General features: G+C 42.9%; 5 protein-coding genes across 7 annotated transcripts in view; 2 read left to right on the top strand and 3 right to left on the bottom strand.

The window, feature by feature from the left end:
- Nucleotides 1-2,280: 2,280 nt before the first annotated feature.
- Nucleotides 2,281-29,212, bottom strand: arl5a (ADP-ribosylation factor-like 5A). The gene is made up of 6 exons (XM_015965898.3): nt 28,833-29,212; nt 22,277-22,337; nt 21,965-22,112; nt 17,897-17,980; nt 3,027-3,178; nt 2,281-2,901 (listed from the first exon to the last, which is right to left on the bottom strand). Exons 1-6 carry the CDS (start codon nt 28,876-28,878, stop codon nt 2,853-2,855), a joined length of 540 nt encoding a protein of 179 aa, XP_015821384.1. The 5' UTR covers nt 28,879-29,212; the 3' UTR covers nt 2,281-2,852.
- A 1,291-nt stretch (nt 29,213-30,503) lies between these two features.
- Nucleotides 30,504-83,989, bottom strand: cacnb4a (calcium channel, voltage-dependent, beta 4a subunit). Of its 2 annotated transcripts, XM_015965896.3 has the most exons (14): nt 83,780-83,989; nt 82,281-82,364; nt 51,512-51,631; nt 43,572-43,694; nt 40,344-40,471; nt 39,712-39,791; nt 39,616-39,635; nt 38,675-38,755; nt 35,757-35,815; nt 35,556-35,665; nt 35,277-35,428; nt 32,607-32,702; nt 32,312-32,488; nt 30,504-30,899 (listed from the first exon to the last, which is right to left on the bottom strand). In XM_015965896.3, exons 1-14 carry the CDS (start codon nt 83,840-83,842, stop codon nt 30,639-30,641), a joined length of 1,554 nt encoding a protein of 517 aa, XP_015821382.1. In that variant the 5' UTR covers nt 83,843-83,989; the 3' UTR covers nt 30,504-30,638. The 2 variants fall into 2 exon arrangements, with proteins under 2 accessions (XP_015821382.1, XP_015821383.1); XM_015965897.3 differs by lacking the exons at nt 82,281-82,364; nt 83,780-83,989 and adding an exon at nt 72,426-72,617.
- Nucleotides 83,990-87,121: 3,132 nt separating this feature from the next.
- Nucleotides 87,122-98,209, bottom strand: stam2 (signal transducing adaptor molecule (SH3 domain and ITAM motif) 2). The gene is made up of 14 exons (XM_015965899.3): nt 98,027-98,209; nt 96,266-96,350; nt 96,063-96,138; nt 91,599-91,694; nt 91,373-91,519; nt 90,470-90,536; nt 90,114-90,312; nt 89,914-90,008; nt 89,754-89,836; nt 89,580-89,667; nt 89,450-89,504; nt 89,230-89,377; nt 87,627-87,793; nt 87,122-87,524 (listed from the first exon to the last, which is right to left on the bottom strand). Exons 1-14 carry the CDS (start codon nt 98,064-98,066, stop codon nt 87,335-87,337), a joined length of 1,536 nt encoding a protein of 511 aa, XP_015821385.1. The 5' UTR covers nt 98,067-98,209; the 3' UTR covers nt 87,122-87,334.
- A 923-nt stretch (nt 98,210-99,132) lies between these two features.
- On the top strand, nt 99,133-111,710 carry hacd2 (3-hydroxyacyl-CoA dehydratase 2). Its single transcript, XM_015965901.3, has 7 exons — nt 99,133-99,334; nt 100,743-100,860; nt 104,917-104,935; nt 105,115-105,203; nt 105,721-105,842; nt 110,765-110,943; nt 111,062-111,710. Exons 1-7 carry the CDS (start codon nt 99,210-99,212, stop codon nt 111,142-111,144), a joined length of 735 nt encoding a protein of 244 aa, XP_015821387.1. The 5' UTR covers nt 99,133-99,209; the 3' UTR covers nt 111,145-111,710.
- An 11,701-nt stretch (nt 111,711-123,411) lies between these two features.
- Nucleotides 123,412-123,844, top strand: part of adcy5 (adenylate cyclase 5) — a 115,003-nt gene continuing 114,570 nt past the window's right edge. For both annotated transcript variants that reach the window (XM_015965903.3, XM_015965902.3), the window contains exon 1: nt 123,412-123,844. This exon is cut by the window's right edge and continues 701 nt beyond it. In XM_015965903.3, the coding sequence (XP_015821389.1) occupies nt 123,616-123,844 (229 nt within the window). In that variant the 5' untranslated portion in view covers nt 123,412-123,615.

Here is a 123,844-nt window from a genome sequence, read left to right as displayed (position 1 = left end):
GTTTTGCATGGGATGTTCCGGGTATGTTTTTCTCAAGGTGAAGCCACGTGACTTCCAGTGATACTTTAAGAGAAAAACCACTGGTGAAAATTTAAGGTATGCACTGAATCACACTTGAACAGACCATATGTAATAGACTCTGCAGAAGAGCAACACATTTTAGACTTTTAGTGAGTTCTTATAATTAGTTTCATGGTTACTTTAAAAAAAAAAGACAGTTTTGCTTTAACTTACCTTCTTAAGAAAAATCTGAACATATTAGCCAATATCTCGTCTGACAGGCTCTTATTATTCAGACTTGCTTCTCTGTATACGAGAGTTCTGATTAAACATCACTCACACATACACCACTCATCTCATTTCTCATTACACTAGATCCATCCATCATTTAGAGTAGTTAGTCTTGTTTAAAATTGTTTAAATTGTTTAGAAATAAATAATCTTAAATGTTTTAAAGGACTCTCTCTTCTCTTGTCTCTCAGTTAATCTAAAGTGTTACATAATCCCTGCAATAAAAAGTTCCAATCTTCTGGTTAAATAACCCAGCGGTCCGTAAGATTGATTTCATATTCACTATGGAATATTATGTCTCACGGGTCCTTAATTAGATGTAAATTAACTTCTTTTACATAATGGCGAGCCAGCCAGGAGAGAGGTTAAATAACCTTCGGAGGAATAGCTCCTTCATCAAGTTAGTTTTTTTTTTTTTTACAAAAGAATTTCCCTCAGTGAGATTTAAATGTTCAAAAGTACACCAACAAATATGGGAACTATCTAGGACAAACCTGGGCATTTTACGGCCCGCAGGCCACATACGGCCCTTTGGTTGACTTTGACCGGCCCGCGTAAGGTTAATTGGAAATTACAAAATAAATGTATTTTCTCATTTTACCTCATGCATGGACTTATGAGGCTCCGAATGTGCCAAAAATGTGTCTATGTATTTATATGCGTGCCTATGTATTTATAGTGAAGGCATTCATGAGAAAGCTGCAGTTTCTTTCAAGTCGACTGGAGAGCAACTCTCACTCACATGCAAACCCTGAACGAAGTCACCCCATCAGCTGATCACCTCAGCAGGTACTCATCCATGTTAGGAGCATTACATGGTGAGTTTTCAAGGCGTTTTGAAGATCTCAGAACAATCGAGGATGAAATGCACATGATTTCCTCTCCCTTTACCTGCAGTGTGGATAATGCACTCAGTGATGTGCAGCTGGGACTCATTGACCTGCAGTCTGATGCAGTACTGGCAGAGCACTTTAAGTCAGGATCTCTGCTGGATTTCTACTCTTCTCTTAAGGAGGAGAACTTTCCAAACCTGAGGAGACATGCTCAGAAGATGTTGGTTCTCTTCGGCTCTACCTACATTTTTGAACAAACATTTTCAACGATGAAGTTTACAAAATCCAGGTAAAGATCCTCTCTCACTGATGATCATTTGTCAGCTGTGCTTCGCATCTCCACCTCAGACATTCAACCTGACTTTGATGCACTCGTTAAGGCCCAGCAGAGACTAGATTTCTCTCACTGAATAAGAAAAAAATTGCTTAAAACACAAAATAAGGTGTTTGGACCAAAAATGTAGGCAACTGGCAGTGAACTGGGACACTTTTATTTGAAACCTCTTTCTCAAGATCACAGTTCAGTGATGTTATATTACAGACAATACTGTGTGTCTGTAGAATGCTAAGAACCTCTTTCCAACAATATTTGAAACTCAAAATGTGTTTTGGAGTGAATGTGACTGAAACTGTTAACTAATATAAGTCACAAATGTTTAACAAAAACCAAATGTGCACACTTTGTTTACCATTGCTTTGGGAAATTTGAATGAATCACATTTTTGTAAGCCAACCTCACTTTTTCCTTTTTGCTCATTTATAACATATAGTCTACGCTTACCAGCTTGAAAAAACAATGGTATTTACTGCTTTTTATAAAGAAAAACCATTAATATTATGCATAATTGACTTCAGCCTTTTGGCCTGGCCCTCCACAATATTTTCTGTTTCAACCTCACCACTCACTGCGTCCTGCTGACAACGGTATCGTCTTCCTGAATCCTTCTGCTTTCCTACACTATGGTTCCCTCCTGTCTGCTGCTCATCACGCCTCCTGAAAAGAGTCAGGAACCATGAGCTCAGTCGACATATTTGGCTCTCAAAAAACTAAAATAACCCTAAGTGCACCATGTTCAAACTCTAATCTGTGGCTGGAATAATAACCCATACAAAGTCGAACAAAATAACATTTAAATATGTAATGCAAAACACCCAAAACAGATAAAAACCACTTTATTTCAGTGATTATTCACAGAGACTGAAGGGAAGAAGGTTTTGTGAGATTTCACCCTCTCTCAAGCATATTTCAGTCACCTTTACCATCATTAATTCCACATTCTGCTGCAGGCACTAAGTTTCAGGAGAATACTGGACTGTACAGAGAGGGGGCTTGAAAAACCACCACACCCAGTCCAACAATACTGCAAGGCCACATGGGGCAAGAACACACAGCTGGAAAACAAAGTCCATGTACAGCTCCAGGTCAGACGCTTCAAGGACCTCCGTGTTTTGCTGAAAGGAAAACCGTGCAGAAATTTCACTTTAAATTATTTGAGCATCTCTGTTGTTCATTGTTCCACAGAAAAGTCTTTGTTCTGAATAAAATGTCTTTTTTGTAAAATAAATTATTACAGGACAATACAACATCCTGCCAGTGGTCCGCGGGAGTCAGCTCCACAAGAAACGATGGAGAGTAGAGGGCCATCTATCATCTGATCTCACCCAGGTCTTCGTGTCTCGAGGCAGAAAGAAAACAGGAAGGGCGCACTTTTGAAGACGTGAGGGTCATCATCTCACACGGAGCCGTGACATCATCCACTCTAGACCCTGACACAACCTGGAGGCAAGGAGATCGACACACAGGACCAGGGAGATGGAGGAGCGCAGATATTCAGACAGAAACACTTCATCGAGTTTTGACTTTTTATTAAAAATATAAATGTGAGTAACTGCAGTTCTCACCCCTCCCCAGTGAGGGCACAGCAGGCCTGGATGTGCCACTGGTGGTCTTTGACTGAGGTAAGCTGGAGGCTCTGAGAGATCTCAGCCACAGACATGCAGCCTTTCACATCCTGTTTGTTGGCAAATATCAACAGACCTGCCTTTCTTAAGTCCTGGACAGATCAGAGTAAAACACAAATTCAAGCTCTGGTTTGTTTTTGTTATCACAAACAGCACACGGTTCTATAAAATAACTTAGTATTCAATTTACACAGAAAAAACAAAACTATGTAGAGCCAGTAAGTAAACCCAAGATAGAACCGACACAGAAAAAATAACTAGATGTGACAAAATAGAAAACAGCTGCTCAGGACCCTCCAAGTACTATCTGGAGTTAATAATGATAATATTCAGTATGGACATTCAAGAAAAACCTTGCAGCATCATGTTGGAAACATTGGGGTCTACGTATTTTAGATACCTTAAGAAATGATCTGTTTTGAAATGTTAATAGATGCTGTGTTTCCCCTAGGAATTTTTCCAGCTGTGGTGTGTGTGGGGGGGGGGGGGGGGGGGGGATATGACACGCCTCACCTTTATGTTAATATTGTTTTATTAGACGCACTCCACTCTGAACTGCACCAATCCAGCAACTGCTGCATTTTAATAACTAGTATTACCAATATTTGCACAAGATTATTTTTTGTTTTAAACTCTCAGTGACACACTTTGCAGGGGGGTTTGGCATTTAATTTTTCTTGGCGTCTGGAAAAGCATCTCCTTTTGCCCCCCTTTATTTGACTTTCTGCCCCCTTCATGTTGGTCTAAGATCATTACTGGGCTGGCCCTATTAAACATGTTCTACACCCCTGCTTAGTAGACTTAATGAAGTATTTTTAAGCCAGTATAAAAATGACTGAAACACAAATTTACATATTTGGCATTATTGACCAATATCTTTGATTTAATTTATTTGTTAAGATGCATTACAGTGAACATTATAATAAAGCCTAGGTCGCAGGTCGATGATAGACTTTGTAGTCGTATCATCTGAACTGAGGCCGTATGTTTTGGACACCCCAGTGAAGAGAGGAGCGGAGCTGTCAACTGATCGCCACCTGGTGGTGAGTTGGATCAGATGGCAGGGGAAGATGCCGCGTAGACCTGGCAGACCCAAATGCATAGTGAGTGTCTGCTGGGAATGCTTGGCAGAAGAACCTGTTAAGACAGTCTTCAACTCCCACCTCCGGCAGAGCTTTGACCACGTCCCGAGAGCAGTGGGGGACATTGAATCAGAGTGGGCCTTGTTCCACTCTGCAATTGTTGAGGCGGCTGTTGCTAGCTGTGGTCGCAAGGTGGCCGGTGCCAGTCGTGGTGGCAACCCCCGGACCCGCTGGTGGACACCAGAGGTTCGGGGAGCCGTCAGGCTGAAGAAGGAGGCCTACAGGGCGTGGCTGGTCTGTGGGGCTCCGGAGGCAGCAGACAGGTACTGGATAGCCAAGCGGGGTGCAGCAGTGGCAGTTGCCGAGGCAAAATCTCGGGCATGGGAGGAGTTTGGTGAGGCCATGGAGAAAGGCTATCGATCGGCTCCAAAGAGGTTCTGGCAAACTGTCCGGCACCTCAGGAGAGGGAGGCAGCAACTCACTCACACTGTTTACAGTGGGGATGGGGAGCTGCTGACGTCAACTGGGGCTATAGTCGGACGGTGGAAGGAATACTTTGAGGAGCTCCTCAATCCCACCTATGCGCATTCTGAGGAGGAACCAGAGCCGGGAGACCTGGGGATGGACTGTCCAATCTCGGAGGCAGAAGTTGCTGAGGTAGTCAAACAACTACACAGCGGCGGAGCCCCGGGGGCGGATGAGATTTGTCCTGAGTATCTCAAGGCTATGGATGTTGTAGGGCTGTCATGGTTGACACGTCTCTGCAACATTGCGTGGTCATCGGGGGCAGTTCCTGTGGAATGGCAGACCGGGGTGGTGGTCCCCATCTTTAAGAAGGGTGACCTGAGGGTGTGTTCCAACTATAGGGGGATCACACTCCTCAGCCTCCCTGGAAAGGTCTACTCCAAGGTACTGGAGAGGAGGGTCCGATCGATAGTTGAATCTCAGATTGAGGAGGAGCAATGTGGTTTTCATCCTGGCCGTGGAACTGTGGACCAGCTCTATACCCTTGCAAGGGTGATGGAGGGGGCATGGGAGTTTGCCCAACCAATCCACATGTGTTTTGTGGATTTGGAGAAGGCTTATGACCGTGTCCCCAGGGGCACCCTGTGGGGGACGCTCCAGGAGTATGGGGTGGGTGGCCTTCTGTTAAGGGCCATTCAGTCCCTTTACCAGAGGAGCGTGAGATTGGTCCGCATAGCCGGTAGTAAGTCGGACCTGCTCCCAGTGAGGGTTGGACTCCGCCAGGGCTGCCCTTTGTCACCGGTTCTGTTCATTACCCTTATGGACAGAATTTCTAGGCGCTGCGTGGTGTGGAGTAGGGCCCGACCGATATATCGGCCGGCCGATATTATCGGCCGATATAGGGGCCATTAACACTATCGGCTATCGGCCAAAAAGACGGCCGATATGGCCAATATTGCTCTACCTATCCAGCAGATGGCGCCAGCTTTATGAACTCATGTTGTGTGGCTGCACTCCTCGGGGGGTGGAGCCACCGTCACAGCACACATGCAGCGGAGCAGCAGAAGCAATTCAGTCAAGCAGAGACGACGGTGATGAGGAAGTAGGAGGTAAGTCTTCAGTTTTAAGCATATTTGTTGTGTCAGTGGTAAGTTGAACGGTAAAATAAGCAATGACAAAAGTATGTTTCCCCTCAACATGCTTCCTACGTTTATTGTGTGCCTCGTGGCCTCGTATTGAAAAGTTAACCTGAAAAAATAAAATGAAACTGCAGCAGCATTACGCTCTATGCAGAGCTCACGCTGCTTCCCCTTTTTCTGCTGGCCTTTTTCTGGTAGACATTCTGGAATATTCTCAGACAATTTCCTCCGCTCTTCAGCAGTCTTTTCAAACTGACGCGGTTCATCCGTGGCTCGCGAAAAAAATAGTGCAGACGCCGAAATGATCGCTGCACGGCTGGAGCGCCTAAGCACTGCAGAATAGGATAACAAGGGCGTCTCAATGCGGTAGTGGGTCTCCGTTTCGCGGCGCTTCGGCGGCATACGACCGTTGCCGCAGCTGAGGACGGGCGAGGGGGGGTTGGCAACAAAGCAATGAAACGCTGTGCAGGGAGTCCCCCCTCCTCTCCCTAGCTGGGAGAGGAGTAGGGGCGGTAATACGAGAAAATAAACATTCCTCTCTACAATAGAATAAATCTATTGTATTTTTCAGCCTTATATTTTACATAAGGCTTATACATTGCCACATACTAGTCATTTAACGTATCTTATTTTTATTTTCCTAATACTGTCGGCTTTGGAAAGGATCAAAACAAATAAGTGTAAAACTCAAAAGTATTTTAATGCCAAAAAACAGGTAGCTAGGACGCTGAAACTAGCAGAGTATGACTGAAACTGAACCGTATGCACTGAGGAGTGAGAGATGACAGAGGACTAGTTATGAGGAGGAGCTGTGAGTGGGAGCAGAGGACAGCAGGGGAACATAGGAGGAACTATAAATGAAAATATTTTTAAAGAAGAATCCTAAAAGGGAAAGAAGAATAACTAGGAAAAAAAACTGACAACAAACGGAGTAGAAAATTCAGTGGAAGGAACAAAAAAAAAAAGAAAAAAAAAGACTTGAATACTAAATGAGAAAACCTTAACAGCTGGGGAACCAAACAAAAACAGAGCCATTGGTTTTGAGCCACAATGCCTGATATCATTTATTTACATGATAATATTTTACTTTGTCTTGGTATCAACAGATATATAACTGTACTTTTATGCAGATTATTTTATTACAGATGGAAAAAGAGGGTCGAGGTAAGGTGTGGGCCTACTTCACTAAAGATCCATCCGGTGATGTCATCTGCAGCATCTGCTCATCTTCAGTAGTAGTTTGTGTGTTCTGTTGTTTTTGAGATTGCAAAATAAATCTTATTTGCATTACTTGGAAACCCTAATGAGTTATTGAGACAGTTCTTTGGTGTGTAATATAGAAATAAGTTAGCATCAAAAAGGCAGAGAATGAAGGGTTTAATCTTAAGAACATTTGTATTAATTTTTTTGTGAGGGAGATTTATCGGCCATTATATCGGCTATCGGCCTTTGTTAAAAGTTTTATATCGGTATCGGTCCCAAAAAAAGCATATCGGTCGGGCCCTAGTGTGGAGTGTGTCGAGTTTGGTGGCAGGAGAATCTCGTCTCTGCTTTTTGCGGATGATGTGGTCCTCCTAGCTTCATCCAGCTCTGACCTTCAGCTCTTGCTGGGTAGGTTCGCGGCCGAGTGTGATGCGGCTGGGATGAGGATCAGCACCTCCAAATCTGAGACCATGCTTCTTGACCGGAAAAGGGTGGCTTGCCAACTCCGGGTCGAGGTAGAGGTCTTACCTCAAGTGGAGGAGTTTAAGTATCTCGGGGCCTTGTTCACAAGTGAGGGTAGGAGGGATCGGGAGATCGACAGGCGGATTGGTTCAGCGTCTGTAGTGATGCAGACGCTGAGCCGATCTGTCGTGGTGAAGAGGGAGCTGAGCCAGAAAGCCAGGCTCTCGATTTACCGGTCGATCTACGTCCCAATCCTCACCTATGGTCATGAGCTGTACGTCCCAATCCTCACCTATGGTCATGAGCTTTGGGTAATGACCGAAAGAACGAGATCGCGGATACAAGCGGCCGAAATGAGTTTCCTCCGTAGGGTGGCCGGGCTCAGCCTTAGAGATAGGGTGAGGAGCTCGGACATTCGGGAGGGACTCGGAGTAGAACCGCTGCTCCTCCAAATCGAAAGGAGCCAGTTGAGGTGGTTTGGGCATCTGGTCATCCAATTTGGTCCGGGAACGCCTTGGGGTCCTGCCGGAGGAGCTGGTGGAGGTGGCCAGGGAGAGGACGGTCTGGAGCTCCCTTGTTCGGATGCTGTCCCCGCGACCCGGACCCGGATAAGCGGAGGAAGACGACGACGACGATTATAATAAAGTAAATTGTTCTAGTGCAGAGAGGAGACAACCCATAGAAGCATTTGATCTGATTTCAGAGAAACATAGAACAGGTTAGATGCACCTAATAAATAAAATTACTAACAAACTCCGGAATCTGTTTCTTTGCTTCATTGTTCTGGTGCTGAAAATATCACTAATGCGGATCAAAGGAGATACACAGATGAATGCACCTCTTATTTATTATTTGGAAATCAGTGGGTGTGGTTTACATCAATACATTATTTTAAATCTGAAATTGATATGGATTGATCAGAAGTTGCTATGTGTATTGTTTATTTGAAAAGTATTTACAGAGCAGCCTCAGAATTGAGATTAAATATTTTTGATCACAATAGTAAAGGAACTATTACAGAACAAGTATTTCAGTAAAATCAGAACATTAATATTTAAGTGCATGGATTAATACATCTGAACTCATGCAGTAGAAACTAGGAAATATGAAATACTAGAACCAGACCCAACTTTTTATTTATTTATTTATTTTTTATTTGATTAAACAGATTTTTTTCCAAACGTTCTTGGCATTTTTTCCCCACACAAAGTTAAACAAAACAATGTTGATTAAGGTGTGTGTGTGTGTGTGTGTGTGAGAGAGAGAAAGAGAGAGAGAGGGGGGGGAAATAATTTTTACAAACCCGACCGGAGCGGAGGCAGTGACCGACGCATGCACGAGCCGTTTTCAGCTCTGTCTTGTCAAATGCACCACGTACGTTACGAAAAAAGTAACTTTAAATATTTAACCAAAAAAGAGGCAAGCTGAAGAAAACCTAGGGAGTACCGAAGAAACGTGAGCAACAGTGAAGCAAGCACAGAGCGATCCGTTACTGTCTATGTGTGTGTGTGCGTGGGCCGAACTGAGCTTCCTCTTTCACTCATTGGCCCCTTCGATACGGTCTTTCCAAGGGACTGCCACAGAGTTTTGTGTGTAGAGAAGGGCGGACGCTCTATGTGACCGGCCAATCACAGAGCGTGAAAGGCAGTCAGTTACCCAATGAGGATTTTTCTTCAGCACAATTACCTTATCGTGGTGGAGGAGTTTGAGTGCCCTAATGATCCTAGGAGCTATGTTGTCTGGGGCACTTAGTGCCCCTGGTAGGGTCTCCCATGACAAATTGGTCTTAGGTGAAGGGTGAGACAAAGAACGGTTCGAAGGATCTTTCATGGCGGTTAAAACGAAGAGTCGGAGTACCCGGCCCGGAGGGTTACCGGGGTCCCACCCTGGAGCCAGGCCTGGGGTTGGGGCCCGTGAGCGAGCGCCTGGTGGCCGGGCTTTCGCCCATGGGGCCCGGCCGGGCCCAGCCCGAACCGGATACATGGGCTCGTCCAACTGTGGACCCACCACCCGCAGGAGGAACATGAAGGGTCCGGTGCAATGTGAATCGGGTGGCAGACCAAGGCGGGAGCCTTGGCGGTCCAATCCCCGGACAAGAAAACTAGTTTTTGGGACATGGAACGTCACCTCGCTGGCGGGGAAGGAGCCGGAGCTTGTGGCAGAGGTTGAGCGGTACCGGCTAGATATAGTCGGACTCACCTCGACACATTGCATTGGCTCTGGAACCCGAGACCTGGAGAGGGGTTGGACACTCTTCTTTGCTGGAGTTGCTCCGGGTGAGAGGCGGAGGGCTGGGGTTGGCTTTTTGTTAGCCCCGAGACTCTCTGCCTGTGTGTTAGGGTTTACCCCGGGGGACAAGAGGGTAGCTTCCTTGCGCCTTCGAGTCGGGGAACGGGTCCTGACTGTTGTTTGTGCTTATGGGCCAAATATCAGTTCAGAGTACCCACCCTTTTTGGAGTCCCTGGGACGAGTGCTAGATAGTGCTCCATCAGGGGACTCCATTGTCCTGCTGGGGGACTTCAATGCTCACGTGGGCAATGACAGCTTGACCTGGAGGGGTGTGATTGGGAGGAACGGCCCACCTAATCTGAACTCGAGCGGTGTTTTGTTATTGGACTTCTGTGCAAGCCGCAGTTTGGCCATAACGAACACCATGTTCGAACATAAGGATGCCCACCGGTACACTTGGTACCAGGGCAGCCTAGGTCGCAGGTCGATGATAGATTTTGTAGTCGTATCATCTGACCTGCGGCCGTATGTTTTGGACACCCGAGTGAAGAGAGGGGCGGAGCTGTCAACTGATCACCACCTGGTGGTGAGTTGGATCAGATGGCAAGGGAACATGCTGCGTAGACCTGGCAGACCCAAACGCATAGTGAGGGTCTGCTGGGAACGCCTGGCAGAAGAACCTGTCAAGATGGTCTTCAACTCCCACCTCCGGCAGAGCTTTGACCACGTCCCGAGAGCAGTGGGGGACACTGAGTCCGAGTGGGCCTAGTTCCACTCTGCGATTGTCGAGGCGGCTGTTGCTAGCTGTAGTCGTAAGGTGGCCGGTGCCAGTCGTGGTGGCAACCCCCGTACCCGCTGGTGGACACCAGAGGTTCGGGGAGCCGTCAAGCTGAAGAAGGAGGCCTACAGGGCGTGGCTGGTCAGTGGGTCTCCGGAGGCAGCAGACAGGTACCGGATAGCCAAGCGGGGTGCAGCAGTGGCAGTTGCCGAGGCAAAATCTCGGGCGTAGGAGGAGTTTGGTGAGGCCATGGAGAAAGACTATCGATCGGCTCCAAAGAGGTTCTGGCAAACTGTCCGGCGCCTCAGGGGAGGAAGGCAGCAACTCGCTCACACTGTTTACAGTGGGGATGGGGAGCTGCTGACGTCAACTGAGGCTATAGTCGGACGGTGGAAGGAATACTTTGAGGAGCTCCTCAATCCCACCAATGCGCATTCCGAGGAGGAACCAGAGCTGGGAGGCCTGGGGATGGACTGTCCGATCTCGGGGGCAGAAGTTGCTGAGGTAGTCAAACAACTACACAGCGGCGGAGCCCCGGGGGCGGATGAGGTTCGTCCTGGGTATCTCAAGGCTATGGATGTTGTAGGGCTGTCATGGTTGACACGTCTCTACAACATTGCGTGGTCATCGGGGGCAGTTCCTGTGGAATGGCAGACCGGGGTGGTGGTCCCCATCTTTAAGAAGGGTGACCTGAGGGTGTGTTCCAACTATAGGGGGATCACACTCCTCAGCCTCCCTGGAAAGGTCTACTCCAAGGTACTGGAGAGGAGGGTCCGATCGATAGTTGAATCTCAGATAGAGGAGGAGCAATGTGGTTTTCGTCCTGGCCGTGGAACTGTGGACCAGCTCTATACCCTTGCAAGGGTGATGGAGGGGGCATGGGAGTTTGCCCGACCAATCCACATGTGCTTTGTGGATTTGGAGAAGGCTTATGACCGTGTCCCCAGGGGCACCCTGTGGGGGACGCTCCAGGAGTATGGGGTGGGTGGCTTTCTGTTAAGGGCCATTCAGTCCCTTTACCAGAGGAGCGTGAGTTTGGTCCGCATAGCCGGTAGTAAGTCGGACCTGTTCCCAGTGAGGGTTGGACTCCGCCAGGGCTGCCCTTTGTCACCGGTTCTGTTCATCACTTTTATGGACAGAATTTCTAGACGCAGCCGTGGTGTGGAGTGTGTCGAGTTTGGTGGCAGGAGAATCTCGTCTCTGCTTTTTGCGGATGATGTGGTCCTCCTAGCTTCATCCAGCTCTGACCTTCAGCTCTTGCTGGGTAGGTTCGCGGCCGAATGTGAAGCGGCTGGGATGAGGATCAGCACCTCCAAATCTGAGACCATGGTTCTCGACCGGAAAAGGGTGGCTTGCCACCTCCGGGTCGGGGGAGAGGTCCTACCTCAAGTGGAGGAGTTTAAGTATCTCGGGGTCTTGTTCACGAGTGAGGGTAGGAGGGATCGGGAGATCAACAGGCGGATTGGTTCGGCGTCTGCAGTGATGCGGACGCTGAGCCGATCTGTCGTGGGGAAGAGGGAGCTGAGCCAGAAAGCCAGGCTCTCGATTTACCGGTCGATCTACGTCCCAATCCTCACCTATGGTCATGAGCTTTGGGTAATGACCGAAAGAACGAGATCGCGGATACAAGCGGCCGAAATGAGTTTCCTCCGTAGGGTGGCCGGGCTCAGCCTTAGAGATAGGGTGAGGAGCTCGGACATTCGGGAGGGACTCGGAGTAGAACCGCTGCTCCTCCGGATCGAAAGGAGCCAGTTGAGGTGGTTTGGGCATCTGGTCAGGATGCCTCCTGGACGCCTCCCCGGGGAGGTGTTTCGGGCATGTCCTGCCGGCAGAAGGCCCCCGGGTCGACCCAGGACACGTTGGAGAGGTTACATCTCCAATCTGGTCCGGGAACGCCTTGGGGTCCTGCCGGAGGAGCTGGTGGACAAGGCCGGGGAGAGGACGGCCTGGAGCTCCCTAGTTGGGATGCTGCCCCCGCGACCCGGACCCGGATAAGCGGAGGAAGACGAGACAAGACGAGACAATTACAGATATTTATGAGTTTTACTCATTTCATGCTCGTATTCGTCAAAAATGCTTTATCCGTACGCTCATCCCTAGCTGTAACCACCCTGCCCTGCCTCCTCCTCATTGCTGCCTGCCGGCTGTGATCACAAGCAACAACAGAGTAGTTCCCGCTGCTTCTTCGGAAAACAGCGCAAATTTTATTTATTTATTTTTTATCTATAAAACGGGATCTTGTAGGCGTGGCGCTGGGATTTCAGCAGTGGCGGGCCACAACGGCTACGCCTATGTAAGGGAAACACTGAGATGTAAGGTACTGAAGTGGCACTAGATCCAAAACACCAGCCTTTAACAGTCAGTTTAGTTGTTTTTTCAAGATTTATTCAATCAGAGATCACTACATTTTTGGATCGTAAGAAGAAAGGTGCTCTGAGAACATTTGGGCTATACAAAATACTCGCATTCAAAGAAAGCAGATGTTTCTTGTTAATTTTAGATTTGTGGAACACTGAAAAACTAATGTTTTTAATTATTACTTCAGATTATAATCGGTCACTCAGAGTTTTCCATGCAGACTGAACATGAAAATAGTCTCCTACACTTAAAGATCAAGGTGCCTCTGTTGCTCGTTCATGCCACTTCACTCTGCATAACATAAAAAAAGAGCAGACCATACCTAACACAATGCCACCCAGCTTCTGGTGCAATCTACCGTCATCTCCCACCTCGACTACTGCAATGTCCCACTAACTGGTCTTCCAGCCTGTACTGTGAGACCTCTTCAAAAGGTCCAGAATGCAGCAGCGTGCCTGGTCTTCAATCAGCCTAAAAGAGCATGTCACCCCTCTGTCCTATGACCTCCACTAGCTACCGCTAGCTGCACGCATCAAATTCAAATCGCTAACACTAGCATACAAAGTCCTGGATGGTACAGCTCCCATCTACCTGAATGCTCTTGTAAAAGGCTTATGTGTCGTTCCACAGATGTGGAATGATCTACCAAGCACTACTAGAACAGGGGCTGCCTTGTCGATTTTTAAGAAACTCTTGAAGACCCAGTTCTTCAGAGAGCATTTTCTAAACTAGCACCTGTCCCCCCACTCTACTGCACACTCCATATTCGCTTCCTTCTATGATTGATTATGCTGCCTCACGCCACCTAGGATTGACTGATTAGTGTTTGTTGTTAGCCTCAAGGGCAACTAGCTGGCTTAATTATCACCTGTAAGTCACTTTGGGCAAAAGCGTCTGCGTAGTTTAACACACCTCTCTGCAGCTTCAGTACTGTTACCCACCCACTAACGCATTGAGACAGTGTCCTGGCCATGGCCAAAATCACAAAGATTAAATATCAGGCTTAATAAAGCAAATCAAGGAAATCTCATAAATATTAGAACAAATTCAAATGAGTAGAAAACTAGAAAAATTAAATGTGGGTTACTGAACATCAGGTCTATTTTTTCTAAGACTTTGTTAGTTAATGACTTGATTTGTGATAATAAGATTTCTTTGCTCTCTCTCACAGAATCCTGGCTGCAGCAAGAGGACTATGTTAGTTTAAACGAGTCGACTCCGTATAACTATTTAAATCATCATATTGCTCAAAGTACAGGGTGAGGAGGAGTAGCAACCATTTTTCATTCAGACCTATTAAATAATCCCTTACCAATTAATATCTACAGTTTGTTCGAACATCTTATTCTTAGTTTTCCTAATCCAGATTGCAAAAATGTAAAACCACTCTTGTTTGTAGTTTTATATCATCCACCAGGTCCTTACTCTGAGTTTTTGGATCAAATCTCTGATTTTTTATCTGATTTGGTGCTAAATACTGATAAGGTCATTATAGTGATGGATTTTAACATTCATGTGGACATTGAAAATTATAGCCTCAATGTAGCCTTTAGTAATATCCTAGACTCAATTGGTTTTACTCAAAGAATACATAGCTCCACCCACTCCTGCCATCATACATTGGACCTTGTGCTGACATGGCATAGAGTGTGAGGAAATAACGATATTTTCACATAATCCAGTCCTCTCTGACCACTTTGATAACCTTTGAGTTTTTTATAACCGAGATCTCGAGACATGACAGTAAATTTCACTATAGTCGGTCTCTATCTGACAACACTGTTGCATCTATTAAGTCAACTGTTCCATCTTTACTGTCCTCAGCATCTCAGAGGCATGTAGCAGAGGGAAAAATTTTCAGTTCTAGCCCCTCACAAATTGATGATCTAGTTCATAATGTTACTTCTTTATGTGTGGCATTAGATGATGTTGCCCCTTTAAAAAAGAAGGTAATTAAGCACAGGAAGTTGGCTCCCTGGTTTAATTCTCATTTACGAGCTTTAAAACTAAATTCTAGAAAATTGGTGAGAACATGGCGCTCTACACACCAGGAGGAGTCCTACTTATCCTGAAAAAATAGTCTTGTGCTTTATAAAAATAAACTTTGACAAGCTAGAACTGCTTATTTTTCATCGCTAATTGAGGAGAATAAGAATAATCCTAAATTTCTTTTCAGTACAGTTGCCAAACTTAAAAGAAGCATAGCTCAGAACCATCTATTCCCTTAGCCCTCAGCAGAAATGACTTAATGGGAGTTTTCACAAGTAAAATTAATTATATTAGAAACAAAATTATTATCATCCTCCCTAATGTGATTTCTTCTTCCTCAGTAAGTGAGGCAGCATCAGAGGTAACTGTAGAACCTCATCTGTGTTTGAACTGTTTTGATCCAGTTGAGCTTTCAGAGTTATCAAAAATATTAGCTTCATCTAAACCTTCCACTTGCATTTTAGATCCAATCCCAACCAAATTATTTAAAGATGCATTTCCTTTGGTTAATGCCCCCATTCTAGATATAATCAATCAATCCTTAGTAAATGGATACGTACCACAGGATTTTAACTCATTTACAGCCATTGACGACTTAAGTCGTCATTTTAGATCAACCCGTTCACTGCATTTGCATTTTTTTTTTACTATTTGGGCATCGGAACGAGCCCCCGCACTGAGAGAACAAACATTTCAGCTCTAAAGCCGATCTTCATCTGCATATGTCACATGATCAGGAAGCAGAAAATCCATGTGTTAGGAGATGGTTTTGGGCCGTTCCTGTAAAAAAAACGTGAGGCGCGAACCAGAAAAGCTTCTGCCGATCACAATTCAACAACGGATGATGAAAGAACGGATAACACTCGAAACATGCAGATTCTTCCTGATGTAAGAGGTGAGTCTCCGCTTTGTTTTGATTGTTTTGGCGTCAACATCATCCTAGTGCGCAATGTTATGTGACTCTTAGAAAAACAGTAAAAATGGTGAGAAACGCTGGCAGAGAAGGCCTTCGGCGATCAGGAAACGGCTGGCAGTAGGGCTGAAACGATTCCTCGAGTACCTCGAATAATTCGAGTACAAAAAATCCTCGAGTCAAATTCTCTGCCTCGAGGATTCGTTTAATTCACATTTAATTAATTCGTGGCTTTGCAGTCGCCCGTGGTCATGTTTCACCCGGACTGAAATAAGTGACGCACATGCCCACTGGACTGCACACGCGAGTAGCCAATGTAACTTAACTTTCACTTAAGCCATGGCGGACAACGTGGACTCCGGTGGAGTGCGAAAAAGACAGAAAATGTCAAGATGTGGGACCATTTTTCACGTCGTTAGGCGGAAAACGTAGTCCAGTGTTTATGTTTATTCATTTCGCAGACGCTTTTATCCAAAGCGACGTACAAGTTTTTTTTTTTTTTTTTTTTTATAACCTGTAGGGCATGTTGTGATCTGTGGGGGAAACCGGAGTACCCGGAGGAAACCCACGCATGCATGGGGAGAACACGCAACTCCACGAAGAAAGGCGAGTTTTGGACCTGCGACCTACGTGCAGCGAGGCAACAGTGCTAACCACTGTGCCACCATGCAGCCCATTTACAGTGTAAATACTGTAAAATGGATTTAGCCTACCACAACACCACATCCTCCATGCTGCAGCACCTGTAAATGTCACTTCTGCAAGCGGACTCGGAGCCTCTACAAGATAATGTATTTTAGCCTGTTTTTCTATATATTCTGCGGACACTGTGCGACTTTTTCGTTTGTAGCACTCAGTTTCAGCTCACACCGTACGTCTGGTAGCAACACGTCGGACTTAAAATGTGCTAAACATAGCAGTTTTTACACAACACGTCGGACTTTTTATTGTGTTGTTATTGATATTTGTTGTCCCTCAGGATCGCTGCAGGAGGACACGGGTATTTATGAGAGGAAAACGAAAGAAAGTAAATAAATGTTTTGTGATCAGTATAATTTGACAAAACCACGGCAAACATGCTTTCTCGACAATCCTTGTTATTGTGTGAGACAAAAAAGTGTAGAAATTAAAACGGACGTGTGTTAATAGGGAAACAGCCGGCGAGCTGTTTGCGCATGCACCGTGAGCGGTTCTGGTTCTGTTTGGGCCGCAGCCGCTCGCAGCGCTACTTCAACAGTTATCCTCCTAGTTTTTGTCTGGCTTGCAGGCTAGCAGATTCTCGCACGAGGGGAAAATCGGCTCAGGTTGTTTACTTATTTTTTGCACAGCCATTTGTTTACTGTGAAGTAAAGTTGAAGTGCTGAAGTTTTGCAAACTAATTTTGAATAAAACTTGAAGAATAACTGGCAATTGCTTGCTCATTTTAACAGGTCTTTCATAATTATAACATGCTATTTGATATAATGGTTTACAAATACAAAAGGGTAATTTATTAGAGTACTCGATTAATCGAAAAAAATATTCGATAGAGTACTCGATTACAAAAATATTTGATAGCTGCAGCCCTAGCTGGCAGAAACCTTCTCTGGATCCAGATGACCCAATGAATTATAGACCAATATCTAACATTCCATTTTTATCCAAAGTCCTTGAGAAAATAGTGGCCAACCAAGTATGTGAGCATTTAAAAACTAATGATCTGTTTGAGGAATCAGAAAGTAAGACTCGAAATCCTGTCATCTGAAGCTCAACTCTGAAGTGGCTCACTTCTAGTACCTGAAAATAGTGCACCAGAGCCCACCCCACAGTATGATTTACAAGGTACTCATTCCTACTATAGACCACTGCAAATGTGTTGAGTAAATGAGTGTTCCACACCTTTAAAAACATTCAGCTACTTTGTTTCTGTATAAAAACAATGAATCCTTACTATTTAACCTGTTGTAAATGGCTTCCTGAACATAAACACAATTTTCTTTTACAAAACTGGACAATTCACAACCAAATTATCCTTTTAAATGAAATAGGAGATCAGCCAAAGACTTGGAGCACTAACACTAATATGAGTGGATTGACCACTGAGGATTTAATGACTTCCCTTTTGTTTTTGTTGTACATTTTCTTACTCAAAGTTGTGACTTGTAGTTTTAAACGACAATAAAAAAATCACAAAAATTTATAACTTTACTCACTTCATGTGCTAGCATTCTGTAGAGTTCATCTTTGGTCACAGAGATTCGTTCTCGGTCGGTGCTGTCCACCACCACAATTACAAACTGGTCAAACAATAAAAAGAGATGCAAGAGAATTAATAACAGAATTTGCCACGACAGATATTTAGATGTCACAACGCCTACTGGTTATTTTTCTATTTAAATAGGACTTGATTTAAAATGGGTCTTCCTCTCTCAACATTTTGACAAAACGTTTTTATTACAAATATTTCACTAAAGAACATAAAAAGGTTTTAAAAAAATACTAAATGAAAACTCAACTGTGGAACTTAAAAGTAAGAGTAGACAGTTTTCAACACCTTAGATATTAATTTAAAAGTCCATTAATAGAAAGCACAAGAAGAAGAAGAAAAAAAGGAGTTTGGTCTTTTGATGACATCATGGCGAAGCCTGACAATAAAAGCAAGAGAGTAATGTCTTTGGAGGCAAAGCTAAGAGCCAAAACCAGAATGAAGATCAGTGCGGCCTACACTCATTTGAGGGAGCTAAAGGAGGCCATGAAATCATGAACTGATGATGACCTGGCTTTGTTGCTACTGGACTTGTAAGTAATATTACTTTTCGTTCAAAAGTGTGGATATTTGTACTTTGTGGCTTATTTTAGTATCAGTTGGTTAATACTAGTGTTACCACAAATCCACACTAGAGGTATCGGCGGCACGGAACGGCGGCGGAACTTTGCTGCTTCAAATGTAATCCATTATAGTCTATAGGATTGATCCAAATGGGTTACCGTGCAGAAAATTTCAAGTGTGTCCCAAAAGCAGTGCGGCGCACCACTAAAAAATAGAATCGGGTAGGGATGTCCCGATTATGCGGTTTCAGAATCAGATCAGGAGTTATGTCCCGATCCGGACTCTGATACAGGGTTCAAATTACAGAAGAGCTAAGGGGAACCTGGTTCTCCTAAAAGGTTGCCGGGCTCTCCTGAAGCCCTGAAATTACACACCCAGAAGGAGCCCGAAAGAGATCCAGTTTCTACCTATATTATATTATTTATATGGACTCTCAGCGTAGCGGGGAATCTTTTGAGTGGAGACACAGAGAGTGGCAGCTCATGCGCTTGTAATGGCCAGACAGCTGCGTCCTGCACACGGACACAGTAACATTTTCAAAGTGCCGACACCCAAAAAATATATAATTAACACGCGATGGTTCATGTCTGTTCATACTCTCTCTAGTAATTTCTGTCTTTTATTTGAGCCCGACGCGAATAGACCAGACGCGCTCTGCCGCTGCAGCACTCATCCCCCCATGGTCCGGTGACTCGGCATCACTGGCACGGCCGGGCAGCATGGCGTGCACTCAGCTATCGTTGCGGTCAGTAGATCCATTTGATTTGCTTAGTTTAAAAGTAACTTGTGAGGTGAAAAAGGAGGAAGTCAAGCAGCAATTTTTCTGGAGAACTGAGAGGAGATGCAGGAAGATCAGAGACAGACATAACAGAAAAATAAAAACCGAGAAAACAAAGCAAAGTTCTTGAAAAATAAAATGTAGGTATTTATCCCACTACACGTTTTTACTTCTATAAAGCAATAATTTATCAGCATGTAATATTTATTTATCTGAAACATTTCAGATCACCTTCAAAACTCTGTCCCACACCCAGGGCCGTATCAAGGCATTTTGGGGGCCAAGGCAAAAAAGACCTCTGCCAGGTATTTTAAGTTGAGGTGCTATTTGTTATTATATTAGACATTTTTATATTTGCAATAAAATCCAAAAGTGAACAATTTATGTTATTTAATACTTGATTATTCAAGCTAATTCACAGAAGTGATCTGTTTGTTAACGGAGTTGTTAAATGTTTAAAAATAAAGGTAATTAAACAAAAAATAAGAAACATTCTGGATTTGTTTCTTCGCTTTCTTTATTCTTTTTTATGTATCGAAAGTATCGGATCAGGACTCGGTATCGGCGGATTCTCAAAATCAAATGATTCCGACTCGAGGGCAAAAACACCTGATTGGGACATCCCTGGGATCGGGTTCTATTTGTGCTGCGAGCCGCTTCTGGGAGAGGTCAATTTCCGCAGTTAACACAGAGCTCTACAGGAAGTCAGACACAGTTTGAGTGTAAAGCCTTAGGTAATTTGCAGAGGTGTGATTTCTTTTCTATGTAGATTACATCAATACATGTGAGCTATCGGCTGTTTATTCCCAGCATCTTTCAAGAAGTGTAACTGTGTTTTTCATGGCTCTAATCCTGGCAGTGTAGAGGAATAACATTATATAGGGCATCCAACAGTGACATAAAACACTCATAAAGTTGCAGCGCTAGCTGAGAGAGGTTCAGACTTGTGTTTTATTCCTGAGTCCTATTGTTGCCTATTATTAAAATGGGAGAATCGTCTGAAACAGGGGATCTGTCCTGACATGTTATGAGTTAAACAGAGGCTTACGGGGGAGCCCAGTGGGAGGGGAAGTCTATTCTGTCTTGGGCCCCAAATACCTTGATACGGCCCTGGGTGTGGGACTGAGTTTTGAAGGTGATCTGAATTGTATTAAATACACACACACACACACACACACACATATATATGTATATATATAAATTTATATATATACATATATATATATTACATGATTATAAATGGCTGCTTATAAAGGTAAAATGTGTAGTGGGATAAATCTACTAAACATATGACATTTCAAGGTTTTTGTTTTGTTTTCTTGTTCTTTATTTGACAATTTTCCCATCCTGTCTCATCTTCCTGCATCTCGTCTCAATCCTACAGAACATCTGTTGTCTGGCTTTCTACTTTTTCACCTCATGAGTTACTTTTGAACTAAACACATCAAAGGCATCTACCAACCACAAACAACGGAGTGTGTGCTGCGCGGCTGCACCATTGAGGTGAAGTCACCGGACCGTGGGTGATGAGTTCTGCTGCAGCGGAGTGTCAGGCACAAATAAAACACAGGAAGTACCAGAAAGAATTTGAGCTGACATGAACAATCGTGTTAATTATATTTTTTTGATGGCACCACTTTGAGGATGTTACTGTGGCCGTGTGCAGGAGTGCATCATCGATCTGCACTTCATGTCTTCTCCACTGAAAAGAATCCCTGGCATGCTGAGAGTTCATATAATTATTGTGATGAAGGTAGAAACTATATATTTTTGGGTTCATCCTGGGTGTGTAAGTTGAGGGCTTCTAGTGGAGCCTGTCACCCTTTCTGGTGAGCTGGGCTCGTTCAAACAGGGATGCACCGATACGATACTGGTATCGATGCCGATACCGATACCAATACTAGTATCGGTGAACGTTATCCGATACCAGGAACCGATACCAATGCAGTTGCTTGAAAATGGCTTCCCTGTAACTTGTCATTTCTGTTCACCTAACATTTTAGTTTTGTGATGATTTCCATTCATATATTTTACTTTTTATCTACCTCACGGTCTTCTCCTGTTGAAAGCAGAGAAGAAAATAAAATCTGTATTCCAATTCATTGCATTTTTTTGTATGGTAGAAGTATCGGTATTGGTAATCGGTATCGGCGAGTAATCAGATCCAAGTATCGTATCGGTTTGGAAAAAAGTGGTATCGTTGCATCCCTAGTTCAAACCCTGCGTGCGGGGTTAACCCCCCCCCCCCCCCCCCCCCCCGCAATGAATTTCCACTTGAAAATATTTGTCAAATGATTTGTGCAATAATCAGATTTTTATTTTACTTCCACAAAAGGCAAATTCTAGGTTTGATATTACAGAAACCGGAGACATTCTTGCAATCAAATTTCAAAGCTGTCACTTGTTACTTAGGCCGTCATTTGAAGTCAGACCGTCTACATGACGGCTGGACGGTTTGCAGGGTAATACTACGTAGTTCAATAATTATGATAAAGCTGTTATGCTTGCCACATTTGGCAGAGGCCATTGACTGTACCTCACTGGGCTTTACTGCTAGGTAGAAATGGAGAACAGCATGAGAATGTTTCCAAAACTTCTCAAAGTTCATCTGGGATTTTGTTTTGATATGATTAGCAGAGCGTCAACACAAACCAAAGCCAGAATCAAAATCACCTCTGTGTTTGTGTAGTAAGTATTCCACGATGACCTCAGGGACTCCTGGCCCCCGATGTCCCACATCAGAAAATGTGTGTTGTTGACCACGATCTCCTCCACGTTACTCCCAATGGTGGGAGAGGTGTGCACCACTTCATTCATTGAACTGCAACAAACCACAGAAAGAAAGCTTTTTAGATTCTTTGTGTCCCAAATCAATCATTTGTAATGTTTGAAACAAGCTTTATGACAAACGGGAAAACCAAACAAGAGAAAAAGCACGCGCACATATAAATACGGTAACTGAAACGGCTTTACTACAGTACTTACAACTGGTAAAGAATTGTCGTCTTGCCTGCATTGTCTAGACCCACAATGATGACTTTGTGTTCTGAAAAGCAAAAAGAGACAAATTATATAGAAATCACAGACCAACAGAGACATCAATATGTGGGTTAATGCAGACAGGTAATCTGTTGTCAGAGGCACACGGGCCTTTTGCATTCAGCAGACCTGCAAAGAAACATTTAGTCGCGGGAACACCGGGGCGATAGTGGTGAGTGTGCTTCTTCATTAAAACCCAGCTTCAACAACATTTAAAGCACTTTCAAATTTTCCTGAATTTAATTAATTAGCAGAATTTTAGATTTTGTGGCAATATGAGAAAAACATGAGAAACAAAGACTGCTAGTTAAATTAGCAATGAGTAATAACAGCATGAGAGTATTCTACCAACACTGCCCCGCTGGTCTTACACATTTGATTGTTTATCAGCACAATATTATTAATATTAATAATAATAATATGCTACAATCACACAAGTCAAAGATGAAAGTAATGGCTTATCTTGGTAAGCAAAGCCTAGTATCACATGAAAACACCAAACACGTTCTGTTACTGATATGGGGCATAGGCTCAGGGTTTACTTTTAGCTGATGTGTACAAATGTAGAATGGTAAACAGATTTTAATTTACTTTGGGTAGCTAAAACAACTGTAAAACTATATTATGTGTGTATTGTTGTCAGTGAACAGAAAACAATGTGCTACAGTTTGCTGCAGATGGGTTGGTGTCACTGCTGGTCTTTAGGGACGCTAATCTCTCATCAGCTAACAGCACCCAAAACGGGCAGGTGAGCATCAGAAAGGGATGACTGATGGGATGAAATGGTGAGCTGGACTGATGATTCAAGTGTTCTCTTACATCATGTGGATTAACAGATCTGCATGTGTCATTTACCTAGGGAGGAGGTGGCACTGGGCTGGATAGAAAAGCTGCTGTGGGCTGCCACCTCATGTTATTTTGTCATGAGTAAAAATCACTACATAGTCAACTAAAAAGGAAGTCGCTGGCCATTTCTTAGTGTGCATACTCGTCTGAACTTGTGTGTTCAGTCACATCCTTGTGAAACGTCATCAACGCTGGCCCAAGTACTGTTCCAATTAGGGATACGCTGAAATGAAAATTCTTGTCCATAACTGAAAAATGAAAATTAGGAAACCAAGGCCGAAAGCCGAAACACCAAAAGTATTAATTATGTCAATAATTAGAACCATAGCATTAGGACTGTAAAACCAACCTTTAAGCGTCAAAGTCACAATACCGCAAGCCAAAGATGCAAATAAAATCCCTCATAAAGTCATTACTTTACACCAGAATATAGTGGAGATGTGTAACTTCAAACTGAGCCACACTTTTGGGTGTGCTTCTATTGAAAAAGTTTAGAGTTTGAAATCTGCCACCCATCAGGAGACTCCTAACTGAGGAGAGGAGACGAGCGGAGCACACAGAAGGAGAATATTATTATATATTAGAGAGGAGAACCTACAATGCAGACATGTTTGTTCATTGTTGAAAAGCTGCCTGGTAATGGCTGACTCAAATTCTAAAGAGTAGTATTCACCCTCTGATGAAGATATTCACTCGTCCAGTGAAGAAGAAAGTGACGCTGCAGCACCAACAGTGTCTGTGTGCTCTAAGAGAGTAAACACGCTTCACACACACGAACCAAAGCTTATTTCACCGTGTGCAGGACTAGGGATGTCCCGATCCGATCACATGATCGGAAATCAGCCCCAATCACGTGGTTTCAGACTGATTGGGACTTGGGCTTTACTTCCCGATCCAAGCCCCGATCCGGACTCGGATACTGGGTTCAAATTACAGGAGAGCAACTTGGTTCTCCTTAAATGTTGTCAGGCTCCCCTGATGCCCTTAACTAACACACCCAGAAGGAGCACAAAAGAGATCCAGTTTCTACCCATATTAGATTATTTATGTGGACTCAGCGTAGCGGGGATTCTTTTGAGCAGAGATGCAGAGAGCGGCAGGCAGACCGCTGATCATTCATGATCTCCAGCTGCGTTCTGCACACGGCCACAGTAACATTTTCTGTTTCTAAGTGGCGTCATCAAAAATATATAATTAACACACAGTCATTCGTGTCCGTTCATTTTCTCTCTGGTAAGTTCTGTCTGGATTTGAGCATGAAGTATGGACGCGCTTGTGCTGCAGCGCTCGTCACTGGTGCAGCCGGGCAGCGTGGCGCACACTCTGCTTTTTTGCGGTCAATAGATCAATTTGATCTGCTGGTTAAAAAGTTACTTGTGAGGTGTACAAGAAGGAAGCAGGCAGGAGATTTTTCTGGAGGAAGATCAGAGACAGACAGGACAGCAAGACAGGAAAATAAAAACCAAGAAAAAAAAACAAAGTTCTTAATAAATAAAATGTAGGTAGACTGATCCCACTACACGTTTGTACCTGTATAAAGCAATAATTTATCAGCATGTAGTATTTATGTATTTGATAAAATTCAGATCATCTTCTAAACTCCATCCCATGCCCAGGGACGTATCTAAGCATTTTGGAGGCCGAGGCCAAATAGACCCCTGGCAGGTATTTTAAGTTGAAGTGCGATCTGTTTTTATATTAGACTTTTTATATTTGCAATAAAGTCCAAAAGTGAAGAATTTATGTTATTTATTGATTGTTTAAGCTACCTCACAGAAGTGATCTGTTGTTAAAAATTAAAATAAAAAGGTAATTAAATAAAAAATAAGGAACATTCTGGAACCGTTTCTTCCTTTTCTTATTTTTTTATGTATCAAAAGTATTGTATCCGGCCTCGGTATCGGCAGATTCTCAAAATCAAATGACTCGGACTCGAGGGCAAAAAAACCTGATCGGGACATCCCTATTCAGGACATGGTAGGGGTAGAAAGGATGGTAAAATCACCGCTAATAGGGACAGACGTAGCAGTAATGTAGAAGAAGAAAAAGAAATGCCAGGCAGAAGCAGTAGATGTGAAACCAAAAGTAAAAAGTACTTATTAATCGATTTAAATATTCCAGTGATCATAATAAAACAGCATTACTAAAAGGGGAAAACTTTACTTTTGAAATATGACGAATGTACTGTTTTTATAAAGCAATGGGCAAGATGAAACATGAGGGATGAAACGAAAATGGGGTTCACATGACTGCCTGTTTCGGTTATTTTGGTGTTTCGGCCGAAAACTGAAAATAAAATTTTGGGTCATTTTTTTGCATCCCTAGTTCCATTCCTGAGTACCATCATGGCAAGTTCACTCAGAGTTACCAGATGTGTTCTTGATTCACACAATGTACAGAGAGTTATTCTGTTCCAAATTCCACCATCTTCGACCCATACTCAATAGAACTGAGAGCCAATAACGTACTTGTAAAGTACACAAGAACGTACTAGCGTACTTACTTGAGTACTGAGAAACGGCCACTGGCTAAATGAGTCATAACGGTGTGGATTCAGATGCTTACTTCCAGGTTGGTGATGAAGAAGCTGTGGGAAATGTTCGTACTGCAGTGCTGTTGAAAACAATTCCCCTCCTTACAGAGTTCTTCCATTTCTGCTTTTTGGTTTATATTTATCGCAAATATATAGTTATCGCGATATCAGCATGTGCAATTTGCATATCTCAAGGAACAGATAAATATCGCAATGAATGGTCAGCTCAAACGTCTGCTACACATAATGCATCCAGTCGATCAAACAGAAGCATGAGGATTTTTTAACAAATCAAATAGAGCTCTTCACCCATTTGGCCAAATGGGTGGGTTCTCATAGGTTAGATCCACTGATTGCCTTTTCTTGTTCATTTTCTTTTCCCCTTTCCTCACATCTTCTGCGTTTCTCATTTTTATGATTTTTTTTTTGTCATTTTTGAAAAAATTGTGTTTGATTATTTTTGTTCCCGAGTTAGGTTTTTATTTATCGCAAGTAATATCGTCATCGCAATATTAATCACTGTTATCGCATATCGCAGGTTTTCCCAATATCGTGCAGCCTTTATTTACATGTTCATGATCAGCCAACCACACATTTCAGTATCACTCAGAAATACCCAGAATATTAAAACGTATAGAGATACAGGAAATTCTAGCAGCTCATGTTTTGTTTAGAACTAAAAATAAACAGCTACCAGAAATTTTGGAGATCAACTTAAAGAGCAGAAAAAATATGTTGTTTAGTTAGTAAGTCACCTTAATTTAGATTTTTAATTATTCATTTATTTTTCCCTAATTTGCAGTGTACAAATTATTTAATTTATCAAGAGTAAAATACACACACACACACACACACACACACACACACACACACACACATGGCGATGAGCTACAATGTAGCCACAGCTGCCCTGAAGATCACTGACAGAAGCAAGGATACCAAGCACTGGTGCCAACGGTCAGCAAGGCGGGTTAAGTGCCTTGCCCAAGGACACAATGACTGCAACAGACAGGTCTCCAACCTGTAACCCTCAGGTTACCGGGCAGGCACTTAACTCCTGTGCCACTGTTGTCCTAAGGTGTGCTTCCTGTCATAGATGATGTAAAGTAACACCTCATTTTTGAAATAAATAAATAAATAAATAAATAAACAATCAACCCTCAAACATGGTGGTCTCTGGGGCTGATTTGTTGCTTCAAGTTGCTGCTTTGATGAGTCAACTCCATAGCTGAAGGAGCCATGAATTCTGCTCTCTACCAGAAAAGAAAAGTGGGGCAAACATCTTACTGAAATGATAAACACTAAATACATTTATCGTATAAAATAAAGCCTAGTTTCTACTTCTTTGTCTATGGAAGTGCATTGACACAGCACCATTGACGGAACAGAGCCCAGTTTTTTAAACTAACTGTCAACAAATGAAGAGCACATAACATCTGTGATCAGTCAACCCAACAACAGCGTCCGCAGCGATGTCTCCTTTGCTCCCACACTGAATTCATTGTGACAAAATTCTTTGTTCCTTGAGATCAAGCAGTTCCACCTCAATGAAAACATGCTCTCTGTCGGCCATTGTTCCTTGAGTGGGTTGGCGTTTACAAGCTTTTTGTCAAACTTCATTTAACAAAAAGTGATCAATAACAAACTTCAATTTTAGCACAAGAATGTATTATTTTAATTTAAATCCATGCCTCCTTCAAGATATTTGCATTTATCAGAAGAAGTTAAAGTTAAAGTCCCATTAGTTGTCACACACACTGATGTGTGTGCGAAATTTGTTCTCCACATTTGACCCATCCCCTGGGGGAGCGGTGAGCTGCAGACACAGCCGCGCTCGGGAACCATTTGGTGGTTTAACCCCCCAATCCAACCCTTAATGCTGAGTGTCAAGCAGGGAGGCATTGGGTCCCATTTTTTTCAAAGTCTTTGGTATGACCCGACCAGGAATCGAACCCTGATCTTCCAGTCTCAGGGCAGACACTCTACCACTAGGCCACTGAGCTGGTAAATAAAGTAAATAACTAAGTAAATAAAGTGTCACTGACCAGAGGTCTACATGCGAAGGATGAAGTCAAGGACGATTACGTTTTGTGGAAGTGACGTAGGGAGATGGGAAGTTTTCTGACTGGATCGGATTTGGGGACTACTGGTTTGGTATACCTATGAATGTGCTTAATAATATGTGATTAGGTGAGGATTTGTTTTTTAACAAGATGGTGTGGACCCAAGTTTTTTCCTGGGGAGGATATTCGGTTTTACAAAAACCCTGCTACGTGTGTACATGGTATGAAGCAGCAAAACTATGAGAAATACTTTTTCAAAGTACCACTGTTCTATCAAGAGACCCAGTTTTCTAAAGTGTTACTACCGGCTTATGCCTTTGCCTGATTTCCAGGTGTTGCTGGGTTTGCCTCAATCAAGAGACGAGCTTAAGTGCAGCAGAACACTAACAAAAATACCTTCTTTATAGGATAGGTAGAACCACAATTAAATCTCCACAAGCCACTTTTTCTCTTAGATGTCTGCACCAGAAGATGTGTAAGATCCCCACAGCATGCTAAGAACCACGATAATCCCTACATTGACAGTTCAAACTAACAGATGTATGGTGATCTGGATATCTGATAATGCACTGATACTGTGATGAGGTTGCAACACATGCAGTGCAAAGACATTGATTCATTCTGTCAGTCATTGATTCTTAGTTTTGTTTGTGTTCCCCTCTGCAATCATAATACCGGTCAGCCGGGCTCAACATAATCGAGATTCGTGTTACAGGAGTTTCGAAACGGCTAATTTACTGATTCAAGGTCCCTAGCCGTAGGTGGACACGGTTTCACTTTACCTGTGCTACCAAATCTGCGAGCATAAATAATCCAATACAATGCTAATCATCACGATCGGTGCTCCAGACCTAATGCCAAGCAGCTGCTCAGCAGGAGAAAAAGTGACACACCACCTAGCTTAGTTTCATTCCACAAAGAAACTGGCATTATTACCGGGATACTGAGAAGTGTTTTCGAGTAAAACGGGTTCTTTAGCAGAACAGGCCTCCTCTAGTCACAGTAGCTAGCTCCCATGTTTTCGACAATTTCGTGTAAAATATCACGGCACATTTCTTACCTTGGTGATTGAAAAGCCTCCATAGCTTTGTAAAAAGTATCCCCATGGCTGACGGTGAAGTTTTCCGAGGCCAGCTTGTGAGAATCCCCTTAGCTAGTTAGCTAGCTAGCGTTGATGACATTCAATGCTACTAACTTCACCTAGCTTGCTAACTAAGACAACAGGCTAGTGAGGCGTTTAACAGCAGCCTCCATGCTTGTATAAATAGGTTTGCTAACTATGCATGTCCCAGGAGAGATAAATATACCTATACCACAAAATAAAAATATTCTACCAGAAACAAAACAATAACGCAAACCGTTGCTGCGAGGATGATATCAGCTGGCTTTGGGAGAGTACACTTGGCTGTCAACTTGGCGCATGCGCAAAGGATTGTCACCACACTAATGGCATAAGTAATATAATATAATATAATATAATATAATATAATATAATATAATATAATATAGTATAATATATGTTTTAGAAGTATAAAAGCTGTATTGTTTACGGCATAATGGTTTATTTCAGTACATTTGGAAAATAACACTGCACACAATACTCTAGTCAATTGATCATTCTCTCACAATGAGGGTTTAGATCTTTATAATGGTGCTCATAACTCACTATTTGGTAACATGAAATGTATTTTATCTTGCACAAAAAGAACTGCTGTCTTTTGGTGATTTTCCATTGGCAGATTTACTGCAAAATAAAACTTTTAGGGGCTCATGAGGCAAAAAACATCTGTGTAATAAATTACAAGACACAAGTGCATGTTATTCATAGATCATGACTCTTTTCTGCAGAAACTGGCAGTGTACATATTGAAATCACTGACAAAAATGATCGCATACATATTATGATGTGTTCTGATTTAATCATGTTGGAAATTCAAATAAATAAATGAGTATCTTTGTAATATTTTTTGACAGTATTTACATATGGAAGCCCTCTTTAAGTCACTTGCTCAAATCCACTTCTGTCAACCCTGTATAACCTATTGTTCGATACATGTTTTATGAAAACTGGTACTAAGTGCCTTGCATGTGGAAAACATGCTGGCAGACTAGAGACCATTCCTTCTTTAATTGTTTCAACTATTCTTTTATCCTCAACAACTTTACAAAAAATCAAAACCTAATGGGTAAGAAGATAAACGCTACACTTTCAGGCCTTGATGACCTCTCATTCCTGAGGTTTTAAGCTTTGAAATGTTGGTTTCTATATAACTAAAAATAAAAGTGGCTCAAGAAGCAAATGCCTGAACCTGGATTGTAGAAACAATCTTTTTTGTTTTTAAAGATTTTTTCACGCTCACTTTGTGGACAAGAGCACACGATCTTTTGCAGACTCTCAGATGCATCATATTCTGCTTCCATCAGCTCCTGGATTTGTTCAAACGAGTTGAGTGCTGATCGTCACGGCAGGGTAATGTCTGGCACTGGCTTCTGTCAGTCGGTGACGTGGAATCACAGCTCCACCTACATGCTACAGTGACAGCTGAGTCTACTCCTCACATGTTCACTTGCTAGCTTATCTTACTTACATCCCATTAGTGGGTAAATAATCAAAAACATGTTCAACAGGTTTACCTCAAAAACACAATTTTGTTTTCTTTGTGCTACATGTCCAGGATCCCTTTTCAGGTCCGAGAGTCCATTTGGCAGCGGTCACAGCTAGAGTGGGATATGAGATACTACACAGAATTAGAAACCTGTTACAGTTCAAGGGGGTTATAGATTTATCACACTGGAGCTGTTAGTGCTGCCTTGGCTTTAGTGTTCATGGTGGATGTTCAACGACAGTAAGCTCACATGTCAAAGCCTAAAGCCGGTGCCTGGAGTCCTGGCTATAGGCTCCCGGGGACCCTCGATTACGATGAGGATTATAAGAGTCCTGATAGGGGTCCTGGTAGTCCTCCTCGACCAATGGAGAGTGGTCCCTGCTGTGCTGTGAACTGGAGGACAGACGGTTGCGATGCTTTCGTGCCTGTTCGTTATGATAGTTCTCATCAGCAGGCATCAAGCTGCGGCGCTCAACAGGTGAATGGTCTGTTGTGTGGTTGCTGTTTCTGTTTCTTTGAGCCTTTTTATTAAACAAACAAAAAAAAACACATTCAGTAATGTTTATCCTTTGAAACTTCGAAATTATAATCAATTATTGTAATGAGTGGTAATTTTTAGGGATAAAATTAAACTTCACAGGTCAAATATTCCAATAGTTCCTCAAAAGACTGGAAATGCACAGAGAACAATGCAAAGCGTTTGTGAAGCTTACTTTCATAAGAAAACAAAACAAAGTGGACAACTTGTGCATTAAAGTTTCTGTTAAAAGCCCAGAAATAACTAGAATTGCATGCATTGTCAAACCCAGGTCCTTGTACAACCAGGCCCGCATTGCCAGCAGTAAGTCGAGCTCGTTCCCAGTGAGAGTTGGACTCCCCCAAGGCCGCCCTTATCAACAATTCTGTTCATAACTTCTTTGGACAGGATTTCTAATTTCAGCCAAGGTGTTGAGGAGATCCATTTTGGTGGCCTAGGATCAGATCTCTGCTTTTTGCAGATGATGTGGTCCTGTTGGCTTCATCAGAACGTGATGTTGGGCTTTGCTGGAGCGGTTAGCAGCTGGGATGAGAATCAGCTCATCTAAATCCAAGAACATGGTCTTGAGTCTGAAAAGCGTAGAAAGCCTTCTCCGTGTCCGGAATGAGTACCTGCCTCAAGTGGAGGAGTTTAAGTATCTCAGTGTCATGTTCACGAGTGGGGGAATACTGGAGTTGATACGCGGATTAGCTGCATCTGCAGTGATGCGGGCGATTTACGTTCCTACCCTCACCTATGGTCACAAGCTTTCAGTAGTGAGCAAAAGAATGAGATCGCGGATACAAGCAGTCAAAATGAGTCTTCTCCACAGGGTGGCTGGGCTCTCCCTTAGAGATAGGGTGAGAAGCTCAGTCATCCAGAAGGGCTTGGAGTAGACCCACTGCTCCTCCACATCGAGAGGAACCAATTGAGGTGGCTCAGGCATGTAGTTAGGATGCTTCCTGGACGCCTCTCTGGTGAGGTTTTCTGGGCACGTCCAGCTGGGAGGAGACCCAAAAAAAGACCCAGAACACACTGGAGGGACTGAATCTCGGCTGGTCAGGGATTCCCTCTGAAGTGCTGGCCCAAGTGGCTGGGGAGAGGGAAGTATGGGCCTCTGTGCTTAGGCTGCTGCCCCCGGGACCCGACCCCGGGACAAGCGGTTGAAAATGAATAGATGGATGGATGGATGTTAAACCCAGGAGCAATGCTGACCTCCTGAGAAGCCAGCAGATGCAACACAAGTCTTTTATGCTAAATTCTAGAAAGTGCTAAAACCATAGTGGCTATTTTATTACTGCATTTCTTCTTCATATCATACATACAACATCTTTTTAAACAATCAAACTTGAAATTCTCAAAAAACAAAAACCAGCAAGTGCAAGATAATGTTTTACTACAGTCTGGGATGTTCACCTGATTGGTGGTGGGATACGGGGACAGAGCCGTGGAGCCCAAATTGCGTCCCAGCAGGGGGTTGACAGGCGTGCGAAATGAAGTGTGTGTAGCACGCCAGTATGCCTCCAGGTACTCTGCCAGGTGCTCACAGGCATCTTCCAGCTGGTTCTCATCCAGAATTATGTCAAACATCTCCTGAGGCGTGAGAGGAGGAGACACAAGAGCAGTTGGTGCATGCAGCATTATCCACATGTAGAGTGAAGCTTTGGCTGTTTCTTTTGATTTAAAAGTGAACGTTTGGAAGTTTACGCACAGATGGGCACTGAGCCAGCTTCTCAGCTGCAACGAGCTGCACATTTAAATGTTTGCTTTGAGATTTTCCTCTTGATTTGATGAGCCGCTGCAGAACCTGTAAAATACATATAGAGTAGGCAAGCATAAATATAAATCTCAAATTATGGAACAAAAATAGATTGCATGCAAGTTTACTATACATAATGCATTTTCATTCAAGCAACCTTACAAAGTAGCTCCACACACTACACTCATGTTTTCTGCCAGGATAGATTTGCCTTCTGTTGTACTGAGACTAAAATCACAGTAAAATCCTGCTGTTCGGACGATGAATGTTAATAATCTTTTCATGATATTAAAAACAAAAGTAAAAAAAACCTAATTAGCCCCTTGTACCACATCATGAAAGTGTTTTTTCACATTTTTTTTTTACAGCGCTGCTTTCATTCATAGAGGTTAATTAGCCCACATACTGACATGTTTGGTACATCCAACTTCAGACTGAAAATCTTGATCTTTCTGATCAGATTTAGCCCAAAGGCATTAAGGTAACATTAAGTAGTTTTTTTTTAACTTAAAGCTAGAGCCTTAACATTGATCTCAGTTATTGTTGGGTTAGAAACCTAACCAGTTACATATTTTAAATGTCGCTGAGTGACACCACTCTGCAGCCCTCTGCAGGCCAGATACTGCACTTAACAGCTTAGTGGAGCGGGTAGGTGTTCTAGGGTGCCAAGCATATGTAACGGAATGGAATGACTGTTTTTCCCCTTCTCTGCACAAGACTAGTCTGCATGAGATATGGTCTCAAGGTCTCATGTGTTCCTTCTAACCTGCTTATTTTCAGCTCAACAGAAGAATGAAGAATGAATTAGTTTCTTTTAATAAATCAAAGAACTCTATTTTAATAAAGCTAATCTATCAAAGTGTTAGTCAATGAATAAGATGTGACCGATCTGTGAAATCAAAATATTAATTACTTTATTATAATCCTATAAAATATAATAAGTAATATGACTTTAAAACGTTCCAACAGGACTCATTTCACGCAGCGTTAAAAAGACATGACACATTACTTTCACTGATCCAATCAGAATCTCACAGATCTGACGGAGGTGTGGTTTTGATGGTGTTTGGTCATTTTTCATTTGACAATAAACTATAACATCCGAAGTATAGAACAATGCCCACGTCATCTCTAATGCCAGTTCAAAGCGTTCCAGAGAAAGTGACGGAGTGGCCAATCCTGATCTAAACTCTTTAACCGAAAGAAACAACGACAAGCTGAAAAATTCATCGCTATTCCAACAGCGGCCACAGTTCCTTTTAGAATAAAAGCTGAACCATCAAGACCCAGGCTCGGGTCTCACCAGACCCCAACAAAATTGCCGTGACCCGGACGTATCCCAGGACGGGTGGTCGGTTGCCGTGGCTTCTTCTACGGGCTCCGGTTCCATAAGGTTAAGATGGACCTTTACACCTCCTGATCTCGACGGGGACTTCCGCTCAGGGTATGTAGACCGGCAAATGGTGTCTCATGTGTTTATGAACCTCCTAACCAAAGCTTAATGCAAAGACATCACCTTCAGTTCCCGTCAGAACTAATCGTTTCTTCAGATTTGCTGGTTCTGATTACATCACACGTCATCCATTCACCGTCTCATCCACTTTAGTTACACCATACATGTAGTGTTTAAAGTCAGTCTAGTTTAATTTGTTAGTAATAAAATTCTTAACTTTTAAAATTGACTCTCTCTCTTCTGTTGTCTCTGAGTGAATACGAAGCTGTTTTCTAATCCCTGCAATAAAAAGTTCCAATCTTCTGGTTTAAATAACCTAACAGATCAGTAAGGTGGATTTCATATTTCCTATGGACTCCTACGCCTTATGGCTCATTAAATAACCTGTAATCTAATTCATTACACATACCTGCATTACAGCTGCTGGCTATTTTCTGTGCAGTTAGCTTTTTCAGTTTGCTGATCGTCAATAGAAAGCACAATAAGAAGTTTGATTTTCTGTTGGCATCATGGCGAAGCCTAAAAGTAAGGGTAAGACAGTAATGTCTTTGGAGGTGAAGCAAAGAGCTAAAACCGGAGCAAGCATCTAGTTTAGGGAAGCTGAAAAGGCTATGAAATCACAGGCTGATGGTGACCTGGCTTTGTTGCTGGACTTGTAAGTAATTATGTTGTTTGTCCAATAGTGTGGATCTTTTAAATTGTGTCTTACTTAGTAAGACTTGACTCGTGTTAGTGTTAGCTCGTTGGTAGCACTAGCTACAGCAGGCTGCTGCAGGGTTGCTTACAGTAGTTGCAGTTCCACTTTCAGCCAGTAGGGTGGAGGAGCAGGAAACTGCTCTGTGTTACTTTAGGCTGGGTTTCTTATCCATGTAGCTGACAGGCAAAGTCATGTTTCCTATATTAGTTTTTTCTGCACTCCAGCTAGTTTCTGCTTTTAAAGGTCTGTCACAGCAGGTCTGGATTTGATTGGACCACTGATTTTTTTATTTCTTATTTTCAGCTGTTCGGATGTAGCTCTGCTTCTGTATTTGGGGTCATTGTTCTGTTTTATGTCCCTGTTTGGTCCAAGCTTCAGCTGTGAGACAGATGGACTCACATTAGTCTTTGGTCTAGAGGAGATCATGGTGGACTTGGTGACATAAGCGTTATGCAGTGGCCATCAGTCTTACCTTGGCTGAAGACACTTTAACATGAACAACAATGGGAGCTAATGATGTCTTGATGAGCTGTGCTGGGTGATTAATTGTGTCTGCATCCAAAACCACCAGCTGAAGAGATCTCGCCAGCTCAAAGATCCTTTCTATTTCACTCTGCACCTCCGCTAAAGGTAAACAAGGACGTACAGCAGAAGGACAACGGGATGAGCCGACAGTTCAAAAATATTTATCACCTCCTTCAACACCTACAAGACATGCACATCATTGAGTGAGACAGTCCTGTAGCTTTACCAAGGCTGGAGCGGGTGTTGGATCTCTCAATGATGGCCCTCTTACTGGGGTTGTTAAGTACTGACCTCTTGGCCAACGATATGTCAGCTGTGACCCTTGTGATGGATATCCTGCAGAGAAGAAAATTGTACATGTCACAAGAGGACATCGGCAGCAGGATGACGGCTTTACAAGAGAGGCTGTCATACTGTCACCACTCACCTCCCATCAAACTTGTGCTTCAGGAAGTCAAACAGTGCTTTCTGCATCATGTCTGTCACCTGCAGCAGTGGATCAGGTTGATGACAGAGGATGAAAAGGGAAGAGGAAGATAAGAGCAGATATAAAGTTCATGAAATGCAATGCAGAGGAAGTGACTTGTAAAGGTGTTTATACAAGCTTATATTATGCACATTTTTACAGTTATACTGAGCAACAAATGAGAAAATCTGGGTTGTTGTTCATTCTGATGAAGCTCATTCATGCTGCTGCCAAGTCAGACCTGTGCATTACACACTTGACCGAGCTCTACTCTGCACCGTTGCACAATTTTTCTTCTGAGCTGACATACAAAAAATGTGATTAGAAGCAACAAAAAGTGGCCAAAAAATATAAATAAAACAGTGCACAGTGAATGACTAAAGTACACCAGCCAACTTTTAAAGTAAGGTTTTATTCTGAAACTCAATTTCGATTTTTTATATTTTTGCTATTATTCATTTTCTACAGCATCCAGAAACATTTATGATGGGTAAAAACTGATATTAACATTATTGAATTAATGTTTTGACTGTTAGGCATCTGGTGTCTGTTTAAATGTAGCTCATTCCATTTATATTACTCTGCGAACAGACAGGCTTTTGCAGGTCCTACAGGGAGGAGGTTTTGGGAGGTTTGACCTTGTCTTGGTACCGGTCCTGGTACCAGTCCTCTTATCAGTAAAACTCCCTTGAGAAAGTCCAGACTGCTCTTGTTGATTTAAAATGCACCTGGTGTGTCTATTACGGCTTCCTGTCTGAAAGTCTCAACGTGTGTGCGTAATCTTTTGTGTGTGCTTAATAAAAGCTTTTGGAGGACATCTGTCCGACGAGAGCGAACTGACAACCTGACTGGTGTGTACTTTTTCCTCTCCACTTTGTCGTCGTCGTCTTCCTCCGCTTATCCGGGTCCGGGTCGCGGGGGCAGCATCCCAACTAGGGAGCTCCAGACCGTCCTCTCCCCAGCTACCTCCACCAGCTCCTCCGGCAGGACCCCAAGGCGTTCCCGGACCAGATTGGAGATGTAACCTCTCCAACGTGTCCTGGGTCGACCCGGGGGCCTCCTGCCGGCAGGACATGCCTGAAACACCTCCCCAGGGAGGCTTCCTGACCAGATGCCCAAACCACCTCAACTGACTCCTTTCGATCCGGAGGAGCAGCGGTTCTACTCCGAGTCCCTCCCGAATGTCCAAGCTCCTCACCCTATCTCTAAGGCTGAGCCCGGCCACCCTACGGAGGAAACTTATTTCGGCCGCTTGTATCCGCGATCTCGTTCTTTCGGTCATTACCCAAAGCTCATGACCATAGGTGAGGATTTGGACGTAGATCGACCGGTAAATCAAGAGCCTGGCTTTCTGGCTCAGCTCCCTCTTCACCACGACAGATCGGCTCAGCGTCCGCATCACTGCAGACGCCGAACCAATCCGCCTGTCGATCTCCCGATCCCTCCTACCCTCACTCGTGATACTTAAACTCCTCCACTTGAGGTAGGACCTCTCTCCCGACCCGGGGTTGGCAAGCCACCCTATTCCGGTCAAGAAAACTTTGTAAAGTCTAAATTGATTGCTGATTAATGGTATTGGTTTTGATAAATTGATTACCATTTCCCCATGTGCTTTGAACTTTCTCTGAGGTAATCCTGGGTTGATAAAATTACCCAACAGTTTATGAGCATGATTACAATCACCAGCTGCTGTCTAACTAATACAGATCAGAGACCAACAAGAAATAAATCCTGCAAAAGAAAAATAAAAGCTAAATAAAGTAAACTGCTGCACTGGCAGATGTTTCATCTTAAATCATTTGGATCAGCATCAGGGATGATAACTGTTGATCAGATCCTCCCTGGAGGCACAAACACAAATTGTATTCAGCTTGTTTCACTGGGCTGCAGCTGCTGGTGACTATGAACACACACCTGTGAGTAAAAATGCACATTTTCATTTCAAACTGAATTTGTATATCAGATCATTTTTAACATGCTTACAGGGCCTCTTGCGGGGCTTGTGATGAATGCTCACTGTTTAAATTAGGTCTTAATTTGTTCGCGTGTGGCCTCATTTCAATAGACGACCATTTCACTCCTGTCACAACCCCTTCCAAGGTTCTCTCACGTTTTTCACACCTTCTGACTCATGCTAACTCGATGGAACAGGTTCCAGGTGCCTGGAATGACTCATGACATCTCCACCAAACTAGAGCAAGGCACATGAAACTCAAGAACTTTTGCAAACTTTTGAGACATTTTGAAAGCCCCCTCATGAATGCAGTTTACAACTTGTCACCAGTAGTTCCAGTCCAGCGAGTTACTGGCCTGAAAGCTAAACAAGTCTCATCCTCTGATGATCCTTTAACAGGATCCTGCAACAAAAGCATCATTTTATTAGATGTTGCTACAGCACATCTTTACTTGTGTTGGACAACTATGTTAGTTTTAATATCAGAACAGTCCCAAAGTGTTCCCGTTTGGTTGCTATTTGGACATTTTAGAGGAAAAACAATCACTTGACTCATGTCCCACCTTCAACACTTAATTTCTGTGGTTCTAATTTCAAACCGTGTTCCACTTTTTCAGACCGATGCGGTTTATCTAGAAGCCTGTTACCATGGCAACACCAGACAGGAAAGGAGGTGAGAAGCGTGATTCCATGACAACCGACTTCAGCTCTGCCACCACCTCCGTGGCTTCTTTTATTATCTGTGCTGTGCTTCCAGCTGATCATCAGTGAGCACTCGATTTAATTTGAATGTTGAGTCTGTGGGAAGAGCTCTCTGTGAGGTGACTGCTTTTCACTGTAAGCACACTGCCTGGATTGCTTTGTGGACACAAACATGTCTGAAAACACACAAGTGACTGTGGAGAAATGTCTGGGAAGATTTCACCTCGTAACCTTTCAGGGACGGACCCACCAGCACGACCGGCCTCATAGAGGGAACCACATCATAGGGCGGGAGGTGCTCAGTCTGGAGGGGCGGGAGCAAACAGCTAGTCAACTTGTGATATTTTATAAACGTTTTCTCAGCTCTTTTGTGTTTCTGTATTTTATTTACCTAAATATGAGTCCAGCAATGGTAAACGATCATTTTAAAACAACAGGAAGTTGACTAAAAACATTTATTTGATTTAAATTCAAATGGAAAAAAAATATTAAGCCTGCTTTTATTTGTTATCAGAAGCAATATTAAATTCAGGCACAAATAAATAAAATATATATGCTTTTGCTTTAACAGCCCAGTAACTTAGTAAGACAGCAGCAATAACATCTCTGTCTCACAGCAGCAGCTGAATAGCACTGAATTATAATCGAGGTACAGCCTGGACCATCTTAGAGCTGCGTAATGCAGACATAGGTGCACCAACCGCATCGTTAAAAAGGATAATTTGGTCATCATGAAATGTGTTTCTGTGCAAAAGTTGTAAACATCCAACGTCTTTCTAATATCTGCAGCCTCTGCTTGGAGGAATGTGGCTACATCCTAATGGTTGTTGCAAAAACTAAGTGTATTAATGTCGTTTTGTAACTGCTCCAGTCTCCTAAATATCATAGAACCTTTACAGCATTGTCAATATCTATGTTCTATACACACGATTATGTGGTTTTTGTGCAGAGGTGTTACACAAGTTAGCAAACGTCGTATCTAAAACAAGCGGAGGCATTTTTAAAAGATGTCATCCATAAAAATCCAACAAATTTAATAAGAAATCAGATCTTTTAACAGTTACTGTTCAAGGAAAATCATTCATCTTTAACTTCTTTAACCTCATGGTAATTTTATACAGGCCATATAAATGACTGCTCCTGTGTGTAATTCACCACACTCACCACTTTTTGTTTCTGCTTTCCTGAAAAAGAAGCAAAAAGATCATGAGGAAACGAGGAAACTAAACCCATGTGTGGTATGCGAGCTGTAGGACGGACCTGCCGAGTTTGGGTTTGGTTTGAATGTGCCGGACACCACTTCTCCCAGACTGGAGGAAGAATTGGCGCTGGATTTACTGCTGCGTTAACGACAGAGAGCAGAAGGAGGAAACGCTCGTGTGAAATTCAAAATAAACATTAGCTCTCCGCTGAGGTGCAGGTTATTTATAGACTTCTTGTGATGTGAGTGAGCTAAAGACAAAAAAAGGCAGCGTAGTCAGTTATCAGAATTCAAATGGGTTATAACTTTGGCATCAAGCTGCAGGTTTAACAGATATAAACCTAACCGACTTCTCGGTGGAACAAACCAAAAACAAGAACAAAATGATTTAAGATGGTGAGACTTTTCATCTCACAGCGTTGTCTCAGCATCACTAATCATCTCGTTGGCTAAAACCCAGCAGCTCCATCTGATGGAAAATCCTGCCATGGCCACAGACCAGGCACACCTTGGAGAGGCCGGACCACACAGCACAGCCTGGCTGTCATCCACAGATCTGTTGCTTATCTCCAGGCTCAACTGCCAACTTCTGCTTGTCCCTAAAGAGTCTCTCTTCTAAATCTAAAGCCCCTTCTATGTCTGCTGCCACTGAGTCCTCTGCAGTCAGCACTCACTCGTCTCTTCTGCTCACCTATGGAAGCGCCCTCTCTTCTGCTCCTGCTGGAGTCGAATGTTTTCCAGCTTCAGCGGGCTCGGGATGAAGCCAACATCACAGCCCTCTTTCACCAGGCGGCCGATCCACCAGTCGTTGTTGTACTTCTGTGAGGAAAACCACAAGAACACTAAAATAAGTAAAGAAAATAAAAAGATCTCAAACCTGATCTGCTTTCTTTATTCTTTAAATTCTGGGATAGCGCAAGGACTGTCTGTGTGCTCATTACTGCCACTAACATGAGTGGTGCACGGTGGTTTCCACCCCTCTGTGCCGGTGTACGAAGGTGTAGAAGAAGAAGGAGAAGTTTTATTTATGTTGCACTTTTCAAAGACGCAAGTCACAAAGGGCTTCACGTTGTAGTCACAGAGAAGTGGATGTCTGGTTTGGGAACATCTGGATCTCATCTTTGCTTTTAGCAGATGATGTAGTTCTGTTGGTGTCTTCAAGCCACGACCCTTCAGCGTACACTTAAGGGATTTGCAGTCAAGTGTGAAATGGCTTGTCCTTGACTGAAGTTGGAACAGAGCAGGAGATGGACTGATGGGTTAGGGTTTCATAATTAGTAAAGAAAGTGTGGTGGTGAAGAAGGAGCTGAGTGAACAGAAATCCCAGATAAGAGAAGTGAGCTCCTTATATAGGCAACTGAGGAGCTCCGTCTACTGGGGGGGGTGGGGGGTGGTGGGGGGGTGGGGGTGGAGTAGAGCCGCTGCTCCTCGCAGCAGAAAGAAAGGTGGTACAAGCATTTAGTGAGGATGCTTCTTGGTCGCCTCAATTGGAGGTATCCCAAGCATATCCCACTGGGAGGACATCCCGGAAAGACCAAGAACCCACTGGATGGATTATACACCTTCTCTGCCCTTGGAGCACCTCCTTCAGAGGGAGCTGTGAAGAGGATTGTCTGGGCTTTCCTCCTGGGCCTGTTACAGATAAGTGGAAGAAGATGGAATCAAATAGTTCTATTTCATCTGTACTTTTTCATTTTAGACAAAGCTGATGTGGGAGAATGTTTTCATGCCTGTCGTTCACATTACAGGATAACCTGAAGGACTTGAAACCTGCAGACAGCAGGCTGCAGGGTTAAAGTCAGTTGCAGTCTACTTTAGTACTGTAGAGAAGATGTTCTTACATTTAATTAGAAACCATAGAATGTGAAGTATCATAAAATATGAAATATCACCTTAATGGATCTTTGAGTAAATTGAACCAGAATATCGGATCGTTTTATTGCAGGGATTGAGCAACACTTCGTATCAACTCCAAGAAAGAGAGAGAGTCAGGTTTAAAAAGTTAAAAAGATTTATTTCTAAACAATTTGAACAAGACTAACTTTAAACACTACATGTGTGATGTAATTAAGGTGGAGTAAGACTGAGGATGGTGTGTGTGTGAAATATGTTCAGAACCAGCAAATCCGGAGAGACTGTTAGTTCTGAGTGGGAGTGAAAGGGTGTTTCACTCTAAGCTTTGGTTTGGAGATTATAGCACACATTGAGACCCCATCTGTCAGTCTGCGTACCCCAACGGAAGTCCCCGATTAGATCCAGAATGTCGAGGGTCCAGCTTGGACCCTCTTGGAACCGACGCCTGTAGATATGCAGCGGTTGCCGACCCTTCCAGTCTTGAGTTACTCCCAGGTCACGACAGTTTATTGGCATCAGCGAGACTCTGAAGGGGTCGTGATGGTTCAGCTTTTTTCTGAAGGAACCGTTGCAGCAGGTGGAACATGCAACAGATTTGATCCAGCTTGTCGTTAGGTTCTTTCGGCTTTAAGAGGAAAGTTACGGATTGGCCACTCCGATAACTTCTCTAGAACGCTTGGAACTCAAGTTAAGATGACGTGGGGCATCGTTTTATCATTTGGATGTTTTGATTTACTGTCGAATCAGAATTAGACAGGAAAAAAGGGGATTTACCAAGCACCAACAAAACCACGCCTCACGTCAGATCTGGAAGGTTCTGATTGGATCAGGAAAAGGAAATGTGTCACGTGACTTTAGCATTAAGTGTGATCAGTCTAGTGTCTAGTTTAAAGTTATATTACTTATTATAACACTATCATAGGATTATAATATCAAGTAATTAATATTCTCATTTCACAGATTCATTGAACATTGAGCTTTGAATGATTATTTGGACTAACAAAGTTATTTGATTATTATTTAAAGAGAAGAGTTCTTCGTCTTCTTTCTTCTTTCTTGTGCTGTCCGAGGAAGCAACAGTTTAGATAAGAGCACAGAGCATGAGTGGCCTTGGCCCATATCTTGTAGATTAGGCTTGTGTCAGAAACTTATGGTTTTGCTTGGGCAGAGCAAATAGAGCGGGGCCTTTTAGGTCAGAAATGGACAATTCATCACGCTACAGTACCAATCTTGATTTTGGCCCGTTCAGCCATATTTTTGTTACATTTGGTAAACAAACATTCTTTCTTGCACCAAAATGAATTTTTTTCATTATTTGTTTCTTATCAAAAAAGATTGTTTTATCAAGGATCCAACAGTCCTGCATGAAAATAAATAAATAATAAAATAAAACATTGTCTGTTCAACTTAATTCGAACTAGGACAACTAGACTTCCTTCATTTGCAGGAAAAATGTTGCTCTCCATGGAGGGAGATTTATCTATTCAAAATAACACATACCAAGCTTTAGAACTGCAGTGTTAAAGTATTTACGATAAACGTCTTTAATCACAACATCTAGTGAACTTCAAACTCAGCTAGACCTGAAAAAAATCTAACTACACAGGACACCCAAAGACAAACTGATTTGTGTTAATTCCAGAAGGTTTCACATTTTCAGGCATGTGGACAAATTAACTCACATGCTGACCAGGACAACAAAGGCCCAGATGTTTAAACCAGGTTACATAAACAAAGTTATACTCAAATGCATGAGTTTGGTATACTCTGTACTATTCATTTTGAAATTATGAATTGAAATATTATGAAAACACAAAGGATGCCTTTATTTTGAAAGTTTGCAGAAAGAGTTGTATTAAAGTTTAACTAGAACTGGGCCAAACAAAGGCCTTCTCCCACTTCTACATTATAAAGATATTAATCATATAGAAATGGGACCAATAGAATCTTTCCGTTGTTGAAGATGGAGAATAATAGACTGGCTTAGCTGGAAAGAGAAGAAGAGTTAGAGCCACGTAAAAGGAAACAACATGCATAGCATCACCAAACAGTGAGTGAACGGCACCTCTTTGATGTGGAGGAAGTCCTTGGCATCAAAAGAGACAGCAGTGCCAGGCACAGGAACATCCTCATCCAATGCACCACAGAAACTCACGTTGGTCCTCACAGCAAATGCAACAGCTTTACTCTGTTGGACAGACAAAAATATGTTTAATCATCTTTATACAATGTGATGATGTAAAGTAGGGTTGGCTCATATGAAAAACCCTTTAAATGCATTAAACAGACGGCAGAGACATGAGCACAGACACAGCTAGCCTGTTTCCCCTCTGCAGAGCCGTGTGTTTTTTTTACCACCAGTGTGCTCATCCATCTGCTGCATCACACATGCAGCAAGCCTGCCTCGCAGTGAGGAGTGGGCACTGGTGAAGAGCCTCCTGACAGCAACAAGAGAGCAGCAGTACAGATCACACCGGATGCGCTGCACATGGCTGGGAAGGGGAGCGCACCTCACTCCGAGGGTAAAAACACAGACGGGAACAGGCTCAGAGTTCACCAACTAAGAAGGGAGCAAATGCAATGAAGATTTTTCTGTAACACTGTACCAAAATCGGCTTATCTAATGACTACCTATGACAAGCAAATCAGTATTTAATGATTAACTAATGATTACCTAAGCTTCACAACCACCCCATGGTGGATTTATTAGCTAATGATTCCTGAATGATTACTTAATGAATAAATGAATGAATGAATGAAATCTTTATTTCGAACATTATAATAAGAATAAAAATAACTATAACAATAATAATAATAACAAAGTCATTGTAGACATTAAAAATAAAATCACACTGATAATAACACAAAAATTAAATTATCATATTCTGTTCGAAAAGGAGTAGGAGGAAGCTAGTGCTTATTAAATCCTACCCCCCTTTTCCCATTTGTTCAAGATCAAAAGGAACAATGCCGTTCTCCTAATTCATCATACATTTTCTATTCTATTCTATTTTCTATTCTATTCTATTTTCTATTTTCATCTATAGTCAAATGGCTCATGCAAAATAGTTCCACATGCCTTTTCCATTTATCCACCACACACAGCGATTAACATTCCCTACTACACATACTTACAACACACCCCATTTTCTCACCCTCACACCACTCATTGGATCTTTTTGAGTCAAAATCCCTCTTCCTCCCTGTACCTCATAAAGACCATATTTTTGTACCACGTTCTAAATTGGGTCATACTTGGACATTGCTTTAAATCACCATTTAATCCATTCCATAATTTTACCCCTCAAACAGAGACGCACTGACTTTTTACTGTTGTTCGCACAGACGGGTATTTTAAATTCCATTCCTCTCTCAAATTATATTGTTTATCTCTATATGAGAAATACTTTTGTATATTACCAGTTTGTCATTAGCTTTATATATGATTTGTAATGTCAAGAATTGAACAAGGTCAGTAAACTTTAATACTCGTGATTTCATTCATTCATTCATTCATTCATTCATTCATAACATTTTTTCATTCGGTTTATGTTATGTATGTTATGTAATGGTTTGTTAATCATGAAATGACTAAATAACTAATCAGACACTAATGATTACCTAATCTTCAAAAAAACAGCTTAACTAATGATGAACAAATCAGGATCTAATGATTAATTAATGATTACATAAGCTTCACAACCACTCCATTGTGGATTTTTTAGCTAATGACTTTTTGATTTTTTTTAAATAATCATTTAATTAATCAAAGGGACAAAAAATGCATCCAACAGCGTTAACTGTGTTGTTTCACAGCTGCTACTAACAGATTCTAGCACTATTACAGTGTCACTTGTTTGATAAACACAAATTATACTGTGTTTGTTGGGATAAGCAAAACTTTACTAGATATATTTGGTGTTCCTTTGCTTTAGATTTATAATACTTGTGTTAATAAACAGTGTATCAGGGTTTGTCGATGGGATGAATTATGCGATGGACTGAGCCATGGTTGTTTTAACAAGAGGCCATTTGTTTATTTATTCATTTGTTTGCCCGTGAGTAAGTTTGTTAATAACAACTTTTGCATGTTATAAACAGAGAACATTGCGGAGGTAACAATCAAGAAAAGATCTCCATCATCGCATCTGAGGATTATCTCACACTTTCTCTGCATCTCATTGCTGACAGTGCACGCCCGCAAGCTGCAGGTGACCAGCTCAGGTTCACACGGAGCAGAAGGATTAAGCGTTCGGGCCGCAGCAGGTAAAACAATTCATCTTTATGTCATGATTTAAGTGAAATTGTTTACATGTTACTGGGGCACTCTGTTCAGCTTGTTTGACCTAAACATTAATTTAAAAATGAATGGAAATTTAACAGTATTGAATGATTATTTACTACTTTAAAAATAAAAGTGATGTTTGAGGATAAATGGATCATGTGACCTCTGGCTGGAGCAAATGGTCCCTCCTCAGAGTGCATTCAAATGCAGCAGCGATTCATTCCATTTGTATGGGCCTTAAAGTAAATGAAGAGAGGTTTGCTTGCATTTGTCAATGTTTAAAATGCTGTTTGTTTATTTGATGCAGTCTTGATGTGTGGGTCAATCAAGTGGGAGCAGAAATCCTCAAAAGCGCTCATCAGTTCCACCGACTGTCAGTGAGATGGGGCGCCGCACAATTTGTTGACCGCGTAACAGATTGCTGAGAATAAAAGTGAATCCAGAAAGCATCTGTTGTAGTGATGTGTCGGTCGCGACCAAACCGGCTATAAGAGCCAGCTCTTTGAAGTGAACGACAGGAGCCAGCTTGTCATTGGGACGCCTCCCCTCCCCTCTTGCTTTGGTGAAAGCTACAGGCGATTGGTCAACATGTGTAACTGCGTGTCCAGACTGTCCACACACAGAACAGTAGGGGCGGGGAAGAGGGAGGATCAGACTCAGACACACAGCAGAGCACATGCGGGTGGAGGGAGACGAGAGGGAATGAGGAGGAGGAAAAAGGTGAGCGAGAGAGAGGAGAGTGCGACGAAGATGGTGAGAAAATGAGCGCCAGCAGTCAGAAAGTGGAGATTTCTTAAAGTGTTCAGTTATAAAATCCATAGAAATGATAAATATTTGATATATAGGGATGTGTATTGGTGAAATTCTGGCGATACAATACGCATTACGATACAGGGGAGACGATACAATATATCACGATATATTGCGATACATTCAGTCAGACGATATTGGTGATTTTGTTTAGACTAAATTTATTATAGGAAAATTCAATAAACAGTCCAAACTGATACTTAACATGTTTAACCATAACAGAGGGATTTACATTTCAATAGTAGAAACAAAAGCCATTACACACTGCTGCCAACTAGTGGTCGGAGTTGGAATTGCACCACAAGAAAAGAAAATACACAATTGTTTCCATGTAAATTCTTTCAAAAATTAGATACACGACTTTTGAATATCTATACATTTTTGCAAGAAAAAAATCACAATATATTGCAATATCAATATTTTTGATCCACAGCTTTTGAATATTGATATAATATCGCTGGGGAAAATATCACGATATATTGCCATATTCGACATTTTCTTACATCCCTAATATATAGCATTTTTTACATTAGTAAATCATTTTACATATAGTTTTGCATTATTTTGGTTATAAATGTACTCTACGCAACAGAAATTTTGAGGAGCCACTTGGGAGCCGAAAGAGCCGGCTTTTTGGTGAGCTGAGCCAAAAGAACTGGCTCTCTAAAAAGAGCCGGAATTTCCATCACTAATCTGTTGACAATGTGAACTATATAGCACAGAAGTTTAAGTATTAAAGTTAATTCAAACAAGAACCAAAAGGATCTCAGTCAGTTATTGTTCAGCGCGTCATACTGGACCCTATCTCAAGCAAAGCGGCATCTGGGTTACGTTTCCAGGAGCCGCTGGACCACCGTTTCTCAAACTCATAAAAGAAAGAAACCCAGTATCCTATGTTTAAAAAAAAACGTTTTGCTCAAATAAAATATCACATTGGTGGGCTCCGCAGGAAAACAAAGACGATGTTTCTTTTTTAACCCTTTAACCGTGTTTAATACGAGCAATTTGTATGTCACTCTACCAGACAACAAATACAGAATTAAACAAAAAGACAAATCAAAATTTCTCTTCCACTAAACATATTTGCTGTGCTTGCATAAAAATTTTATGTATAGACTTCTTCTGTGTTCGCAAATCAGTCCAAATTAATCACCCAGCATCATTTCTTGGACTGACGATTGGCGGTGGGAAAAATTATACAAATTGCCCAACCTTGATATTAATATGATAATGATATCTCAAACTCTCCAAGTTAATTGTGAATACTGTATGTGATATTAACGATGAACATAAAATTTTCATCAGTATACTGAATAGTTTGATTACGTCCCCTCCAGTCCAACGTCTCCTCCTCCAATCCAGTGGTTGACGTCTCCCCCTCCAGTCCAGAGGCCGACGTCTCCCCCTCAAGTCCAGTGGTCGACGCCGTCGCCTTCAGTCCAGTGGCCGACGCCTCCAGTCCAGAGGCCGACGTCTCCCCCTCAAGTCCAGTGGTCGACGCTGTCGCCTTCAGTCCAGTGGCCGACGCCGCCGCCTCCAGTCCAGAGGCCGACGTCTCCCCCTCCAGTCCAGAGGCCGACGTCTCCCCCTCAAGTCCAGTGGTCGACGCCGTCGCCTTCAGTCCAGAGGTCGACGCCGTCGCCTCCAGTCCAGAGGTCGACGCCGTCGCCTCCAGTCCAGAGGTCGACGCCGCCGCCTCCAGTCCAGAGGTCGACGCCGTCGCCTCCAGTCCAGAGGTCGACGCCGCTGCCTCCAGTCCAGAGGTCAATGCCGCCGCCTCCAGTCCAGAGGTCGACGCCGTCGCTTCCAGTCCAGAGGTCGACACCGCTGCCTCCAGTCCAGAGGTCGTCGCCGCCGCCTCCAGTCCAGAAGTCAAGGACGTCTCCTTCGGCGTCTCTGCCGCTGGTCGCCGCCGGTCCTGCCCTCGCCAGGCGCGGGCCCCCAAGAGCCCGTCGGCATCTCCTCCTCTGCCCCAGAGGCGGGCCCCCAAGAGCCCGTCTGTGTCTCCTCCTCTGCCCCAGACGCAGGCCCCCGGACTCTGCTGGTCCCTGCCTCCTCTCCACCAGTCCCTCGGCTCCTCTTGGCCCTCCTTCCTGGTGCCCCTCCTCCCTTCCTGTTCTGTGTTCCTGTGGGCGTCTGGGATCTGCCCTTTTTTTGGGGGGGGGGGGGGGGTGTTCTGTCACATCCCGTCTTGTCTCCCCATTCTGTTCTGTCATGTGTCTCTGTTAATTGCTCCCACCTGCCTCTCGTTTTCCAATCACCCAAGCTCCCAGCCCTCATGTATTTAAACCCCTTCAGTTCTGCGTCTCTTGTTGGTTCATTGTTTCCATGTCCTGCGTGCGTTTGTCATTAAAACCTTTTACATTATCCAGTTTGTCTGCCTGCCTGCTTCTTCACTCATGTGTGGATCCTCACCTCTGCTTCACTCACCGGCACGTTTGTGACAGATGAGTCATTTGTTCCAGATTCGGTAATAATGACTGACCAAACATTAAGCAATCATTCAAGAATCATCAGCTAATAAAATTGGTTTGGGGATGGGTATAAAGCTAGGTAATCATTATTCAATCATTAGTGGGTGATTAAGTATTTATTCATTTAATGAATTACCAACCACTAAGAAAGCATTAAGAAATCCTTAAAGAATAATTGGCTAATAAATCCACTATGGAGTGGTTGTGAAGCTTAGGTAATCATTTGTAAATCATTAGATCCTGATTCATTCATCACTAGTTACTCAGTAGGGAAGCAGATTTGGTGAAGCGGTAATCATTTGTGTCTGATTGGATATCTAGTAATTTAATGACAAACCAACCATTAAGTAGTCATTTGGGAATCATTAGCTAATAAATCTACCATGGGGTGGTTGTGAAGCTTAGGTAATTATTAGTTTATCATTAACTCCTGGTCTGTTTAACATTAGTTACTCAGTAGGTAAGCCGATTTTTGGACCATTAAGCTACCAATTTTTCTAGATTAGAAAGAGAAGAAATTATTTTCTTTACATGTGAAAACAGTAATTTAATTATTTTAGCAAAGATCTTTTTATTTTTTTATTTTAAATAAAACTACTGTGTTGTCAGAATTAATAAAACAGAATGTGATAATTGACCTGCAATGTCCTGAATTGCATGTTTAATAGTTGGGAGAAATGATCAGAACTAATGTATAAACATTGTAGCATCATGAAGGCCCTCTAATTGTGACAAAGGTCACATTTTCCCAGCTGGGTCAAGCTGGGTCAGACTGTAACTTTTAAGTCCACAGATTAACCCAGGAGCCCTGATGTCTGCTAAAGAATCATTCTTATCTGCTGCTGTTCCGTCCCAGAAGAAGGACACTTCAAGTTCACGATAATAATCTAAATAATAATATTATTAAACTCTTTGACTTTATTACTGTTTATTATAATCATCATAAATAATCATTTGGTTCAGTATAAATGTATTTTTATTACTGAAATGAATTATATCGCTTTGGGTATAATTATGATTATGGTTGATGATCAGTAATGTGTATTCAGTAATCAGAAGGTCAACTTCCACTTATCCATCTAACACAGAGCTGATCCAGAGCAATGGTAACTTCCATCACATGTCTTGACTCATGACCAAAGTTTTCTTGCTCTGAGAGTGGGCGTGTTCTGAGGACTTTGTAAAACTAACTTCCAGCAGCTTTTCACTCAGTTCGTGAACCAACACCATCCTGAGGGAAGGGAACGGCCGTCCCGTAACCTCCACCTGCTGTTCTGTCCGCTGATAGAATAAGCTTTGAATAAACGTAACTGTAGCCAGCTGACGCAAAAACTCCTTCAGAGTATTGACTTGGAGACGCAAATAGTTCCACCAGTCGAGTGACCCAAGGAGACATCTCAGGACCGATTTGGTCGTGCCAAAGGTTTTTCTACCAACCTCGTGCCTGGAGGAAACCATCTCCACCTGGACACTTCGGATCCAAAAAGGGGGTCTTCTGATACTGGGTGAGGTAGACTTCTACAGAATGTGTTTGATGCTGTTCCTCTAAGTAAACTCAGTTAGCTGCAAAACCATCATTTCCAACCCAAAACGCGTTCCTCTCTCTGAAAGAAAAATTCTGCGAAATCCATTCACGCATCCAAACTCGTATTTCCAATTTAGCTTTCATTCAGTCACAGGTTTGCCTTTTAAAACAAGTTTAATATCAAAGCTGTTAAAAATTGTCATTAAATTGTCATCCATGAATTGTTATTTCTAATTGTCATTCAAATCGTAAAGTTTAAAAATTGTTAGTAATAAATTCTTCATTTTTAAACTTGCCTCATTCTTTGAAAAGAAACACAGAAAGGTATAATTATTTCTGAAAAAGCAAAGATTTCTAACTTCTGATTCAAAAATAAACTTTTGCTATTAAATTTAATTATCTTAAATTAAACGTTAATCTTTGGATTAAAAATGGACCAACAGGTTGGTGTATGAACTTATATCGATTATATAAGTATCCTGGATATTTATACATGATATAAGCTTCATAGATTTATCTGCTTGGTCATTCTCAGAATCTACAACTGAATAGCAACAGTGTTGATTCTAGTATGTAGATAGCCCTACAACATTGTAGATGTCTATAGTAAATACAGGTTTCAAATTTTAGAGGCTTGTACCTGGCACATTGTCTTTTGAATGGATAATTAACCTATTTTGAGGCACATTTCTGTGTAAATCTTACAAATATTAACTGTATAATCTAAACTTGCTCTTGTTTTGGAAGATTCATCCATTCAGGAAAAATTACATTGTTGATCTTTGTTGAGGTCAACACAAAATGCATCCTGGAGTTCTAAAGAGTTTTTATCAGACATTTGGGATTATCATCTCTTCACATCAGATTTTGTGTCCTCGCTGTTCAGTCAAATATTTTCCTGTGAATCTCACCTTTGCCCTCTCCAGCTGAACAGTGGCCTGTTGCTCCTTCTCTTGCCGGCCGCCCTCCTTCTCTTCCTCCAGAGACACATCCGAGTCAGACGGTCGGCTTGTGTAGGAATCAGCTGAGCCCTGGAGAGCAAGTGTTACCAGATGGTTGAATCTACCTCCAGTAGACAGCAACAAAGTAAAATGTTGCTTTTGTGAGAAAACCAAAGTAATTATTAAGAAAAGCATTAAAAATGTGATTCTATGTGGGTGATTCAAAAATAAACATAGCCAATACAAAATAAACACGCTGGTTTCTTTCAAACAGCAGAAGTTGAGCAAAAAGAAATAGTGTGTGCGTGCATGCGTGTGTGTGTGTGCGCGTGCGTGCGTGCGCGTGCGTGTGTGTGTGTGTGTGCGTGTGTGTGTGTGTGTGTGTGTGTGTGTGTGTGTGTTACTACCGATGGTTTCTACTGAGTGGTATCGCTTTTCAAGCAGGATCTAAGGCTAACAGGTTAAGGATGATGAAACGACTGAGAGGGAAAACTGCCTTTATACAGAAATAATGCTTTAAAATATTGTTTTTTTTTTAAATAAACAAATTGGACAAACTATGAATTTAAGTCAAGGAAAGGAATTTGTAGAAAAACGTCAACACTAAGAAGAACTGACTACATGGGTGTCGGTTTGAAGTGATCTTGGTGAACCTACAAGCAGATTTAAAAATAACTAGAACTGCAAGCAGTTATGAACGGGTTCCAAGCCAACCAGCGCCAGTCCCCCACCCGGCCCCACCCTCACTTTCGCCATTCCTCACGTGGCCCCGCCCCAAAAACACGTTCTCCTGCCAGCATCCCGTCAGCTCACTTCAACCGACGCAATGAAAGGAACACTCAGGATAACTCATTGAACCTTTTGCGCAGCGTATACGAAAATCTTTTATAGGCATGGCTAACATCTCAATCTCTATTACGATTCAGTTCCATATTTTAATTTTTAAAGATGGTGGAGACTTAGTTAAGTCATGTGCTGTATGGGAGGTCAGGAGGTGGAGTGGGTTTTCCAGTAATTGGAAGGTTGCATCCTTGATTCCGACTCTGACCAGAGAATGCTGCCTCGTCAGTGCTCCCCAGGGCAGCTGTGGCTACAGCGTAGTTCATGGCCACCAGTGTGTGACTGTGTGTGTGAATGGGTGAAAGACTGACTCTGTTGGAGGGTTGCTGAACCCTACTAAAGCGCTATACAAATACAGGCCATTTACCATTTCAATATTACTGACAATGTTCATTAAATTCATTTAAAATGTATTCCTTTTAAAGAAATTTCCAAAATATTGTCAGATCATCATGGGGTCATGATAAATCAAGTTTTGTAATTTTATTGTTTCTAAATTAAATATTTTTTAATAAAAAACATTTTGACATTAATAAACTGACTGAAACAAAAATTGTATTATAAAATCCATATTTGATCTAAAGATTACTAGACAATAATCTATACATCCACAAAATAACATAAATACTTGATAATGTCTCTAGATTTAATAGATTTTTAACTAAAACTATGAGTTTCATTTCATGACTTACTGATCAAATGATTTAAAAATTATTAAAAAATCCATAAATCATCAAAAAATTACCCAAATATTGTCACATGGCAATGTCAACATGTGGAATACAATGCTGTTTGGAAATCTGTAGATTCAAAGCTTTTCTAAAGAAAAATAGGTAAAAATCCTTTTATGGGTCACGCCCAAAATTTTAATATTCATAAAAAAATATGGCTACTTTATAAAATTAGTAGAAAAATCTCAGATCACCATAGGTACATGTGGAATGTTATACATGGTTTATAGTTACTCTATACCCAAAAAACATCCTAACAAAAATTGTTCACTTTTTTTTCAACTACACAGAAAAACTGACATAAAGTAAAAAAAAAAAAATTAAAAATCGATGCTTTTGTACAAAAATCTCAAAATATTCCAAGATTACCTTTGTGATGTGGGACTTCTGCTTATAATTTTGTAAGGATCATAAATGTTAAACTTTTCTTAACAATAGAATTGCATTTGCATTAGTGGCTGTCCATAAAAACAAGTCCTAATATTAAACACAAGGGGTTGCTCAAACCAAGACTACATTTTATGTGTTTCATAAGCCACCTAAGAGTGAATTCTTTGTCAAATTTCAAGAAGATTGTCATAACGGAATTTGCGCTACAACTGCTAGCCTAAAAATGCATTTTCGTAAATATAAAGAGCAAACCTCTTCATGGAGCTGCGATTTTCGTGATATGAACTCAAGGCTATGCAGTTAATACAACCTAAAAACATTTGCCTCTTACATGCAAATAATGATTTTTACAAATTTTTTCAAATTTGAAAATTTAAACAATCATAAACCACGCCCACTTTGACTGATCATTACCATATTAATAGTGTAGTCCTAAGACTATAATGATGACAACCACTGAGTTTCATGCACATCCATGTAGCCAGTTCAGCAGTATAAACTTCCTATTTATAGCGCCCCCTATTATTGAATCAAGCTGAAAATCAACATATATACTTGAAGTGGCCTTGGGTACGGTTGATATGAAAAGCTTTAGGTCAAAATCTTTTAAAGTTATACTAAGAAAACCTTTTCATTAAAAAAATTGTTTTAAAAAGTCATATTTCCAAAAATTAATAAAATATCAAAAATCCGTCCACAATATTTGGTTAGCCACTCTTCCCCTCTTGTCAGGCAAAGTTTTGATTTGATTGTGTTTGACGGCCAGGAGGAGTTAACGAAAGTACGTTTGACTTACTATGCAATTTTTGGCTAATTGGCATAAGTTTAAATATTTTGTCAAAAAACTCATCCAATATTGACAATGAACATACAGGATGAGATCATTTGTTTTTTAACTGAAGAAATGGGGAAAAAATAGCCAAAAATATTTTTGGGGTACAACAGCACCACCTATTGGACTAAATTCAAAATTTTCTCTGTGATTGTAGATGACACTATTATGGATCTGAACTGTAAATTTCTTATAGAATATATATTTTTCATGAGTAAAAGGGCGAAAAAATTCAAAGCCTAAAGCCAAGCCCACTTTTTAGTCATTTTCAAAATATAGCTTGCAGGTCCGATGATAAACATCTGTGACAAATTCTGCGGAAATCCATCAAGCCGTTTCACTGAAACAAACATTTTGACTCTTCAGCACCCCCTATTGGTGAATTAAACCAAAATTGAGTAGATCTGGCTTACAGCTCATACTTTGTAAGAGTCTAAAGTTTCATTATCTAAACCAAAAATATTGTGGTGATATCATCAATTAGGACGTGTGCTAGATAGTGCACTGAATTTGACAAGGTTTCGTTAGCCCAATTACCGTTTTTCTTCATCACAATGACTTAGCATATTGTAGATCATATGTACAAAGTTTGAAGTTGAGTCGACGAAAAATGACGGATTGGTGATTAAAACGAAGTTTAGTGTTTTTTGCAATCTAGCAAAAAATCTAGTTAGGCGGAAATGGGCATGGCCAGTACAAAAAACATGCAGAATCGTCCAAGGATCATGCACATATAAAGTTTTTGACTGTAGGGCCTATGATTTGGGAGCTAGTAGCTGAAACACAGTGACCTTCGCAATAGTGCCACCTAGGTGACTCCGAGTACAAATTTTGGAGTCTGAGTAGCGGTCAGGATTTTATATCAGACTGCCATGTCAGATTTTTTTTGGCATTTTCTGGCTCCTGCGCCCATATGGAATTAGAGGAGAAGAATAATGCCAGAAAAATAATGCCAAAAAAATAATGAAAAAAACGTACAAAAACAATAAGGTTCCCTGCCCGTTGGGCTTGGAACCGTAAAATCTCCAACACCTGGCAGATAATATTAAGTGAAGTTGAATATTGCTCATGTGATCACCACTTCTTAGTTATTCTATTCATTTTTCGTAGCTATTGTCTGCTGCAGCATGATGCTACCACCCACATGCTTGATAGTTTGCACCATAGACATGAATACGTAGAAGCCTCATTGGGCGTTGGGGATTGGAGTAGGAGATAGCATCACCACCATATTGGACGGGTTCCTCACTCTCCAAACCCAACTGGAGTCAACACAAAGTGAGCAGCTATGCCCATTTTGTGCAGCGTACGGTTGCAAAATACTGGCGTACTATTGACAACAGATTACATGGGATTACTATTGATTTTTCTAGCCAACCTGTTGGGATTTAATATTTTATTATACTTTCACTAAACTATCATGCCATATCATATGTCTGATTTTGTAAAAGCATGAAAAATGTGTTCTTTAGTTGGATAAGCACCTTCCTCCATGGAAATAAATGCACTGCAGGGAGATGAAGACCCATCCAAGATGGCGGCCAGCCACTACGGCAGCACCTGTGTCTATGATGTCTTTGGTTGGCACAAATTTGCTAGGCTTGAAAGATTCGTCTTGACTCTTCCCAACACACTTCTCCTCGCTGTGGCTGACCATAAACCATAAAGCTTCGCTCCACAAGGCTTAAGACCTGGTGTAATTTTGTGACTTAGCGATTGGGGAATCATTATTGTCCCAATGCCAAATATAAGATTCATATTGTCAACTCACAAGTAAAGTAATTTTTGTTCCAAACTCTCCTTTCCGCATGGATCCTTGATGTCTAAAAGAATAGTTGCCATTCTGTCATAGCAGCATTGAAAACACACGCCTACTTAGTCATGGTGGGAAGGGAGTGACAGCAGGACAACCAGCTGACAAAACGTGCAAATGTAAACAAAAGCAACAGTAGATGAATGTCTGCCTGTGGAGAACATTTACCAGCAGCAGAGAATGTGCTCATGCACAGCAACCATCTTAAGGACTAAATTAGCTCATTAGACAATACATGGCCAGTCTAACCATCTTTAAAAAACAATAACTTTACTGTTTTGAACCAGTCTGACCAGAATGAGCTTTCAGGTCACAGCTTCAAAAAACAACCTAAAACAGGCAGGTGTTTTTGAAATTGTTGTTATGTGACAGATGGATTACAGATTTTATTGTGAAATTTCAAAAAAGCAATAATAATAGCATACAAAAAATGTGTCTTTCTTTTATTGTTTTTTATTCTGTCTATCATTTGTTTTTGTTACCATTCTGACATTATGAGATCAATGCAGCAATATGAAATAGCTCTATTGAAGAATGAAGGGGCTAATTTAATATCAAAATATTTATTTTTTGGGAGTGAAGTAAGCAAACAAATTATTCTAGGGGATTATAAAATTATACTAGAATCTGAAAATTGGATCACTAAAAAGGACAAAGATATAAAAATACCAGAAACAAACATTGAACAAAAAATCTACATTTTTTGAAAGGCTGAGAATTCCATGAAAAAAGCATTTCCCTGTTCCAGCTCTACCTGTTCCGAAACAGGTGGGCCTTATTATTATTATTATTATTATTATTATTATTATTAGTAGTAGTAGTAGTAGTAGTAGTAGTAGTAGTAGTAGTAGAAGTAGTATTAGTTGTAGTAGTAGTAGTAGTAGTAGTAGTAGTAGTAGTAGTAGTAGTAGTAGTAGTAGTAGTTGTAGTAGTAGTAGTAGTAGTAGTAGTAGTAGTAGTAGTATTGGGGTTGTTTTTATTATTACTATTGCCAAGTTGTAACTTGCTCAAACATACAGGTAATCTTGTAATTCTAGAGCCTGTTGGTTTGTTTACACACACACACACGCACACACACACACACACACACACACACACACACACACACACACACACACACACACACACACACACACACACACACACACACACACACATGAAGAAGTACCCCCATGAAGAACATCCTTATGTCTGGTGAAAATTACAATGAAAATGTATATCATAGAGTCAAGGCTGTATTTGTTTCTTTGTAATTGAATAAAGTATTATACCTTCAAAGTAAAAGTTTAGCTGTGGACTCAGAAAAACTGCTTTAGGTTTAACGTAATTTTTCAGCCATTTTGATGTGAGTCATATTTTGCTGAGGTCCCAGTCACGGATGAGAGGATTTTTTTTTTTTTCATTTCAATGTCACTTGGACATTCCTGTCTGATTCTTCGCCCAAACAACCTTAGATTGTTTGTTAGCAGACATGAATCATGCAGTCCTTTCATGCATGCCAACCTGAGCAAAACTCAATGGGTCAAAGTTCATGTGGATCTTGAAACTTTCCTATTGAGCCGTAGCCTTCCTCTTCACTGTCATGAACTTTTACAATTCCTGCTTCAAACCACAGCTGTTTATGTATTCACAAGCCACTGTAGCATAGCTATGGGGAAATGTGCGTGTCATTGACTACGTTCTCTTTTGCATCTATGTGGGTTTTGTTCCCAGCTATGTTAAAATCACCGATTTCTGTTTTAGGGTGAAAGTTTTGGTCGGTGAGTCAGTATCTGAATGTTGTGGAGGTTTCTACCTGCTGTGGTTTATTAATTCAAATGAAAACATGTACACATGCGAGGAGTCAAAAATCACAGACTGATGGTGACCTGGCTTTGTTGCAATTGGACATTTTTTTTGTCCAACAGTGAGAATCTTTTTACTTAGTGGCCTGTTTTAGTATCAGTTGGGTCATTAGCATTAGTTTGTTGCTAGCGCTATCTACAGTGGGCTGTGGCTGTGTTGTTTAGCAACGATTAATTCCACTTTCAACCAGTAGGAGAGAAAAGCAGGAACTTATTAAGAATTGTTTTAAAGGGTGAGGAGTGTCCCCTGGCAGAGCAAGAGAGCAGTTTGAAGGAGTGATTGACAGCATCCCCCTTAACCCCCCACCCCCATCACCCAACCCCACCCCCATGTTCTCGCAGGATTTCTCAGTTAACCCCAATCGTTAGAAAAAGAAGAAAGTATCATTTCTATATCGCCTCACACTGCAGACTCATTGCTCAGAAGAAGAGCAAACACAGAAACTGCAGCAGGCTGGAGGATTTCCTGTCCATTCCGATCACTAGGAGAAAGGCGGGAGGACAATGTTTTTAAAGGAGACAAGTGGCTCTGAGGCATAACGTGTCATATCAACGGATGTCCAGAGACTCTGCTGGAGTCCAGTGCAGTAGAGCCACAATGTCACCCTGCACCTTTGTGGCCATCAGCTGTAGCTGATTCTAAATTACTGCTTAGCAGTGTTTTAACCTGAAGATGGAGACACAATTACAGTTTTGGGCTGAAATATAAAATTTTAAGCAAGTTGCATTAAAATGCCAAAAATAATGGCTACTGCTGTATGGAATATAATCAGACTTGTTAATGTATGGAATTAAGTCTGGATTATGTCTCTCATTATGTGAAATCAATTAGACTCTACAAGGTGTATCCGTGTGTGTGTGTGTGTGTGTGTGTGTGTGTGTGTGTGTGTGTGTGTGTGTGTGTGTGTGTGTGTGTCCAGGCAGCCGTCTAGCCCCCTGAACTGTGATGTCGTAAATTGGTGATGTGCCTTTGCTCTGCTGATATGGTCAAACGATTCATGTTGTGGATACAACCGGTTTTGACCTGAACAGATGTTGGGAGTAAGCATATATATTATCTTTTATCCTCTGTGGAGTTGGTCAAGATGCTATAAACATATAAATAAGACGTCTTGTGCAGCTAATGCCGGAGATGACCAGTTGATCCTGCGCAGACGAAAAGGAAGGGGTAATCATGCCACGTCCCCCTCTACTGACCAATGGCTACGAGAGGAGGTGATGTAATCCCAAAGAAGAAGAGATGAAAGCCTGCAGGAGGCGCTGAGAAGAATAAACAAGTGAACGGATGAAGACTGGGAGAAGAAAAGAAGACATCATGACATCCAAGATTTATGGTCTCTTCGGGGCCGTTGGAGAAGTGACAAGAAGAAGAGGAACACGTGACCATGAAGTCTGAAGTCTGAAGCAGCAAACAAAGAAATGATTGTGAGGGAGGGGGGACAGAGTAAATAAAAGGAAGATATTGGGTCTGTTCAAGATGAGAGATGAGGTTGATGGGATGAGTGGGAGTCAGTCAGTCATGGACTGAGCTTTTTGGAAAAAGGCTTTTGAGAGTTTTTAGGAGAGGGGGGCCTTTGATGGGAAGAGTTTGTGAGGTAGAGAAGGAAAGAAGGAAGCTTTTGCTTTGAGCTTTTTGCCTGTGATAATCTGACCTAGTGTCATTTTTGGAGAGCTTATTCAGCTCAACTCTGCCATAACTCGGTTTATTGGCAAAGAGTTGTTTCACTTTTGAACCCGATTTGTCAGGGTTTCGTTTGGATTATTATTCTTTTTTCATCTGTGTGAAATAAAACCTAGTTCCTCGGATTCGAGGAACGAAAAAAGGATTTACGAGTGGGGTCTCCTCCTGTCGGTAACCGAGCAAAGGTGAGATGCTGGTTGTAAATGCCATCCCAAGGTGTAATTGATATAAGTTGTTTCCTCCATCCTAGGCTACAGGTAAAGTCAGTTGTCTCCTCAGCATAAAAGGAACAGCTGGCAAGGGTCTTAACCTGAAGTGTACATAAGCTTCATGGACTGAGGGTTTGTTGTGAGTAAACTGAGTCTCCCTTGAGCTGCATGAAGTTGGTTTTGCCAGAATCAGAGTCTAGGTTAGTGGTCATTGCTAATCAGCTTCTACAGAGTGCGGGCGTTTTAAAGAGTGGTTGGTGTCACACCCACGTAAATAGAAATACAAGTCAACCCTGAGACGTAACATCTGTTGAAGACTGAGGCTAGCCTGGGAAAATGGCTTGTAACAGCTACATGTGTCCACAACACTATTAGACACTCAACTGTACATGTTCAGCAAAAACAGTAGATTTAGGTGTTACTCGCTCTTTAACCCCGCCACTGTCCTAATGGGTGTGACCCCGTGAGGAAAGTTGACCATTGAGCAGGGTTGATGGTTTATCCCTTGGTTCCATGTGGCGGGGTGGGGAGTGGGCACCACCTCACCTCTGCCACGTGGACCTCAAGGGATAAACCATCAATCCTGCTCAATGGTCAACTTTCCTCACGGGGTCACCCATAAAGACAGCGGGAGGTAAACAGATAAAGTAATTAGTGGAGGGCAAACAAAAGTTGTCCCAAAAATTGTGTCCGTTTCGGTAAATGATGCTGTAAGTTTGGTGAAAAAAGCTTGAGCAGTGTGTAGAGTGTCATACACACTCAGCTCAGGGCTAAATGGTGGATTTTTATGTTGTTAATGTATTTGGACTGACTTGAACTGGGATCACAGGAGGCATTTTCACTCAGCTCTCAGGATCAGATCCAGTTAGATGTTCTCTCTCTTTGAGTGACTGAGGAGCTGCAGCAGTGTGACAGAAAATCTGTATCTCACACTACAGCTGAGTGATTTCTACATCAACACAGACACCGAACATCCTCTTCACAGGCAGGGAACAACTTGATCATTACTGGACCTTGTCTGAGGTCCAGCAGCTAATTCCTCTTCATCATTGTTTTGTTTTTGTGCAGGTGCAGAAAATGCACAAAACACTGTGGCCTTTAAGGAGATGAACTCGCTGCACCTAATTGTTTTAAACTACTCCACCCTCAGCTCCACCTCTCTTCCCTTTTGTGGAATAGTCTGGGCTTGACGGAATCTGTGACACGGTCAAAATGGCGGCGGTGGCCACCTCCCATTTAGCCTCAAAAACGTGTTATTGGAGTCTATGGAAATGAATTGTCCAGTATATATGTCGATGGTTTTCCCATAGAAACCCCTGACATTGTGCTTGTTTTTTCTTTGTAGTTGTATTATGTGCTTTGTCAATAAAGCATATTCAAGAAAAAAAAGAAGGAAGACGGAAGAAGAAGAAGAAGAAGAAGAAGAAGAAGAAGAAGAAGAAGAAGAAGAAGAAGAAGAAAGCAAAGCTCTCGATTTACCAGCCAGTCTGGTCCAACCCTCATGAGCTCTGGCTAATGATAGAAAACCAAACAAGATCTTAAAAATAAAAAGTGGCCAAAATGACTTTCCTTGTTAAGGGTGACTGGCTCAGAGAAGAGCTCAGACACCTGGAAGAGACTCGGTGAAGAACTGCTTCTCCACATCAGGAGGAGCGAGCTGAGGTGATTCAGGCTGTCGGCCCCTGCTGCTTACAGTGGTGGGTTGATCAAGCATGTGTGCCACCACATACTCCGCTGAGCAAGGTGAGGTGCACACCCACAAACACACACGCATTATAAATATCACAAATAGTGTTAAAAATGTGGAGACTTGAATGAAAATGTTCAGAATGCTGTTTTAGACATTATTCCTTCCTATTCTATTTCAGCTCTTGTCTCCAGTCTGCTACACCCAAAGGGGGTGGGGTAAACAGGCCGTCTCTGTTTCTGAACAAAGAAGATAAAATCAGTTTAATGTGTATGTTTTTATTCATGAATATGAGACTGTGTTTTACACTTTTGAACTTAAACCAATAAAGCCAAGTAGTTGTGAATGCAGAGGCCTGAAACATGGCTTTGATGAAATATCACTTCAGCAGCTCATCAATAATTTAAGGAAATAAATGCCACAGAGGATTTGTTCTGCAGTAAGTTTCAAACCAACCCGTCAGGATGGAGAGGGAGGATTAATGCCTTCGTCCAGGGCTGCAGGTGTCACTGGTAATGATGCATCCTGAGCCACGAGACTCTTTTCATGGTACAAATAACCATTATTCACAGCCTCATTAAAAAAGTAATCTGTGACTGGAAGAAAGGAAATAAAAACACTGGCACCACGGGCATCTACGGTGCAGGGCTTATCCATTTACTTGATTTAAAACAAACGTTTTGTTCAAATGGCAAGTTTGCTATCTTTTTATCAGCTGCAGGGACTTGGTTAGTCATTTTTATTTTCTCGCATAATCTGAATTATAATGGACATTTTTAGATGGCTTATTTAGCCTTTTCCTAGTAGTTCCACAGGGACAGCAGCAGCTCAGGAGGTGGAGCGGGTTCACCAGTAATCAGAAGGTTGCAGGTTTGATCCTGGGTCCAACCAGAGAACGTTGCTGTTGTGTCTTTGGGCAGAAATGGTCAGAGGGATTGGTGGCACCTGTGCTTGGCAGGCTTCACCTCTGTTAGAGTGCCTCAGGGCAGCTGTGGCTACACTGTAGCTCATCATCAACTGTGTGTGAATTGTTTAAGCTCAGCTCCCATCCTCTCTCATTTTTACTTACAGTTATATAAGAGCATAACCCTGAGAAATTTTAAAGGACGCTAAAATTTTCAACACAGACTTGTGTTAAAATTGGTGAAAAACATCGATAATGATGAAACGAACTGGAACTGTCAATGCCTTTACGTCTGCTGGTATGTTTGCTGATTTAGAACTTTACAATCCTGAAACCATCAGCGCACGAATCCCAGTGATAAGGTCGGAACGCGTGGCATTTTGGTGCGTTCTCTCAACACTTAAAGCCAGGTTCTCCCATCCATCTTTGTGTGGGTTTCTTTTCTATCAACACACACACCAGACACACTGTTAGGGTCCTAATCCAAAGGGTCAATAGGCCAGTCTTGAATCCATCCTGCCACACTCAACACTTATCAGTTCAGACGCCAAAGCTTGGTCTGGTTCTGCATTTCTGAAGAACTCCCTGCCGAAACACCAGCATAAACCCGCATATGTTGAGTTTTGGTGCTGGTTTAGCTGGTGCACCAGGATGTGATGCAGGTCCAGAATGGAACACTGGTCTAGCATGTTGGTTAAGCATCCAATAACCAGTCTCCTATGCTGGACTATCTTTGCATTTTGGACTAGCACACCAGTGTTCAGAACGCAACACATGCTGCTTTTTTCAGCAGGGCAGCCTGGTGTTCAGGAGGTTATTGTGTCCAGGTTTGGCCTAAACATCACAATGAGCTCACGATGCACTCAACAGCACCTTAACTTACTCCATGTGTAGTAAAAGTACTATCAGCCAGGGCAGCAGATTAAAATGGTTCTTTATTTTACATAACAGCAGTTGTAAAGATGAGTCATGTATTTTGAGTAGTATAATGTTACAGCAGCGTGGGAACATGGCTTCCTTTTAATAAAGATGTTGACTTCATGATCTATCAGCTGAAAAAGCACCAACGTTAGATGTTGGTGCACATCCTGTGTCATGGAACATAAGATTTGGACTCTTATTTCAGTATATTTGGAAATCTCTCCTCTGATTGGCTAACAGCAATGTCACTCTACCACTGACTGTTTGCTGTGCAATGTTAACACAAGCCTGAAGGAGTTCTGCTGTGTGGTTGCTAATAGTAACAGTTAGCTTCTACTAGCCAAAATGTTCTCTGCTGTTTCCTGGGCCCTCGTGTATCAGCCGTACTTACAAACAGATCTGTGCGTATTTCATGCGTAAGAACGATTTTACACACTGTGTGGTATTTACCAGTTTGTACCTGTGTGCAGAAATGTTCCTAAACAAAAGAACAGCTCTGACCATGCATACGAACAGCATTTAGTGGTAGAACGGGGGAACAGCAGTACTGAAGGTCTCAGTCCACAAAAGTTCCTCATCCATAAAGTATTTCAGCTGTAGGGTTAATGAACTACACATCTAGGAATTAAAGGCTGTTGCTATCAGCTTCTGTTTTAATTCCTAAGAAGATCAAACCAATTAACGAATGAAATTTACATGTATGTGTGTGTGTGTGTGTGTGTGTGTGTGTGTGTGTGTGTGTGTGTGTGTGTGTGTGTGTGTGTGTGTGTGTGTGTGTGTGTGTGTGTGTGTGTGTGTGTGTGCATGTGCGTGTGTGTGTGTGTGTGTGTGTGTGTGTGTGTGTGTGTGTGTGTGTGTGTGTGTGTGTGTGTGTGTGTGTGTGCATGATTGTTTGTCCTGTGTGTCTCTGTGTTGCCCTGCGATGGACTGGCTCTCTATCCAGGGTGTACCCCGCCTACTTGCCCGTTGACTGCTGGAGATTTTTACAACTAGAGAACCCCTCAGGACCTCCTCTGCTCTCTGATCAAACACGCCATGTTGTCAAGGTAGCCAGACTTAATGGCAGCTCAGAAGAGGCTGCACTCTCAGACAACATTCCCAAATAAAACTAATTCCAAACAGAACGACTCCTTAAATGTAAATGACAACCCGTTACTCTACGATTTATCGGATTCATTCCTGACGGGAACTTCTCCTCTGTCCCGACCGCGTTTATAACCTCTGCAACTTGTTTGATTCTTTTGCACTTCGGGTGTGGGGACACCCAGGGAATCCCTCATGTGCAGAGAACTTAGCATGACCAAATATGGTTAATTGAGGGTGCTTATGTATGGAAATGACTGAGAATGGACACGAGCACCTGGGTTCGCACAGGTGGGATTTATCATCAGACTATTGCGTAGGAGAGGCCACCGCATGTTTCATAAATCTGGTTTTTGACCGTTCCTACAAACATTATAAATTTCATTCGTAGGAAGGAATATTGGAATATTTCTACGAACGTTTGATAAATGAGGACGCTAAACCAGCAACAGCCCTCCCCATCGCGAGTCAGTATGGGTGAGTACAAGCGACAGCTTGATGTAGATCTGTCAGGCTTTCCAAATCCTAGAGTTTCACTGTCTATTGGAAACTAATGCAGGGGATTTGTGTAGGAGACTATTTTCATAATCGGCCTGCTTGTTTAAATCAGATTGATCAATCTCAGAAAGAACAAGTAAAAATGGTTTCTCAATGAAGGACTTTTAAGAGAGGCAGGTTTACATTAAAATCCAAACAAAAAGAAAGAGGAAACAAAATGTTCAGTGTTCAAAACAATGCCCCCAAATAGTTTCATATAAAAACGAGTCTAATGAGAGGACCTGCCGATCGTCACGGTTTGAGTTCAAATAGAAACAAACGCCTTCATCTCTGTTCCTCGTGCATCGGATGCTCCTGGAAATCTCACCTACAAAAAAATTCCCCCACAAGCTAATAGTAAGTGCTGATAGCAAATCACACTCACGGTAGAGCCTCAAAGATGTCTTCTATAGAACTGCCAGCTCAGATCTAAACAGGGAACGCTGGATCCCAGCAGCTAACCGTGTTATAATATTTTTTTCTCCACTGCCATAAAAGACAAAATTCCTGTTTTGACAAAAAAAATGCAAGTTCACATCAGTGGATCAAAGATTTACAGAGTACAAAAAAATCTGGAGCTTATTGGCACTCCCATGTCTCCAAAAATACTCACTCTAGAGATTTAAATTATGCAACACAGATAACTTCATGTAGATACCAATTAATTCTACTTACTGATGACAACGAGCTGTAACCACACCTTCTCAGGATGAATCTCTTTCCATTTTTCGTAAACGGTCATTTTTAGTATTAAAATGTAATGTTTTCTTCAATAGTCAGAATTTTTTTGTGTTTACATTTTTTACTGTAATTTTAACAATAATGGCAGCCATGTTTTACAGGTTGTTACTGTTAAATGTTCAGTATGTTTTGGGTGATTCATATACAGTTTTAAATAAAATTGTAAATTTAAATGTAAAAAGGATGTATAAATATTTTATGAAATATTATGTTAATGTTACGTAGCTTCACTGTAAATTACGTAACAGAATTTTAGTGTTTTTCTAATGAAAAATGTGACATTTTACTATAAATTAATGCCTTTTTATCATATTAGAATTGTAAAAATTGAAGGAATTTACTATATGGGGCGACGGTGGCACAGGAGTTAAGTGCTCGCCCCGTAATCGGAAGGTTGCTGGTTCGAGTCCCGCTCAGTCTGTCGCTGTCGTTGTGTCCTTGGGCAAGACACTTAACCCACGTTGCCTGCTGGTGGTGGTCGGAGGGACCGGTGGCGCCTGTGCTCGGCAGCCTCGCCTCTGTCAGTGCGCCCCAGGGCAGCTGTGGCTACATTGTAGCTCATCCCCACCAGTGTGTGAATGTGTGTGTGAATGGGTGAATGACTGATTGTGTTGTAAAGCGCCTTGGGGGGTTCTAGGACTCTAGAAGGCGCTATATCAAATACAGGCCATATCTCAATTTACAGTAATTTTACACTTTTATTACAATCATTTACTCTTTTTGATTTAATAATAATGCAATGAACTTATATAGCACTTTTCTAGACACCCAAAGACGCTTTCACACACTCTCACATTCACACACTGCTAGTGATGGTAAGCCACTTGTAGCCACAGCCGCCCTGGGGAGATCTGACAGAGGCGAGGCTGCCATTTGGTGCCGTCGGCCCCTCTGACCACTACTAACACAGGCAAGTTGGGTGAAGTGTCTTGCCCAGAGACACAGCAGCAGGATACTCTTGGCGGGAGCTGGAATCGCACCCATGACCCTCCGATCATGAGGCAACCCGCTCTGCCACCTGAGCTACTGCTGCCCCAAAGGGTCATTTACTGTAATTTTTAAAGATATTTTCATGGTGTAGGGTTAGGGATTCGTCTCCTATCAGCTGAAGTGGCTGACGTTAGATCTCTGCTTCGTGAGCTTCATTAGCATCACATTTATGCACAACACACAAGCGACTCCCATCTACTTATCTTCTGAAGGCTGACAAAACAATTCTGCCACTTTGGTCATCAAAGGATTGTTGGCTAGCATTAAACACCACATCTACGACAATCCAGGCTCTTTTCATGTGTCGTTCTAGAATTAGCAAGCACTCCAGAACAACCTATCTTCATGAAACTCTTGAATGTCCAGCTCTTTAGAGAACATCTGCTCCCCTGCACGTCCCTGCCCCAACTGCACTGCACTCACTTAGTGCACTTTCCTCTATGCTTGCACACTGTTTCTCTGTTGTCACCACCTATAAAGACACGGACTAATGTAGCTTACTATTTGCTTTAATATTATCTGCATCAGTGCATCCTCAATTCTTATAGTTGCTCTGGATAAAAGTACCTGCCAAATCCCTAAACCTCGACACAGACCGACTGCAGTCACAATCAAACGTGTTTAATCCGGGGAGCCGATGCTAAGAAACAGAACTTAATGCAAAAATCTCACTAGATGACAAGCAATAGATCCTGCTTGGGTTGGGTTGTAATTGTAAATAAAAAGAGTTGCTATTCTTTTTATGTTCCTCGTGTTCCACTTTGTTTTAATTACAATCTGACATCTTTACCAATGTGCTGAATTTTAAAATACCTTCAAAAATACATGTGCGGATCTAGTATTTGGAAAGAAAGGAAATGCACTTAAAGGGGCATTATGGAAGTTTGACAGCCAAAACATGTATAGAAATAATAAATGTCTTCTTCATACATTCTCCTGCAATGCCCTGGTCCTGTAGAATGAGCCCTGGCATTTTTACTGTGATTGCCTGTTTTTCTGTAAAATCACAGAAAAAGAGAGCTGCTCAGGTCGAGCAGGCTGCTTCATGCGTGTTCACGCTCAGGCGTAGCCCGTAGCATTTGCTATCTGTAGCTTTAACAGCAGAGAGTGAGGTAGTGCCAACTCAGCGGCTTTGTCGCTGTTCCTAACACCTAGTGATGAACCTAGCTACATTTCTGAGGACCCTTAGCTACTTTCTTCTAGATATTTCCTGCAAATTAGCAACAAAATAGCCATTTTTGCTCTGAACCGTTCTTTGAACGTTGTTTCAGCTGTCATCAAGGATATAAAAGTTACAGATACAAAGGATGTTACTGGTGATTTAGCTCACCTAGTAAGATGATGGACTCACGTGCGGAAGATCCGGGTTTGAATCCAGATGTGAACACAATTTATCTAGAGTTTCTTTTTTACATTAATGGTATAATTTTTTTACAGTAAGATGCCCAAATTTTTATTTGAGACTCGCCGAACGGCATTGAATTCACAGATAAAAAAGATGTGGGTTCAACTTTCACTTTGGAACAATTTTTCAAGCAAGGGAAGGGAATGATCTGAGCATGCAGGAGGACTGACCCATCTTAAACCTTTGCCGGCTGTGCTGAAGAGAAAGGTACAGAACCAAATTATTTAATTAATTTGCAGCATGTTCTCCTGCCCTCTGTCCTCCGGGCCACACACAAACACACACACACTGGACTGTCTCAGCTGTTATTTTCGTTAAGGAGTGTGCACGTACAGCATGTGTGCCTCGTGCACGAGCCTACCATTGAAGCTGCCGTTACGCTTTTGGCCTGAGGGGGCGATCGCGAGCATAAAATTTTAAAACTCCGTAAAGTCCCTTTAATACTAAAGTCAAGACAAAATACCAACATGTTAGTGTTTCATCACAGAGATACAACCATACAAACAGTCTGAACTATGGAGACATTTCTTTCCCAGATGGATGTGCAAACTCCTCAGTTTGGCATTCAGCAACATCATTCCAGATGTCTTCTTAGTTAAACTGTCAGCTCATCCTGTTTCCTGTTATCCATCAGAAGAACCGCCAGCCCTGGTGTGCCTCAGGGATGTGTCCTCTCTCCATGGCTATTCTGTGCCTCAGCAGACCTGGAAACTAAACTCTTGACGCTTGCATGTGACGTAGTGGTCATCAGTCTCATCCAAGACGCTGATGAGGAGGTTAAACAGTGCTTTGGAGCAGACAGAAGTACCTGGCATCAAACACACTCAGGACTTTAGAGAGGACAACTGATGCTGACTGTCTGTCCAGTGTCTCATGTAGAGATCCTCATGTTCCTGGGCATTCATTCATTCGTTCGTTCGTTCATTCATTCATTTTATTTATAAAGCCTCTTCCCACCCCCAATCAAGAGGAGCCAAGGTGCTGAACATAGTGCAGAGAAGCAGCACAATTAAACAGCTCTATAATAAAATACAGAGATAAAAACATTTAAAGACAAAAAAGAGCTCAAAACAATAAAAATAGTGATCAAAAACAGTAAAATGTGAATAAAAACAACTAAGAAAAAGATCTAAAATACAGCTTAAGCCTTGCTTTAAAAGTGGGCAGCGATGTGGACGGCTTCCATGACCTGAAGGGAGGGAACAAATCCTCATCAGTTTTTACTTCCTGTTAATCTACACAGGACCAGTCAGTTTCTTCTCTCGGGTCATCACCTTTCTAAATAATTCACATGAACCTGCAGTTAGCTCCTGCTCCATCTATGGCCATACTAAATCATACTTTATTGTATGTGCATGGTGGTTAAAACACGAGCAGCTGTAATTTTACTGTTGAACATCATGACTACGTCATCATGTACAAGAAGCCCACACTTCCCTCAGCCTTTCTATCGGCTATTGCACTTTTACCTAAACTTCCTGTGGACCACTTAGACCAGTAAGCAGAGCTGGATTAACGCAAAGGCGAAGTAGGCACGTGCCTAGGGCGTGATTGGCTGGATGGGGCCCAGACAGAGGAACAAAATTAAAAATAAATAAATTAAAAATTAAATGTACAAATGTCCTATGATAGAATTTGTAGATAGGACTCCTATCTACAATTTGTTTCAAAATTAATTCATTAACTAAAAATAATGACAATGTTTATCTTAACCATAGACCGTTTCATTGGTTACGTCACATTAAGGCGCCACCCAATTAAGGACGTCAGAGAAGCGGTCAGAGCGAGACACAACAAAGCTAGCAGGTGTTTTTGAGTAGGCTAACTTTCACGATGCTTTCGGGTGCGGCAAAACGTAAAAAAATAAAATAAATGAAGAGGAACAAAAGAAGAGACAGCGGGGGGCCTTACAGAAGTTTCTGTCGGGCTGCTCGGGCAGCCGTCCGAGAGCTGTGAACCTGCTCAAGTCAGCAGAGCCAGAGGCCGGGCCCAAGTCAGAACCGGAGGAGACACGACCCGAAGACGCAGTGGAAGATGCGGCGGAAGACGCTGTAGCGCCAACGCCGTCAACATCAACGTCCTCACAGAAGGACAAACTGGAAGAACAGCAGCCAGCCAGAAGTGAGCCCAATATAGTCTTACAGCAGGAGCCTCTAGACTCAGAAAGGGTGTTAACAACTAGCTGCCCATCTGATCCTGCAGTGGTACCAAACTGATGACACAATGCGTGAGTACTTTGCACTAAACCATCCCTCTCAAAATACTGGATATTCTTCAGCATCACAGAGGACATCTGGAGACATAAACCGAAGCTTAACCAAGGAACATTTCTTTAGACGTGTTTCTGCTGTGACTGAGGCCTGTGTTGCTGGAAGGCTGAAGATGATCCTGGAGTGGAGCATGCTAAATGGTTTCCTTGGTAAGTGTTGCTGGTTTTATTAATTATTTTTCAAATAATTTTATTAATGTTCAAATAGCAAAACAATAAGTTCACACTCAGAAAATTGACACAGAATTTCTGATTCAGCAGAGGCAAAAACAGGCTGAGTGAGCATAAAGCAAGATCAAAACTTAAGAAAACGTTTTCATTTTATTAAAATACTTTCTTTTAAGATTATAGATTGTATAAAATTTATACTGTAATAATTGAAGCTGCATGTTTATAGTTTGTTTTTGCGCCTTTAAAACACGCTGCAGTCCATTCAAATTAATCTATTCATTCTTGAATGTCTTTTCACTATCATGTGATTCATTTGTCAACATTTATAAATGCTGTAAGCTATTGTATTTCGCAAAAAATATTTGTAATTAAATGTAGTGATTAAATATAAACAGCAAATAAGAGACACATATTTGCTCTGTTTACATAGTTTAATGACACCTAGTGGTTATTTACTGGTACCGCATTGACTATGACACTCCCAATCGATAAGATGAGGATAATTTATTAGCATTTAATACAGCTGTGTAATGGTGTATAAATTACTAATATCAAAAAATTGTCTGATAGAATGTTTTACATACAACACATGACTTATTTTGGCATACAAACAACCAATTTGTAACCAAAGACTAGACTATGTAAAATGTGAATGAACTTTTATAAGTAACTTTGGTAAGTTTCAGATTTCAATTCATTAAATAACATCGATGGAGGGGGGGCCCAAAAATGCAGCCTGTCTAGTGTAGTCCGTTTATTTAATCCGGCTCTGCCAGTAAGTGTCAGCCTAATTTGACAAATATATTGTTGGCGTGCATTTCAGGTCTGCAACTTATTGTCATCATTTGCAATAATGATTTTGCACACATTTATGTTGCATTGATTATAAAAGTTCCCTATAATGTGTAGCCCCACCTTCATGAGTGCCAGTGTCTGCTTTGTTTACGCATGCTGGTCCATCCGTAAATAATCGTAAATACTGAAGGTCAACAGCAACTGGAACCAAACGTTATGGTTTCAACAAACTTAGCCCATAAATCTGATTCGGGTTAGACATCTATAATGCCGTGGACTGATAGTCTGTGAACAGAGAAAAGAACATTTCCTAAAGCCGATCATCTCTCTGCATGCACGATGGTCAGGACAGAACATGCATGAAATTTCCTCATGGACTTGGAATTGCAGAAGCCTCTGCCTCAGTGGGATATCCCCCCCCCCCCTCCCGGCACCAGCTCCTACATTTATTGCCTTTGTAAGCATTTTTATGTCACTCACACATTTTTATCCAATGAATACTTTTCATTTTCTTCAACCAACATCTTTAATGCGTACGTGAGCTTGAAAACGAAGGATGCTGAATGACGTGGGTTTGTCAGTCATGCAGGCGTTCCTGTGTTAAAAATGTGGGTAACAGTTGGATAAACGATGGCTTTAGTACATGATAACTGATTTTCATAATTTTGCCCTTTCCTTTTCAAAAAACCTGAGTTGTCTTAGGATAAAAGGACAAAAAAGGCAGATGGACAAAAGAAGAGATGAATCTATAATAAAGATGAGAAAACAGGATGTAGGGAATTACACACATAAAAGTAGTTTGATTTCTCCAAAAGATCTGATCAGAAGTTCGTGTCTGCAGAGAGACATAAGAGAGAAAGTCGTGAGACTGACCACGCTGTCCATTAGCTCACACACACACACACACACACACACACACACACCCTTCCCAACATCTAACTCTGCGCCCTGTTAAGTCTCATCCTACAGTGTGGGAGGTTCTGTGGACAGCCACAAGGCCAGAGCATCACGGTTTGTAAAAGCCAGAGGATGTCCACTCACCGCCTCTGAGTCTTCAAAGCCATGTAGGTACAGATTATCGTACATGGAGGGAGGAGATCTCACAAAGTATCTCTTTAGTGCAAAAGGAACCAGAGGATCAAACCTGATCCAGAGAAGCAGGATGAAGAGGACTGAGGGGTGACAAAGTCCATCAGCGGGCTTTTTCTCCACATGAAGGAAGACAGCGATCTACTAACACCAGAGCAACAGATTCAAAGCAATGAAAAAATAAAAGGTGGTGTTTTCCAGTTCCTGGACGGATCGTTATTGCACACAGGCTGAGCAAACAGTGGTTCCCATCATCACACAGCTTGGCTTTCCCCGAAGGCAGAGTAGACCTGGCACTTTATCTGCCTTCCCAAGATCAGACCGCACGAGCCAGTCCCTTCCTCCAGCACTGACTGATGACAGCGGCTGGATGCTGATCTACGATTGGCTGGTGGAGGCTCCTGTCAGAATGGCTGGTCATGAATAAGGAAGGAGAGAGAGGGAGGGAGGGAGGGAGGATGGGTGGAGGGGTCTGTAGCTTCAAAGCATCATTAACCAACAAGATGGTGTGTGTGTGTGTGTGTGTGTGTGTGTGTGTGTGTGTGTGTGTGTGTGTGTGTGTGTGTGTGTGTGTGTGTGTGTGTGCGTGTGTGTGTGTGTGTGTGTGTGTGTGTGTGTGTGTGTGTGTGTGTGTGTGTGTGTGTGTAATCACTCAAAATAAACAGTCATTGGCAAAGACTGACATTTAATTCACACACACAGAAGCTCAGTGGAGGTGAGCAGCTGAGTGATGATGCTTCTAACAAGAAGCTAAAGTGATGCGGTGGAGCTGCTGGCGTTTCACTGAGACGAGTGAATGTTTTTACAGCTCCGTGAACATGCTGGGACCATAAAATCCATCCATATAAATGTCTGTAGCAAAGGAGCTGATTACGTAGCACATTGATCGAAGAGCTGCAGTGTTGAGTTTACGGTGTGAGGTTTGACACCTTTTATGGGCCACCTGCAGCCACAGTAAGAAAGACTGCACAGACTCAAGCGTACCCTGCATTTATTCCATTTATCCAGGCATTCTGTGTACCAGAAAATAGTTTCTGCTTAAACTTAAAGATTCAGAGGAAACAACACAGGAGCACAAATAATAAATGTGTAAAACAGGCTCAAATAAAACTGGCTGTTACTAAATTTGATTTTTTTCTTACTAATTTCATAAAAAATAAATACAGTTAAATAAAATAATAAAATTGAAAGCAGCAATAGAAAGAGCACTTCCTTTACCTCTACGGTATAACCTGTGCAGCCAGATGGGATTTAGTGGACCCTAGCGATTTTCTCCAAAAGACAAAAAGAGCAACAGCACCCTCTGCTGGACAATATTTTTCAACTATCCTTCAATCCTTTCAATAAGCTATCCAATTACACGATGCAGACAATTCATCAACCATTTTGCTCAGTTCTAATCGTGCACTTTTATGTGGATGAAACACATCTTCATGCTGCTTTTGATTTTCACTTCTGAGTAAAAAAGCAGGAACGACTTTAAATCAGTGAGAAGGGTTTAAAAATAGGTCCCATGCCTTTGTGCTGCAGGTGTGTGGGGGAAGGAAGAACAGCTGAAGAGAAAACACACAGGAGTGTGTTTTATAGCCAAAAGGAACATGCTGCTAGTTTACAGGATCATCATGAGAACTAAGCACGACTTCAGACCAGGTTCATGATTTTATGTTTGCTACCTTAAAGTGACGGCGTGTATTTTCCCTGTCAATTGGGGACAGTGCACACCTAAATCATTGCAAGCATGTTTGTGTTTGAGTAAGACCTTATCAACGGATGGCAATTAGGGTCAAAAATCCCTTGGAGCGCAACCTCCAGCAAAATAACGAGCATCAGACTCCCTTTCAGAACTGGCGTATGTGCAGAACAACTAGGCGTGTAATGGTATGCTAAAATCGTATTCGGTTCGGTTCAGTGTTTTGAAGAGCTTGGTTTGATACATTTTGGGTATATTATTATTATTATTATTATTATTATTATTATTATTTGTTACGTCCCTCAGCTCGCTAGGAGAGATGTGAAGGAGGGAGTAAAAGATGCAGTGTGTAGATTTAATAACAACAAAGTAATTGTCGCCAAACAAAGGATTTTATTACAACAAATACAAAGAATCACTATAAAAGGGAAATTGAAAGTGCCAAGACAAAAGGGCTGGGAGGAGGGGAACTAACTAACTGAAAGATTCTTTAAAAAAACACACAGTCAACACAGTCGTCCACCCGAGGTAAAGGGAACAAATCAGGTACAGTAGCTGCATTTAATTTACGATAGTCGGTGACAAAACGATAGGTGCCATCAGGTTTGTTCTCTAACAAACAAGGCGAGCTCCAAGAGCTAGTACTAGGCTTAGCTAAGCCATTTTCAAGAAGCTAATGGACCTCCTGCTTTCATGTACCTGGGCAGAGGTGAGTGACACCATCTCCATTCTAACCATGATTGAGCTGATTTCCCACAGGTGAGGAGCGGAGGGGGCGGCAGCTGCAGGAGATCCCAATCAGGAACGCGGGTTTAAAAGGAGGATGGAGACACCTCACTACGCTGGATGATTGCACCAGTTTAGGTAGCACCAGCCCTTTGTACTCGTTCTTGTTTACTCGCTTGTTCTTGTTATTGGATACTTGGATTTTTGACGTCGGACTGTTTTTGGATAATTCCTTACGCCTGGTGTTTTTTTCCCTCGCTTCAGGATCCTCACCCAACCTGCTTCCCGCTCGCTGTTTTTGGTACTCTGGATTCATACACCACGTCCAATCCTTCTCCGTTGTTCCTGTTGGCCCCCCTCTGCGACCTCACCACCCCGGATCGCTCACCCTCTGCCCAGCGCTCACCTCGGCTCCCCCGCCTCCCTCATTCATCCCGAATGGGCGCAACTTGGACTCGAGCTGTACCGCTCACTTCCACAGGACTTCCCTGTGCTTGTCATGACTCCCGTCCTACACCCTCCTCTGCCTCCTCATTTAACTTTCATTCAGCTCACCTGGTCCCCTCACCAAGCTCCAGCCAAGCCCTGTTTTCCATAGCAACCTAACCTACACCTCATCAGCTCATTACACGCACCTGCTCCTCCTGCTATATAACTCCCAGACTGCTCTCCAACCAGTGCCAGATTATTACAACCCTGCCAGTGGATTCTCCAGCTGTTCTCCCTGCCTGTTTTCTGCCTCCGGACCTTGTTCTCTGTTCCTGACCCTGCCTCAGCCTCACCCACCTCTGGTAACTCTGCATCAAAATAAAGACTTTTAAAGGTGTTTTTCAGTGTTGGCGTCTTCACGGGTCCTTCTGAGTTCTGTTCATGACAGAATAATCTGGCCACAACATGGACTCGACACCAACACGGGAGCAGCGACTCAGAGTAGAATGCAGCATCTTGGTTTTGGAGACCAGAGTGGCCAAAATCCTGGATCTACTCGGAGCCAGCAAACAGGCTCGTCAGGTGACCGGCGCCTGGATCCAAGGTTCAACAGTCACGCCGCTTAGGCCTCAAGTCCCTCCATCCCGTCCACGTCCCGCGGTGGTCCCAGGAGGCTCACCGCATCCACATCCAGCGGTGGTCCCAGGAGGCTCACCGCATCCACGTCCAGCGGTGGTCCCAGGAGGCTCACCGCATCCACGCTCAGTGGGGTTCCTACTTCCACCTTTTGAAGAGGCTCAGCCTGCCCCGTCCAGTGGTGGTTCCAGGGTTTGCACCGCATCCACATCCAGCGGTGGTCCCAGGGGGCGCATCACATCCACCGGTGGTCCCAGAGGCCACACCACATCCTCGTCCAGCAGAGATTCCACCTTCGTTTGTCCGAGAGGCTCCGCCTGCCCCAGTCCAGTGGTAGTTCCAGGGGTCCCATCGCATCCATGTCCAGCGGTGGTCCCAGGGTCCGCACCACATCCATGTCCAGCAGGGGTCCCACCTCCGTCTGTCCTGCCTCGGCGGTGGTCCCGGAGGTCGCATCGCATCCTGTCTCGGCGGTGGTCTTGGAGGACTCATTGCATCCTGCCCTGGCGGTGGTCTCGGAGGACTCATTGCATCCTGCCCTGGCGGTGGTCCCGGAGGACGCATTGCATCCTGCCCTGGCGGTGGTCCCGGAGGACGCATTGCATCCTGCCCTGGCGGTGGTCCCGGAGGACGCATTGCATCCTGCCCTGGCAGTGGTCCCGGGGGACGCGTCGCATCCTGCCTTGGCGGTGGTCCCGGGGGACGCGTCGCAACCTGCCCTGGCGGTGGTCCCGGGGGACGCGTCGCAACCTGCTCTGGCGGTGGTCCTGGAGGACGCGTCGCAACCTGCTCTGGCGGTGGTCCCGGAGGACGCATTGCATCCTGCCCTGGCGGTGGTCCCGAAGGACGCATTGCATCCTGCCTCGGCGGTGGTCCCGGGGGACGCATTGCATCCTGCCCTGGCGGTGGTCCCGGGGGACGCATTGCATCCTGCCCTGGCGGTGGTCCCGGAGGACGCATCGCAACCTGCCCTGGCGGTGGTCCCGGAGGACGCATCGCAACCTGCTCTGGCGGTGGTCCCGGAGGACGCATTGCATCCTGCCCTGGCGGTGGTCCCGGAGGACGCATTGCATCCTGCCCTGGCGGTGGTCCCGGAGGACGAATCGCAACCTGCTCTGGCGGTGGTCCCGGGGGACGCGTTGCATCCTGCCTCGGCGGTGGTCCCGAGGGACGCGTTGCATCCTGCCTCGGCGGTGGTCCCGGAGGATGCATCGTATCCTGCCTCAGTGGTGGTCCCGGGGGACGCACAGGCTCCGGTCCAGCCCGTCCAAGAGGCTCCGGTCCTTCCTGTTCCCGAGTCGGAGGTTCCTGTTTCGGAGTCGACGTCCACGTCTCAAGTCTCGGAGTCGACGTCCACGTCTCAAGTCTCGGAGTCGACGTCCACGTCTCAAGTCTCGGAGTCGACGTCTCAAGTCTCAAGTCTCGGAGTCGACGTCCACGTCTCAAGTGTTCCAGTCTCATAAGTCCCCACCAGTCCCAGAGTTCCCTCTGTCCCCTCAGTCTCTAGTATCCCCTTAGCCCAGAGTCTCCTCAGTGTCTTAGCCTTAGTCTAGTGTCCCCTCTTAGTCATCCTCCTCTAGTGTCCCCTGCTCTGGTTTCCTGTGGGCGTCTTGAATCCGCCCTTGGGGGGGGGGGGGGGGGGGGGTCCTGTCGTGACTCCCGTCCTACCCTGCTTCATCAGCTCACGTTTTTGTGGACTGGCACGGTAGGGGTGCATCCGTACGGGAGTCGGATCTGAAAGCATAATGTCATGGGTGATAAGATGAGTTTGAGACGGAACGTCCGAGAATAATTCGGGAAAGGAGCTGAGTAACTCCTGTAGTTCTACCTGCTGAGAAGGTGAGAGATGGTTTAAACTGTTATGCAAATTCTTAAGCGCTTCTGAATTGCAGAGCCGAGGGGTCGTAGGAGGACTCATAGCTATGGCAGGGGAAGACACGTCAGGATCCTCAGGTGGAGGTGAAACCACTGAGGTGGCGACAGTACTAATCTGAGAGGGGACTGGGTCCCGGACACGAAACTGTTTGAGTCTGTTTATGTGGCAGACTTTTGTCTTTCGGCGCATGAGAGGGGTTTTAATCACATAATTTCCTTTGTCCAACTTTGACAGGACTTCAAAGGGCCCCTCGAATTTCGGAGACAACGCAGAGTCAACAGTCGGATTCAGAAAGAGGACCTGGTCTCCTATTTGCAGGTCTCGAGAACGAGACTTCAGGTCAAAACGGGTTTTCATCGAGGCTTTTGCTGTCCTCAGATGTCGCTAAGCTAACTGGTTAGCTTCTTTGAGCCTTGTCTGAAAGGAGCTAATGTACGTGGGGAGACTAGAACCAACCGGAGGAACTGGCCAGAGAAACTTTTCTTTTAAGGCCTTCAGAGGGCCTTATATTTATTTATTTAATATCTGAAGCAGCTCCTATAGCGAGCAGAACCAGGTGTGATCACAGGCTGCTGATCAAACACGATGTCTTTAATTATTCCCCATGTTATTTGTGCAGCTGTGAGTGTCACGCTCATACACACCAGTGTTGTGTTTGACTGTCGATGCTTCTGCTTTTATTTCTGCAGCGAGCCGTAAAAACTCACCTCACACCGCCCAGTTTCTTCTTTAAAACTTGTACTAAATAACTCGAAAACTTTACTTCAGTTGTCACAGGGGAAAGTTCAGCAGCGTTTGTTTACATTTTAGCCGCTGCGCGCCTGCACAGCGTGAGAGAAGGGATGGAGGGGCGAAGCAACGCTTCGTTCAGCGTCTCTACAGGCAGTAGCAGCGACAGCCAGCTGGTTTGATCCGCTCTGAACGGCGTTGATCAGAATTTACACATCACATTTTTTAAACGGAGATCGGGCGCGTGCAGCCATCATGCGTCACTCAATACAGCGTCCATGCGGAAACTCGCCTAGGAACTTTTATCCGCTGCACTTAAATCATGCAAATAAAAATGTAATATTTAACAGAAAAAATGAACTGAAACAGTACGCAAGTGGTGCAAACCGAAATGGTTAACACCCCCACGCGAACCATTACACTCTGATAACAACATTTATGAATGGCAAAAGTTTTGCAGCTGTTTGTTACAAATCAGTAAATGCATTTTCCCCTCATGGGCTCCCGTAGAAGGAAACACGCATCTAATATGGCGTCGCCCTGAGAGTTAAACCTGCTCCCATGTATTTTAGAGACGATTTTCATGATTATATGTTAAAAGCTGCCAATTTATTTCAAAAACGGGGCATCACTCAATTCATTTTCAACAACATTTCGATGGATATTCCCACAGATTAATGGTAAAAACTACACATTTTCTCTTTAGATCAAACTAATCTGACTTTTGCTAAAAAGCTGAAAATGTTTACTGATTATTGTATTAGTCAGCTTGATTGTGTTCCACCTTTTGTGCATCACAACAGTTAAAGATTAACTCTGGAGGCTGCCAGTTTCACAACACAGTCATCTGAATGGAAGTCTTAAATATGCAGCAGCAGAATGCAGCATTTCTGGTTAATTCTGAGGTCCAATCTGACAGGAACTTATTAATATCTCCACAAAAACATTAGTGTAATGTCTTGATGTTTAACTTTTATTCAGAAACAACTGGGTTCACTACGGCTATTCTTTAGTGTGAACTATTTTGCTTCTAATTTATTGATTTTAGGACCAAACCTGCGACGCCCAAGCTGACCAGAGTGATGCTGGTTATACAAGGCACGTGCAAACGCACATAAATGTTGGGAAATTGTGAATCTAAGCAAGGAATTGGCGTGTTGTTTCAGTTCTGCAGCTTTAGATTATTTCAGAGCCAACATCTGCTCCAGCATCCTCTTTTCAGATGCTTGCCCAGAAACTGATCATGCGTCCACTGCAGAGAAACATCTGTCCATGTGAGCATGTGCATGTAAAGTTTCAGCCCAACATCTGGGACCCCTGACCATCAAACATGCAGAAATTTTCCTGCACATCAGTGATCAGGAAGAAAACATAACTATTCCATTACAGCGGAGATAAAAACACAAAGCAGGATGGTGAAACTGACAAACTGGGGAGCTTTTAGAGGGAAAAAGCAAAAAAAAGACATAAAAATCTGTTCTTTTCAGAAAGTTTTAAAGGAGACAATCTGCATTTGTTTCCTGGTTCAAGAATGAGGCCACAGCTGTGAGAAGAACCTGCATTCATCCTTCATCCAGACACTCGCTGCTCTGTGGGGAAACACATTGACCAGACTTCCTACTTTCGGCATCATGTGACTTTCTTCTCTACCATGCCTGCGCCCATGGGGAGCCTGCTCCAGAGCTTTTCCTTTACAGAAAGAACGCTCTCTTTCTTTATTTGTCTCCTAAAAGAAAGGAGGAGGACTTGTTTGCTGCTCATCAACCTTCATGGATTGACCTCTTTTGTTGAAGGGTGTCTGTTACTATGGATACACGAGGGAATCTAAGAGCTCACTTGCTCCTCTTCTCACCTGATGACGATCAAACTGTTGATGACGCGACTCACAGCGGGGGTGTTTCAGAAATCTGTGAGTTTAATAAAGGAGTGGGCAACATCTTTTATAACAGTTGGTGTCCTGATTAACTGGTGGTTGCTTCTGTTTGTTTGTTTGTTTCGATTTTTTATTGCATCTTAACTTTCCCGTTAACCAAATATCTGCTTGACACCAAATGCATGCAACTGAGTTTTCATAAAACAAGGAAGTGGCACAGTTCAATAAAAACATCTGGCTGTCAAAGAGAGCTGATGCCTGTAGCAGCCCCATGGTGTTAGAACCAGCCAGTGAGTGGTAACAGATCTGAGCTAAGCATGGAGACATAAAAGGGACTGTACAGACTTTTGAATTTTTTATGCTTGCGATTGCCCCCTCAGGCCAAAAGCGTAACGGCAGCTTCAATAGTAGACTCGTGCACGAGGCTCGCATGCTGTACGTGCACACTCCTTAACGAAAATAACAGCTGAGACAGTCCCGTGTGTGTAACCCTAACCCTAACCCTGTGTACAGAGGACAGGAGAACGCACAGCTAATTAATGAAATAATTTGGTTCTGTACCTTTCTCTTCAGCACAGCCGACAAAGGTTTATGATGGGTCAGTCTTCCTGCATGCTCAGATCATTCCCTTCCCTTGCTTGAAAAATTGTTCCAAAATGAAAGTTGAACCCACATCTTTTTTATCTGTGAATTCAATGCCGTTCGGCGAGTCTCAAATAAAAATTTGAGCATCTTACTGTAAAAAAAATATATCATTAATGTAAAAAAGAAACTCTGAATGAGCTATGTTCATATCCAGAATCAAACCCAGGTCTTCTGCATGAGAGTCCGACATCTTACAAGGTGAGCTGAAGAGCCATTGACGTCCTTTGTATCTGTAACTTTTATATCCTTGATGACAGTTGAAACAAAATTCAAAGAACGGTTCGGAGCAAAAATGGCTATTTTGTTGCTAATTTGCAGGAAATATCTAGAAGAAAGTTCTACAGAAAGTAGCTAAGGGTCCTCAGAAATGTAGCTAGCTTTGTCACTAGGCGTTAGGAACAGCGACAAAGTCGCTGAGTGGGCACTACCTCTCTCTCTGCTGCTAAAGCTACGGGTAGCAAATGCTACGGGCTATGCCTGAGCGTGAACGCGCATGAAGCAGCCTGCTCGACCCGAGCAGCTCTCTTTTTCTGTGATTTTACAGAAAAACAGGCAATCACAGTAAAAATGCCAGGGCTCGTTCTACAGGACCAGGGCATTGCAGGAGAATGTATGAAGAAGACATTTATTATTTTTATACATGTTTTGGCTGTCAAACTTCCATATTGTCCCTTTAAAGGGTTAAAAAGGCTGAAAACACACACACACAAGAAAACACAGATCTAGGATCTGCATCCCAAGCCACAGAAGAAGCTTGGTGCAAGAGACCAATTTGAATTTGTTTTACAGTATAAAGGAGGCAGCAGCATCTGTTTTGAAACAGTCCTGGCTTTATGAGTATTACATGGCTGGTGGAGGCCTCAAAAGCAGCTCAGCGGCCTAAAAGAAATCAGGAACATTGATTTCCTAAACCGGAGGTTACGTGTCAGCAGAATAAAATCACAGGGATTCTTCTACTTTGTGTCAGAGGTGAGACTTGTACCAGGCATGTGTCTGAGCACCTGCAGATCTTCACTGAGACAAAGGAGCTGCTGAGGAGGATGAAATGTTCTGCACATCAAGAAGCTTAAAGCTTGAATTTGCCCCAAAAGCAGAGTTGTTTTGAAATGCAGACTCAAATGCAGCATCTTTGTCTCCTACTACAGAAGGTTTACACGTAGCTGAACACACTGAGCCATGCTGATGGAGAAGTGCATCATCTACCTGTCTGAGGATGAAGCTTGTAGATGTGGTGCTGCCATCTGACCTCTTCAGGCGGCTGCGTCTGGAGTAAGTCCCTCTGTTACCCTGGTGACACCGAAGCACTCAGTCAGAACACAACAATATACCTGATTCTTCATGTCATGGATTCAGAAGCTCTTAGAAATGTTCCTCAGAGGTTCTGGTCCATGACCTGACATCACCACATAGTTATATCCATGATCAGACCCTCCCGTTCTACCAAATCCCAGAGGTTCTGGACTGGACTGAGATCTGGTGACTGGAGGTTGTTGGGAGTCCAGTGAACTGGTGGTCATGCTCCAGAAACCAGTCAGAGATGACATGGTGCATCATCCTGCTGGATCAGAAGATGGGTCAATGTGGTCATGAAGGGATGGACATGGTCAGCAACAATACTCAGATGGGCTGTGGTGGTTTAACCAAGCTAGGCTGGTGCTACGGTGGCCAAAGTAGGACAAGAACATCCACCCACCACCACTATTACACACCGGCAGTACCTTGAAGCACTGATACAAGGCAGGATGGATCCATGCTTTCATGTTGGTGACACCAAATGACCTGACCATCTGATTGTTGCAGCTGAAATCTAGACTCCTGTCCTCTGATAACCTGATGATGTCAAACCTTCTCACTGTTGGTTTCTGTCCAGAAAACCTTCTTTGTTGGGGCTGACCCAGTTTTTCCTACACTCCCTACAGTGTGTTCGTTTCTGATAAACTAACTGGGGGGTAACATGATAAATGTCTTCACTTCTCAGCTCTTCCAGCTCTGCGTGTGACATCCTGCCCCCCGCTAACTCTGGGAAGAGCATCTGGATGCTTGGGATATTCTGCAGCCCAGTCCAAGCTGCTCTGGGATCTCAGGTGAGGGTTTCATGACAGTGGTGATAAAAAGTTAATCACTACAGATGTTACTGCGTTTATCTGAATCCCAGCCGATGGACTAAAAAACAGTAAATTGGTTTTGGCCAATTCTTTTATTTTACTTTTTATTAATCTGGAACAAAAATAATCTACAAGAAAGTAGTCGACTGACCTGGAAAAATGATTTGGACCCCTATTCATCATGACATTGTATCAGGAAATGTTTAATAATTGAGCACCCGTTCTCATTTCTTTCTCAATGAATCAGAGCAGGACCTGCGCCTCTCTGACTGATGACCCCTCTGGGGCTGGTGGTGATGAAGAATGGATCTGTAGTTCCACTGGGTCCTGTGTAATAACCCCAGTGTCTGTTGGACATCCATATTCTTATAGTTTAGTTTCAGGTTGCTGATGTAAACCGAATTTTAGTCTGTATTTATTGACCACTTAGGGGGTTAAAACACATGATTTATTGGTTTACATCAGTTTACAGAGCAGCAATCGGACCAGAACATTTAGAAATTGAGTGTTTTATAATAATAATAATAATAATAATAATAATAATAATAATAATAATTATTATTATTATTATTATTATTATTATTATCTGGCTCCTACCTGAAACACAGGCTTCTGCAGTCCGTCTCCTGCCCCGTGCCGGGTGTAGATGTGCCGGGACATCTCCGCCAGCTCGTCGGTCCAAGGTGGAGGCTGCCGCTCCGCGCCGCTCCACCGGAACTGCTGCTCCGGCGGCGGCGGACTCCGAACCACCGAGTCCAGCTTCACTCAGCTTCAGTCCCGCCGAACAGACCAGAGGAGGAAGCTGAAGGGATGGATGCTGCTCTGCTGCAGCTCAGGCATCACTCAGCCTTTTATCCTCTCTCCTCCTCCTCCTAAGGCTGTGCTGCGTTCATGGACAGCAGAACTTCAGGATTTCAGACTATTAGTATGAAAAAATAAATTTTGTTTTAAAAAAATCCACCTAAAATTTCTTATTTGTGTGAAACGTTCCGTAACACTACAAATATCTTCTAAACGGGGAGATTATAGATTTTACACAGAGCAATTCAAACCACATTTATCAAAACTTTGCCGTAAGATAGAAGAATATCTCGATTTTTCGAGCAACGCTAAAAAAAATCACTATCTTATAACTCCCTGAAGAGACCGAAAAAATGAGTAGACTTTATTTATATAAGCTAGCAATTTTCACAATTTAAGTTTAAACCGCTATGTGCTTCAAAATAAAAACATAACACAAATGTGCATAAAACACACGAGCTAGATCAGAGAACATAAAAAAATGACGGCTTATTAAACTGGTAAAAAAAAATAAGTAACAGAACATTTCCTAAATATCTACTCAGATACATTTGTACGTGTCTACAGTTATCTGGTTATTAGTTATGTGTAAACGTAGGCTATATCATGTTGTGAATGCGTCCACTGGGTGACATTGGTTCAACTTTCATTTTGGAACTATTTTTCGACCATGACAGGACGTCTCACACTGACGTCGTTTCAAAGGTCATCAAACATCCGAATGCTTGTTGCTGCAAGCTTTAGATTGTAAATACCCACATAAATCATTATAACCCTCCCACTGTCTTTATGGGTGACCCCGCGAGGAAAACTGACCATTGAGCAGGGTTGATGGTTTATCCCTTGAGGTCCACGTGGCAGACATGAGGTGGTGCTCACTCCCCATCCCTGCCACGTGGACCCAAGGGATAAACCATCAATCCTGCTCAATGGTCAATTTTCCTCGCGGGCTCACCCATAAAGACAGTGGAGGGGGGGGGGGGGGTTAAAGGGTTTTATTGTGCAAAACTCACCTTCAGCATGCCTTTGTGCTGCCACGAGGCTCTGTTGCTTCTAGAAACACCCCAGACCCGAACAATTCCATCCATCCCCTTTCTGTGGTTTAAGGATTTATGTTGTCTACACCAAGACATTTGTGATGTCACAAATGAGGAATGTAGAATCAAACCACCTCTCATGTGCAAGTAGAGGGCTGCTGCTGGAGGAGCATCTAAGGTCCTCCCATGTAATGGAGCTTCTCAGCTTATAGCAGCCAATTATGGGGTGGGTGGCCAGCTCCACTTTCTTTTTCTTTTTTTTTTTTAAGTAACAAATCCCTGAAGAGGCTCATTCTGGAAGGTACTGAAACGGTCAGGACTAAAACTGCTGAATATGCTTTATGTGAGAGGGGTTTAGAACAAAGAACGTGGACAGATTTGGTATTGGAACTATTATAATTCAAGAAAAAAGAACATCTCTCCCATTTAAATACGTGATGCAAACCTGACTTTACATCTAATGGCTAAACCTTCATTATTTACTGTGCAGCATCCATCTGAAAGGAGCAGAAGCTATTAAAAGGCCCAGTTTAATGAATAAATGATGTCCTCTGGGTAGATCGGATTGGCTCCTACAGCCGTGATCGTTTGCGGAGGAAATGAAATGAACAAATGAACAAAGAAAGAAACAACCCACGGACATTAGTATTCTCTCTTTTATTTCAAAGAATATTTTTAGTTTGCTCTGTTGCAAAAGCAAGTTTAAAATCCCGGATAAAGAAACCTTTCCTGGAATACTTTAAATGTACAGAATTATACAAATCCAAAGAACTTTGTGGAAGAAATCCCTTGCAAAAGATTTGTCGATGTAACTGTTCTGATTTGTACAGAAAAGAAAAACAAGGCATTCAGTGGTAAATGCACGTTAACAAAGCTAAGGTGCAGTTTCAACATCAGTGACAAATCTAGGTCATTTACATTTAATATACAACAACTCTTATGTGAGGGAGCTAACAGGAAACATTTATTTGGTCTCAAATCAGAAGGTCACTGCTCGCAAGGGTAGATTTCAGAGAAAAGCAACCTTCATCTCAGCTCAAGAGCAACACCAGCAGGCTGGAAACGCTTTCAGTCCTCGTTGGGTTTGCTAACATGCCGAGATGTCGGAACAGAAACGAACGATTCATCTTCCTATACCCATGAAAATGTAGAATCTCTCTCTACACACATATAAATATATATAAATTAAAGCACAGGAAAAAGGTGATTCTGAAATTAAACATCTTGGTTTTATACATAAACATTAAATCTTAGTTTCCACTGAATGCAAGGAACCCACTAATAAGGACATAAAGGTAACGAGTGCAGCTTCTCACATCAACAAAGAATTTCACTCTCAAATCTGATGATCCTTAGAAAACACGTCAACACCCAAACACACAGATATGTCTTTAAAAGCAGAAAGCAGGGCAGTGGGGTGATGGGAAGGTGGAATGAAGCAGCCCGAGTGGAGACGCCGGTGGGTGAGGAGATGGAGGTTCTGATCACGAGCTTTTCAGATCAAATGGTTCTGGGTTTACAACATAAAAAAACACAAACCCCAAAGACAAACAAAGCATTCAGGCTGTGATCGGAACTCTACCATGCCATCATAAAGCCACTGCGCTTGTGTGTGTGTGTTTTAATCATGCACGTGTGGCCGTTTGGGAACGGCCCAGGTTTCCCTGCCCACGTACATCTGGTGTTCTCAGCTTTGTTTACCCTCAGCGTCGTCTCACAGGCTGTCTGTACATTTGGGTTGGACTTTGCAGGAATCCATCTCACACTTCTGAGAGGAAAAGTAGATCAGCTCTGACTGCCGCACTAAACACCGGCGACATCACGGATCCTGTGAATGCTTGCACTTCCCATGGAGAAGTGTGAGAAGTGTCTGACCGTTAATCTGGACTCAGGAGTGCTTCGACAGCAAAGCACCGTTTAGGATTAACAAGTGGGATGGAGGTAATAAAGAGGACTAGAACATAGAAAATCGTATCTTTCTCCAGCTCTGAACACGAGATCTGGAAAAACGACATCATCGTGTGAGAGAGAGTAGCAGAAGCTAGTGAGACGGTTGCTGCACTTGGAGGCCAACCCAACTCTTCTGTGTTCTGCTCAGCCCAAGGAGAGATGAGAAAAGCTCTGAAACTTTGATCGGAATCAGAACCGAGTCCAAACGTTTGATGCGCAGCAGACCCGTTCCACAAACCTAGCTGAGCTGCTTGCAGAGACGTGGACGAGGCCTGAGGATTTCTGGAAACAAGTCCAGCCGGAGAGGAGGGGGTAAGTAGAACATCTGAGGGGTGCATCCTGAGGTCTGCTTCCAGTCAGACATCTACAGCAGAGGTTGCTGATAATACGCCTGCTGCTGCTGCTGAGGAGGAGGAGGAGCCTGGTGAGGAGGACCAGCAACCGGATAAGACACAGGAGCCATGCTGGAGTTGTAATAGGCTGGCAAATCCATAGCTACACCCGCCTGGGGGGGGTATGGAACTGGGTTCACAACCGCAGCGTTTATAACAGTGCTGTGAAAAAAGCAACAGGAATGTTAGTTAATAAATTAAATCTTAGGGTTACGTCGCTGGACCCTGCAGGCCCCGTTTACAGAAGCGTGGCTGACGTCTGACCATGAGGAGCGAGATGCTATGCCTTGGTTGAGGGCTGGAGCTGAGACAGAGGGGGGCAGAGACTGTAGTGGTCCAGGCTGGTCGCTGGGTAAAGCGTAAGGCTGCACAGGAGGAACCTGGGGCATCCCTGGAGGCAGGTAGGGGGCCCCAGCTGGTCCAAGGTAACCCTGATCACAGCAGGAGAGAGCTTTGGGTTCATCCCACTCATTCATTAAAAGTGTCATCAGCTAAAAAAGTCCATTAAGAAAGATGAGAAACGGGTTAGAATAGAAATCAGACCAGTAGTGTTGGTCAAACCTTACTTTTCACATCAATTATCAGCTGATTTTTTTGGTCTAACTCTACAAAAACACGACAGATTTAACTAAATAACCACCAGTTAGTGAAAACACCGACAATAAAGAACCACAAATAAACAAACTATTCTAAGGATCAATTTTTAAATTCTTCTGGTGAGTTTAAAAGAGCTCCACAAAAATCATCAACATGAGGTCAGGAAGTACGCCGACAGGCACAGACTGCAGCTCTGCAGGGAGAGAAGGTGGCATCCATCACAGCAGAGAGAGGAGTGCTGACTGGACCTCAACAGCATCGGGACAAAATAAGTCTCGTCTCATCTTCCTCCGCTTATCCGGGTCTGGGTCGCGGGGGCAGCATCCCAACTAGGGAGCTCCAGACCGTCCTCTCCCCGGCCACCTCCACCAGCTCCTCCGGCAGGACCCCAAGGTGTTCCCGGACCAGATTGGAGATGTAACCTCTCCAACGTGTCCTGGGTCGACCCGGGGGCCTCCAGCCAGCAGGACATGCCCGAAACACCTCCCCAGGGAGGCGTCCAGGAGGCATCCTGACCAGATGCCCAAACCACCTCAACTGACTCCTTTCGATCCGGAGGAGCAGCGGTTCTACTCCGAGTCCCTCCCGAATGTCCGAGCTCCTCACCCTATCTCTAAGGCTGAGCCCGGCCACCCTACGGAGGAAACTCATTTCGGCCGCTTGTATCCGCAATCTAGTTCTTTCGGTCATTACCCAAAGCTCATGACCATAGGTGAGGATTGGGACGTAGATCGACCGGTAAATCGAGAGCCTGGCTTTCTGGCTCAGCTCCCTCTTCACCACGACAGATCGGCTCAGCGTCCGCATCACTGCAGATGCTGAACCAATCTGTCTGTCGATCTCCCGATCCCTCCTACCCTCACTCGTGAACAAGACCTCGAGAAACTTAAACTCCTCCACTTGAGGAAGGACCTCTCTCCCGACCCGGAGTTGGCAAGCCCCCCTTTCCCGGTCGAGAACCATGGTCTCAGATAAATTCAAAATAAGTCGTTTTAGCAAAAAAATAAACACAATGTATGATCAAGTAAGAGAAAAACCTTATCAAGTCAGTTTTTATCCCCTGGTGTCTCCATTAAACCAGAAATAATATAGCTGTGGAGCTGTAGAGTAAACATCTTCAAACAGAAGATCTCTGATCTGTGAAACTCGAGACGGAGTCCATCCTTGAATGATGCACGACTGCTCTGCTTTCTGCTGACCCTGCTCACATGAAGGAAACAGAAAAGGCAGCGACCAGAGTTCCCCTTTACACCAGGAGTTGTGTCCTGACCTGCATGGCCATGGAAGACGTGGCTGGGCCGTACTGGGGCTGCAGCTTGGAGTAAGCCGAGTAGAACGGAGTTTCGTTCATGAGTTTGTTGTAGAGGTCCAGGGCCTCCAGCACCTTCACGTTCAGCTCCGATAGCTCGGAGTGATTCCTACAACATCCACAGAGGAACTTGTTCAGTAAACGCGGGTCGTTATTCTGTCGGATGAATTTAACCTCGTACCTGTCGATCTCCTGTAGCTTCTCATCTATCAGCGGGTTCATCTGCTGACAAGCATCTGCTCAGAAAACAGGAGCACAGTTAGAATGCGACTCAGACCGACGGGAGCCGATCTTAAGAGTTCAGTTCAGACCTTCCAGGTGTGTTAGCTCCGACGAGTCAGGGGTGGAATCCGCAGGGTCCGTGTTCTGCAGCAGCGCCAACGCTCGATCCATCTTCGCCTGCGGACAGGAAACACGAGACCTGGGTCGGTTTGACAGACAGGCGACTGGAGTTTGTACATAAATATGCACGAGAAATGTGGTACCTCATCGATGTAGACCGGCTCGGGCTCAGCTTTGAGTTCCGGGCTCGCCTCGTCAGAACTGGCTGCCTTCTCTACATAAACCACTGTGGGACAAAAGAACAGGGTTTTCCTTTACAGCCATGCAACAGAGACGGGTCAGCAGACTGGATCTACCACCAACCTGGCTCTGGCTCAACGTTCAGACTGGTGCTGACGAAGTTAGAGGGGAAAAGCCCAACTCCTCTGTGGTTTTCTCCTTTCCACCAGTTTGGATCGCTGCAAAATGAATAAAATAAAATAAAGTGGTTTTAGACACTCAATCCTGGTAAAATGATTTCCAAAGACCTGCAACGACCCATGCTCAGTCGTCTGTTGGATTACCTGTCGTCCAACAACAGAATGAGTTCTCCAGCTTTAAAGGTGAGCTCGTTGTCTTCAGCAGCTTCAAAGTCATACAGCGCGCGCACCTTGCGGGCTTCCTGTCCTCCACTTCCGTTAGTGAGGTTTGGGGGGTCAGAGGTCAAGGTTAGGGCTCGTGTGTCTGCTTGTTGCTTCTGCTCCTGTAGGGACAGCTCAATGGCTGGACAGAGACACGAGGTTCGTCTGCGGCAGGACTTAAAGACACTTTAATAACATGATTTTATGGTTTCAGGTGGAAACATCTTAAAAGGTAAATAAACACATTAAAGTGTTTTTATCTTTAGAACCACAGACGTAAACAAGGCATCCATCTTTACCTTTGGCCAGGTCCTCCTCATCTGGTGCTTTACTTGCAGCAGGTGTGCTGACCTTTGTGCTGGATCCCTGTGGTCAATACCGAAAGAGAAGGTCACAACAGCGTGTGTGTGTGTGTGTGTGTGTGTGTGTGTGTGTGTGTGTGTGTGTGTGTGTGTGTGTGTGTGTGTGTGAGTGTGCATTAGTAAAGGAAGGTAGAGTGAAGCAGAAAAACTAAAGGGGAAAATTGATTTCCTGCCACCTGCAGTCGGAGCTGAGAAGCAGGCTGCTGCTCCTGCTGTGGGCTGCAGGAGCAGAGAGCCTCACAGACCATAATTTAAACACAGTTGAGTTTACGGGTGGAGGTTGGTGGTCAGGAGAGCACCACCCGTGCTGCTTCCTCTGGACTTTAACCAGTGAACCAATAAAACAAATGGCCCCAGAAGCGGCTAACAGCAGGGACATGAGGCCTACCAACCCGGAGAGAACAGCACACACCTGGCGTTTAGAACGGGCGCCAGCTACAGGTAAAGACCTGCTCGAGTCACACAGCCCGCTGCTTTCTGCTCATGAGCTGATTCAGACTAAATGTCATACCTGCCGCCTCGTGTCACCTGCTCCAGCATCACTCTCACAAAAATAACAACACACACCTGAGTGGAGCTCAGCCAGAAGCCAGGCCGTAAACACAATCAGAGGCAACAGTTCTTCTGAAATCCAGATTAATAATCCACACTGAGCAGCTTCTTTATCACAATCTGATTAATTCTTCTGCAGTAATAACCTTGTTTGAGACTGGAGCTCCAGAAAGACGGCTCACGTAGTAACTATTTATACGTTGTACACACGTAAACGGCCTTTAGGGCTTTTGTTTGCTAACAGAAAGACCATTTCTGAGACGATTTACTCCTCGCGTCGTAACACACCTGTGAGGATGAGGTAGGGAAGGTGACGCCATCTTCTTTCAGAGACTTGATGGTGGCACCAATCAAGCTGAGCTGTGGATCCTTCTGGAAATCTTCTGCCCACTCCACCATCATGGCCTTTAGCTTTTCACAAACCTTCGGATGGGCCTGAAGGAGACACCAATAAACATTCATTAACCCACACTCTGAGCTTAAAAGCACAAAGGAGTAAGAAAGGTTTACGGACCTTGCCCAACACGGAGCGTACTTCACTGGAAAAATCCCTGGAGCAGATTTCCAGATGGAATATTTTACCACAGTTTGAGACACAAGCCCCCAGCAGCTGCAGGGTCAGACAGAGCACAGATGTTAAAGATGTCCGCCAGGGCTTCGGCCCAGGAGGAGCCGCTTATCTTCTGCGTAGAAACAGATGTCAGGAGGAGTGGGAGGGACTAAGAACGGCCATGGCGTCAGGGTTAACGGTGAATGAGTTAATATAACAAAAAAAACAGGCTACAGGCTCATGATGACACCAATGTTAAATCCTCATGGTGTAAAACTTGTGGGTTTCAGTAAAGAGCCTCAGCTTAGAGAAAGAGATCTGTCTGAATCCAGGAGCTGCATGGTTAAGCCTAATTTATACTTTTATGTGTGCGTCGGGACGGACGCATGCACGCAACGCCATTATCCGTCCTTAGGAGCCTGCTGGAGAGCCCTCGCAAGCACGGAAAGAGTCGAGCTCTCTTTTCTAAACATTCGTCCGTCGAGACGGAGAACGCAAGCTTGTGATTAATCAAGACGCCGTTGTCGTGTACAGCGCCGCCATTGCACCCTAAAAAAATAAAGGGAGCTGAGGAAATCTAGCAGAAGATACGGAGAAGCTTAAAGAATAACTCGCAGAAAAACTCTAATATGAACGTTTTGGTCACCCGTGACTGGAGGAGTGAAAAGATGCGCAGCAAACGTTTTATTTGTGGACGGAAATGACGGGAAACGTGGGTTTAGAGGTGGCGAGCGCATGAAGAGGTGGAGAACGAGGGACAAATTTGTCCATGTTAAAAAGTCTCTTCAATACAAAAAACACAATATAAACACACTATCTTGGACCGATACATGACAGGATACCACAGAACAGCGTTGCGCCCTCTGTTGTCCTGGCGGGGAATTGCTTTGCAACACTCCCCAGGAGACGGAGTATGAGGGCAAATTGTCTCCATCCGTGCGTGTCTCTCCCTCCTTGAGCTGACGGAGACGTATAAATTAGGCTTTAGGCTGATTACTTGCACTGTGAGCCACAAGGCGGTTCAAATTCAAACAACACTCCAAATGTGTCTTCTTCTTCCCTGACGGGACTGCTGCTTCCTCAGTAGCCACGTTTACATGCGCATATTTAATCGGATTGAATGCCCATTCAGATTGAAAATTCTGCATGTAAACATGTCAATCAGAATATTCTGACCCGATTCGGCCCGATCTGATTGAAATTTCAATCCGATTGAGAGAGGTGGTTTATTCCGTTCTTCATTCCGATTGACGTGCATGTACACAGCCATTCAGATTGTTGGGGTAAAATAATGCCCACTGCGCATGTGTGCAACAGCCAGCAGGCCTCTCCGCTGTCATTTGGACTGCCTGACTTCAAAAATGACGGTGTAATTAACGAGCGGCGGCTTTTAAATCCGACGACAAGCCGTCCCGTTTCAGTAATATTTAATTCAGAACTTGCATTTTGTGGAAGTAAAAAAAAAATCTGATTATTGCACAAATCATTCGACAAAGATGTTCAAATCTGTACTGGAAATACGCGGGTTTATCGTGGGGGTTGCAGCGCACGGATCCCCGTTTCTGTCAGCTTTGAACACAGCAGCTTCTGCAGCAGGTGATGGAGACACGCTTGTAAAGAACACAGGATAATATGGGTTTTACAGACCTGATTGGAGGCTGATGTTGGGTAGGAAAACGTCCTCGGTTAAATACTCTGGACGACAGTAAAGTCCGTGTTCGTTAAAAGCACGTAAACGCAGATGACCTGAGATGCGGTTCGTTAATGATGAACACAGGCTTCTAAACTTTCTGAACATCTTCTGTTATTTTGTTTGAACAGATTTTTCTCAACAGTTTCAGCTGATTGGACCGCCAAGGCTCCCGCCTTTCCTCCGTAGGGTGGCCGGGCTCAGCCTTAGAGATAGGGTGAGGAGCTCGGACATTCGGGAGGGACTCGGAGTAGAACCGCTGCTCCTCCGGATCGAAAGGAGCCAGTTGAGGTGGTTTGGGCATCTGGTCAGGATGCCTCCTGGACGCCTCCCCGGGGAGGTGTTTCGGGCATGTCCTGCCGGCAGAAGGCCCCCGGGTCGACCCAGGACACGTTGGAGAGGTTACATCTCCAATCTGGTCCGGGAACGCCTTGGGGTCCTGCCGGAGGAGCTGGTGGACAAGGCCGGGGAGAGGACGGCCTGGAGCTCCCTAGTTGGGATGCTGCCCCCGCGACCCGGACCCGGATAAGCGGAGGAAGACGAGACGAGACGAGTTTCAGCTGATCGTCACATGTTATTAATAATAAGCCACAACAGAGCTCAGTAATAAAACATGAGGCTAACCCCCCCACCCCCCACCCCCACTCTGTGGCGCAGCGCAGCTCAACAGCTGTCAATTCAGACCCGCAGACCAGCTGATCAAGAGGCAGACATAACCCTCCCTTATTTTAATCAACAATAAAATGCAGCAAAGCATATATCTGCAGTTATTCACTGAAGAAAACGTAACTTCTATGAGCTAAATAAAAATATTAAATTGAATAAATGGATCAGGAAAGCAGGAAGAATGGTTATTTCTGTTTTTACATTTTTCTTTTCGTTTCATGGCGTTTGTTTACAATTTTTCTTTCGTGAAAGGCAACTCTGCGCATGCTCAACCTATTTAATCGGATTAAATGCTTGGTGCATATGTACGCACGGCATGATCGGATCATTTCAGTTCGTGTCCATGTGAACAGAGATTCGGAAATTCCGATCAACCAAGATTTCAATCGGATTGAGGAAATTTGCCACATGAAAACGCAGCTAGTGACAGACGGAGGCTGGACAGGCTGAATGGGTGATTTTTGTTCTTGGAACAATGGCGGACCAAGCAACAGGGGATTACGGTTTTGAATGTTAGCATAACAACTTCTGGTGGTAAACACATAAAAACTTAGAGCAGTTGTGTTGTTAGATTTTTCTGTTTGCATATTTTTTGCTTTAAACATATAATTAATCATAAATGATAAAAAAACCTGTAAATGCTAGTTGGATGGAATCTGTATTCTTCATATTTTGTTTCAAAGGGCAACTAGGCAGTTGTGGCTTGCTTTAGCACCCCCTAGAGTCCATTTGTAGAACCGAAACCAAAACCCATCTCGCGGTGCTTTGTCTTTTTAACACCTTGATCCATCAGCTGAAATGTCTCCCAGCCTTCTTTAGTGTCTACAGGAGTGATTCATCACTAGTTAAAACAAATCAGCTGTGTTCATGATCTAACATACAGGAAACGGGCTGTAACCAGACTGCAGCACCAGGTATGTCAGCTCCGTATCCCAACAGAGGAAGTGGAATATTCTGGCCACAGAGGGCGATAGGATCTGGGTGGCCTTTCATAAACCCTGCAAAGGGTCGTTTAAGCACATGCTGGCGCAAGAAAATGATTTAAAAGCATGACAAACTTGCAAAGTATCCCTTTGTCATCAGTTTATCTCCATTGTGGTTGCTAGGCGATAGGCTGAGGCGAGGGCAGGAATAAAAATGAAGGCTAGCTCACTGGATTTGGACTCACTCTCTTTGATCTAATGGGGCTCTCCACCAGATGCAAAACCTAACAGATGAGTTTTCACCACAACGTCAGCAGAGCGTCTCCTCCTACCAGGACTGTTTCAGACACGCGGTGGCTGCGAACGCGTTCCACGCAGCTAATCTCAAAAGATAATGAAAATCACAGGAGAACTGCAAGATCACATGTGATTTCACCAGATCACATGATAACAAGCTAGGACAAACAGCTACAACGTAGGGCTGGGCGATAGGGCTTAAAATCAATATCACGATATATTGAGGATTTCACCTCGATAATGATAAATGGACGATAACTACAGGTATGTGCAGAAACAAATGTTGTCCACTAGATGGCGCTGTCACATGTATTACATTAAATCACATTTTTACGTGACTTAAGGTGGTACAGCTTCTTAAAAGGCCATGAACGTTGCCAACCTACACACATCTTTTCATTTGTTTATTATCTAATTTACTGAAATGAGAAAAATGATCGATAAAAGTGACAAATTTCGATAAAGATACATTTTCAATTTATTGCACAGCCCTACTGCCACGTTTGACTTCCTGTCTGGACTGATCGGAGCTGCTGAGCATGTTCTGAAACCATAGCATGTAAGACAGATCCAGCAGCACGTAAATTTACCGGAGGCCTCGATGCTACACTACAACGTGTCTGAGGCGTACCGCTGCACGCCTGGGGGAAACACACCCACAGACTAGAACGGTGACCGTTAGCTGTGGACTTCGCTTGGAAGACATTACCCGTCGCTTATGCATCTGATGGAAACCTGGGGTGATAGACAAGCCAACTGCTAGTCTGAGCAGAAAATTTCACACAAATTATTTACTCACCTTAGTTTTCTATTTTCTTAACTTTAAAGCCTAAAAGGCAGAATGAAACTCACGTTGAGAGCCTGCATGGCGACATGAGGCACTTTGTGGTTGACTCGCTTCATTATGGATTTCAGGCCGTCCTTCGGGCTGAACCAGAGGAGATAAACCAGATTAACTCCAGGAAATGGGATTGTTAGCAAACCATATATGTGTGGCATTAGACTCCATTCACTAAATCACTCCAGGAATTATTCAGTGTCTTTGCCCAGCTCACCCATTGGCTGTCGTTCCAATCTTATCGCAGATGTCCATGATGAGCCCCCAGTCATCTGTTGTGTTGTTTTCATTTGTTGCTTTCTCTGGAAATGGTGCATATGGTCAAGTGAGAAAACATGCTCGCTGCCATCATGGCTGCTGGGTTTTGATGCCAGCCACAGCAGGCGAGTGCCACCGGGCTCTTTGGTCACACAATGAAGCACAACCACCTCCCAACAACCTCCCTCAGATGAACATTTGGCACAACAGTCATGACTCCTGAGTCCACAGAGCACCATTGTTTGGTCTAAGCATGCTGCTGCTGGGGTGGGAAAGGCCGGCAAACGAGGAAGTGATGAAGAGAATTTACATTCAGAACAATAAAGATGCATCTAGACTTGGCAGCAGTAATATCACAACTGCTTTGAATAATGTTAGCCACTTTGTGTTGATTTTTAATTCACCTGCACTGAACTGAATAATAATAGTTTCATATTTCACTTTTTACCACATTGTTGTCTGTTGTTTTAAGTCCGTTCATCTGCTGTGGCTTAATGACACAAACTGTTGAGCCACAATTCTGGAACTTTAATATTGTATTCTAAATTTCCTACATTATCATTAACATTTTAATTAAGTCTTAATATTTTATATTGATGATAAAAAAACTCATGTTGGTTTTAAATATTGGTATTATCTCCGTTTAATATTCATTTGAATAGCTCTAAAGCACCAAACTTTATGAAAAGAGCGTAATAAAATATTTCAAATTGATAATGGTTTAACTGGATTCAACCATCCCAGCAGAGCGCAGTTAAAACACAGGCTTAATAAGAAAATGTTTAAGTTGAGCTGAGAACTAATATTACTGTTATTAGTGAGACAAGTATCCCTGAACCACAAAAGCAAACACATGTGGAGAAAAATAAGAATAAACGTGATTCTGAGAATTGAGCCGAATTGCTCCTGAGGTAACAGGGAGTGGAAACAACACATCAGCGATATTTGTTTAATTTCCAGAGATCTACACCTCACTACAACCCCTGCTGGGTTTTTAATACACACTGTTGGGCAATTTGATAAATAAAACCAAAAATATCTAAAATAAAACATGATAAAGCCTTCACAGACCTGCATTTTTTCTGTTTGTTTGGTAAAAATGTACTCCCAATATTATTATTTTTAATGATAATAACAATACAATTTTGAAACAAAAGCATTTTGAGCCAGAAAGTAATCTTTAACATGCTTATGTCCCACTTACCATTTCAGATCATAAAGCACAACATTATATTATTAGAAACGTTTGTAAGAGAAAAATCCATAAACTAGTTTGTGTTGACAAACAACTTGAAATTAAATTAAATTTAATTTAAAATTTGAAATGTAAATTATGACAAATAAATCATCCACCTGTGTCTCAGTTATGAATCTTAATTTATTTAATTGGATTTACGAGTATTTTAAAGTGTACTCGGTTAAAACTAACACATTTAAAGGGCCCTTGCTATTTTTTTAGGAAAAGAGCTAGCTGTTATCATGAGTCAGACTTAAGTTGGTTACAAAACAACGCCCGAAATGACCCTCAGACTAGATAAAAGTTGTTGACAAGAAGTCAACAAAACGTTAAAAAGTGGACAAAACCTGTCAGGGTTGAACGTATTAAAACTGCCAAAGCTGAAATATCGTAACTTTAGAGCTCACTAAGCTACGTTAGCATTAGCTTCTCGTCAGCTGCTCTGAGTCCATGAAAAGACCAACAATAAAACAAGTCACTCACCAACATCTTGATCGAAGGGATTTTGGGAAAATAAAGGCATTTTAGCGACTCAAAAGAAACTAGGCTCCGACAAAGAAGAGTACGCGTGTTATCGAGACTAAACTTAAACAAGCGTTTATTCCTTGTTGTCCATTAAACTTGCACTAGTTGCTCTTCCGGTGTTGTGCCAAAAACGGCACCCCTGTCGTCATAGCTATTTCCCAAATGCCTGTTCGGTTGGGAGGAGAGCCGAGAAACACTAGTAGTAGTACATTGATTTAGTCTGGCTTGCCAGGCTAGAGAAACACTTCAGTAGTTTTGCTAGGAAATATATGAAATATATAAAGTATTTATATAATATAGAATAGAATAAAATAGACTTTATTGGTCCCACAGTGGGGAAATTCACTTCGTACAGCAGCTCCAACACTTATATAAAACTTACATTACTATATATATATATATATATATATATATATATATATATATATATATATATATATATATATATACATACATACATACATACATACATACATACATACATACATACATACATAAAACCTTCGTCCACTAAAAACTACGAATAAAAAAGGAAAAGCTTGTGTTCCAACACTACTATGCAGCAAATGTAAGCTATAAAAAGATACTTTTTAAAATAATTTTTGGATTGAGCCTTAAATCTGATTAAATCGTGGTTTTGTTACAAAGTTGTTTTATTCTTTATAAAAATACATTAAAATGAACCCGTTTTTTTTTCTTTATTTCTGATGTTTTATCAGGAGGCAGTGTAGTGTTGTGCCGTCTTATTTACATATTATAAATGTGTTCAACGTTATCTTTTAAAATACGTATTTATCTTGTCTCAGGAAGTTAAATGTCGTTTTGTTTTCTTTAAAACCAAGTCAATGCAAATGCAAAGTGAAATTGCCAGAAAATTGATGGAGATGGATTTGGAGATTTCTGTATAATAAAAATCATCACAGGAGGACGACAAACGCACAGCAGAAACGTGATTCAAGAGTTACAAGATAGTTCAGCCCCCAAACCCCTGCTTCATCGATGCCTGCTCTTATTTCAAACCGGAAGTTTAAGAAGTTTAGAACCATCTTGTTTTGTGACGACACTTCCTGGTGTAACTCCCGATTGTTTCCTGACTCAGCCTGACGTCCACCGTCGTTTAGGACCGTTAAGGGTTGGAGTCATGTCGGCAGCTGTTCCGGGGACCAGCAAGGCGGCCCACGGTGATGCGGGCTCGAAGAAGAAGAAGGGACCCAGTGCCCTGGCCACGGCCTACCTGGTTATTTACAATGTTGTGATGACAGCTGGGTATGTAATGTGTTTCCTCGTGCTAACGCTGCTGGTGAGCTGGACCGTGTGTGCATTTGCGCTGCATGCAGGTCAGGACCCGAAAATCCTAATAATAATAAAAAAATAAATAAACAATTTGATGCGATAATACATAAGTATTAAAATGCTTAAATATAATTGGAGACATTGTGGTGTTATAATTTCATCCTCGACTTCTTACGGCTTACACAGATTAACATGAGCAACAGACAGCCAGCTGGCATGGACGCCATGGTGTTTACAATCCAGAAACAACAGGAAATACAGCTGGTTATGTTGAGATTCAATTTTATTTTATTTCTTACTAATTGTGCTACTTTTTTCACCATCAGTCCAGTAAAGTTAAAGACGTGTGTGTGATCTGGCTTCTCACATGAAATTCGAACACAATTTTAACGTGTGGCATCCAGATGATGACATTTCCTTTAAATGGGCCTAAAAACCTTAATCTCAATGGGTCTTCTTTCTTTTTTAGGTGATATTTAACCAGAGCTGTTTTAAAATGATTGGCTGTGCCTGATAAGGCCATAAGACTTGGCCAATCAAAGTCTTTGCTTATGAGGACTGAACCAACCTCCTTCAGTTCAGTTCATGTATGTAGTTCAAGATCTACAGTAGAGATTCTTACATTTCTCTTTAGTATAATTGTTTCCATCAACTAATATTTATTGGAAAATTTATAGTGATCATTGGTTTCTTCGAGATATAAATATTACTGCAAATCTATGTTAAAAGCATTTAGTTATAAAGTGATTTTTATAATTGAAACAATCAAAGGTCTTGAACTCTGAGCTAATAAATCTTTGTGTGGTTTTTATCAGTTTGATTTTTAAACTCTTGCTCAACAGAGCAGTAGGCGTTGTTTCCTCGCTGTTCCAACCAGTTAGGTCACATTTACCCCGCTCACAGTCACAACCCATGGACTGTTCAGAGCATGTATTGTATAAAAACAAGCTAGAATTGTGTGCTTGCAAATTCTTGCAGTTGCGTTCACGGTTTCTGCTTTACTGATGTTGATAAAGTCACCGAATGAGACTGTGCTAGTTTAACCACGTCTGAAATGTTACCTGAAACAAAACAAGGTGACCTGTTTAGGAGTTTTATCATAGGTGGGATATGTTTAGAATTAAAATGTATTCTTTGGGGTTTGTTTATTTGCAGTAACGTTCCCGTTTATGTCTTTACTAATATTTGCTGAGTGAAACCTTTGTAATGAAGGACTTCACTGTAAATTCACTCATTGTTCCCTCAGCTTTGACCCACAGATTTTGCATTAACCGTCATGTTGATCTGTTCCTTATGGACACGACATGAAAGTTATTTTTTGATGAATTATGAGATAAATATTCAAAGCAGAGAAATAAACGTGTTTCCCTCTGGTGTCTAGGTGGCTGGTTATCGCTGTGGGTCTGGTCCGAGCTTACCTGGCCCGAGGAAGCTACCATGGCCTGTATTATTCCATCGAGAAACCTCTAAAGTTCTTTCAGACTGGAGCCATTCTGGAGGTGAGAGAAGCACCGAGACAGATTAATCCTAAAGTTTTAAGATAAACAGCTTTTATGACTCAAATCAGTTCACTAGCTGACATATTGTTAGGGTGTAGCAGTTGTTAACATGTCATTAGATTAATTGTTGCTTTTTTTTAAGAATAAATTAAACCTATAGCCTTGACTTAAGTTATATCTGTTTGGTTTGTCTTCAGTTGCATATCAGCCTGATAACATCATGCTTGTCTGCACGTCTCACACACTCGTGTAATCAAAGGTACTTATGTACATTTTCATAGATATTAACTCACACACATACGTATATAAACACAAAACATGCATGTCAATCCTTATTTATATCCATACATTAGGGCTGAGCAATAAATTGAAAATAATAATAATAATTCATTTTATTTCAACAGCGCCTTTCTAAACACTCAAGGACACTTTACAGACAGAGATAAAATACACAACAATAAAAGATAGAACAGCATAAAACAGACAGATTGGAGCAAAGAGAGTAATTATTGGAATGCTGGACGGAACAGGTGGGTTTTGAGTCTGGTTTTAAAGAGAGTGAGGGAGTCAATGTTACGGAGGTCAGGAGGGAGGGAGTTCCAGAGCTGGGGAGCAGAGCGACTGAAGGCCCTGCTCCCCATAGTGACCAGACGGAGAGGTGGGACAGAGAGGTGGATGGAGGAGGAGGACCTGAGGGAACGGGTGGAGGTTGAAGGATGAAGGAGGTCTGAGAGGTATGGGGGAGCTAGGTTATGGATGGCTTTGAATGTATATAGCAGAATTTTGAATTGGATTCTGGAAGTAACTGGGAGCCAGTGGAGCTGCTAAAGAACAGGGGTGATGTGGTGGAAGGGGGGAGTACTGGTAATGATGCGGGCTGCCGAAGTTCTGGAGGAGTTGGAGTTTATGGAGGGATTTGTGAGGAAGACCGAAGAGAAGAGCGTTGCAGTAGTCAATACGGATCGTAATCAAAAATTTGACTAACCAATATAATTTTTTTCAATGTTAATAAATTTGGTTATAAAAAATGAAAAGATGTGTGTAGGTTAGTGATGTTCATGTCCCTTTAAGAAGCTGTATCAGGCGTATAATGTAGTCAACGTGACAGCCCCATCTAGTGGACAACTTTTGTTTTTGTGCATACATGTAGTTCTTGTCCATTTAACGTTATCAAGATGAACTCCTCAATATACCTTGATGTTGATTTTGGGCCATATCGCCCAGTCCTACCATACATTAAAACTAGGGGTGGGAATTTAACGGGTTAATTACGATTAATTACTTAGAAAAAAATAACACATTAAAAAATTAACGCTTGAGCCCGAGTACCCTCAACTGGGGGCTGAAAATATTTAGCATCACAATTTATGTCCTAAATACACTGAACAAAAATATAAATGCAACACTTTTATTTTTGCTCCCATTTTTCATGAGCTGAACTCAAACATCTGAAACTTTTTTATCTGCACAAAACACCAATAACTCTCAAATGTTCTTCTGAAATCTGCCTACATGTGTGATAGTGAGCACTTTTCCTTTACGAAGATAATCCATACCACCTCACAGGTGTGGCATATCAAGGAGCTGATTAGACAACATGAATAATGTACAGGTGTGCCTTAGACTGCCCACAATAAAAGGCCACCCTTCGATGACTTTTAGTTTGATCAAGTAGCACAATGCCACAGATGTTGCAACCTTTTGAGGAAGCGTGCAATTGGCTATGCTGACTGCAGGAATGTCTACCAGAGCTGTTGCTTGTGAAATAAATGTTCATTTCTCTACCATAAGCCGTCTCCAAAGGCGTTTCAGAGAACTTTTCAGTACATCCAACCAGCCTCACAACTGCAGACCACGTGTGACCACACCAGCCCAGGACCTTCACATCCACCATGTTCACCTCCAGGATCGCCTGAGACCAGCCACCCAGACCGCTGCAGCAACAATCGGTTTGCATAAGCAGAGAATTTTTTCACAAACTGTCAGAAACCGTCTCAGGAAAGCTCATCTGCATGCTCTTCGTCCTCATCAGGGTCAGGACTTGACTGAGGTCCGTCGTCGTAACCGACTTAAGTGGGCAAACACTGACATTCGATGGTGTTTGGCATGTTGAGGCATTATGTTCACAGATGAGTCCCAGTTTTCACTTTTTAGGGCAGATGGCAGACTGTGTGTGTGGCGTCGCGTGGTTGAGCTGTTTGCTGATGTCAACATTGTGGCACGAGTGGCCCATGGTGGCGGTGGGGTACTGGTATGGGCAGGCGTATGTTATGGACAACAAACACAGGTGCATCTTATTGATGGCATTTTGAATGCACAGAGGTACCATGACAAGATCCTGAGGCCCATTGTTAGGCCATTCATCCACAACCATCACCTCATGTTGCAGCATGATAACACACAGCTCCACATTGCAAGGATCTGTACACAATTCCTGGAAGCAGAGAACATCCCAGTTCTTGCATAGCCAGCCTACTCACAAAACATGACACACATTGAGCATGTTTGGGATGCTCTGGATCAGCATATACAACAGCGTGTTCCAGTTCCTGCCAATATTCATCAACTTCACACAGCTATTGAAGAGGAGTGGACCATCATGCCACAGTCCACAATCAACAACCTGATCTATGTGACGGAGATGTGTTGCCCTGCATGAGGCAAATGGTGGCCACACCAGATACTGACTGGTTTTCTGCCCCACCACCACACATAAAGTAAAACTGTGCACATGGCAGGGTGTCCTTTTATTGTGGGCAGTCTAAGGCACACTGTACACTATTCATGCTGTCTAATCAGCCCCTTGATATGCCACACCTTTGAGGTGGTATGGTTATCTTGGTAAAAGAAAAGTATTCACTAACACACATGTAGATAGATTTCAGAACAATATTTGAGAGTCATGGGTCTTTTGTGTATTTAGGCAAATTTTCAGATGTTTGAGTTCAGCTCATGAAAAATGGGAGCAAAAACAAAAGTGTTGCTTTTATGTTTTTGTTCAGTTTATCAAAAAATATCAAGCAGCACCTCTAACAAAACAGCAGAGTCTGGGCTATAAGACTGTATAAGTTTTTTTAGGTAACACTTTAGGAATTAACCATTAACTAGCTGCCAATTAATATGCATATTAGCGGACTACTAAGTTTGAATGAGTCATTATTAAGCTGATATTAGGTGCTTATTACCAGTGCTGCAATTCTAACATTAACAGGCCATAAATTAAGAGTTTTATCAAAATAAGCCATTCAAAATGGTTTGTTAACTGAAAGTAAATGATTTGTTGCTGATTAACACACATACTAAGTATCGCAAATCAATATGTGGCTTTTAAAGAAGTAATTCAAGGGGAATAGTTATTCTGCATTAATAACCAAAAATATTGTGTTCTGGTATTATGTAAATAAACTACAAACTCCACATGTTAATAGAGCCTAAACAACAATCAATTAACCACTTGTAAGCAAGAATATGTTCAAGTATATGGAGAACGCCTTAGGATTCTTCCGGAGGAGCTGGCCCAAGTGGCCGAGGAGAGGGAAGTCTGGGCCTCCCTGCTTAGGCTGCTGCCTACCCTAACCCCGGATAGCGGCCACAAATGGATGGATGGATGGATGCGTGTATGCATGCTTAACAACGTCTGTGTGGCACCCTCTTCAGGTTAAATGTCTGCTGTATGGCTTTAGTTGTTACTTGTGATGCCAGCTGCACTGTTGCTGGGGGTATAAAGCAGCCGAGTCTGCTGAGGACAAATTACCAACATCAGTGATGAGGTCCCAAAGATTCTCAACTTCCTCATGGTTGTTACAGAGCCTCTTCTGAGTTTTTAACAGGTTAAAGGTCTCATTAACTTGTTTTTAAAAAGATTTGATTTGATTTGGTTTGAATGAATGGCTTGTTAGTTGTTTTCTCTAGGGGAAAAAAACTCTGGCACTCCTGTCTCTCTGACTGTTATTTGACTCAATCTGGAGTCAATTTAGAAACAGTAAATCATAGATGAGTCAACTTCCACTAGCTTATTGTGTACCTTTCTTTGATATGTTTCCTTTTGTCCCACAGATCTTTCACTGCGCTGTAGGTGAGTGTCTCCGCAGTCCCATCAGTGTCGTGTATAATGCTCAAAAGGAATAGTTTATTGATTTTGTTAGGCGTTTGCCTTTACTGATAATAGATATGACTCTTTAGGAAAAAACAAAACAACAGTTTCGGAAAAACATAACAGCAATACCAATGTCAGACTCTTACCTCCTAATGCAGGAATTGTACCATCCTCCGTGGTCCTGACTGGGTTTCAGGTCATGTCCCGGGTCTTCCTGACTTGGGCCGTCACCCACAGTGTCAGAGAGGTATGAAGACTTTCTTTACTTTTATGAAACGCCTAAATCAGCTGACATCTAGACAGAGGTGGTAGCATTTACTTTATTTAAAAGTGACCAGTTGTTTGCCCTGTTTGTAGACTGGAGAGGAGTTCACGTGTAAGTAAAATCAAACGGTCTTGCTGGAGGGTTGCTGGAATGAATCTGTTAGATCTTGATGTTTCATAAAATAAACTGTATGTTGGTAACTTTTGATCTTTAGTGTGTACTGACATTTATTCTGTCCTTTCTCTCATGAATGCGAGTCAAACGAACCTCCGTTGTGTTATTGATACAAAGTGTGCTTTTCCCTTTAACTCTGAATTTTTAACTTAATATTTGAGGATGACGTCTGTAAGCCTGCAGTGTGATATGACCTCTTAGCATCAACAGCATGGTCCTTTGAAGAAACTGCATTAGTCTATGGCAGACCAAAGCATGATGTAAGCTCGTCTGCTACCCTGCCCTTTCTTCCCATCATCCTTTGCGCGCGTGTGTGTGTGTGTAGGTACAGAGTGAGGACAGTGTGCTGCTGTTTGTCACAGCCTGGACTGTCACCGAGATCATCCGCTACTCTTTTTACACCTTCAGCCTACTCAATCACCTGCCATACCTCATCAAATGGGCAAGGTGAGAAACCCACAATCCTTTCTCACTAACAGAATTTCTGTGTAATTTTCTCAAACCTCCACAGATCAACATGTCTCCACTTCACCAAGCTGATGTCTTAGCAGAGTCCTTAACCCTCTGGAGGCAGGCGTTGCAGATTTGCAACGTTAAAACCTACCTACCTGGTTACTCCACATACGTATTTCATGAGCATTTTAAACTCAGACGTACCCCTGAAGGACTTAGTTGTTCGTCCTTTTATCAAAACGTATTTTGAGCCTGAGAGGGTTAAAGGTCTGATTTTGTTTAGAGACACAACAGCTGATGCAACATTTACATCGAGTGCAGACTGGATGCAGTCCATTTTCCGTTTAGACTGACAAGGAAGTGAGACATGTGCCAGCGAGGTGCATCTAGTATATTTCAAAATAGAAACCCTTTTGCGTTTCCAGCTTTTTTCATAATTAATGACGGGAATATCATTTCACAGCTTATGTTATTTTTACAATTATATCTTTAAAGATATTATGTCAAATTTTCGATCAGTTGCTGCTCTTGCATGAGTGCATGTCTGGAAACCTTCAGCACACAAACTGCAGTCAGTATGGAACCTGGCTGCATTCATGCAGTACTTGTTATATATATGAGGCGTGAGCATGCATATTTTCCTGCTGGCTCAAATTACACACAGACTTCCAGGGAAGCCCAGTGATAATGTCTTACGAGCCGGGTGGGGGGGTAGGAGGGGTCGTTGTCCATCGCAATAGCCTCCATTAAAAGGGGAGGGGTTACAATAGATAATTTCTCGAGCTCCCCCTCTGTCAGCTGAGGGCTTCGGGAGCCTGTCACCCCGTCGGGGGAGCTGGGCTCCTCCTCGCTCCTCATGATTCGAACCATGCATTTTGGTGAGTTGAGGAGAAGAAGTCCACTACTTCTAGTGGTTTGGACCCAGTGAATTCTGAACACTGTGGTATACATTCAAGCAAGCCCATGAATAATATGAAACACTTCTTACTTTCTCTCACACACAATTGGTCACGTTGCATCTCCATATTTTTGTTAAAATGTTTTGCTGGAGGACAAACTTGACAGACTCCAGTCATGATCCTTGAGATTGTAGATGTTGTGTTTGGGTGAATACGGCTCAAATGCCCCCCCCCCCCACCCCCCCGTTCACACACACACACAGATATTATATATTTTTGTGTCTTTGCTGGAAGGTTTATAAAATCAGCTTTGTGGTGGGTGTTGAGACATTTCTCCTTTTGTCTTTAGTTGCAGAACTCTCCTCGTCTTTTTTTTTTCAACACCAACACAGTACATTGCATTTATTTTTGTTTGCATCACAATCTATCATCATTTAAGTTGAGAAGAAGGTTTGCCACTTGGAGAAACAGTGATGCCATTTCAGATTCGCTCTATATAGTACTTTATAAACAAAAACAACAAAAAGCCAAACTGATTATTTCATTATCAAACCTGCACAAATACTCAACACCAGCTGATAGGAATTGATTTTGCTTCTAGAACCAAGGCAACAGTCAGTAAATGTCTGTCTCTGTGGTCTTTGTTGCTAGGTAGCAAATGAGGCCGCTGCTATATTGGTATTCGACTTTCAGTCTGAACTGCACCCTAAGAGACAGAAAAATTGATTGTGCATCTGTGGAAAACTCTTGTGAAGGATCAAGAGATGATCATTGTAGCGTTAGCAGTACAGCTTAAAGAAAATGCTGAAGATTTATTTTTCATTTATGACTTTGTCTCTGCTGCTTTCTCTTCAAGTGGTAAATGAAATAATCGTTCAATGCTTTAATTGTTGAAAAGAGGCCATTATAAAAAAAATGGTGAAATTAATGTCACCTTTTGTGTAAAAAGCTGGCCAATATCTTTGAAAAATGGAAAATTTTAAAGAGGCAATGTGTAGTTTTTACCGTTAATCTCTGGAAATATCCATCAACATGTTGTTGAAAATGAATGAGATGATGCTCAGTTGTTGAAAAATATTGGTGGCTTTGTAACATACAGGCCCTTCTCAAAAAAATTGGCATATTGTGATAAAAGTTCATAATTTTCTGTAATGTACTGATAAACATTAGACTTTCATATATATATTAGATTCATTACACACAACTGAAGCAGTTCAAGCCTTTTATTGTTTCTAATATTGATGATTTGGCATACAGCTCATGAAAACCCAAAAACCCTATCAAAAAATAGCATATTTCATCCGACCAATAAAAGAAAAGTGTTTTTAGTCCAAAAAAGTCAGCCTTCAAATAATTATGTTCAGTTATGCACTCAATACTTGGTCGGGAATCCTTTTGCAGAAATGACTGTTTCAATGCGGCGTGGCATGGAGGCAATCAGCCTGTGGCACTGCTGAGGTGTTATGGAGGCCCAGGATGCTTCGATAGCGGCCTTAAGCTCATCCAGAGTGTTGGGTCTTGCGTCTCAACTTTCTCTTCACAATATCTCACAGATTCTCTACGGGGTTCAGGTCAGGAGAGTTGGCAGGCCAATTGAGCACAGGAATACCATGGTCAGTAAACCATTTACCAGTGGTTTTGGCAGTGAGAGCAGGTGCCAGGTCGTGCTGAACAATGAAATCTTCATCTCCATAAAGCTTTTCAGCAGATGGAAGCATGAAATGCTCCAAAATCTCCTGATAGCTAGCTGCATTGACCCTGCCCTTGATAAAACACAGTGGACCAACACCAGCAGCTGGCATGGCACCCCAGACCATCACTGACTGTGGGTACTTGACACTGGACTTCAGGCATTTTGGCATTTCCCTCTGCCCAGTCTTCTCCCAGACTCTGGCACCTTGATTTCTGAATGACATGCAAAATTTGCTTTCATCTGAAAAAAGTACTTTGGACCACTGAGCAACAGTCCAGTGCTGCTTCTCTGTAGCCCAGGTCAGGCGCTTCTGCCGCTGTTTCTGGTTCAAAAGTGGCTTGACCTGGGGAATGCGGCACCTGTAGCCCATTTCCTTCACACACCTGTACACGGAGACTCTGGATGTTTCTACTCCAGACTCAGTCCACTGTTTCCACAGGTCCCCCAAGGTCTGGAATCGGTCCTTCTCCACAATCTTCCTCAGGGTCCGGTCACCTCTTCTCGTTGAGCAGCGTTTTCTGCCACACTTTTTCCTTCCCACAGACTTCCCACTGAGGTGCCTTGATACAGCACCCTGGGAACAGCCTATTCGTTCAGAAATTTCTTTCTGTGTCTTACCCTCTTGCTTGAGGGTGTCAATGATGACCTTCTGGACAGCAGTCAGGTCGGTAGTCTTACCCGTGATTGCGGTTTTGAGTAATGAACCAGGCTGGGAGTTTTTAAAAGCCTCAGGAATCTTTTGCAGGTGTTTAAATTTAATTAGTTGATTCAGATGATTAGGTTAATAGCTCGTTTAGAGAACCTTTTCATGATATGCTAATTTTTTTAGATAAGAATTTTGGGTTTTCATGAGCTGTATGCCACAATCATCAACATTAGAAACAATAAAAGGCTTGAACTACTTCAGTTGTGTGTAATGATTCTAATATATATGAAAGTCTAATGTTTATCCTTACTTTACAGAAATTAATGAACTTTATCACAATATGCTAATTTTTTGAGAAGGACCTGTATAACTATAAAAATCAGGTCTAGAATACATGGGAGTGTGTCTAAGGCCCAGTCTCAATACTCACACTGCGCCCAGCGGACTTCAGCAAAGCACACTTGGAGAAAGTGCACAGTAGGGTTCGAGTACACAGTACACAAGTGTGCAAATAATTGCAGAATTGAGACAGGGAGCATTGCATCATCGATCACAACCCATGCTGGGATGCTGGTCGCTGTGATACATTTTTTAAAAACTTTTATTAACAACTTTTAAACAAACAGCCAATCGGTTATTTGAAATAAATTTAATTTTATTGCTGCTTTGTCTAAAAGTCTTAGAGCATCAACTAATTGTCCTGAAATTAACAAATTTCTTGAGAAAATACATGTTTCAGAAAAAGAACTTGAGCCTTTTCTCCTGCAGCAATGACTTGTGGGTAATACCCTTGCCCTAGGTCCGCATCGCTGCAGATTAAGGGTGCAATGGGGGCGTGGTCAACCTCCGCACTTGAGAATCGGGACACCCTACGCACTCGCACCCCTGGCCGGGAACGTGTAGATGAAGGGAGCAAGGGTGCAAGTGCGAGTATTTAGATTGGGCCTAAGTCTCTGGGAGACGCCTTATTAGACTCCATTTTTGCTTCTACGGGGGCCTGTGAGGACAAAATGCATTTACTGATTTGTAACAATTGGTTACAAATTTTTCACCATCCATAAACGTTGTTTTACACGTTTACCTCTTCACTCATTGCAAGTGATGGAAGGGAGTCTGATAAGCTTGCCATTTTGCTGGAGGTTGTGCTCCCAGGGATTTTTGACCCTAATGGCCATCCATTGGCACGGTCTTACTCAACACAAAAATACAGCTTGCTTGCAATGATGTAGCAATGTACTGCTCCTTATCGCCAGAGAAAGTACACAAAGTCACTTTGAGTTAAATCTTTGGTGACTTAATTTCCCTCTGGTATTAATAAAGTATCTTTGAATTTGAAATGTACAATGATCATTTCTGATATTATAATTTCATAAATATGGGAGAAAAGAGCTAAGTAGAATTTCAGTTTTGTTGTGGAAATTGTTGAATCAGAAATTTGAGCAGAAAAGGCAAAAATTCTCAGATTTAAATCCTAAAGTTGCGTGAGGGTTGTGTGGATATTCTGTTATGTGTAGGTCATAAGTTTACAGCCCAAAGGAATTAAAACACAACCCAGAATGATGTATGATTGTGTCCATGACAGATCCTAGTGAGCTACACATAGCAAACCCTAATACCTAATGGTGAGACTGCCAACTCTCCACCTCAGAGTTAGAAAATCAACTGACTTGTTGTGCAGGTACACCTTTTTCATCGTGCTGTATCCGATGGGAGTGACCGGAGAACTGCTGACCATCTATGCAGCTCTGCCGTATGTGCAGAAGACAGGCCTGTACTCTGTCACGCTCCCCAACAAGTACAATTTCTCCTTCGACTACTATACCTTCCTCATCCTCGTCATGGTCTCCTACATTCCCCGTAAGTAAACACTTAGTTTTTATTCTCACAGCAGCTGTGAACCTGCAGAGTTGATAATAATAAATAATCCCTTTTGAGTGTTGCGGAGGTCTAAACGTGCCTTTGTGCCTCTCCTCAGTGTTTCCCCAGCTTTACTTCCACATGATACGACAGAGGAAGAAGGTGCTGGGCCACACAGAGGACTACAGCAAAATCGAGTGAGCTCAGCAGCGTTCGGAACAGTTCAAACCCAAGAAAATAAACCAAAACATCCCAAAAATTAACGAACAAATTGATGTTTTCAAGCTGACCTGGCAGACGATCTCGTTATGAAGCTGCGTTGTTGTTTACAGCTGTTGCGTGAGTTGTAAAGATGAGCTGGTGTCATGTTTGTTTATTTTCGTTTTTATTTATGAACAATTTATGATTTCTTTAGTCGAGTCAGAGTTTTCTGTTCTAAAGGCACGTTTTATTGACCCGGATGTGGTTGAGCTGCTCTGAGTTTGGACCATAGCTCCGTCACAGTCCATCTGAACGGATGCACTAATAGAGCTCTTATCACCACGGCACTACAGGGAGGATTAGAAGGGTTCTCATCCACCACCCCTTTGCAGGTTTTCTTTAGGCTACTGTAATATAGAAAGATTTATGTGCAGTCTAGCAGTGAAAGTAGTTGGTTTTTCGTCTACGTTGTGTTGGTACGAACATGTCATTTCTTTGGTTTGTGTGTTTTTATTCAAACATTTGACCACATTCCTCATTCAGCCCAATAAACCTTTTCCATTTCATGCTTGCATGCTTTTTTTTTGTTTGTCTCAGTAGTGGTTTGTTTCTTTTCCAGTGATGATCGTGGTTGTTTTTATTAGTTTGACTGTTCAGCTGGTTGAGAGGGAAGCATGTCCACCTGAGGGAGCAAACATTCCTCTTACACGATAGCATTTTAGCTCTGCAAAGGTGACATTTTATTAAACATACTTTGTTTCTGCTTTGACACGTTTTCTCCATGTTGCTTCTGCAAAAGAAGAACTTAAAGTTTAGCAAAAATACAGATAGCACAACCTGTCGTAGCAAGTATTTTCAAATGAAATACGCTTTGAAATGTCAGAATAAACTGTAGCCTGATTGTGTGTTCAGTGTTTAAGTACAAAAAGTACATTTGAGGGATGTTGCCATTGTAGGACAGCTTTTGCTGAAACTAGAGTAGCTCAGATCTTATAAAGTGGGTTGCTGTAAAATGGTTAATATCGTCGTCGTCTTCCTCCTCTTATCCGGGTCCGGGTCGCGGGGGCAGCACCCCAACTAGGGAGCTCCAGACCGTCCTCTCCCTGGCCACCTCCACCAGCTCCTCCGGCAGGACCCCAAGGTGTTCCCGGACCAGATTGGAGATGTAACCTCTCCAACGTGTCCTGGGTCGACCCGGGGTTCTCCTGCCGGCAGGACATGCCCGAAACACCTCCCCAGGGAGGTGTCTAGGAGGCATCCTGACCAGATGCCCAAACCACCTCAACTGGCTCCTTTCGATCCGGAGGAGCAGCGGTTCTACTCCAAGTCACTTCGGAATGTCCGAGCTCCTCACCCTATCTCTAAGACTGAGCCCGGCCACCCTACAGAGGAAACTCATTTCGGCCGCTTGTATCCGCGATCTCGTTCTTTCGGTCATTGCCCAATGCTCATGACCATAGGTGAGGATTGGGACGTAGATCGACCGGTAAATCGAGAGCCTGGCTTTCTGGCTCAGCTCCCTCTTCACCACGACAGATCAGCTCAGCGTCCGCATCACTGCAGACGCCGAACCAATCCGCCTGTCGATCTCCCGATCCCTCCTACCCTCACTCGTGAACAAGACCCCGAGATAATATCCGATTAGATTACTCTTTGAACAACCTTAGTTCGGGGAAATATAGAATAGCTCTGAAAGAGTCCCAGCTGGGTCACTTCCACACAGGATTTCTGCCATCTTTAATCATTTTTCATTTCAAAAGTTGTCAAAACAGTTCATGCCCAGTCTTAATTGGTATTGCGCAAATTCTGACAGAAATGTTATCTAATATCAAATTTTGCATTGTAAAAACGTGAAGTTTTCTGTGGTTGAGTTTGTTTGAAATAAATAAAGCCTCATCAAAAAGCGACTTTTTAGTGATAGAAATGATAAAACTATTTTTATCCTTTGCAATTGTTTACTTAAAATTTGTTGACTAAAATTTCACCTTCAAAAATTTTGATTACATGACACCAGTGCATTCGCTGGGCCCCGAGTAGTCCATTACGGGAAGGCGTTAGACCCTGAACTAGTCAACACACGTCATGTGATCAAAGGGACTTAATAGGATTGGTTAAAAGTCACTTGACTCGATCTACTACTGGTTGCTTTGACTTGCGTCGCCAGAATCTCACCACATTTGGTAGCTAATTTAGAAGGAGACTTTAAAGTAAGAAATACTTTTGTACATAGTTGCACAGGATAAACATTCGGTTTCATTAATCTGATGTCTTTTAGAGTGTTACCCTTTCTTTCCACTGCACATCAAACCATCGTGAAATGCGCTGCGCAGCAATCAGCCGCCGTATAGTGGATGAGTTCCGTTCCACCAGCAGCGATGCCATATTTTGGACGTGCCCCAGAAGTGACGGCACGCCATCGTTACGACTCGAGTCTATTTTTGACTCACTACACTTCCAAAACACGTCAAACTCCGCAGTTTAGATCGAGCCAGACAGGAAGTCGAACACAACCAGTGTAGAACATCCAGAAACTTTCAAAATAAAGGCCACATACGGTACGTCATTTCTTTTGAACTTCTGTGAGCGATGTAAACAAAACCAAAAATAACCCACAGACATTTTTTCATGAATGCATCTGTGTTGTTTATTATTGTGTGTGGACGTCTGAAATCAGTGTGGTGTTGCAATTCTCCTGTGATTTCGTGACATCACAGGATCAGCTGTGTGGAACGCTTTCACTCCCGTTTCGTGCCAGCATTGCTCCCGGTTGGGAACGAGCTTGCGGGTGGGATGCTGCTGTTACGTTATGTGACTGCTTTCACGGCTGGTGGAAAGCCGGGGTTATTGTAATGAGATTCTGTTTCTCATGAACTACTGTGAAACTTTGAGAATAACATTGGTCTAAGATGAAAGAAATCTGCTTTGGAGCTGGTCCTACTTACGCCTCATTTGCACCAAATATGGAACAGTTGCAAAGACCGAAAGTAATTTGGGCCAATCAGAGCGTTCACACTGGCTGCTGTGCAGAGGATCTCCAGATGTGGAGCTCCGGAAAGTAACATGAAGTTAAAGGAATTACATGATCCAGACAGGAAGTGAGACGTGGGTCAGCGAGGTGTGTCTGGTAAATTTTAAAACTAAACCTGTTTTGTGTTGTTTTCCCCAGCTTTGCTTTATTATTATTGACAGGAGTATCAGTTGACGGTGTACGATAGCTGATGCTTTTTTACAAAAAAATCTTTAAACGTGTTTTGTCACATTTCTAATATTTGGTCTCCTCGTTTGTGCAAATGTCCACAAACGTTCAGCACGAACAGCAGTCTGTGAATGAATCTGTCCAGAAGCCACACAGAAACTAAATCGCTTCTGTCCTCTGTGTAAGCGAGGTGTTAAACTAGCTGTTAGCGTGTCAGTCTCGTCAGAACTCATCTCTATTTATGAAAACTAACATTCTCGATACGGTTTCCAGGGAAACACACGTCAGATGATGTAAGTATGGCTACTCTGTGGTAAACTTAACTTCCTACACATGAGCAAAAACATTTTCAGCCTCAGTTAGTTTGAAATTGTTCATTCAGACTGAAGGTTTAGAGATTCCGTCTTAACACTCTCCTTTAGGAGGAACTTATCTGCAGCACAGCAGTTATCGATGCTTTTACAAAAAGAGCTTTCTGTTTTGATGGATCTGTGTGTGAATGAGACTAGTTCCAGTAAACACTGCCACTTGTGAGTGTGTGGATTCTCCACAGTGATCAGAAAGCTGACAGGTTTGTAGCAAAAATAAAGCATGTGTTTGTGAGCATTACGACCAAGGTTCTTGTGCAGAACGCTTTTTGACAAATGAATTTGTCCTTTGTGATGTAGACTCTGTAATATGGAAAAGACCCTTTAATGTGCTCCAAACTCAAATGCAGCTTTAGTTGGATGCTTCTTTTCCCTCCGATGGCTCAGAGCATGATTCGGGCTGTCTGATGGAAATGTCTTACACAGATTGTTTGAAAACTGCATGAAGACGACGCAGATGTAGCTGCCCGGAATGATGAATTTTGTTATAAGCTAAGTTATTTTTTAAAGCATGTTATTTTCCTCAAAAACCAGTTCTGCTGACATTTTGATAACAAATGCTCTGCAGGAAGACGGCAGACTTTGTAATAGGTTCTGATCACTGAATATATATTTACAATAAATCTCATGTATAGGAAGCATATTTGCTTTTGTTTTTGTTTGACTGTGGAGTGGATGATGGTGAAAACGGATGGTTTGGACCACAACTTCTGAGGAGGTCCCCCTCTGAGTCCATAGGGTTTAATACAGCCTCACCCCAGCCTTCGCAGCTGTAACATCTTCATCTCTGTGAAGGCTTTCCACAGGGGTTAAGGAAAACTGACCATTTCTCCAGATGTGCATTTGTGAGGTTAGACAAAGATGCTGGACTAAAACTTCTGCCTCAGCCTTCGCTCTAGTTCATCCTGATGGAAGATGCTCTGCTGAGTGGGGGCCACGCTTCAGTGCAGCACGTTCAAGTTCCTCCACAGCAGACTCCATGTTTTGTTGGCATGTCCCAATAAGGTCAGCTTCACGGTGTGTTGGAACACTAATGCCAACCTTTTAGTATTTTACACTGAACAGAGAATCCATAAAAGACGGAAAAGTGGGAGGTTGGATAATCAGGTATGCTGATAACTGTGTGAGATCTGCAGACAACAGGGACCTCTGGTGGACATAAAAGGTAATGAACAGATAAAACAGGAAGATTCATACCCCCTCACCTGTGACGTGCGAAGACACACTGAGATAAGACAATAAAATCAAATCATTTGAAACATTTGTAGATAAAACATGATACTTAGCAGCTTGTAGATCCAGAAAACCACTAAATATGTTTAGTATGAGGATGTGTAACAAACTATATAACCATGACCAGATGTGTGCAAATTAACATGTTCATGTGTGTAAAGATTAATTACATATCTGCATCAAAAATACAAATGTGTGTTTTAATAATGCACGACTTCAAAGCTGAAAACCTTCATAACAGTTTTTACAAACTACTCCACTAACTTTCATTTTGCCACCAGCTCAAAATTTCACGTTTTTTCCTACAGAAAGGTCACACTCCCACAGGAAGTGAACCATAAGAATAATAAATAAAAGAATCCATGTCTCTTGAGCTCATTCCTCTCATTTATCTGTTATTCCTCCTCATTCGTCAGCTTGTGAGTGTGCAACGGAGCAAAAACACCACAAGAGGACAAGTAGTCATGAGACTAGTGGACTAAATGAGTTGCACAACTAGGATTGAGATAAATTGTATCTGATTTATATCCGAGCTCCTGTTTTTTATTTGATGCTGAATAGAGGTTGCTGTTGTGTCCGTTAACAGTGTTCCACTCTTGATGGATTCCACAAAGGGCAAAGAGAATTCAGCTGGGGGGTGAGCCGGTCACAGCCAATGCATGAGGCTCGCTGTCACATGCTTCCTGTTTGTTATCACACAATGTGGGTAATTGAGCCATGCCCCCTCCAACATGTAAATATAACTATTAGCTACATCAGATGGTGGGATTATCTGTAAAATCAAAAATAACTGACTCTGGGACAGGTTCAGAAACACTGATTCTCTTGGACAACACAACCTAGGAAGTATGGAAGCACATAACTGACAAAATAAATTATCATAAATCAATTATGACTTAGCTACCACATACTAATGAGATGCTATTTAGCCTAAAACATTTTGATACCTCTTAACATTATAACATAGCTATGAATGTATTATGTAGATTGAAAAAATACAAAATAAACAAAAAACAAAGTGGTTCTCATATTTGTTCTAAGACTTCTGCCAATGACACCTTTTGGATCAGCAACTATTGGACCATCCGGTTGTTGGTCTCACTGAACCGCAACTCTTCCTCCTCTCATTACGCACTTGTGTATTTAGCAACAGAGCACCACCGGTGTGAGAGGTTCTCTGCTCAATAACATCAGAGAAGGCGAAACGGGAGCATCTCACACTCTGGACCCGGATAAGTAGAGTTTACTTAAAAAGTTCCAGTCAACCCGTTGCCTTACATTTTTTGAGTATAAAGCATTGCAGGAAAACAAGATCAGTGTACTTGAGTCCATAAGTTGAATGTACTAGTAACTGAGTTACAGTAACTAAAATACTTAGTGATTAGATGTGAAGTATTTGAAGAATTATCAGTGAAGTAATTAGATGCTTTTTTTACCGTCGGCTGACATGTTTCTGATGAAGGCAGAAGTACTGGCCGAAACATGTCAACCGAAGGTAAAGAAACATCTAATTACTTCACTATGTTAAATAAGAAAAAAGAAGATAATTATGAATCAACACACAGAATTAACATACAGAATAGTTTTACTCATTTATGTAAGTCAGCTTGTTTATTAAGTATTGCTGGTTTTCTAATTGGACCAGATTGTAGATTTTAACTGACACTGAAAGACGCCGGCTAACATGCTTCACATGGTTGCAGGCAGTCAGTGAGTGTTGAACATGAGGAACTGAGACCAGTGCCTCAAGTGTGAACCACCAATTTGTTATTAACAGTGGAAAGGCACAGTGGTTCCATTCCTTCAACCGCCCTCCTCACTTATGGTGCCACCATGACAACAAATAACTCCACCTTTGCAACACCGAACAAAGCAATAACTAAGAACAACACTACACAACTCTTTCCCCATAATAAACATGCACAAACACCCACATTAGAACTATAAATAACTACAAAGATGACCACTACTTCTGCACTTCTCTGTTCTGTCTCTAAAGAGTCAGAGCTCCTCAATGGCACCTGGTCAAAAATGTTTGGACCAGGGGTCTCATTTATCAAACATTGTGTAGAATCCTTACTAAAACTGTTCTTAAGCTCAGCAAAAAATATGTATTTATGCCAAGTAGGCTTGTGATCTATCAAACATGGAGTACGCACAGCTGCACGCAATCTCCGCTTTATAAATCACAAACTTCCTAGAAAGGTTCTCAGCTGTTTCTGAGTCACATCCCGCCCTCAACGTGCCCACTTTCTGCCATAAATGGTCAATGCAAAGTGCCTTGTGGATCTCATGCAAATACATAAGCCGGCTCGTTGCAGCGTTCCACCATTAACAATGGCGACCGCGGATCAAGGAAGCGCAGTTTCACTGAAGCAGAAATTGAGGTACTTGTGGGTGAGGTGGAGAAATGAAAGGAAGTGCTTTTGCAAAATAAATAAGAGAAAATCCACAGAGTGGCACAGCGTTGCTGAAGCCGTCAATGCTGAGTTCTTCAGAGAGATCTGTGGCGAATATGGTCCGATCGGGATTCAATTCCCAGACTCCCGAGTGAGAGTCACGTTAACCAGTCAGCCAAAGGGACATCCTCTTTGACCAAGTAGCCAGGACGCATCATCAATCGGGTCACAGTGACAGTACACACACCTTCACAGACGCATAACATTCTGTCTCAATCTGTCCCTTTGCTGATATTCTGCATTCCGTATTCTGCACTTCAGGCTGTGTGTGTGTTTGTGCATGCGCATGTGTGTGTTTGTGTGTGTGTACCGTATTTTCACGACCATAAGGCGCACCTAAAAGTCTTAAATTTTCTCCAAAATGTACGCCACGCCCTGTGGTGCAGTGCGCCTATTGTGTTGTTGTGAGACACGAACGTAGTAGAAGACAAGGGGCGTGGCGAGAACGTGTGGACGTGAGCGAAGACAGACCCCGAATAGTTCAAAAGGGCAGGTATGCGCGGTATGCTGAACATTGTTCTGACAACCCTGAGAATGGCACCTGCTAAGAGACACGCCTATGAAGCACAGTTTAAACTGCAAGCGATCAGCTACGCGGAGAAACACGGGAATAGAGTAGCAGCGAGAGAATTCAGCATTAATGAGTCCAAGGTTCGCAAGTGGAGGAAGTTGGAAAACGAACTCTGACAAGTAAAGAAGACGCAGCTGTGTTTCCACGGGCACAATGCCAGGTGGCCTGAGCTGGAAGACCGCCTCGAGCAATGGGTTAACGAGCAGAGGACAGCTGGGAGAAGCGTCTACCGTCACCATTCGTCTGAGAGCAGTAACGCTCGCACAAGAAATGAACATTGAACATTTTCAAGGAGGTCCGTCTTGGTGCTTTCGTTTTATGAAACGCCACCACCTTTCCATCCGGGCAAGGACTACGGTGGCCTATTAACAACACACATATGATTTTGTTCATGTGGAAAGTTGATGTGGTTAAATCCACCAACTACCGGTAAACACATTCTGAACTTCAACACAGCGCATCAGCGCATAAGAAGAGCAGGAGCCGTCAGTGCACGCAATGAGGAAGTGCACGTGCGCTCTAAACCAGGTCTGAACCAGGCCTGGACCAGTAAAGTGAAACATGCTTTTGGTTGTTTATAATTTTCACAATGTCTGGTTTGCACTGATATGTTCCGAGTCCCGAGCCCGCACAGATGTTTTACCGGTACGTTTTACCGTGCCCGCGCCCTAGCCCTATAACCCGGTGCGCCTTTTGTATGTGTTAAATACCAAAACTGAAGCTGCACCCTATGGTCGTGAAAATACGGTACTTGATCTATGTGTGCACAAAGCAGTACAAATGATAATGCTGGTGGAATTCATAATTTTATCCTTCTCAGCAGTGCCACTGCAGTTGCTCTTCATGTCCAAAATGTGCGTAAATCAGGTCTTTAGTCAACTTAAAGTTGCACACATTTTTCCTACACGTTTACTTTTATAAATCCCAAAGTTTGCGTGGAAAGTTGCTTACGCAGTTTAACGACCCCGTTTTGTGCATAAGCAAGCTTTATAAATGAGGCCCCAGGTTTTGGTGCATGCAACCAAGAAAACTTGATTATTTTAGGTAGCTTGAGCTCAAATATATAGGTACAATAAGCTGGGACATTAAAAAGTACAGTTTCCTTAAATTTATAAGTGGTATTAAAAAATGACACATTCGTAAGTAATATGAACTCAGTTTATAAATAGAGAGTAAAGACTGAACTTAAAATCTCAATTACAATAACAAAAGACATGAAACAGCTCAGCTAACTCAGGAATAACAAGTAATGCTAACAATCACATTTAAGTCATTGAGTTGAATCAAAATTTTAGTTGAATCAAAATTTGGGCTTACAGGTAAGATACTGAGGGAGAGGTTCCATGACCGTGTTTGCGTTCAAGCCCTAGCTTGTTCTGTAAATTCACTAGAGCAGCTTTAATGTGATGTTCCTTGGACTTATGGGAATGGACGTTGACATTTTTTGTTTATGTTTATGTATTTAGCAGACGCTTTTGTCCAAAGCGACTTACAAGTGATAATCGGCATGTTGCCCTTGAGGCTAACAACAACAATAACAACAACAACTTGACATCAATCATGGAGAGGATGGAACAAGGAGTGGACAGTAGAGAGGGGGTACGGGTGCAGGGAAGGTGCTAGTTTAGAAGATGCTATCTGCAGAGCAGGGTCTTCAGGAGTTTCTTGAAAATTGAAAAGGAAGCCGCTGTTCTGGTAGTGCTTGGTAGGTCATTCCACATTTGTGGAACGATGCATGAGAAGAGTCTGGATTGTCCTGAGCGTGGTGTAGGCACTGCTAGCCGACGATCCTGTGATGACCGAAGCGGCCGGGCCGAGACGTACGCCTTTGCAAGAGGATTCAGGTAGATGGGAGCCGTACCATCTTGGACTTTGTATGCTAGTGTTAGCAATTTGAATTTGATGCGTGCTGCTAGCGGTAGCCAGTGGAGCTCAATGAACAGAGGGGTGACGTGTGCTCTTTTTGGCTGATTGAAGACCAGATGCGCCGCTGCGTTCTGGACCATTTGAAGAGGTCTCACAGTACAGGCTGGAAGACCAGTTAGAAGGGCATTGCAGTAATCGAGGCGGGAGATGACAGTAGATTGCACCAGGAGCTGGGTGGCATGTTGTGTTAGGTATGGTCTGACCTTAGCAAAGGTTATCAGCAAAAATGAACCACGTAGCCAACAAGGACTCACCTTGTGCTCTCAACAAGTATTTTCAAGGCTTCCCAGGAAATTATACAATTTGTTGCACACAGTCTTACTGCTGTATAAAAGTAATAACTACTTAGTTTTCAAGCCAAAGAGGGTTTCCCAGACGTCATCACTTTTGCTCCGTATCAGTACTAATCTATAATGAAAATAGCTTTTAAATCTGTTTCAAAGTAAAATAATCTTTGTTGGCATGTATTATTAGTATTATTTTTAAATAAAAGAGCTGCTTGCGGATTCTGAGTTATACTTTTGATGTTAGGTGATGTTTTAACCCAAGTATTAACTGATATCCCAGATTTTGACCAACCCCAACTCATGAATCAGCAGTACAAATTCAACCAACTGGGTAAAATAACCCAACCTGTGTTGTTTTTAAGCAAGTGTCCTGCTAGACTTCCCCGACTTTAGTAGCTTCTTTTGAGTTGTTGAAATGGTAAACTTAATTAGAAAATGAGATTGTTTTGAATGGGTTATTAAAGGTGAACAAGAGGGTTTTGGCTTGCTTTTAGCACCACATCGTGCCCGTTCGTCTTTTTAACACCTTAATCTAACTAATGAAATGTCTCCCCAGCCTTCTTTGTGTCTACAGGAGCGATTTGTCACCAAATTAAACAAATCAGCTGTGTGTTATAATGATCTAACATACAGGTAACATGCTGGAAGCAGACTGCAGTGCCAGGTATGTCAGCTCAATCTTTTCTAAGTCCCAACAGAGCATCAAGTCTGAAGTTGCAAGTGAAATATTGTGGCCACAGGGCAATAGGGGTGGCCTTTCATTAACCCTGTAAAGGGTCATTTTAGCACATACTGGCTCAAGAAAATTATTTAGAATATGAAAAAGTTGCCACGTACCACTTTAAGACAGATGCATTCTTCAGTTGGCTTATATGGTTAGTATAAAGATTTATAAAATAATGTTAGATTAAAGGAAATTTAGTAGAGATATGCTGAAGTCACTAGCCGTTAGCTCATCAGTCCTAATATATAGGATTTCTATATTATAAATTATTTATGACTTTTATACAAAAACACTCTAGACCAAATACCATGCCTCTATTCCACAGCACCAGACATCAAATAGAAATATTTTGTATTTATTAGAGGGAAGAAAGAACAAAGTTGACAGATTTGTTTTTAAAAGAATCACATCAATGCCCATTTTACACTTAAAGATGTAAAGCTGCAGCGCAGATCAGATCGGAGAATCGCTTTTATTTCGAGAGGGATTTACGGTAATGTCCCTTGTAGACTCGGAGGTGTCAAACAGCAGCAGGAGAAAGATGCGTGGGCTTCCAGCTGTGCGCACAGACCCGCACATTCATCGAAAGCGTCTGGGGGTTCGCGCAGCCTTCCAGATGGAATGACCGGCCTGCGGTCCAATGAAAGCGCGTGGAAGAATGAGTCACCCGCTCCCTGCTCCAATAGCGGCGCGGCGGAAAGGCGGCCCACAGGAAGCACACTTGGTTGAATGGTCAGTAAAACAGCAATCAGCGGTAAATATGTTGTGATGCCACGCTCCAAACAGACACCGAGCTACCGGCGCGAGGCTACGGGACCCACGCAGACGCATCCCGAGGTCTGACCGCATCCTCAGGATCTCGCCTTGCGCAAAGTCCGGCTGCAAATCTGACCACAAGTCTCACTCCGGGGATCCGAGCGGTGATGGACAGCTGTTGGTCATTGATTCTGCGTTAAGGTTGACGATGAATCACTCGTGCGGTGGCGCGTGCTGTACCATTGACCAACAGGCTGTGTTTTGTGGCTGCCAGAGGAGGAGGAGGAGCGGCTGACTTCTCTCTGCGCTCCGACCAGCTGCACGAGTGTCGTGAGGATGCCTTTCACCCAAACGTGTGGCTCCCATCACCGTCAGAGCTGAGATGTGTGCGCGGTGCAGGTGCATCGAGACTTGACTGGACCGAGTCAGAACATGGGGACCAGTCGCTTGGATTTCGACGATCACCGCATAAGAACACAGGGGACCGTCCATGTCCCCCCTCGAACGGATCATCTGTAATTGATGGCGTTGTGATCCCTGGGGACAAGAATGCGTTTATTCCATCTCGATTGCGCGCTGCCGTGCAACATCACAATGGATGGAAGCTAATTGGGCCCAATGATGTAGAGCCAAATCCACCTGGATCCGTGCTCCTCCCTCTTGTGGCCAAACGCGCTCTCCTGTGACTTTTCATGTCCAATTGATTTATTTTTAATCCCAGATCTGTCTTTCCTTCAGCTTCAATTAATCCCAGAGTTAATGTTTGCTTCTGAATGTGGAGGCTGGTTAAACTGAAAGTGCCCCGGATGTTTGGATCAACTACGGAAAGTTGTGTCGGATATTTAAAGCGCCTTAATCTTGTGACGGAATAGAAACTTGAATTTGTTTCTCATTGGAGCAAAACATTTGCTGCGTGTTTATTTGTGGGCTCGCTGCCTCCTTTTCTTCACCATGTCCAGGTCAAATAGTGTCAGCCCACCCGTAGTCAGTGTGCCCGGGCTGAGGGGAGGGACCGAGCACAGATCAGCTTGGGGAGAGTCTGACTCTGTGGCCAACGGGTGCCCATACTCAGCCAGATCTCCGCGCAGGAAGCTCACCCGGACCAACAGCCGGTGGAGGGAGGAGGATGATACGGACCACCGGCCACCCGCGCGGGCCTCATCGACCGTCAGCAGGGTCA

Source organism: Nothobranchius furzeri, chromosome 14, assembly GCF_043380555.1.
Source record: "Nothobranchius furzeri strain GRZ-AD chromosome 14, NfurGRZ-RIMD1, whole genome shotgun sequence".
Classification (NCBI taxonomy): Eukaryota; Metazoa; Chordata; class Actinopteri; order Cyprinodontiformes; family Nothobranchiidae; genus Nothobranchius; species Nothobranchius furzeri.
This window is presented reverse-complemented; position numbering and strand designations above follow the sequence as displayed.

What these genes read in the sequence shown, in the direction of transcription:
- arl5a (XM_015965898.3), bottom strand. Translation starts at nt 28,878, where the DNA reads ATGGGGATACTTTTTACAAAGCTATGGAGGCTTTTCAATCACCAAG. An exon ending in ACAGAATGCTAGCACATGAA is followed by an intron (nt 3,179 to 17,896) that starts GTGAGTAAAGTT and finishes TGATCTGTCCAG; the next exon opens with GACTTAAGAAAGGCAGGTCT. An exon ending in TGTGCCCTCACTGGGGAGGG is followed by an intron (nt 2,902 to 3,026) that starts GTGAGAACTGCA and finishes CCTTGCCTCCAG; the next exon opens with GTTGTGTCAGGGTCTAGAGT.
- cacnb4a (XM_015965896.3), bottom strand. Translation starts at nt 83,842, where the DNA reads ATGTCCCGGCACATCTACACCCGGCACGGGGCAGGAGACGGACTGCAG. An exon ending in ACCAAACCCAAACTCGGCAG is followed by an intron (nt 39,636 to 39,711) that starts GTCCGTCCTACA and finishes CTTCTTTTTCAG; the next exon opens with GAAAGCAGAAACAAAAAGTG. An exon ending in AAGCACAAGTTTGATGGGAG is followed by an intron (nt 35,666 to 35,756) that starts GTGAGTGGTGAC and finishes TCTTCTCTGCAG; the next exon opens with GATATCCATCACAAGGGTCA.
- stam2 (XM_015965899.3), bottom strand. Translation starts at nt 98,066, where the DNA reads ATGCCTTTATTTTCCCAAAATCCCTTCGATCAAGATGTTG. An exon ending in ATTCTGTTGTTGGACGACAG is followed by an intron (nt 90,009 to 90,113) that starts GTAATCCAACAG and finishes TTCATTTTGCAG; the next exon opens with CGATCCAAACTGGTGGAAAG. An exon ending in CGTCTTCCATGGCCATGCAG is followed by an intron (nt 87,794 to 89,229) that starts GTCAGGACACAA and finishes TGCTGTGATCAG; the next exon opens with GGTTACCTTGGACCAGCTGG.
- hacd2 (XM_015965901.3), top strand. Translation starts at nt 99,210, where the DNA reads ATGTCGGCAGCTGTTCCGGGGACCAGCAAGGCGGCCCACGGTGATGCG. An exon ending in TACCTCATCAAATGGGCAAG is followed by an intron (nt 105,843 to 110,764) that starts GTGAGAAACCCA and finishes CTTGTTGTGCAG; the next exon opens with GTACACCTTTTTCATCGTGC. An exon ending in CATGGTCTCCTACATTCCCC is followed by an intron (nt 110,944 to 111,061) that starts GTAAGTAAACAC and finishes GCCTCTCCTCAG; the next exon opens with TGTTTCCCCAGCTTTACTTC.